At 40.1% G+C, this 102,578-nt stretch overlaps 3 protein-coding genes and 1 long non-coding RNA gene across 4 annotated transcripts; 3 read left to right on the forward strand and 1 right to left on the reverse strand.

Annotated features, from left to right (window-relative positions):
• Positions 1-21,187: 21,187 nt before the first annotated feature.
• dpagt1 (dolichyl-phosphate (UDP-N-acetylglucosamine) N-acetylglucosaminephosphotransferase 1 (GlcNAc-1-P transferase)) lies at positions 21,188-34,302 on the reverse strand. The gene is made up of 9 exons (XM_083908515.1): positions 33,991-34,302; positions 33,247-33,367; positions 27,388-27,601; positions 26,957-27,103; positions 25,031-25,115; positions 24,721-24,909; positions 24,544-24,631; positions 21,899-22,054; positions 21,188-21,811 (listed from the first exon to the last, which is right to left on the reverse strand). The coding sequence occupies exons 1-9, from the start codon at positions 34,143-34,145 to the stop codon at positions 21,746-21,748; spliced, it is 1,221 nt and encodes a 406-aa protein (XP_083764641.1). The 5' UTR covers positions 34,146-34,302; the 3' UTR covers positions 21,188-21,745.
• LOC310943278 lies at positions 29,900-30,576 on the forward strand. The gene is made up of 2 exons (XR_014593112.1): positions 29,900-30,240; positions 30,382-30,576. It is a non-coding gene; the product is annotated as an uncharacterized lncRNA (long non-coding RNA).
• Positions 34,303-41,149: 6,847 nt separating the features above from the next.
• On the forward strand, positions 41,150-41,916 carry h2ax (H2A.X variant histone). Its single transcript, XM_083908898.1, has one exon. The coding sequence runs from the start codon at positions 41,192-41,194 to the stop codon at positions 41,618-41,620; it is 429 nt and encodes a 142-aa protein (XP_083765024.1). The 5' UTR covers positions 41,150-41,191; the 3' UTR covers positions 41,621-41,916.
• A 9,773-nt stretch (positions 41,917-51,689) lies between these two features.
• On the forward strand, positions 51,690-100,419 carry LOC310942923 (pleckstrin homology-like domain family B member 1; the record flags this gene model as incomplete). Its single annotated transcript, XM_083908392.1, has 24 exons — positions 51,690-51,749; positions 52,157-52,280; positions 56,039-56,209; positions 61,985-62,110; positions 63,336-64,252; positions 66,590-66,826; positions 66,931-67,062; positions 67,195-67,332; positions 67,893-68,021; positions 69,343-69,498; positions 74,150-74,260; positions 74,348-74,440; positions 74,540-74,665; positions 74,897-75,019; positions 75,148-75,303; positions 76,510-76,650; positions 79,692-79,811; positions 79,901-79,979; positions 80,212-80,356; positions 80,625-80,715; positions 85,418-85,564; positions 91,945-92,164; positions 97,053-97,138; positions 99,801-100,419. The coding sequence occupies 24 exons, from the start codon at positions 51,690-51,692 to the stop codon at positions 99,939-99,941; spliced, it is 3,969 nt and encodes a 1,322-aa protein (XP_083764518.1). The 3' UTR covers positions 99,942-100,419.
• Positions 100,420-102,578: the final 2,159 nt, after the last annotated feature.

Genomic DNA, 102,578 nt, shown 5'->3' on the forward strand with positions numbered 1-102,578 from the left:
TAATTGGTGGAGACCTTTTTTACGATGTGAAATTGAGTAAATGGCTAGAAACCTATAACAAGAATTAAGGCTGTGTCATTACCTGTAACAGTGTGATGTGTCATCTTTCTGCTCTTTGTAAATGTTTGCTGTATCCACAACATAATATTTCCTGCTTTTCCCTCTGTCTCTTTTTTTCATATGTTTGTTATGTTTGTTATGTATGAAGACTTTCGGATTGCACCAGTTTACCGTTGGATCTTTTGGTTGGCTTGAGCTTCTGGCGAGAGACTGCATCAGAGACATCGATCATCTTCATCACCTTCATCACCTCACAGTGTTTGTTGAGCTTTTCTATTCTTACATTTTTACTATCAGTTAAGCAGTTAGATTAGTCCGTTTGTATTAGATTAGATTAGATTTGTTAAGTTTAGTCTAGTCTTTTGTTTCCTTGGCTGCTTTTTTTTCTTTTTTTTCCAGGATGCCGCGGAAGGGGAAGCGCTCCCAGGCCCAGAAGCTGCGCTGGACCAAACTGGACCCGGACGGACTCCAGGAAGGGACGCCACCAGCCAGGCCCGCGGCTCTTTTGGATGATGCACCTTCCCGTACCTGTAAGTAACCTATTTCTGTGGAGGGTTTATGTGTTTGTTTGTGTGTTTTGCATTATTGTCTTTATATAAATAATGTTTACTAGTTGAACATCCCTTTTTTTTCCTCTTCCCTGTTTCTAAATAGGTCACGGGACTGGTCATCGTAGGCGAGTGCAACCATGGGCAGTCTCAGAGTTCACTGGGCTGCAACACAAAATGGTTGTACCAGCTGAGTCACCAAACAAAAAGGTATGGTTTTCTGTATCATTGATGAGCAGAGCTTTTTATTCTGTGAATTATTTGTGACACTTGTTCTAAAAACATTTCTTCTCATGTTGCAGTTTGTGTTGGTCATTGGTGACTCCCATCTACGAGGCTTCGTAGATGGAGTGTGTCAGAAGGTCGAAGGAAATTACTCCTTTGGCTTCATGAGCACACCAGGGGCCTCTGCAGCGCAGTTGAGAACTGAGGTCAGGAAGTCTAAGCTCGATCGGATCCCTGACTTGGTCTGTCTTTTGGCTCCTGGCAACAACTTGTCAGCCAACCGCACCATCGTCCAGTCAGGGAAAGACTTCAACCTGCTTCTGACTACTATCCGTAGTCGCTGGCCTCAGGTGAATTTCTTGTGTTTTAAAAAGTAAATTTTTTTAAAAGCGATATTTCTTTCATTTCAATAGCTATGATGTCTTGTACTGACTGACTTCTTATTTTCACAGCTGTCTGTCTTGGAGTTTGTTCCGAGACGGAACGTTGAGGTTGGCATGCAAGAACTCCTGACTCAGGAGTTTCATCGTGTGGCAGCAAAAATGGGTATGTACAAATGGATTGAATTTACCTGTCGAATGTACTAAATGTTGTTAAACATGATAAAATGAATCAGTCATTCCTCAAATGCTGAAAGTTGCAGTAATTAATTGTTTGATCGATGAATGTTTGTTTGTTTGAAGGTGTCCCGTACCTGTCCAGCTTTGAGCATTTCAAGTTTTCTGAGACTTGGCTGTGGTGCAGAGACGATGTAAGTAGAATTTTGAGGCAAAGGGCACATGTAATGTTTAATATCAAGTTTGACCAGTTCTTGGACATAAATGAACTTTAAACGCACATTCTTGCAGGTGCACCTCAGTGACACGGACGGGATGGGCGTCCTGGCGCAGCTGTTGTGGGGTGTTGCAGACAAGCATTTTGAACCACCAAATGCAGCTCCAGTGGTTTCGCCTCCACCATCATCCTCTCCGAGACGCTTTTCTCCGAAGCTGGTGGTGACCGGAGAAGCAACTGTCCCTCGCAAAAAAAACCCCTTTGCGTGGACAGTTGTTGGACCACACAGGACGGTAAAGGTTTCACACACTGTAACTTGATGACCCTGAAGCTGTGTAGAGTTTTGCCATTTTGACAAAGAAAGCAACCCCAAATTTACATTTTACATATGTCTTTTACAGGGAGGGCCAGCGGTGTCACAGGCTCGTCCCATTCCACTGAATCCTGTGGTCTTCTCCAGCGATGTCTTGGATGTGTTGGATCAGTTTGTTCCATCACAGCTCGACATCGCTGTCAGTCCGCCTACTCCAAAGGTACTGTACAGTTAAGACTTTGTGTGTCTTAACAGTTATTTAGGAAGTCATAGTTGTATTCATTGTTGTACAGACTTTCTAAAATTTCCAATATTGTGAGAGTCCAAATGCATCACTGTTGTAAGTTGAAGGTAAACTTAAAGGTTTTGTCTCTGTCTCTGTTGTTGTGTCTGCAGAAAACCCCAAGCAAGAGGACGCGAAGCAAGGTATTTACATTAGATTACATTTCTTTACTTTTTTTTTCTTGCCCGTTTAAATTAGCTTACAGTTATCTGTTTGTTTAATATCAACTGAGTATATTGTGTCACTAAATGCCATTTGATTTGTTGCGTTTGTAGGTGACTCGGACAGCTGCACCGACCAGAGTGACCAGAGCAACGGCAGCGTCGTGCTCACACTCACTTGTTGAGCAAGTATGTTCCTTTTGACAGTTTAGTCATTTAAAACACTTGCAGCATACTCGACACATTTTCCTTTGAACAAAACATAACGTATTAAAACAAAACACTAGGTGGTGAACTTAATTTTACTGACATCTAACATCATGTGTTAACAGCAGCCTGGAAAACCGTCACCCACCAGGAGCACCAGGACTTTTGGACCCAGCCCCACACAGTCTCCACCTGCAAAGGTATGTTTTCCCACCTCCTGCTTATCAAGATCACTGTGTCACTTCAAGATTATTTAAACTTGCTGCTGTGTACTATCAGATGGTGAAAATTCAGACGAGGTCGGCGAAATCCACCATGACGCAGGACGATGCACCGATGGTACGTTTCCAGCACGCTCGCACACACACACACACACACACACGTGTGCATTCACAAATCCCCTATTCTTTTACGGAGGAATGAAAGTGCCAAAATTACAACAAGAAAAGCACTATTAAATAATTGCTTGAATGTGTCAATCATTCATCATTCAAATTGGAATGTAAAACATAAAATTGTGTATATATGTGTACATACATTGTACTGTGTATATCACATACTGGGTAATCTGTTGTTTGTTGCCTTGTTTTGTTGTCTGTGCTTTTATCAGAAAATGTAATAAAAATATATATATATGGTGTTGTCTGTGCTTTTATCAGAAAATGTAATAAAAAAATATATATATGTGTGAAAAACACCATGAAACATGCATTGCACCATGAAATGACGATTAGAATTAGAATGTGATGATCTGTGAAGCAGTGTAGCCCACAAAATGGTATCTGTGCTCTAGTTCCTGCAAGCACATACAGTGTGGTTTCTGTTTTTGGCCACAAGGTGAAGTATCTGCTATGGTCATGTATATTATAGTAATTAATGAAATGCAAACATGTGTTGTTCATTATTTAAAACACACCATTAAGTGATTTCTTCTGTGTCACTTATTCATAAAAGTTACAATTAAATGCATAAATGTGTCATTATCACAGCACAGTTGTAACACTGTAGCAGAAATGGATACATATCCTCTTGCGGATGTTTTACAAGTCTGTGGTGGCCAGTGCTATTGTGTTTGCTGTTGTGTGCTGGGGCAGCAGACTGAGAGTAGCAGGTGCCAACTCGACTGCTCAGAAAGGCCAGTGACGTTGTGGGGGTGAACCTGGACAGCAGTGTCAGACAGGAGGATGCTGTCGATGGTGCGGGCGATACTGCAGTATGGCTCTGGCTCTCACTCTCTCCACAATGATCTGGTCAAACAGAGGAGCACCTTCAGCCAGAGTATTGCTCGTAAATGTGCCACTGAGCGCCACAGGAAGTCATTCCTGCCTGTGTCCATTAACCTGTACAACTCCTCCCTCTGATCAGTCTGATCAGACTCTTTATACAAAATAAACGATAACTCATTCTCATTTCACTTCTTTTTAACACCGACGTTAACTGTATATTGTATATGTTTCCTGATTGTCCACGTTATTGTATTATTTAATTGTATATTTTATTGTATTGCCCATTTGACTGTTTTATTTCTATCTCTATATTTAGCTCTCGTTTCCTCATGCTGTATTTCTTACCTACTTTGTGTGGAGTGTCTGGAACAAATAATCATATCATATATTAAAGTATTCAGATCAATTTGAATGCAATGCATAAATGTGGCATCAAGTAAATACACCACTAAGGTATTACTTAAGTATGTTTTCCAGTTTTTTATTTTTTTTTGTATATGTAATCCAGTTTGTTGCAGTGTTATTTTTTTGGGGGAATTTTGTGTGTGCCTGCGTGGGTGTGAACAATGTGCAGCGTTTGTTGCTATGACCTCAAACTTTGTATTCCATATTCAACATGTACGTTTTAAAGGTGTCGAAGGGAATTAAGTGTGGAAAAACATACGGCTTATACAGCTTCTTGATTTGTTTATTTTTTGTTATTCCAAGGTGGACCTGGAGGAGGAGTGGCCATTACCAACCAGGGCTGTGGTGGTAAGGGAATTATGTTTTAAAACGTAATTTCGTAGTGTTTTTTTTTTTTTTTGAAATATCAGGTTAGAACGTGATATTTTTTGCGATAAATATATTTATTATATCAGTCATTTCTGTCCATTATTAAGTTCGCTTATATTTCTCTATTTATTAGAGAAAATTAGAAATTAGAGAATAACTGAGAACGAAGACTGCTGAAAAAATTTAACTTTGTTTTTCTGTCATTAGAAGGTGGTGGAGCGACGCAGGAGAGCGACTGCCTCCCGCAGGCAGAAGGTTTGTCATTTTATTGTCGTTGTCCAACATTTGAGTAAACTAAAAATTACTTGTCTTGAGTAGAAGAGCATTTTAGTAGTAATAAAGTAAAGACATGGGTCTTTTATATAGATCTATATCTATATAGATATATTAAAAACACTGCTTTTCAATTGTTTTTTCCCTAGGTGGAGGCAGCACCGCGTGTGGACGAGGTGTCTGTGGAGCCATTTCCTGCCATGGATGTGGTGGAGGAGGAGAGTCATCACACACCTAGATCCAGCAAAGGTGATGTTACTCTTTCTTACCCTTCCGTAGCGGTCGAGGATGTAGACGCACTTGAGGCCAGTACGTCTCTCGAGGTTCAGGTTGCGGCTCAGGTTGACCATGATGGTGCAACTGAGCCAGAGGATCTCGGTCCTCCCAGGGTGGATGGTCGCACGGTGCGAGGATCATTTCATCAGGGGGACGGTTCGCTATTTAATTATGCTGGAGTCCAGTGTATGGCTGTGGCTTTAATAAGCCTCACCAAACACACAGACAACAGTGTATTTTCCTGGCGAACCCAAGATGTGGACACTGTTATCCTTTTAGGTGACGAGTTGTACACATCATTGCGAGAAGGCAATGTGATCGATGAGAGGTACGAAATTTTGTGCGTTTCAGAGCTGCCCATACAGTCAGTGATTGATGGGCAGCTCTGTTATTTTGGATATCCTGAAGCGGTCAGTGGAGCTTTAGGTGAGGTGGATGTGTCCCTGATCGAGGGTGGTCATTGTCACACTCTCGAAAAGGGACTGGAAAAGGTGTTTGCTACGTACGACACTTGTCTTCTGACGGTGTGTGGCAGTACGTATGCAATTATTTGTCAGAACGGCCACTTTGCTTTTGTAGATTCCCATTCGCGTGATGCTGCTGGAATGCCTGATATTTCTGGTTATGGACAAGGCGTTGTGTCATATTTCAGCAGTGTCAAAGGTGTTCAGGATCACATCTGTGCTTTGGCTGCAGCCCTTGGGGGAGGCAGCAGTGCATTTGAGATCGCCAGTGTTACGGTCAGTCACACAGCCCCAGTCAGAAGCAGTGATAGGTGTGTCACTGTGGATGATTCAGATGTTGAATGTGTCGGTGATGTGAATCCAAGAAAGCTAGTCTATAACCCAATTAGCAAAGACCTTGCTCAGGCTGTATGTAGACAGCTGAATGTGGAGTTTGTGAAACTCTTTGCACCAGTGTCTACATCAGTTGGTTTATTGGGAAGTCCATGCAGGACTGAGAGCATTGTGGCTGATGGGAACTGTTTTTTCAGAGCAGTGTCCCAAGCTGTGAGTGGTTCACAGAAAAGCCACAAGAAGATCCGAAATGCTGCTGTGAAGCAGCTGCAATCGGCTTCGGAAGAATACAAGAAAATCTTAAGAGATGAGTATTCTTCAGTCTCTCAGTACGTTGAAGCCAGTAGGATGCAGTATGTTGGAAGCTGGGCTACTGAGGTTGAGATTCAAGCCACGGCAGATTGTTTAGGTGTGAATATCTTCACATATTGTGATGGCCGGTGGCTTGAATATACTTGCAGTGGTTGCAGTTCTACAGAGGGCATCTACTTGGACAATAAAGGCGGCAATCATTATGACCTTGTTGTTTGTGTTTGTGTGCCTCAGCAGGATGGTTGCTATGGACTCTGCAAAGACAATGTGTCTTTTTCTGAGGTGTACAACCTCAGACAGAGTACCAAAACATTTTCATGTCAGGTGGAGACAGAAAGTGTAGAAAATATTAGACTCCGCATTACAAAGCACATGATCAGGAAGTATATCACCGAAAAGAGAATTCAATATCGTAAAAAAAATTTAAATCGGGTGAAAGCGACTGACAAGATTAAAAGGAAGTATTGGGGAAATGAATGTTTTCGGCACACTGTAAAAGACATAAGCAAACATAAATACTGGGAAAACGTACCGCACAGGCAAAATAAAAAAACCGCGAGCAAACGAAAATACCGGGAAAACGTTACGCACAGGCAAAATGTAAAAGCTGCGAGCAAACAAAAATACCGTCAAAACATAAGGCACAGGCAAAATAAAAAAACCGCGAGTCAACAAAAATACAGGCAAAACGTAACGCACAGGCAAAATCTAAAAGCTGCGAGCAAACAAAAATATAGTTTAGATAAAAAGCACAGGGAGACTGTAAAAGCCATGAGTACACAGAAGTATCATGGAAATCCGGCCCATAGGAGACGTGTTGCAGCAGCTAACAAGCTGAAGATGCAACAAATTAAAGATAAGTGTCAGAATTTTGATGTTGTACAGGATAATTTTTTGGAAAAAGTCGACGACGGTCCAGAGTTTGCATGTTGTTCCTGCCGTAGATCGTTTTTTAAACATCAGGTTCGGGTGTGTTCCATAGATGATTACAGAGAGAGTAAAAAATCTGCTGCTATTGCTGAAAAATGCATAACAGAAGATTTCTTACATCGCTGTAATCATGAGTGTGTAATGCCGTGTCAGTGGTTGGATACAGCTAGAGGTAATATTTGGATTTGTTTCACATGTCATCGTAAGATTAAGAGAGGTGACATGCCACCTGAATGTGCAATAAATAGATTAGAGCTTCATCCTGTTCCACCCGAGTTGGCGTGTTTAAATAGTTTAGAGCAGCACTTGATTGCATTGCATATTCCGTTTATGAAAATGTTGGCATTGCCAAAGGGCGGGCAAAACGGAGTACACGGTCCTGTTACGTGTGTTCCAGCTAACATTGTTCAGACTAGCAATGTGCTGCCCCGTTCCACTATGGAAGGGTCTTTGCTACCTGTAAAGCTCAAACGTAAGCTAACTTACAAAGGGCATTACAGGTATCAATATGTTGACACGATGCGCATTAGAGAAGCCTTGCGCTACTTAAAACAGGCTAATGTGCATTATAAAGACATTGAGTTCAATGAGGAGTGGCTCAATGAGTTGGAGAGACAACCGGATGAAGAGGCTGTGGAAGTAGATGGTGATGCCGGAGTAGGTTCTGGTGAAGCATCTGCAGATGTTCAAGATCAGCTTTCGCATGATGAACAGCAGGACTGTATGTTACAGGACACTTGTTCCATGGTTGTTGATGCCAGAGTAGGGTCTGGTGAAGCATCTGCACATGTTCAAGATCAACCTTTGCGTGATGGACAGCAGGACTGTGTGCTACAGGACATCCCTGTTGATGTTGGAGAGGGTTCCTTGGATCGCTATTTCGATGATGTGCTGAGCCAGGAGGAAAGAGTAGGTGACACAGTGGATGGTGGTGAAGCAGATGCTGAGGATGAGCTCTTGCATGATCGCCAACGGCACTGTATGTTCCAGGACACCTGTCTCCTGCCTGTTGATGTGGGACAGGAAGCCTTAGATCAGTATTTCGACGCCATACTGAATCTGGCTCCAGGAGAAGGGAACAATCCAGTGAGAATGCTGTCGGATCTCGCAAATGAAGCCAAATGCTTCCCAGTTTTGTTTCCCCTCGGGCGTAACACCTATCACGAGACTAGGCCATATCGTTTGACAATGTCACGATATCTAAATAACAGGATTCTACATGCTGATGGCAGGTTTGCGCAGAATGTAGAATACATCTTTTTTGGCCAGTATATGTCAGAGATTCAGCAGGTTGTGTCCGGTGTGTCGATTGCCTTGCGAAAAGGCAGAGGAGGCGGTGCGACGCAAAGGGTGAGCAAAAGCTTGTTGAAAGATGAAGAATCTTTGAAGAAGCTTTTGCAGTTTGACGAAGGGTATCGTTTTCTGAAGCCGATCAGAGGTACCCCGTCTTTTTGGCAAGGAGTACAGCGTGACTTGATCGCTTGCGTCCGTCAGCTGGGTATTCCTACGTGGTTCTGCTCGTTTTCTTCTGCTGATCTACGGTGGACTAATCTTCTGAAAACTATTTTGAAGCAGGAAGGGAGAACTCAGACAGTGGAAAGTTTGGAGTGGGCAGACAGATGTGACCTGCTCCGACGTAATCCTGTCACTGCAGCCAGGATGTTTGATTTCCGCTGGCACGTTTTTCTTAACGAGGTTCTCAAGTCTCCATCGCATCCGATCGGTAAAATTATCGACTTCTTTTACCGAGTGGAATTTCAGCAGCGAGGTTCGCCTCACGTTCATTGCTTGTTTTGGATCGAAAATGCCCCCAAGATTGACGAAAACACAGACGAAGAGGTAGTTCAATTCATCGACAGGTACGTAACTTGTGAACTGCCTTCACGAGACGAAGGGTTACTGGACATCGTGACATCTGTGCAGCAGCATTCCAAGAGGCATTCCAAAACTTGCAGGAAGAAGAAAACGGTTTGTCGGTTCAACTTTCCCAGACCGGTCTCCTCACGGACATTTGTATGCCGCAACGCAGACGATGAGGCAAACAAAAACGCGTGCCATTGTAAGGATGTTGATGTCGACACAAATGAGGTAAGATGCACCTGTGGGAAACGGGGTGAGGACAAGCCTCAGAGGATGCCTAGGGAGATTGCCTGTGAAATTTTGACGGCTATCAAGACGGCGGTGTCAAATGAGGACCTTACCTTTGATAGCACAGAACATTTGTTTGAATCTTTGGGTATCAGTCAAGCCCTTTTTGAGGCTGCATACAAACGCTGTGCCAAGAAAACGCACATTGTGTTGAAAAGGCAGCCTCAATCAGTTTGGATTAATCAGTATAGTCAGCCACTGCTAAAATGCTGGAATGCAAATTTGGACATCCAGTATGTGGTCGACGCATATGCCTGCATTGTGTACATCATTTCTTACATTTCCAAGGCAGAGCGGGAGATGGGATTGTTGTTGGCGAACGCGCAGAAAGAGGCTGCGAAAGGTAACGTTAGTGCGAAAGAAGCGCTGAAAAAGTTGGGCAGTGTTTATCTTCACAACAGAGATGTGTGTGCTCAGGAAGCAGTTTATAGATTGACAAACATGCATCTCAGAGAAAATTCTAGGAATGTCGTGTTTGTTCCGACGGGGGAAAATGTTGTGAAAATGAGCCTGCCTATAAGTCGGTTGAAGGAAAAGGCAACTGCAAATGAACTTACCACTTCAAACATGTGGATGACTAGTTTGGTTGAGCGCTACAAGAATCGTCCAAACGACAGCACATTTAACGACATGTGCATAGCAACGTTTGCTTCAGAATATCGGATTCTGAGCAAAAATCAAAAATCGAAGAACCCAATTAGATTGACCAACAATTGCGGTTTTATCGCTAAAAGGACACGAACACAACCGGCAGTTGTTCGTTACATGCGCGTTTCTGAGACCAAAAATCCTGAATTATTTCACAGGACTATTTTGCAGTTGTTTTTGCCCTATCGTCTCGACGTACAGTTGAAGCCTTCAGCTTTCGATTCCTTTCAGCATTTTTATGAGGATGGTCACGTCGGGTTGAGTGATGGGTCGTTGCAGTCTGTCAAATCAGTGGTTGACCAAAACAGAGGCAGCTTTGAAAAGATTGACTCGGCAGTATTGACAAATATTCAGGAAAATGTAGACCTCGTCGATGAATTTGAAGATGCCTGGGCCCAATTGTGCCCAGAGCAAGAGGTCGAGCGAGCTGAGACCAATGAGGAACGGATGGAGAGCAGACAGGCTGAGGAAGAAAACGAAACGGAAAACATACCAGATTTGGCGGTCACTCGTGAACAGGTTACACATTTGGAAAAGAAATCCAACATCCTGTGCAGAAGTGACGGATTGGCTTTGATTAGGTCTTTGAATGAAACCCAGCTGTCTGTTTTCTATCAGATTCGTCAGTGGTGTTTGGCCAAGATCAACGGGCAAAACCCTGATCCGTTCCATTTGTTTGTCACAGGTGGTGCCGGGACAGGGAAGAGTCACTTGATCAAGGCCATTCAGTACGAGGCAACGAGGTTATTGTCACCAGTGTGTCGTCAACCAGACAACATTTGTGTCTTGTTAACTGCGCCCACTGGGATCGCTGCATTCAATTTGCATGCGTCTACTATTCACTCCACATTTAGCATTGGAAAGGATGTGAGCTTGCCATACACCCCTTTGGGTGAAGAGAAGCTCAATGCTTTGCGGGCTAAATATGTTGATTTGCAGATAGTGATAATTGACGAAATATCAATGGTGGACCATAACCTCTTGGCTTATATTCACGGCAGATTGAGACAAATTAAACAGACCGGTGACTATTCCCCGTTTGCGAATGTCAGCGTGATTGCCGTGGGAGATTTTTTCCAGCTGCCTCCGGTCAGAGGTAAACCCCTGTACGTTGACAGTGGTCCCGTAAACTTGTGGTCGAGCTTCATGGTTGTAGAACTCACTGAGATAGTGCGACAGAAGGACGGTGAGTTTGCACAGTTGTTGAACAGAGTTAGAACTCGTTCAAAGGGCGTCCCCATGCTGCAGAGTGACGTTGACGTGTTGAAAAACTGTGAAACCGGTGAAGTCAGCCCAGCTTTACACATTTACCCGACAAATTTGCAAGTAAATGGGCACAACATTCAGCAGCTAAAGGAGACCTGTCCCGATTATGTGGAGATAGCTGCTCAAGATTATGTCAACAGTAAGAAAACAGGAAAGCTTGAGCTGAAGGGGCGCCATCATATCAAAACGTCTCACACGTGTTTGGCTGAGACGTTGTTGCTCGGCAAGGATGCGCGGGTAATGTTGATTAAGAACATTGACGTGATGGATGGTCTTGTTAATGGAGTTTGTGGCACTGTAACAGAGATAGTTACATCGGAGACTAGTCGCTTTCCTCTTAAAATCTATGTGAAGTTTGATGAAGCGCATGTAGGTGTACAGAGGAGGAAGCAGTCACCAAATCTTCCCATAGATTTGATTGGTTCCACAGCCATCGAACCAGAAGAGGAAAGGGCTACGAAACAGGGCGGAATGAGGCGGCAGTTTCCCCTTAAGCTGGCATGGGCTGTTACAGTGCACAAAGTTCAGGGGCTTACTGTTGACGATGCTGTGGTTTGTCTTAAGAAGGTCTTTTCAGCTGGGCAAGCCTACGTCGCATTAAGTCGTGTTCGAACTTTGTCAGGATTGATAATTGAAGATTTTAAAGAGAAGGCGATATATTGCAGGGACAACATTAAGGGTGCAATTGACAATATGCCCAAGTTCGTCATAGAAAGTTTGACTGAACCTTTATTCGAAGACAACGTATTCGTCACACACAGATTCACTGTGTTCTTGATGAATGTCCAAAACTTAACCCTTCACCTTGCAGATTTGGCGAAATGTACACAGCATTTGCAGCTTAACTGTATTGCTGTTACAGAGACATGGCTACCAGCTGGTCCACCAGCCCAAAACTTAAACATAGATGGCTATACATTCCATAGTTGTCCTCGCAGTTTATCCTACTCGAGCAACAATCAGGCCTTAATTGCGTTGCAAGGACAACAACATGGCGGAGTTGGCATGTACATTTCAAACAATGTGGCATACGAAAGACTCCGAATGCCTGATGTAAATTTAGAATGTTTAATCTTTAAATTTACTAGTTATCAGATATTGGTAGCCGTGATTTACAGACCACCTTCATATCCCATGTCTTTGTTTAAAGAACATTTTGGCAAATTAATCGATTGGCTGGATACACAGTGCCAAACTGTCGCAATCATGGGGGATTTCAACGATGACATTTTGAAATCATCATCAATCTGCAAGTTTGTAACCGACCGAGGCTATGTTCAGGGCGTCTCAGGACCAACCACAGAGAGAGGCACTTTAATCGATCATGTGTATTTAAAGTCCTCACAGTATCTTGTTGGGTCTGTTGTTTGTCCCACTTACTTTAGTGACCATGAGGGGATTTTGTGTGCGTTGATGTCTGTTGATGGTTTTGATGAGGAAGAGGACTTGTAGATATGCGTTTGTCCTCATGGTTTGTTAGTGTTCTTGTTTGTGTGTAAATAAGGTCATTTGGATTCACATCACTGTGCATTGTTAGTCATTGCAGAGTCTAATAGACTTGTAATGCAGTGGGGCTTTTTTAGGTGTGCTGGCTGTGTTTGGTTGAGTTTTTTTTAGTGTTGTGGCCGTGTTTGGTAGATTTTTTTTCAGTCTTGTGGCTGTGTTAGGTTGTGTTTTTTTTAGTGTTGAGGATGTGTTTGGTTGTTTCGTAGTGTTGTGGCTGTTAGGTTGTGTATTTTCAGTGTTGAGGATGTGTTTGGTTGTGTTTTTGTAGTGTTGTGGCTGTGTTTGGTTGTTTTGTAGTGTTGTGGCTGTGTTTTGTAGTGTTGTGGCTGTGTTTGGTTGTGTTTTTTTTAGTGTTGTGGCTGTGTTAGGTTGTGTTTTTTTTAGTGTTGAGGATGTGTTTGGATGTGTTTGGTTGTGTTTTTCTTTTGCTGTTTGTCCCTGTTCCTGTCCTGTTTCTCACAGGTCTTACAGGTACATCTGACCAGTCATGAGGTGGAACAGGTCCAGGGAAGCTCCATGAGGAGAGTCAAACAGTGTAAGTATTTGTAAGTAGTTGTTGTTGTTGTTGTTGTTGTGTGGATAGGTTTCTTTTTCCTGCCTTAACAGCAGAACATTTTTTCTATGACATAATAGCATTTTATGCAATTATGTCATAATATGCTGTTGTTAAGGCAGGTTTTGCTTTTCCTTCTGTGTAGTGTCAAAAAGCAAAAGGCACTGGTGTTGGACTCCTGGTTTACCAGGACGGGGTTCAATTCCCTGCGGTGCCCTGCTGATTGATTTTACATGAAAGCCATAGCAATTTGGTCATAGTTTTGTGTGAGTACTTGTTTTGTGGATAGGCTTCTATTAATTCACCTCAGTGTTTATTCTTAATATCTGCTGAGACTAATACACTTGTAATGTAATATTTTTTTAGGTGTTATGGCTGTGTTTGTTTTTGGTCTCTGTTGGTGTTTGTTCCTGTTCCTGTCTGCTTTCTCACAGGTCTTGTACATCTGATCATTCAATGCATACCAGGGGCTTCGTATAAAAGAGTGTGCAGCTTACATACTAAAAGAGGGCGTGCTCACAAAATGGTAAAAGAACATACGCAAAGACATTCTCAGATTTATAAAACCTTTCGTACGCCGATTCCTGCGCACCTTCTCTTTATACAGCCCATCAAACGTGAAACTGAGTGGAGGTGAATGAGTAACACACCACGCCCTCGTTCCACCCACACATTAATATACAAATGACTCTAAAACGCCCTCTCTGACGCCTTCTTCCTGAAGAAAGGCTGCTCTCATATTAATGTTGATGTTTAAAAAAACTGGCTGTGCATTGATAGTTGATCGTGTGGGTGTTGTTTTTCTGATGTAACATGTTTGTTGAGACATGACTTATCCATGTGAGCTGAATTTACAGATCATTTCAACATTCTATAAATGTGTCAGTGTCACACGTCATCATCCTGTTACACACATGACACACAGAAAAAGAAGACAGAGCTCACTGAGTTACTCCATGTAATTTTTATTACTGTCACTGATTGTGTTGTGGAAGCTGGGAAAGGGAGGAAGAGGGAGGAAGGAGATGCCAGTGTGCTGATGTCTCAGGTGTGCCGGTGTCTCCAGCAGCTGAAGAGCGCACACCTGCATCACCTGTCTCTTCTGATGAAAGGTGCAGAGCGGTGGCGGAAGAACTTTTTTGCAGTTATTTCGTTATCGTATGGATTAAGATGGGTGTTGTGGCAAAAATTGTCGCAAGGTGTCTGATGAAAAAATAAAGTTCCAACAAAAGTTGATTGCCTGAAGCATTGGATTATTTATTTGCAAAGAGAGAGTCAACAGGAGACAACAACTCGGAAGCAAGTCCAAGATGGTTTGAGGAGCATGAGAAAGTTTGTATAGTTTAAAGTTGGTGTGTTTGGTGCTCTAAGTGTTGTCTGTGCAGCTGGTGACCTTGGTTAACAGGATGTGAATCAGGTTTGTGTGGGTGTAATTCAGCCTGCTATATGGTTGGGTTAAGGGTGTAAATGTGTAAAGGTGGGAAGTTCCAGTGTGTTAAAGTTTAAATGTGTAATGTTATGATGAGCAAACATGGAAAATAACATTTCATGTTATCCCATGACAATGGGATAACATGAAATGTTTCCAGTCAATTGGTCAATGTATGGGCGATTAATAGGTTACTTCCGGTTTCTGGTGACCTACTTCCTTTGTGCAGGTCATAGTTTGTAGACATGTTCAGTGCACGGCCTTGGTATCCCATGTCAAGTGTCAGGTCTCTATGTTAAAGTGTGACAACACTGTGAGATTCTAAACTGCTCTGGGTTCTGATCATGTTTTCAATGTATGTGTATGTGGAAATGATAGCGCCATTTTGGGGATTTTTGTTGCCATGGTTACTCGAAACGCTTAGAAAAGTCATAACCGGCTATTCCCAATCAAATCGCACGTTTTGATATAGGATGTGTGGGGGTTTTCTCAAAACTGTGGGAGGAGTTGAGCGTCAAAGTTTTTGGTGGAGAAGTACATTTACATAGAGAGAGTGATTGACAAGCTCCCCCTCCCTCTCCCCCTCCCCCTCCCTCCCCTCCTTCTCTTACACACGCACACACACACCTGTCGTTAACTGTCGAAAACCCAGAAGAAACAGGGAAACTAGCACCTTTTAAACTTGTCATAATTCATGAACGGTAGATGATAGAGCAAAAATTTTCGGTACGTGAGCGTCACAAGACGTTCAGCTGCGTCCACGTCGAATTTCGTGAGAAACGGGTGAGAATTGAGCGATTAATGACAGTTTTAAAATCTTTGTCGTCGTGAAATTTCCAAACTCCAAATCACAGTTTTTAACATGGGCGTGGATGAGAGCGCTGACCAGAACTCTCTGCGCAATTAGGTGATTTGAAGAAAAACCGCAAGTCGTATGAAAATAAAAACAACACACAGGGTTAGCCAACAATCATAGCAACGTTTTGATGTAAAAAATGTTTGTTTAAGTTGGAAATTGTGGGCAGGAGAGAAGTTTGTTTGGATATTTTACTTAAATACTTTTCTTAGAGTGAGAGAAGACCACGCCCACACAATTTCAGAGCTCAGAAAATGGGCAAAATGTAAACTGCGATTGTGGAAAGATCGTGATATGTATGGAAACGTCGACTTAGGTGATAAAAGTCCCAAGTCTTGTGACCCGTTTAAAGTTTCAATGACGTTTCTACGTCAAAGTATGACGACACTGCGAGGCTCCAAAGAGGGCTTGGTTTGTCTCATTTTCCCATTCGTGTGTATGTGAAAATGAAAAGACAAAATTTTAGTCGTTTTTTGCGATTTGTGTCGCCATGGTAACTCGAAACTCTTAGAAAAGTCATAGCCGGCATTTCACGAAGAAACCGCACGTTCTGATATAAGATATGTCAGGGTTTTCTCAAAACTGTAGGAGGAGATACATTTCAAAGTTTTGCGCGGGAGAAGAACGCATCCAAGATGGCCGACATCGCTTTTGAGAGAAATTCGCGTTCGTGGACATGTTCAGGGACGTAGTCCCGTGTCACCTGTGAAGTTTCATGCCGATCGGTCAATGTATGGCAAAGTTATAGCGCGTTTCGTGTTTGGCGGCGAGCCCTCGAAATTTGCCAAAGTTCCGATGGCTGCCGTTTGCGCGCCCTTTCAAATGTGGGAAATATTCTCCAAAGGTTTGATCGTGGAAGGGTCTAGTACAGTTTGACGCGTTTTTCATCTTCCTAGGATAAACGGCCTCAGAGCGGCAAGCCCAGATACGAAACTTGCGAAAAGCCCAGGAAAACGCCAAATCCAAGATGGCGGACTTCCTGTTGAGTTGAGGTCATGGTGTCAAGAGGAATTTTTGTTCGTCTCGGGCCGGGCAATAAACCCACCGATTTTCAAGTACTTCGGTGCAACTAAACTTTTTCCAGCTCCATAGGGACCTGACCTGTGGGGGCGCTACTGAGCCATTTTAAATTGGTTTGTCACGAGTCCATTATCATATATAAGTTTTCGCCAGTTCTGATGTGCGTACAAATTTTCGTTCGTTTTCACGCACGTTTAGGGGGTCAAATTTTCGTTCGAAGACGGAGAAAAAGAATAAGAATAATAATAATCTGTAGAATTTCAATTTAAATCTATGCTCTTCATCACTGGGCTCTTCATCACTGTTGTGTACGAGGTCCCTACCCTCATCACTGTTGTGTACGCGTTCTTGTGTACGCGTTTGTACAATTACAATAGGTTCCTCGTCACGAGTGTAACGAGGACCCTAATTAAAGCTGCGAGCAGCGATGGGCGGGTCCTCGTTTCCGCCGGCGCCACCGCCAGGCCAAAAGCCACCAGCAGGCCGGGTAAGTCCTGGACTCTGCACTCTGTGTTTTTCGAGTCAATCGGTCAATATATGGGCGAGTTACAGGGCACTTCCTGTTTCGGGTGACCTACTTCCTGTGTGCTCCCCCTCCCCCCTCCCTCTCCTCCTTCTCTTACACACGCACACACACACCTGTCGTTAACTGTCGAAAACCCAGAAGAAACAGGGAAACTAGCACCTTTTAAACTTGTCATAATTCATGAACGGTAGATGATAGAGCAAAAATTTTCAGTTCGTGAGCGTCACAAGACGTTCAGCTGCGCCCACGTTGAATTTCGTGAGAAACGGGTGTGAATTGAGCGATTAATGACAGTTTTAAAATCTTTGTTGTCGTGAATTTTCCAAACTCCAAATCACAGTTTTTAACATGGGCGTGGATGAGAGCGCTGACCGGAACTCTCTGCGCAATTAGGTGATTAGAAGAAAAACCGCAAGTCGTATGCAAATAAAAACAACACACAGGGTTAGCCAACAACCATAGCAACGTTTTGATGTAAAAAATGTTTGTTTAAGTTGGAAATTGTGGGCAGGAGAGAAGTTTGTTTGGATATTTTACTTAATACTTTTCTTAGAGTGAGAGAAGACCACGCCCACACAATTTCAGAGCTCAGAAAATGGGCAAAACGTAAACTGCGATTGTGGAAAAATTGTGATATGTATGGAAACGTGGACTTAGGTGAGAAAAGTCCCAAGTCTTGTGACCCGTTTAAAGTTTCAATGACGTTTCTACGTCAAAGTATGACGACACTGCGAGGCTCCAAAGAGGGCTTGGTTTGTCTCATTTTCCCATTCGTGTGTATGTGAAACTGAAAAGACCAAATTTTTGTCGTTTTTTGCGATTTGTGTCGCCATGGTAACTCGAAACTCTTAGAAAAGTCATAGCCGGCATTTCACGAAGAAACCGCACGTTCTGATATAAGATATGTCAGGGTTTTCTCAAAACTGTAGGAGGAGATACATTTCAAAGTTTTGCGCGGGAGAAGAATGCATCCAAAATGGCCGACATGGCTTTTAAGAGAAATTCGCGTTCGTGGACATGTTCGGGGACGCAGTCCCGTGTCACCTGTGAAGTTTCATGCCGATCGGTCAATGTATGGCAAAGTTATAGTGCGTTTCGTGTTTGGCGGCGAGCCCTCGAAATTCGCCAAAGTTCAGATGGCTGCCGTTTGCACGCCGTTTTGAATCTGGGAAATATTCTCCAAAGGTTTGATCGTGTAAGGGTCTAGTACAGTTTGACGCGTTTTTCGTCTTCCTAGGATAAACGGCCTCAGAGCGGCAAGCTCAGATACGAAACTAGCGAAAAGCCCAGGAAAACGCCAAATCCAAGATGGCGGACTTCTTGTTGAGTTGAGGTCATGGTGTCAAGAGGAATTTTTGTTGGTCTCGGGCCGGGCAATATACTCACCAATTTTCAAGTACTTCGACGAAACTAAACTTTTTCCAGCTCCATAGGGACTTCACCTGTGGGGGCGCTACTGAGCTATTTTGCAGTGGTTTGGCACAAGTCCATTATTTTATCGAATTTTTCGCCAGTTCTGATGTGCGTGCAAATTTTCGTTTGTTTTGAAGCACGTTTAGGGGGTCAAATTTGAGTTCGAAGACGGAAAATAATAATAATAATTAAAGCTGCGAGCAGCGATGGGCGGGTCCTCGTTTCCGCCGGCGCCACCGCCAGGCCAAAAGCCACCAGCAGGCCGGGTAAGTCCTGGACTCTGCACTCTGTGTTTTTCGAGTCAATCGGTCAATATATGGGCGAGTTACAGGGCACTTCCGGTTTCGGGTGACCTACTTCCTGTGTGCTCCCCCTCCCCCCTCCCTCTCCTCCTTCTCTTACACACGCACACACACACCTGTCGTTAACTGTCGAAAACCCAGAAGAAACAGGGAAACTAGCACCTTTTAAACTTGTCATAATTAATGAACGGTAGATGATAGAGCAAAAATTCTCGGTTCGTGAGCGTCACAAGACGTTCAGCTGCGCCCACGTTGAATTTCGTGAGAAACGGGAGTGAATTGAGAGATTAATGACAGTTTTAAAAAGTTTGTCGTCGTGAAATTTCCAAACTCCAAATCACAGTTTTTAACATGGGTGTGGATGAGAGCGCTGACCAGAACTCTCTGGGCAATTAGGTGATTTGAAGAAAAACCGCAAGTCGTATGAAAATAAAAACAACACACAGGGTTAGCCAACAATCATAGCAACGTTTTGATGTAAAAAATGTTTGTTTAAGTTGGAAATTGTGGGCAGGAGAGAAGTTTGTTTGTATATTTTTGTTAATACTTTTCTTAGAGTGAGAGAAGACCACGCCCACACAATTTCAGAGCTCAGAAAATGGGCAAAACGTAAATTGCGATTGTGGAAAATCTGTGATATGTATGGAAACGTCGACTTAGGTGAGAAAAGTCCCAAGTCTTGTGACCCGTTTAAAGTTTCAATGACGTTTCTACGTGAAAGTATGACGACACTGCGAGGCTCCAAAGAGGGCTTGGTTTGTCTCATTTTCCCATTCGTGTGTATGTGAAACTGAAAAGGCACATTTTTTGTTGTTTTTTGCGATTTGTGTCGCCATGGTAACTCGAAACTCTTAGAAAAGTCATAGCCAGCATTTCACGAAGAAACCGCACGTTCTGATATAAGATATGTGAGGGTTTTCTCAAAACTGTAGGAGGAGATACATTTCAAAGTTTTGCGCCGGAGAAGAACGCATCCAAGATGGCCGACATAGCTTTTGCGAGAAATTCGCGTTCGTGGACATGTTGGGGGACGTTGTCCTGTGTCACCTGTGAAGTTTCATGCCGATCGGGCAATGTATGGCAAAGTTATAACGTGTTTCGTGTTTGGCGGCGAGCCCTCGAAATGCGCCAAAGTTCTGATGGCTGCCGTTTGCGCGCCCTTTCAAATCTGGGAAATATTCTCCAAAGGTTTGATCGTGGAAGGGTCTAGTACAGTTTGACGCATTTTTCATCTTCCTAGGATAAACGGCCTCAGAGCGGCAAGCCCAGATACGAAACTTGCGAAAAGCCCAGGAAAACGCCAAATCCAAGATGGCGGACTTCCTGTTGAGTTGAGGTCATGGTGTCAAGAGGAATTTTTGTTCGTCTCGGGCCGGGCAATAAACCCACCGATTTTCAAGTACTTCGGTGCAACTAAACTTTTTCCAGCTCCATAGGGACCTGACCTGTGGGGGCGCTACTGAGCCATTTTAAATTGGTTTGTCACGAGTCCATTATCATATATAAGTTTTCGCCAGTTCTGATGTGCGTGCAAATTTTCGTTCGTTTTCACGCACGTTTAGGGGGTCAAATTTGCGTTCGAAGACGGAGAAAAAGAATAAGAATAATAATAATCTGTAGAATTTCAATTTAAATCTATGCTCTTCATCATCACTATGCTCCTCTTCATCACTATGCTCCTCTTCATCACTGGGCTCCTCATCACTGTTGTGTACGCGGTCTTGTGTACGCGTTTGTACAATTACAATAGGTTCCTCGTCACGAGTGTAACGAGGACCCTAATAATAATCTGTAGAATTTCAATTTAAATCTATGCTCTTCATCATCACTATGCTCCTCTTCATCACTGGGCTCCTCATCACTGTTGTGTACGCGTTCTTGTGTACGCGTTTGTACAATTACAATAGGTTCCTCGTCACGAGTGTAACGAGGACCCTAATAATAATCTTTACAATTTCAATTTAAATCTATGCTCTTCATCATCACTATGCTCCTCATCATCACTATGCTCCTCTTCATCACTGGGCTCCTCATCACTGTTGTGTACGCGGTCTTGTGTACGCGTTTTTACAATTACAATAGGTTCCTCGTCACGAGTGTAACGAGGACCCTAATAATAATAATCTTTACAATTTCAATTTAAACTTATGCTCTTCATCATCACTGGGCTCTTCATCACTGTTGTGTACGAGGTCCCTACCCTCATCACTGTTGTGTACGCGGTCTTGTGTACGCGTTTTTACAATTACAATAGGTTCCTCGTCACGAGTGTAACGAGGACCCTAATAATAACCATTTCCTTGACTTAATTTATTAACCTCAACCATCTCAGTAAACAGCTGTAGCTACATTCCTAAAAAAAATAGTCCAGTGCCAGTTGACATTGTGTGTTTACTCAACCTTTGGGAGAAATGTCAGTCAGTCAATTCTGGTTATTCTAGTCAGGTCATTCTTTAACATCCACAACTTCAGTAACTTTTATGTCTTTTTTGTTTACCTCCCTCCTTCTAAATTGACTTTGAGACTTGTCAGACTCTTTCATTGCCTTTTAACTACTTTTCTTCAATCACCATCCTGTATGCATTTAATCTTTAGTAAAACCAATGAACCAAACAAACAACAAGAATATTTTCCACCCACCCCACATTATGAAGGTTGATATTCATGCAAAATCAAAATAAAGTACATAAATTTAGTAAAAATATACTTTCAGAGTAGACATTCATGATAATGGTGATCCAATCACATGATCAGCTTGTAATTACAAAAACCCAAAGGAGGATCAAACAGTCATATTTTATGCCCTTTATGCTTATGTGTAAAAATGGGAAAGTGCAATACAGCTTTTAACTTTGCAAAAGGCAGATTTACAAGCCTGTAAAGTAGTTCCACAACAGTATCATTGTCTCTGAGAGCTGTCTACACATCGTAGAAGAGACGCACCAGGTGATAACGGATGCCAAAAGCCACCACACTGCCCATCACCTGAGGAGGATACAAAAACATCAACAAACCAAGTCAAACATTCATTTATTTAGAGTGTACTCGGAATCAGCCTGTGCTCTGTTGTACCTGTATGATGAGCATGATGACTGTGAGATTTCGCTCATGGATGGGACCAAGTAATTTTAAAACTAGATTTATTAAGGTCATGTTGTTGCATTCAATAAATTCATCATCTCCCTCCTGGCCTCTTCGCACATCCAGCAGCTTCAATAACTCTGCCACCTGTTGAGGATGAACTTATTATTGTGACTGATCAGTATCACATGCATGTTTACCAACCTAGAACAATCATCACTTCCTACATTTAAAGGTGCCATATGTAAGAATGTGGCCAAAACAGTCTTTTTCTGTGTCATTTGGAAAATGGTTTAATCGCAAACAAGGGGGACACTTTGGTTTTTTCCCACTCTGGAACCCGGTTTCAATAAATGGCATTTCAGTGCTCACAAAATGAAATTTCTGTGTGGATAAAATGCTAATGCGATTAAAAATGTAGGCAGATTCACCAAGACAAATGTTTGCATAGATGGCATCAATCTCATTTGAGAATGCACATGGGTCTGGAAAGTATGGTAGCCCTGAAGGTCAAAACGCAAACGCAAATCAAAAAACATAAACGCAAATCACAAAGCACAAACGCTACTCACAAAACACAAACGTAAATCAAAAACCACAAGCGCAAATCACACTACACAAACACAAACCTAAAAACACAAACAAAAAATACAAACAAAAATCAAAAACCACAAACGCAAATCTCAAAACACAAACACAAATCAAAAAACACAAACACAAAAAATAAAAAATAAAAACACAAACGCAAATGCAAATCACAAAACACAAAACACAAAACACAAACATAAATCACAAAACACAAACGCAAATCAAAAAAACACAAACCCAAATCAAAAAACACACACAAAAATACAAAGCACAAAACCCAAAAACATTCACTCCAAACGGAAAAGGTGGATATCTGTGATCGACGCTCATTGGACGGACACACATTCCGTGTTTTTAACACAAAGGAAAGGCACCAGACACCAATCCACCCTGCTATCCACCAAAAGGGGCTAATACATCTTATACATCCATACGTGTCACTTGATTTGTTCTTTATACTTGATCTAAACTAGTTAATGTTAGCATTAGCAAGCTAATGACGTAACCCGTATCCCCGGTCGGGACTACTAGTGTTAGCTAACGTTAGCAAATAAATACCCTTGTTGTTGCATATGTATGAGGAAGCGTAGAGCTTAAACCTCTTATCCAATATCCATTTTGGCTCCACCAAAATGGATATTGGATAGCCTGCATAGGTCCGATGCAGACCTAGCCCGGGTGGTGAGAACAGCACAGGGGATTGTGGGATGCCGTCTACCAGATCTGGACTCAGTTTCGCTGCCTGAGTCCAGAGGAGGGCTAGGCACATTGCAGCAGATCCCACACCCCCGGGCAACGCATTGGTTGACTCAGGAACAGCTTGTTCCCCAGAGCTGTGAAAGCAAATTTTTAATTTGTGTTTGTTTTTTTAATTTTAATTTGTGAGTTGCGTTTTTTGATTCGTGTAAAGTGTTTTTGATTTGCGTTTGTGTTTTTTGATTTGTGTTTTTACTGTACTGTGCTGAAAACTGAGATACGTACCAAGCCGTGACTTTTGTGTACCGTTACATTCCTAACCTACAGGTTAGGTACACAGGTTAGGTCCTAACCTACATTATGTGGACAGTTTTTTGAGGTGTTGTAGCAGTATGATGCAGTTGTAGTTGTGTTGTCAGCACTGACAAACTTGACTAGCTGTGAGAACAAAAGGCTCACCTTATAAAATCTACACTTGCTTAAGTATATGCTATCTTAAAAATATGCATCCTGCTCGTTTTTGCCATTAGACATCTGAACAGGAAACTGAATTTCGTGTCTCTATAAAACATTAAATTCTCACACCTGACAAAATCAGCAGACAGGAGTGGCAAGTTCAAATTTGTTTTTTGTGTTTGTTTGTTTGCCATACTTTATCTTGATTTAGCTAAGTGTCACGAACATACCAAATGTAAAGGGCAGCAGCCAATGTGTCCCCTTGTGCTAAAAATGCTGATTTTTTTAATATGGACTTAGGTGTTAGTTAGTTTCTGGTTGAAAAAGACAAAATCATAATCTTAAGATATTGTAGACTTGAATAGGAGTAGATTTTATTTGGTGAGACTTTTGTTAAGAGGGTTAAAATGTGTTATCCTTGCTTCACCCAGTGCACTGCCATTGCCATGTTAAAAGTTACCAAGTAAGAGCCACAGCCACACCTGACAGGGGACATGCACAGCTAAGCTAAACATAAACAATCACTATAATACCATATACCACTGAATTCTGATGTCAACCATGATTAGTACTAATTCATTCAGCCAAGGAAATAATGTTCACAAATATTCTGATTTGCAGCTTTGTAAAAGTAAGCATAACAAGGTATTCACGCAAGAAGCATCTGGCTACCTCTGCTGGTCATATTGGCAAGTGCAAGTGTGGAAGCACAAACAAACAAACCGACACACAGCGCCACTAAAAACACTACGTCACTCCCACTCTGTGGGTTGAAGTGACAACTGCTTTCCCTGTTTTAGACAATATCCCTTTAAGGCTGAAACAATTCATTGATTAGTTTCAGCAAAATGCTAAACATCCAATTATATTTGAAAACATAATATTGAGAGATTTACCTTCAGAATGAGGCCTCCTAACTTAGAAAGGTCCTTCCTTTTGAATTTAGCGTAGCTCATCCATAGTTTGCCTGTTTCTGGATTTAGTCTTTTATGGTCGAGTAGAGAAAAAATTGAAACATTTAGAAAACTGAACTGGTGTAAATGAAAAATACTAGAAATAGAGCAGTGAGTTACCTGGGGAGTCGATGTCTGGGACAGGGGATGATGTGAAAAAGCTGAGGCATGGAATAGACAAAGTTAACCACTTGAGGAATGAAAAACAGCAGCATTGTTTTACTGAAGTGTCCCAATATGCCGACTACAGCAAAAGTCATCCCAGCAAAGTAGCAGAAAGTGTCTCCCACAAAAACAGATGAGGGGTACCTGTGGCAAAAACAGGATGCAAGATGACAAAAATACACACTGATGGCACAGAATTTTGAAACATCCCACTTCCAAATACAGAACAGTTATGTTCTGCATAAGGTGATGAGGTTTGACTTACCAGTTGTGGTAAAAAAGTGCTAATGTGGTGAAGAAGAATGGTATCATGAAGTAGAGGGAAAAGACATGGTCATCACGGTTATCTCCTGAAGAAGAAAAAAAGAAGGAAAAAAGAAAAAAAACACATAATATACACATAGGCAATATTTCAATATTATAATAATGCATTTTATTTTAAGCGCCTTTTTAACAAAAGGAGTCAGAGTGTCGGCTAATTTTAACAACGCCAGACTCAGTGTTGCTTGTTTATTTATTTTAAATAGATTTTTTTATACACCACTGATTTTTCTAAACCAGGGAACAAGGGTGTAATCAGCGAGTGCCCCGATCACCAGATTTTCGGTGCATCCCTAAATATAACATCTTTATTGACAAGACCAATATAACTGTAATAACCTTTCTTTCACTCATCGTTAGTGGTTGGCTGAAGCTATTTATTGTAGAACAACTGTGTTTACTGATAAACACAGTTTAAATGATAACTACCAAAGATGAAACTCTTGGGTTTAGATGAAACTCCCCAAATGACCCTGGAGAGAGAGCGAGATCCTCCCGGAAAAGTTTACATGCCCTGGGGCCTCATGTATAAAAGATTGCAAGCAGCTCTGTGTCTATTTGCAAAAAGAAAAGATTAATCTGTGGAAAATCAATTTGAGTCATTTGCTCAAAGTAAGACTTTGATAAAAGTCTGTCACACACTCACTCTCTTTCTCTCTCGACACATTAATAATATTATTTTGAAACACTGTGATAAGTTTCAGAGCTTAATATTGCAGTGTCTCCCCCTGAAAAGAGTTTGCGGGGCGCTCCGCAAATTCTCAGGCAGCTCGAGAGTTTGCCCTGCGATCAAAGTTCCACAGCAAATCCATTTTTGGACATGCCGTCGTGTGCGTGAAAGCAAGCGTACACCGTCTTTTTGTGCATACGCTTGGTTTATACACGAGGCTCCTGGTGATTTAGCCTGATAACATGTCATTGGCAGTGAACTGTTGTATTTGAATTGACGTCTATAGAAGTCATTGGCAGCCAATGAGTTAAAGGTAACCATCTTCAGGAAAGGGATATAAGAAAATATCAAGGCCTATGATGAAAGGTACACCATTCCTACTGTAAAACACGGTGGTGGATCACTGATGTTCTTGGGGATGTGTGAGCTATAAAAACACAGGAAATTAGGTCAGAATTGATGGCAAGATGAATGCAGTAAGTTATCAAAAAATACTGGAGGAAAATTTGCACTCATCAGCCCGGAAGCTACGCATGGGACATACTTGGACATTCCAACATGACAATGATCCAAAACACAAGGCCAAGTCGACCTGTCATTGGCTACAGCAAAATAAAGTGAAGGTTCTGGAGTGACCATCTCAGTCTCCTGACCTCAATATCATTGAGCCACTCTGGAGAGACCTCAAATGTGCAGTTCATGCAAGACAGCCCAAGAATTTACAGGAACTGAAGGCTTTTTGGCAGGAAGAATGGGCAGCGTTACTATCTGAGAAGATAAAGAGCCTCATCCACAACTACCACAATAGACTTCAAGCTCTCATTGACGTTAAAGGGGGGCAATACATGGTATTAAGAACTGGGCTATGTACATTTTTAATGAGGGTGATTTGGGTAGTTTGTGTTGTGATTATGATTTAAAACGAGTAAACACCACTTCACCACTTGGCTTCAACCAACCACCAACCATGAGTGAAAGACAAGTTTTTGTGTTATCATTCTTATTCTCTGAAAAATGATCAAGAAATCATGAATTCTGCCAGGGTATGTAAACAAGCACATCTATATATGAGATATATCGGGATATAGCCTAAAAATACTGAGATATTATTAATAAGACATATCGCCCAGCCTTATATGATGTGCAGCGTGGAGGGAGTGATCTGTAATTAAGTTGAATAGAAAGGAAAAAGCAACACACCATTGAGCTCCAACAGGTTGAAGATGATGATGGAGGCAGAGATAAACAGAGCTTGACCTGACTCGATGCCATTGATGCCTGCCAGGATATTGATGGCATTCGTGCAGAATACAGCAAGCATTCCCATATAGACGTAATAGAGAATACCTGTAGAGGATCATAATTAACAGTGTCAAAACAAAGTGGGTGCAACAGGGGCTGCATTTTCTCCATCAGATAAGTTTTTGCAATGTTTTCCTGAGGTAATTAAGTGTTTTTAAAGCAGTTATGAATGTTTAACAGCTTTCTCTGTTCTCCCAATATTAATAGTAAAAGAGAAGCCTAAAAGAGAACATGCTGAAGGGATTATATAATATCATCTGGCCAGGATCACCCAATACAATGGTCTGTCTGATACCAACAACATTCCGTTTACAACCATGTAAACTCACCAAGATCCAAGTGCAGCCCGAGCAGGACTCTGAAGGGCTTTGGCACCACAATGACTGTGTTACCAAAGTTGGTAAAATAGACCATAAGCAAAGGCAGGGAAGCCATTGTTGGAAGCAGGAGCTTGTGTCTCCAGCGCAGGTTCAGCACATCATCAGCAAAGCCTAGGAAGATCATGCAGCAGATGGCCAGAAGTGCTCCAATCAACTGCACAAACTGGCCAGAAAAACAACACATATCTCAGTGGAAAGTGCAGGTTTACAGCAGACGTATTTTCCAGCAGATTTTATTTTATCGTAAATTATAGTACCACATGACAATTTAAATGTCAGGCATTGATAGCAAGGTTCAAGTATTCTCTCTCTATAGACACAGTTTACTAAACAGTCACAACTTTTGGTAATTGTTCTTTGTTTTACAACAACTCATAAAGGGAAACTGAACCTCACGAAATAAATTATGTTTTAATAAATGTTAAATTGCTGTTACAATATCTGTCAAATAAACCTTCACTACATTTAGAATAAATGTAGAATCTATTTTACAAGTGAGAACTTGCCAGGAGTTTGCAGCAGCAACATAAAAGCTGCATTAATATCAACACATTATTTAGAAAATTATGGGAACAAATATTCAATTTTTTTATATGTATTTGAAACAATTTTATTTGCCATATAGTTTGATTTTTAAGTAAATCTTCAATTCAGTATTCACTGTGTAAAACATTTTAATTATGTTGCATTAGAACACAAAACAACTGCTCTACATTTTAATACAAGAATGACAGAAAACATATATTACAAGTTACATTTACATACAAAGTAGAACAATCAAAAATATGTAGTCTGTACGATTTGCAAATTGCATTGCTTCAAACTGCAATTTGTGTTTAAAACTGATTAGTTACTCACTGACAGCATAGCATAAGGCAGCAATATAAAAGCATACATTTATCGATTAATTCAAGTAACTGCTGTGAAAATGTCGTTATAGGGTGTTAAAAGTAATTTGAAGGGACAAAGTTTGAGCTGAAACTGAGGATTGACATTTAACATATTTAAGATATCTCGATCTAATAATATATTTCTAAGTGTTTATTTTAAGTTATTTGGTTGTATTTGGGAGTGGAAGATTGCACATTTAGTGCACAATTGGCTATCTGTTCCAAGCTTTAAAATGTAACTCAACCCCCCTTTTCTCCAGCTACTGTATTTTCCGGTCTATAAGTCACGCTTTTTTACTAGTTTGGCTGGCCATGCGACCTATATTTAGAAGCAACTTAAAATAAATATACGCCATGTCATCTATGACCACAAGAGAGCACCGTCCACACTTGTGACAATTGAGCGCTCCTACTGCACCACCAAAAGAATTACACGACTAAACCATAAACATGGAGAGAACACAGATAAAATGCCACCAAAAATAAAAAAGCTATACTGCAGAACTTAAACTGCAAACTGGAGAAAAAAAATCAAAGACTAAGACTAACAAAGAGTAATCGTGGGCTGAAAGTGCGATGGCCAGAGAAAATGGGTTCTTGAAGAGCGTGCTGCTGGAATGTGACTTATAGACCAATGTGACTTATATGTGTTTTTTCCTGTTCATGACATATTTTTTGACAAATGCGACTAACACTCCAGTGCGACATATAGTCCGGAAAATACGGTAACTCTGCCCAATGCCTTATTTTGAAAAAAGCCAAGAAGTTTTCTGAGACCTGAGTGAGGGAGAGGAGCAAATAAGAGTGCGGTGCAGTGAGGGGCAGTGAAATCTAACACAGAGTTTCAGCTAATGAGTTGCTGCTCACACTGTACTTCATAAGGAAACAGAGCAATAGCTCCAGCATTCAAAAAAAGTCTCAAATGAGTCTGGGTCAAAGAGTGATTAGTGTATCATCAGTGAAGGAAGCATGGACTAAAATAGCCAATGGCAAAGTGTGAATGCACCAATTGTTATCACAATATGTTTTGCTCCTGGATCAGCAAATGACATTACTAGATACCCATATACACTGGATTTCACCATCTAAAGTCATTAAACTGGTTTACTTGTTTACAGCAAATGCAATGTCTGCTTTTCATTTCAAGTTCAACATCTCTGTGCTTCACTTTGTATATTCAAGTGCAAATTGATAATAGGCCACTGTTTGATTCATGTCAATGAGGAAGATACAATTGGGAGTTGTGTTCAATTTAACTCAACTCTTAAAGGGATACTTCACTGATTAGCATGTGGCTTTGTATTGCTAGAAAAGCATTATCATTTTTTAGAAGTTTTGCTGTCCTCCCTCATTTTTCCCCTCATTTTACAATAAAAGCGTTTGTGTAATCCTCCTCTGACGCGTTATGACGCGTAACGCGTCATATCGCGTCAGAGGAGGATTGCGCAACGTCGAGATTAGAACTACAATATTAGGTTCTGCACTTTTTTGACTCACCCACAGGGGGACGAGACTTCCCAGAATAGACGAGACTTCATTCCCAGAATGAAAACACAGTGTCCGCCATCTTTGCTAAAAGCTACCACCGGCTCTCGCTCTCTTTAATTTGGCCTTGTAAACTCAGAAGACAATGACAGAATGTAGTTTTCAAACTGATATGGCTGCGAGGGAAAGGACCTGCTTTTTGGCATTGCCCGCGGCCGGAACCGGGTACCTGGAGAACTTTTTGTGGGCACTTGAATGTGCCGCCGCGGGCTCTGGCTGCCGCAGCGGAGCGAAGCTGCACACACTTCGGCCTGGCACTGGCCGGACCTGGAGCAGCTCGCTCCAACTCGGCCGGGCGGGCAACGGGGGTAGCGGGCGCTGGTCCGGTGGATGAAGGAAACGGGATAAACGGCCGCCTCAATATAAAGTGAGTATTTTTTTTTTTTATCACCGCATTTATCCATGTTTATATGTGACGCCAGCTCAACTAACGTTAGCATATTTACAGTTCATTTACATGTAAGAACAGATACTTCGATTCGCTAACGCTATAATCGTTGTTTTACAGACAGTCATATCACCTAACACCTTACCATCACTGGAGTGGATCCACAGACTGGGGAAAGACGATCGTCTTGTTTTACCTGCCTGTGTTGTTGAGAAGAACATACGCAGCTCCTGAAAACAGTACTGTCTATGAAGACTGTTGATAATAAGTCTGATTTTTCTTTTTATGACTATTAATATTAAAAATCTAAATTCATATATGTTGTGGTTTATTTTCTAGCCCTTAGTGTTCCTCTATTACAGTATTATTAGATAAAGTGATTTAATTTGGAGAAAAGGGTTGATAAACATTTCAGAATTAATAAAATCAGTAACTATTCAGCCTCCTTCCTCAAGTCTTTACTTTACAAAAATGTACAAATGCATGCAGGGTGTGAAGGTGAAAAAAAATAACTTTATTATTCACAAAGGAAAATGTTTTACCATCATATTCAAGAGTACACATTAAAAATAATCAAGGAGCCATATCTAAAATCATGTCTAACACAATATGCAAACAAAAAATAAATAATGAAACATGTAGAGCGGTGTCAGAATCTGATGTGGGACAGCTGGAGGAGTCACAGTGGTGAAGAGGAGCAGAGCTGGATGCTGTGAAGAATTTCTCCAAGACTTGATTAAACCAGGCTTCAGCTGTAAAGGACAAGGAATATAATTACACATAAAATATGAACGAAGATTTTACTTATTTTCAGGAAAACAAACATTTCAGCTAAATATACCAACTGGGTGAGCTGTGAGCATTATACTGTTGTCTATATAGGCGTCTTGAACAAACATGAACAACAATAAAACATTTGAATAACACTGACATTATTCTCCAGCGAAAGCAAGGTGACTTTACTTTGCTAACAGAATACGTGTATATAACGTGTGTGTAATTGTCTATCAAACGTTACGTTTACAAAGTTGTTGCTTCACTGCCGACAACTATATCACATCGAATACTATGATCAGAAATAGAATGGCATATTATCGCCAGTCTTACCTCTCAGTTACGTCTTCCTGCTGGAACTGTAGACTGTGAACCCCGCTAGCTTCCAGGTTTTTTTCTTTCGATTTCTTCACTCCAAACAAGCTTAGCATAGCTTAGCTTTCAAGCTTCAGCACCGCTCTGAATCTCTGACCGGCAAATAATGGGAACTTACTGCTTGTCCTTTCCTTGTTTTTACTGCACGTCCCGGTATAATTTAGCACAGTAGAGAACAATCCTGTGTAACCTGCAGGTCCGTTATGTATCCGGAATGTATATGTAGCTTTTCCCCTCGGGGATTTGTGTCCGTGTATCACGCTGTCTGCTAATGGACGCGTCTGTGTCTCTCGGGAGCAACAATGGCGGCGTGTGAACTCTCGCTGGAAAAGAGCCCTGTGCATTCTGGGAGTTGGTGTCTTTCGTGTACATGAGCGATAAATACATTTTTCTGCTTTTCTCAGCCAAGAAGGCACTTGCTTCAAATATTATTTCACATTTATACTACATAGATGACCTAGTTTTAATAGACATCCATCTTCTCAACGGTGAAATATCCCTTTAATGTCTCTCTGAATGTCTGTCCACCTGTGTCCATGGTAAAAATAGGGACACTTTGTGTCACTGTGCCATATTGAAGCCAATACAAAAATATCAGACGATGGGGCAAATAAAGCCAGTCAAGATATGGACCTGAATCAATCAACAACACTATTAAATACCTGGACATATTGCTTTTCAGCTGAAAACAGTGGTTTTGTGGTTTCGTTTCTTTTTAAGGTATAAGGTACAGTTAACTGTGGAGGATTTAGTTGCATATCATTGTGTGTTGGCCCGGCTTGTTCTCCTGGCTCAGTTATCTGGTACAACGCCACCTTCGATAACTTCAGAAATTACTTAAACTTTTAACTTATTATGTGTTTGTAGTTTTGTATTTTTGTAAGTTGACCTCGAGTGCCCAGAAAGGTGCTAAAACATAACATTTATTATTATTTATCATTATCTACTTTTTTCTACACTATCTAGGAAATATAATTGCGTGCTGCCATGGCAAGACTTGATGCAGGAATAGTGTTACTATGAAAAGAGATTCATATTAATCCTTAGTAGCAGTTTTTTTAGGGTACAGTTTCCATGGGCCACATGTTTGCACTTCAGAACTAAGTGTTAAAGTTAAAATGGATTTAGTCTTTCTATTACTTTGAGTGTATTATTCATGTTTTATACCTTAATGTTATATTCCTAAAGCAGACAAATCTTCATGTAATTCTCTATATTTTGCTATCTGACATAATGACTTTTGATGCAGCTTATAGTCCATATGAACTTCACTTTACTTAAGCACCATTTATAGTTATTCATAACTGTTCATATAGTGCATCATAAATCATTATGTGTTTATGAGTGTAGTCATAATGCATTATGATTGATTATGATGAACATTATAATTCACTATGAATAAGATCAAAATGCACTATAGATGTGGTATTCATAGAAAGTATTACTGTTGGGTAGAGCCAATAGAGAGAGGACACACAAGGCAATGTGCCATGATGCTGTCACTTGTAGCCCAGGATGCAGGTACTGCACTATTGTTAGCATAACAGGTACATAAAAAGTGTTTATTTGTCTGTAAATATCACTTTAGAACAATGTGATGACATAGTGTCTGTATTTCCCCAATAATAATAAATGTAAATAATAAAATTTACTCTGTGGTTACAGAGAGTGAAGCTATGGACAATCTAAGAAGCGTCAAGATCAATCGTTTTTTGTTAGAGGTTCGTCATAGCACAGCTGCATGAAACTACCGTGCCATTGTTTTATATGTGACAAAGTAGGAAACTTGCCTGCCACTTTACCCTACATCGTTCAGTTCTTCATCAGTAAACTTACCTCATCATGTGGGAAGCCCATGCACTGATCTCCCATAAAGCAACTCAGGAAAGGCACTGGGATGAAGCAGAAGAGGATGATGAGGAAGACTGTACCACTGATCACTCCTTGAGACTCTGGTCTGCAAAGAAGAGGAGGTGGAGGAGATGATCAAATGAGACACAGAATGATAACAAGAGCACTCAGAGAACACAGACCTCTGCCGACATTTAAACACATAGCACCTACGTTTTACGAATATTTTAATCCACTGGATCCAGAAGACTTTATACAACTGTATAAAACTTTACCTGCTATTATCATATTCCATAAGCATGACACAAGTCATCCTGATCTGTTAACAAATTGTACAATGGGACTTACAATGTTAAATTTAAATTGCCGCCAAATCTGTGATCTGGGGCAAATTATCCAGTAGAGTCAGTCAAATCTTCTTCTTCTTTTTTTGTTTTACAGCCCATCATATAATGATTTGTAATTGTCATTTAAAACTTATAATGTCTTTATTGTTTAACTGTCTCTTTTAAATTACCTATAATGGCTGACCAGCGGTATCTTTGTTGCTATATTTATTTATTTTTCTCCAAGCCAAGGTATGGGATTTAGCGACAGTTTGATAATAAACATACAGATAAAAGCCGTTGAAAACAACCTTCTGAGCTGAGATAATTAGTGCAGACTCATGTAACAGGAAGACGGAGTGAGGAATAAGCACACACACATGACTGCCTGTTAGTGACTCACACTTGTGTTTTGGTTGTCTTATTCAGGTCCATTCCGAACAGTCTGGCAGAGAGGAAATGTTGTCTGAAAGCCGGGATAAGTTTCAATGTGGCCATGCAGCCCAACATTGACATCAGACAGTTGATGACCAGCGGCAGCGCTGGAGCTGGTGACATGCTAAAGCTAAAGCTAAACCTGACGCTGCTCCAACTGACGGTCGATGGCCGGACTTTTGTTTCCTTCACTTCAATTGTGACATGATACAAATAAGCAGGAAGGAGGTCACAGCAGTAAACCAAAGTCCATTACAATGTGTTGGTGATATTCATATAAGTCCACGTCTCGGATCAACATGACGAAGGCAAGCGTTACTTCCGTTTTAAATTTTTCAAAATACAAGTCCATCACGAGTATTTCATTGTCAGTAAGGTGAAGGAAACTGTAGTCTTTTTTTAGAAATCAGAGAAAAGATGAGAAATGTCTCTTGATTATAAATCTGTTAAACTTTTTTTTTTTTTTTTTTTTAGTATGCGGGCAAATTTGGCAGTACAACCTGCATTTGCTATTTGTATTAAAGAAGCTGAATATCTAAAACAAAAAGCAATTAAAAACAACTGATATCTTTACTTATTGAGCATTTCATTTATTTGTTTTATTTTTTTTCTATCATACTGTTGTATATGATGTTCATTTCTAACTTCTCAATTTAAAATAAAATGTCTTCAACAAGCTATTGGCTGGAGAGACAATGGATTCATAAAATGGGTCTATACAGCTGCTGTCCTATGTAGTTTTTTTTCTATGAAATAAAATTCAGTTTCCTCAGATTTATGACAATATAATTATCCGTGAATGATATCTTCTCCTATATTTAGCTGATTTCAACAATTCATATATCAAAACAATTTGGCTGGTTCAGCAGATTCTCACTGCTATTTAAATTTTGTTGTGATACTAATACATTTTTAGAATATAATTTTTTTCCCTACTATTTTTCCTATAAATATATATCCTATATTTCCTATGAATATATATTGGTTTTATATTCCAGTTTTTATCGTTTTTTATTGCTTTTAGTTTGCATTATTTCATATTCTGTCTGTTTTATGTATTTATGTGATGTACTGCACTTTGGTCAACTCGGTTGTATGTTTGTTTGTTTGTTATACACATACATTTGGATTGGATTGGATTAACAGGGCAGGCAGAGATTGAAGGTTGCATGAGTACTGACCAAATGAGTTGATTTTTTAAAATTGAAAACATTGCCGTTGTGTGAATGTCTTTCGGCTGCTCCCTCGACGGGATCACCCGCACATTCCTTTGGCAGAGATTTTTAAAACGGATACACTTCCTGATGCACTCGGCCCATATATCCAGGCACGGAAAGGCAAGTAGCACTAAGGGCCTTGCCACGGGTCCAACCTGGTATTAGCTGATCATGCACTGACCAGAATTTGAACCCTGGATTTGAGCTACTCCAAAATTGAAAACATTGCTGGTAATGTTTAGATAATACAATATATTAAGTTCTCATCATACAAAAGATGTACACAATTATCACAATACATTTAAAGCAAAAAATGTCAATAAATCATTTAAAAAAAGGAAAGAAATTCAAGTAACACAATAAGATCAAATTTGGAGCACAATGTTATGGATTTTCTGTAATGGGGGTAAATGGAATTTTAAAATACAGCGTTAATGAAAGCACAAAATTGTGGTTACTTAACCATCAATATAATTATGTTACATATAATTGTAAACATTCTCAAATTATTGTTTTATGTCATTTCTGAAGCTACTTTCCTCAAGCACAACACAAAACCCACATAGATATGATCCAAAAGGAACATACAGACACTATACACTATACTATATTACATGATTAATAACTTTAGTACTTTTTATTGTAAATTGTAAAATTGTAAACCAATTGTCAAATAATATTAGCTTTACAGCAGAATTACAAGGCCAGTCGTAATACGTGAGTCTTTACTTCCTGTCAATACCTACAGCGGTGTTGACACGGAAGTGAAATGTCACACGGCAAATAAAAGTCAAATAAAAAAATATTTAAGATGGTACTGTCCACTGCAGACACCTGCTTCACTGACCAGCAGACTAATGAAAACAGCAGGATATTTGGCTTTCTTTCTCCATATTCCTCTCGTGTGCATATGCTGTTTGGGTTGATATTCTTATTTTAGGTTGTATGCTTTTATTTTGAATGCTGCACATTTTCTTCCTTTGTGTTTGTGTTTTTTGGTGCGTTGGTCCCCTGCAGCGCCATCTGCAGGCCACGGCTGCTCTGTGTGTTTTGGATAGAGACGGTACGGAGACGGATGGAATGAGTGTCCGATAATCGCGTGAATTTGAAAAGCAGCTGCAGGAAGGTCCACATGTGGCTTAGGATCTGAAGATGTAACATGTTGTTATGACAGAAGCAATAAAGCAGCAGCTTCATGATAATCACACAACGCTTTCGATTCCACGCTGTCTGCAGCTCACACCTCCGAACTTAAACACTAGGTTTGCACCAGTTCGGTGAAGTTGGAAAGATATTCACAGATTCGAACTTCCGGAATTTTTTATTGGTATTAATCAGTAATATCTTCCTATATTAATAAGTCCACTATTATATATTACAGAGACTGATTAATACCAAAAAAACATCAAAATTCAATAAAGGCACATTTTCACAAAACATCTGTTGTAGTATGACATAAATTCATGTACTTACTTTGGCCTCTTTACTGTTGTTCGCTCTGAAAACTGCTGTCTCATGTTCGACACATGACTTGATTTCCTCTTAAAGTATTTATCATATGCACCAAACAAGAAATGCTATACATGTGAAAACCTAATGGAAATAAATGTAATTATTATAGTTTTGCATTTTCTTTTCTTAAATTATTTAACTGTATCTATGTGTATGTCTATGAGTACATAATTATTATAGCCTCTTTTGCCTTTTTTGAAGACATTTTTGTCATGGTGGCCACTCGTGGTACTGCATCAAAAAATATTCATGGGGCCTAGACAGCAATTTTCCCATTGAGCACAATAGTAAAAGAGAAGCGTGTAAAAGTGTCCACAGGACACCTCGAGACATGGACACAGGCTTTTATAGATATTTATATTCTAGATTTTTAAGATTTAACCAAATGTCTTTGGTGGTAGTTTGTCTTTTTGCTCGTTTTGCCGAGTGTTTGATGAATGTAAACTTTTCTTTTCTTTCTTTAGTCCCACATGTCTTGGGGCTGAGTGTATCTGCATGTATGTATTTACCTTCAAACGCTGCCTTGTTTATGGAAAACGTCTTCAGAACAAAAAGATTGTATAGGTAAAGTTGTGTTTCCTTGTCTGTGTGTATAAATGTGTTGCATTCAAACCATTGTCAAATGTGTCGCTTGGTCTCACAGTCATAACAACCTAAGTTGATGATGTCGGGAAACATCGTCAACTACAACATGATGGTTGTTTAGTTCTATTCTGTGTTATATCTTTACTCCATAATCTTTATCCAAAGTGAGCTAAATTAAAGACAAGTCAAAGAACACTTGTTATTAAGTTATTCGAGTTATTATTCATGAACTCAGCATGCTTTCTTTGTATTTCTGACCCTATTTCCTCCAGTGTTAACACAGTTGTAACTTCTATTTGACAGAAGCTCATGACTGATGTAATTGTTAGAACGAACACTCATATTTGGGTAATAATGATGTCAATAGATCCATAAATGAATCAAAGTCCTTGGTTTGTTCTCTTTGAACACAATACTGCAAAAGCTGGTCCATGTTCTGAAATCTTTATTCATCACTCGACATTTAAGAAAGAAAGAAAAGGTGCTCACTGCCCGGCAGTCACAAGGAGTTAAATCACTACATTACATTTGATTTGACTTATATAATAAAATACACAAAGATGTGTTTCCCCCACCAACAATAATCATCACATTTTTACACCAAAAGATAAAAGAAATGAAGAAAATCATTCGAAAATGTTGTTTTTGTTCCCCCAAAAAGAGAGAAATAAAACAAACAAACACACACTTCTATAATATGATCATTGGTCAAAGAGAAAAAAGAATAAATCAACTAAGTCATATTGGTCAATCGCTACAAAAGATGACTGTGTGGCTGATTATTGGCCAGGCAGAGCATGTGACCTCTAACATAACTGTTTGGGTCGGATCTTCATTGCGATTGACTTATAATATCCTTTCCAAGTCTCCCAGGTGATTCCGCGCCCGTACCCTGAGTTGCCGTGAACACCGTTAGGATTAGCATGGTAACAATTGTTGTACCACCATCCTCCGTAGAAGGTCTCAGCACAGTCTCTGTCATCCTCGTTGTCCTGGTCATTGTCAAATGTAGAAAAGCTCATACCATCATGGTAAGTCAATGAATCTCCTGAATAAAAAAGAAAGTGTAAAAGAATGACTTCATATTGCAGAACCTGTCCCATTTATACTGCCCCCTGGTGCTTTTCATGAGTATGAAAAGAGCCAGAGCAGACATTATTCCAGTCCTGAGATATCTCAGGCTGCATCATTCTGGAACAAATGTCAATCACATTTTTGTTGTTGCTTAGAATTGAGATCACCATTCTCCGGCAGTTTATTGCACTTAAGAACAAAAGATTAGAAACATTGAGGTGAGAAAATGGGATGGTAAAATAGGATCGTTAATTTGAGATGCAGCTCATGAAATCGAATGCAGAAGAATCTTTTTATTTAGCTCAGTAGTCTCAGACTATTTTGTTGCCCCACTGGATATCAAAGTTTAATGTAAGTGCGGCCCACAGTGGCAATAAGGAAGAGCGGAGCAAGAGGGAGAGAAAAAAAAGCTGCAGAACATAGCAGCTGTTGATTCAAAACAGCAGTTATATACACACACAGCTATATCACAACATCTCAGCTGTTGTCAAGTTACTATAGCAGCCTATATGTGATTCTGTGTTCGCATCCTCAGCATCTGCGCTGGCCCGCCACGCCCGTAGAGCTGCAGTCTCTCCACCCGCTGGTGCCAAGGAGAAGATATCAGTCAACACTCACTGCAACCAGGATATAACTGTGGTGTTCAACAGAGTCAATGGCCTGTTAGTGGGAGGTTCGAGGATAAGACTGTGACTGTGGGATTACAGTAATGTGACGAAGACAGGGGCCAAGCGCAGGCTTTTAGCCAGCAGGTCTTAGCTCAATTCAATTTTATGCAAATATACTGACTGTAACAAACTTATTCAAATAAAACTTTATAAAAAAAAGGTTTGTACACAGAGCACATGCTCTAAATGTTTTAATAAATAGTTTGAAAAGCTATTTATTTTACAGCTGAAATATAAAATCTAAAACATGTTTCATGTTTTAGATTTTGTATTTCTGTTGGTTTCATGTCATTTAAAATAGCTTTTAAAACATTACAAAAGGAAAGATGGTTTACAAAATGTCAGGTGGTGTATCCACAACAAAAGGAGAACTATCACCTATCTATTTTTAACTAGAGAGTATGCAAGTGTATTTATAAAAACAGTTACTTAATTGTAATATATTACTTTAAAATAGATTTTATTAGGATTATTTTAAAGTAAATTGAGTATTTGCAATATAGACCAGGACAAATACTGAAAACCCTTGGCGTTTTCTAAATAACACTCAACAAATTATGTATAAACTGTTACACAATATGGTAGTACATTGCAATAGAGGATTACATCTTATTCCCCATGAATGTTCCTGTAAAGTATAATATTTTGATGAAAAATATTTGATAATGATAATTGACAAAACCAGTTACACCCCCTGACCATGTTGCTTTTACAGAAGAAACTGGCATGACAGTCAACAAGGTCAATTGAACTTGTGCTTTTTATTATTTTCAATGAAGAAAAAACAACAAGAATTGGGCGTTTTGGCAACAAAAACCATGAATTAATTTAAGAAACAAACATCCAAAAATCAATCATGTGAACTCTGAACATCCGACTGCAACAAATTTGTGTTAAACATGTCAAAAGTTGTAAAATTGGGTGTTTATGGCTGTGTGCGTGTGGTTTGAAATGTTTTGTTATGTTCTATTCCTATCCAGTCTGTGTCAGTGTGACAGAACACTTGCATGTTCATGAGTTTTGATGGATGTGAGTTTAAACTTTAAAGGTTCTTTCCCTCTCCTTTTCTCCTTTGATGACTACATAGTAAAATAGAACAATAAAACAGCGGGTGACATAAGCCACTCATCTTCAAAGGCTGATATAGTTAGTGCTACAGCAAGACCATGAGCTTTCCTTTCGTTTTTCTTGAAGTCAAAAGCAATTAGTCTAAATAAATACATTACTCTGACATATTACTTTGACTTTCAGTCAGTATTTCACTGGAAAAGTGTGTGTGTCTGTCTCTCTGTGTCAGTATGTGCATGTGTGTGTACAACCACCATTCTCTTCAAAAAGAGAATGTATTCAAGTAATTAGTAAGTTTATTTTCAAATTTAAACCTTTTTAAATGTAACTAAACCATAGGAACACAAAAGAAATTGTGTCCATATATTTTTTTTTTCTTCATGTATATATATATATATATACCATGGATGTAGACACAGACACAAATGTATATACATACATATATATACATATAGTGGACGCCCTCCTCTCTCTGGGACTGCTGCCGGAGGCGACTGTGAGACTGACTGCCTGTGAGTGCTTTGGGAGGGGGGGCGATCCCAGCAGCACCCGCTGCTTGTTGAGCACAGTAACTGCTCCAAACACCACAAAAGTCGCCAATAACACCAGAAAAGGTCGCTAGATTAGATTTGTCACTGGTCGCTTTTTTTTTTACAAAAAAGTCACTAGGAGGCGCTGCGACAAAGTAGCAACACTAATCCTGACACACAAAAAATAAAACACTGCTCAGGCGCCAAAATATTTGAAGCTGGAGGGAGGACGTGAGATTGGTCGTTTATGTCCGCCTCCCCCACATCAACCTCTCACAACACGCAAGAAGAAGAGGTCGTTGATTTATTTGTAACGCAGTTTGTGATTGGTTCGTGACACTAACACCCCCTTTCCTTCTGACCGCTCTCAGCCAATCACACACGGCCATTCGAAGTGCAAAAGCCAAACGCTCTTTAGGGCGGGATGAACCGTGGGGTTATATCCAGGTTGCGTTATGCGTTGGCGTTAACTGTCCCTTTTTAGAAGAAGAAGAAGACGTCCAAACTACTGAAAAATGTCTGGAAGAGGAAAAACCGGAGCGAAGGCCCGCGCTAAGGCTAAGACTCGCAGCTCCCGCGCTGGATTGCAGTTCCCCGTGGGCCGTGTCCACCGTCTCCTCCGCAAGGGTAACTACGCTCAGAGAGTGGGCGCCGGAGCTCCGGTGTATCTGGCTGCTGTACTGGAGTACCTCACCGCTGAAATCCTGGAGCTGGCAGGTAACGCCGCCAGAGACAACAAGAAGTCTCGCATTATTCCTCGTCATCTGCAGCTGGCTGTCCGCAACGACGAGGAGCTCAACAAACTCCTCGGCGGCGTCACCATTGCTCAGGGCGGAGTCCTGCCCAACATTCAGGCCGTTCTGCTGCCCAAGAAAACGAGCCAGGCCGCACAAAACACCGGCAAGGCGGGAAAGAAGGCCTCATCTCAGTCTCAGGAGTATTAATTTCCAGGCCAACGACTGTCGATAACCCAAAGGCCCTTCTAAGGGCCACCCACTCCTTCTTGAAAGCTAAACTCATCCTGCTACTAAGCTACTTTCTTCTCTCTTTCCATGATGCATTAAAACCATGTTTGTTAAAACAGATGCTGCCATTCGTTGTAATGTTAAGAGAAAGTGTTTTTATGAACATGTGTAGGTTATAGTATTTATACTCATGAAGTTATGAAATTCTGGAGTAGTTCAGAGACGACCTACATGGGCCAGATCCTGCAACACAGTCTGTCACGTGGTTCCCCTCAAAATATGCCCAGTATCTGAATTGATGGGAAATATTATGGTTGTGCACAAATAAAACCGAGAAATGCGAAGAATTTACATTCTTAACATATGTGGAATGGTTACTAGTTTGTGAAGGTGTGCATCATAAATGTGGCTTTAGTTTTTGAAAGAACTGTTTGACTTCAAGAAGTATGTCGCTGCATGTACGAAAATAAGTGGTTAAAGCTAACTAATATTACATGTAATTTAAAAAGAAACACTTTAAAACTAATCCCATCTGCTTTACACTAGTTTCTGTTAAAAGCATATGTGTATTTCACACTGACATGATGGTTCTTTGTCTATGTGGCTGTTGTCAATGAGGTCAATTCTTATGCGTTTGCACATGTGGGCTCAAAGCCTGAATAACAAAGAACAGTTGAGCTTGATTCTCCAGATGTTTCCTCGTTGCACGTGAAGAAAACCGCAGCCAGGAAACAAGCATGAGCACAATGTGAACACAATTACAAGACAGTTGGATCATGAGGCAGACAACTGCTATGTTACTAAGTTACACAATCATCATCTGTATGTTTAGGTTTTATAATTAAACAAACATTTGGCAAGAGTCATGACATTTTTAACTTTATCAAGCTATTTTCTTTATGTAAATTAAATGTGAACTTTGCTCTTTTAATGTAGAATGATGTATCTTATAAAGATGAACATGTGGTCCTGGGTCAGGACAAACTACGAATTCCAGGCTGGGCAAATTAAATTTGCTGAAAATATAAAAGTAACTCATGTTTGTGGTGCCTTCACAGACCACTGAATAAAAATAATCAGAAAACAAAATAAAACGAAGCAATCAGAGATGGTAGACTTCACCTCATTCATGCAACAAGCCTCTGGCAGCCTCTGTTGGTCATATTGACAAGTGCAGAAACACACACACACACACACACACACACACACACACACACACACACACAGCCTCTAAAAACAATACTTCACTCCTGCTCCATGGGGTGAAGTGATTTCAGCAGAAGCAACTTAAATACTGGTCAGAATGCTTCAGGATAATTATAGGTCTTTATGAACAGGTGGGTTTGTGGAGTGTTTTGAGAATGTTGCTCACTAAATAAATTGGCATGTACAGGTCTGGGGAAACATGCGAAACAAATACAGCCCCTGTTTTATTATATACATATATATGTATATATTATATGCAACAAAAAAAACACACTTAATCTAACTAAAAATATTGGAATTTGAAGATTTGGTAGATTTACAATACAGTGAAATTCATTTACACAGCTAAAATGGACAACTACTACCACGTTTCCTGAAGTTTTTTTTAAGAAAGAAGTTTACTACTAGAAAAATAAAGAGATTTTAAAAATAAATAAATGTAGGTAGGCAGGTCTGGAGGTAGGTATTTTACACATATATTGCATTTGGCAAGAATTATTATCTGTCCCTGTGTTATCTATTTTTATCACTTGTATTATATATTGTCTGTTGAACATAAACCACAATAAATTCCATTCATTCAGATGTCCAGAGATGGATCATTTAGGTCAGAGCTGTCAGAGGTCAAAAAAGGACTGTGGGGCCACAGCGCGGAGGATTACTTTGTTTGTGGTGTTCAGACGTCCAAAAGTGATAGAATAGCAATACTAATGTGGTTTAAGAGCCACGTCTTTCAAAGACAATTGTTCAGTTGTTTCTGCAAAATATACATTGTGTGAAATAGCAAAAAAAAATGTAGCACAGAAACGTTCTATGTCAAAGCCCCTTCGATAGTTCAGTTGGTAAAGTGGAGGACTGTAGGCACATATGTAAGGTGTCATTTGGTCACTGGTCTGATTGGTCACTGAAGGAACAATTTTGGACAACCCATGGCCAAGAGAAAAAGGAATTAGCCTTGTTATTGCAGTGTTGTTGGTTTAAGTCCCATTGGGATGCCCCTGAACAAGGCTGTGATTAGGGGGAAACTGCTGCCCCAGTTTGTGTGTTTTCACTACTACTGTGTAAAATGGGTACTGGGTAAATGCAGTGGTCAAATTAACTATCACTAATTGATTGATGCAAAAGAACTATATCTAATTCATGATGGTGAGGGTGTACGACACTAAATATGCCACCAGGTGTCACCCGTTTCATGTCTTAAAATTGGTAGGTTGTGAGTATTCAAGCGACTTATTATCTTGTTATCTCGATAACAAAAGATTGTTTTCCCGCGATAACAAATTAATTATTTCGTTAACTCAATATAACAAAGCTTGTTTTCTCGTGATAACGAATTAATTAATAACCTGTTTGTCTTGATTTCAACCTACAAGAGCTGTGTTACAGGCTAAGCCTGCGTGTGGAGCTGTGTATGTGTGTGCGTGTGTGTTACATCAGTGAGTGAAACAAGAAGTGTGTGTGCCGTGTTGTTGTTATGTTGGAAAGCCGCGGCGAGAGTGTGTTACGCTTCATGTTGTTGCTTGGTTACGTTTCCCCCTCCTTCACGAAAGAGTCTCATTGTAACCAGAGAGGCTGTGCATCACCCTGTAGTACTGGAAATGAAGTGCTGTGTTCAACGCAGACGGAGTCCCGTAGTTGTTGTGCTGTTGCCGAACGAGCTAATCAACCCGAAGGAGTTATTTTTTGTCTCCTTTGACTATTGTAGTAGTGGCAAAATCAGCATGACTCACTGAGTTAGAACAAAACCCAGGATGAACTAATTATATGGGGCTTGACAATGTATCCAACCGGCTAAAAACTCCAGCTCCAGAAAGACAAAGAAAAAAAGTGTCCTTTGGTTTTGATAACTATCTGTTATAGATCAGCTGTTTGTGACAAAGTAAAGCTAGTCATATCATATATCTCAGATTGCAGTTTGTTCATTAATATTTGGCAGAAAAGTTGTGTTGACTGTTCCATTGTCTTCAACCAGTCTGAAGAGATGTCGCAATGATGACTCCTTTTACCATGTTTTGTCTACACGATGAGAATCATAGAGCAACATAGTGAGTGGTTAGACTGAAATGAATGGAAAAAATGAATGATTTGTGGAGAAAGACAGAGGGCTGGAAAGAGGGGTGGCTCCTGCAGAGAGATGAGTGTAGGAAGTCAACAGTACCACAGCAGATGAGAGCTTCTTTCCATCTCGAGACTTTTCTCATGAAGAGCTAGTAGGACGCTTCATCTCTGATGATTCTATATCCACGTCAGGTAATAAACAAACATGTTTTTATTAGTGATCAGTGAGTGTGTTTCAGTTGAAGAGAAGGTAGTGATGGCGTTATTGTGGTCATACCAGCCCATTATGACCCCATTTTCTCACTCATATGCTCTGTTTGGGAAAACATTTACATATTTAATTGTCACACACTGATAATAGTCACATTCACAGAGAGAGATAGAGAGATTAAGGGCTGTGAATGTGTGAATGGACCTGTTTGTGTGAGTGGGATCACGCTGCCTCAGGGGCCCAGATGTTTGGTGTAGTTACAGGTTGATTAAGTTTTTACTTGAACAGGAATTTGATGTGCACATGAGCCTGAGTGAGAAAAAAAAAAATTAAATGCCAAACGCTGCCTCATGTAATGGGTTTATGTTGTGGTTGTGATTTGCATGTTAATAATATGTTTTGTCTTTAACATGAGTATTACTTAGTGAAGAGATAGTAACTTTATGATTGTGGAGAGACTGTAACTTTTAATATCTTATTTGAGATCGTAAAAGGCAACTGAACTAGTTTGAATTATACTGAAGATGTTTCCTCTTATGGATGAGAGGTTAAATAACTTAACTCATGTCCAGTTGCCGACAACTAACTCCCGAATCTGACTATGACTTTGTTGACTGAGAATCTTCCCAGACTTATTGGTGAGGCATTTCAAAGGAAGTGGTGCATCTCTTTGGTGGGAAAAGAAAATGTGAATATCAGCTGCTTCCTGTTGATCTTTTTCTCTCTCTCTGAATTGTCTGAGGCCACATCTGGTCAGAGTTGTACTCCCTTTAACTCTGTCTACACCATGTGATCATTGTTGCCTCGTACATTAAAAAAAATCTAAACGTAAACATTTCTTACATAAGAAAATTCCTTTGATTTATAAGCGCAACTTTCTTAACATTTTGGCCACTTTTGTCTAGTTTAATTACAGTTTGAAAGTACCTGCAGATTTACAAGCTTGTTTTAATTCCAGTAAGCTTGTTTTAATTTGCTTATCCCATTGGCAGATTATTTTTCCTATCCATTTTCTACTGGTTTATTCTCCAGTATAAACATGGCATGAACATTCAATTTACTGGTTTACATCAGACAGCATTTGAGGCTACGTTCGTTAGCTTGTTTGCTAACATTGTTGATGTTCGCATAGCTCAGGGTTTAACTGCTGGTTAAACTTCACGCAAATCAGACAATCAGACTGTTTTGTGTAATAAAGTATTGTAAGAAGCATTTAGCAACACATCTAAAGATCCAATTCTGCACTTTCCTTTACCCTTAATTAATAATTAGACTGCACTATCTTGTCATATGTTTGTTGTAAAGGTCTTTATGTGGTTGCTGGACACATCTTGTGTCCCGTTTAACTATTTTACATCGTGCAACATCAGATTCATATAAATATTTTTTTTAAATGAAGTTGCTATCTAGTGGACATAAGAAGGACTCTGTTAATCACCTAACAATAAATTGATACTGTCTTGCTTTTGTTCTATTGAATGGGTCACCTTAATTATTATCAGAAAAAAATGCCCTGAAATTTTCTTCAAGAGCCGCCACAGCGCCAGAGTCTGATGTTGATGATGGAGACGATAAAGAAAAAAACAAATAAAAGCTTGTATAAGTTATAAGCTAAATGAGAAGTGTCTCGATGATAAACCCACACGATAGTTTTCCCCTAAACTTTTATGACCTTCCTAAACATATCATAAAGTTCTCTGAACTTTTCAGAACTCGTGGGAGAAATTAGAAAAGACGAAGTCATGCAGGCGATTCACCAACTTAACGTGGGTAAAAGTCCTGGCCCTGACGGTGACACTGAGTTCTACCAGTTATACATGGATGAGGTTATAGATCTTCTCACTTCCATGTATAATGAGGGTCTGAATGAGTATAAAAAAGGAGATTATGATATCCATAATTACAGACACTTAACTTTAGTGAATACTGACTACAAGATTTTAGCCAAATTAATAATGAACAAAATAAAGGATATACTTGATGATATTATAAAAAAAGGAACAAACGTGCCGTTAAAGGTCGCCTAATGTGGGCCAATCTCTGCACTTTGAGAGAAATAATATAGAAACATTGAAAAAAAGACTTTTATACGGTCTTACGGCTTTTAAATCTAATGTATGTGTTAATGTTACATGTAACAGATTATTTTCAGGGCTGCCCTGAGTGCTTCATTATATATTTTAGCCATCAGGCTTTAATTAAGACACTTAAAGGGGAAATAAGTAGTTTATAGTGCCATCTAGAGGAGAGGCTGAAATTTACAACAAAGACCTGTTGCTCTGCTCACCCCCTCCCTTCCCTGAGCGCTACGGTATCCGCAGCTGGTCAAATGTCGTCCTCGTCGTCTTTCTCCGTGTCAGCAGATGAGGTTCGTGAGGTGAGGGAGAGGGCGAGCTACCACGGCCGTAGCAGACGAAGCGGAGAGAGAGGAGGCGGGACTTCCGCTACAAGTAAAGAGACGCTTGATTTGTTCTCTCGCGTTTGTCCTTACAGGCTCCGGTAGAAACATGGCGTCTCGCTGCTAACAGTGGCTATGCAACCGCGGTCCGCGGTCATGTTATTTAACATGACTTTTTGAAACACTACGAAAATGAAACAAAAACTATTATACAGCGACTAGACAATGCAGGAGCACATAATATGTATAAAAAAGTGGATTTTGGGTTATATAAACCCATAAATACTACATATTGTACCTTTAACTATGACAGCCTTATATCTGGCACATGTGTTGGTCGCTCTCCCAAGTCACTGCCATGACCTACGCTGATGACGTCACAATTATCATAATCAATTAGAGATGGACGTTTTAACCAAACAGGGAGTTTGGATCGGTGAAGAAAATAAGAAGAGTCATATTAAAGTCAAAGATGAAATCAAAATCTTTGGCTTGTCCATCTGCAACAGAGTGCAGCGAAAGAAACTGGGAGAAAAAATTGGGTGAAGTTAAAGAAGAGGTGGAATGGGAAAACAAATATACCAATTATAAATCAAGAATTAACATCATCAAAACCTTCATCCCCATCCAAACTGCTCTTCTTGGCCAACATATTCCCTCCATCGAACAAAATGATTATACAATTGAATAAACAATGTGTAAACTTAGTTTGGGTAACAACCAGGGAGCGCACCGAAAGAGAATTTCTGTTTAAAGAGTACGGAGGATTAGTGGCTATTGAGATGGGCTAATGTATATGTTGCCATTCGTTGGAATGTTCTCTGGGTTGGTTATCTCCCTCACTTGAGGAAAAAGAGAGGAAGATCCAGACAAGGTCCGGATTATAAACTTGTAGATGGTGACTTCCTTTTCAGCATCAGCACCTCAACATCGACTCTAACGGCCTTCCGACTAAAGCTATTTTCAAAAAAATCAATTATTCCTTATGTGGAGGTTTCATCAACTATAAACATTTACATAATAAGGAAAGCTTTTTTAAAAAAAAGATATTTAAAAATAAACACTTATCAGAGAGCAATCCAGATCAGAGATGACTTCTCTCTCTGAACAGACTTCCTGTCAGGGCTGTTGTGTCTTGGAGCTGTTGTGTTATAACAAAACAATGTCCTATGATTTACTGCCGCGATGATGAGACACAACAGCACATGTTAATAGACTGATAGAGCACAGGAAGTCTGGACAAAACTATAGGACAATGGACATTAATTATAAAACAATAATATATTCGGTCATCATTAAAAAATAAACCCAGGAATCAAGGATCTCATGCAGTTGGTGATCTGCATTGTGGGATCGAAATTATGGACGACCAGATGCGCAATGGTCATACCAGACAGTAACTGACAGTAACACTGTTTACAAACAAATCATCACAGAACTCCAGAGGAGAAGAACCCTCGTTGGGAACAGCTCCTCCCCTGGGACAATTTGACTCTTTAAATATGGACCATCTGTATGTATTTTCCACTGTTTTGCACTTTTACATTGTTTTTGCACTTTATACACTGTTTTGTTTTTGTTTACTGTTTTGCATCATGTGGTCCATCTGATCTTTCACTCAATGGAAATCATGCGGCAGTGAATATAAGGAGGATTGGAACTTTGCCAGTGAACAACTCTTCGTGAACAGTTTGAAACTAAAGTTTAGTGACAGAATAAATAAGAAACAGCAATAAAAAGAGAACACTCACTTCAAAGTGGAAGAGCTTCTTCTGGAGGGCAGTGCTGATGCCCGGGTCTCCCTCTGCTGCATGTTGGGATTGTAACTCTGAATGGAGGAGAAGGGGTTGGCGAGGAGGGAAATAGCAGTGGAACGTAGCGGGTGAATGAAAAAGCCAGCAGTATGACAAACAATAATGTGCAAACGATTCTGTGGATTAATAATCTTCACACAAAGTAATAGATCAAACTGGTGTCTGGACTCTGTATGAATAGAAGAATTGTAAGAATTTTATGTCTGTCAGTCAGTGAAGCAGAGAACGTGCTGACTGTTTGGCAGAGTTTTTTGCTTCTCTATATCAAATTGATTTCACCCTTTGCAGACACATTTTTGTTTTACTTATTAATCAATTTGAAGGTTTCTGTTCACAGTGGGTCCATGTCAGTGTGTGTTTTGTCAGTGTTGTCAGCAGAAGTTATTTCTCTTTAAAAGTAGTGACCCAGACTGTGTGGCTGGTGGTGTCTATTTTCAGAAGCACATAGCAACTCTGGAGACCAGAACTGCCCCATAATGACTGGTTACTTTACAAGTCCTCACATTTGCACGCATTAAAACTATTCTCCAGTCTGGGTGCGTATGTTCACTCAGTTAGGCTTGTGGGCACAGCACATGTGTGTTTTTACACGAGTCACACAGACAGAGGCACATTACCCATCCTGTGTCTGAGCGGCCGAAAGAGGGATGCCACAGAGGCACAGTGCTCTCTGTGTCACTGGGTCCACACACACTGGGTGTGATTGTCATATATGTACTATTTCACCAGGCAGTCTGGTGTGACATCAGACGCAGTTTGAATGCCTGTTGTCTTTTACAGCCTGGGCTAAACTTGCAAGACAGGAGCGGAACACACCATGCTCAAGCATAATTGTGTCCATATGTGCACTTGGCACCAGGATACCCTCGGCCACAGGTCAATGGTCGACTTTGTAGTCGTATCATCGGACTAGGGACATTGTGGGTTGGTGTCGAGAATACTTCGAAGACCTCCTAAATCGCACCAACTCTCCTTCCAATGAGGAAGCACACACTAAGAAATCGAAGTACGAGACTGTACCTTTTGCTGTCACTCCAGTTGTACCCTATCAGGGTACACGCACTGTATCTTTCTCAGTGTGCACAGGTATATTTTTGTCACTATGGGTGCAGAAATGTTTCTTGAGAGGTACAAACAAGCAGTTACAAATTTGAAAGGTACAGTGCTTGTACCCTGATAGGGTACAACTGGAGCGACAAAGCATTCGTACCTTTTTAGGTACAGTCTCCCTTAGTGTGCAGAGTCTAGGGGCTCAGAGGGGCTGAGGTTGCTGAGGTGGTTAAAAGCTCCTCAATGGCAAGGTCCCAGGGGTGGATGAGATCCACCCAGAGTTCCTTAAGCCTCTGAATGTAGGACTGTCTTGGTTGACACGTCTCTGCAGCATCACATGGCCATCAAGGACAGTTCCTCTGAATTGGCAGACCGGGGTGGTGGTCCCCCTCTTCAGGAAGAAGTGTTCCAACTACAGGGGGATCATACTCCTCTGCCTAACGGGTAAGGTCTTTTCGGGGGTCCTGGAGAGGAGGGTGCGTCAAATAGTCGAAGTTCAGACTAAGGAGGAGCAGTGTAGTTTTTGTCATGGTCGTGGAACTGTGGACCAGCTCTACACTCTCAGCAGGGTCCTGGTGAGTGCATGGGAGTTCGACCAACCAGTCTACATTCATGGTCGACAAATAGACAGATTGTAGTGTTACCACGAAAAGCAACCCATATGATAGTGAACGACTTTGATGCGAACTGAAACTATGGTAAGTCATCTGGACCACTTATTATATGTACTGTATATGTCTGGTTTTCAGGGGCTTGTCATTTTTCTTTTGATGTGACCACGATGAGCAGACTGCTGGATCTAATCTGCAGCATCTGTCTGCAAACAGCTGTTGTGTTTGTGAAATATTGTTTGTAAGACCTGTGAGTGCATGAGTCAGAGTGAATCATCGTGGTCAGAGGAAGCAGTGATCCAGCTCATGACATGCCACACACCTGCAGAATAAGCTTGGTTGCTCTCATTTTCACAAAATATCAGGCTTTTAGTTCCAGTTAGACTGGTATAAATTAACGTCAAATTTCTTGATGGTTCCGTTTCTTTGGCTTGCTCTGGAGAAACAATCATCCAGTATAATGGTTTGGTCACATGGGCATTTGACTGGGGCACAAGGGTTTCTGAGGAAAGCACAGCTCCCATTGTACCACAACTGTAGCAATTTTCTCAGTGCACCCATTCATTCTCTCTCTCTCTCTCTCTCTCTCTCTCTCTCTCTCTCTCTCTCTCTCTCTCTCTCTCTCTCTCTCTCTCTCTATGCACATGTGTGTTTTCTTCAGGACCTTCATGTGTTAGATAGTTCTGACAAAACAGCCAACATGGACCACATAAACAGAAGTAAACTGGAACATATACGACAGACACACCAGTTTCTACAGGTCAGTCCAACTAACTTTTCAATCTCTGGTTACTCGCTGTACTTTGTTCACCTTGCTTTTTAATAGAACTAAAGAGCGGCATAATTCTTAAAGAATGTAAGACTGTTTATTCAATTTAAGAAGAAGCAGTAAACATCCTGCTGATGAATCAGCTGTTTTACTTTTTATTCACAGCATATGTCATGTCTGAATCTGTTAAATATTAGCATGATAACGTACACAAGGCTATTTCAAGGTCTCTTAGTCAATTATGAATTAAGAATTGAGGATGAGGGTCGAAGTGAATCCACTGATTTAATTTGAATGCATCTTTCCTTTATACAATTTCACTGGATTTTGCACAGAACCTATGTGAGAAACTGAATCTATATGTCCTCCTCCTGAATGATAAGACTTTGTTTTGACAGAGCACTCCTTTTGACCTAATTGAGACTGGCAAGTCCTTGAAAGTCCAGGCAGAGCGTCCCCACCTGGTCAGTCTGGGAAGTGGCCGACTGAGCACAGCGATCACTTTGTTACCACTGTTGGAAGGTAAATTAATTTGTCTGTTTTGATTCTCATTCATCTAGGTCAAAGTTGTAGATTTCTTGAAGACATTTCACCTCTCATCCAAGAGGGTTTTAGGCATCCTGGATAAGAGGTTTCTTTAAGAAATGTCGACGTCCAGTTGGTACTGATTCAATGACATTTTGATAAACACAATAAAGTATGCCAGTAGACATAACAGCACTACGGGCTGAGATCTCTGTCCAGAATAGTGCATAACTCTTGTTGAACAAAGCCTAAGGAGACTGAACTTTATTAAGTAGGAATTGACTGGTTATGGTTAAGGTTAAGGTTAGAATCATTTCTTGTGTGGTTTTAAAGAGACATTGTGGTTCAACATTTTGAACCACAATATCTCCCCCACTTTAAAGGGCAGTTTGAGAATTAATTTGCTCATTTTTGATCGCATGGCAGCCAGTGATTGAAATTGAGTTATTTACAGATGGAAAGTGTAATTTCTAAGCTTTCCAACAATGTCTAAACACATGTAAATCAGATAATATTTGAAGACGATGTGGTCATTTGAATGTAGGCACTCCTCAAACTGCTTTAGAGAGAACTTTAGCCTCACAGCTTTACACCTTCTGGGATCCAAGAGACAGAATCATCACATTTACGTAGCACAACCCCCTCCTGGTCAAGCTGTAAGTGAAACTACACCTCTCTGTATGAGCTACTTCTCATCACAGAAACTGGAGCACATATACTATTTTGTGAGCTACACTGCTACACAGAACAATACATATACAAAAAATTGAGACGTATACATACATGCATGCATATACATACAATACAATACAATACGGGACACAATAACCTCTTAACATTTGAACTTAAATAACTTGAAAAATATATAGGAAGGGGGGGGCTTATTCTGTTATCATTTTTGTCCTTACACTCGTGTAGTCATATGTCCATCATCTGTTATTGTTGTTTCATAAAAATGAAAAACAAAATGTTCTATATACACTTAACAGTTAGAACGATCAAAGATAGATACATGTTTCTAATATCAAATAAATTGAACTACATGTAAGTGGCTCTGTGGTGTCGTGTGGATGGATCAGTCTGTTGAGCTGAATGAGCTGATGATGTGCTAACTCTCAGCTAGTTGCTAAATCATTAGCATCACAGTCAATACTTCATACACAAAGCTGCGTCATTCACACATTATTCAAGCACATCAGCATTTTAAAACAACAATACTGAGCTAGCCAGAGCCGACCCAAGGCATAAGCAAACTAAGTAGCCACTTGGGCCCCCCCGGTGATTGAGTGTGGGAGGACAAATATGAATATATAATATATCATAATTATATAATAATATAATATCTTTAATATATATATTGTACCATCATAAATATATATATATAAATATTGTTGATCATATACTTTTTTTTCAATTCAAGTCCAGTATCACCACACACAGTCTATGAAGGTGCAAATTAAGAGTAGGCCATGTGATTTTACTCCCCCGTAATGCAAACAAAAACAAGAGTGACACTGGTTTGGAGTAAATAACACTGCTATATTATAGTTAATTCACTTTATTGAGGTACAAATCAAATGCATCGTCGGGCCCCATAAATGTTTGGGCCGGCCCTGGAGCAAGTTAATAACAAAGCAGCCACATAACAATCTGAAACGCACTGTGACATGTAGTATGGTTGACTGCATGCCCTGTGGTGTTAAGCAGATTTGCTGTGCACAGGGCAAGTCTCTGATACTTGGCCTGCAGTATTTTTATTCTTCTTTATTTGTTCTATCATCGTGGCAACCGGACTGGACAGGGGGATGGGGGGTGGACAGACGAGGGAAGGGAGAAGGTGGGGAGATTGGGGGCGCCCGGGGCACCCAGCGGCCACACAGGGCCGGAGGAGCCCGCGGCCACCGCCCCCCAGGATAGCCACGCATCCACCCTGTAGAAGACCAGCCGAAGGGGTGCGGGGCGTATGCCCCCCTACACAGGGTCAGCCCACGGGGGCAGACGTCGGCAAAGCTACAGACAGAGGCCGAGCCACCCCACACCCAGTCAGGTCGAAGAGGCCCAGGCCTCCCGCACCCAGAGCCCGCTAGCGCCCCAGGGCAGAGCCTCTCCACCACATACCAGAGACCGACTACACGCCCCCCCATCCCCAGGAGGGGCAGGCCCACGTAGGACGCCAAGCCAGGGAGCCCCCGAAGATAGAAGACAGGAAGACCCCAAGCCAGTCCAGGGCAGAGCTCCCAAGCATAGGCGGGGACAGAGGTCCAGGGGCAGCCCAGTCCAGGCCCACGCTCCACCCCATCTCCACCCACGAGGACCCGCAGAGCGAGGCGGTCACTCGCACGCCCCTCCCAGAGATTGAGAACGCACAAGCCCACCCCCGGGTGCAGCGGGGGTACCGCAGCACACACCGCCCCACCCCCCGACACGCAGACCACCCCACCAGGGGCCAGCCCCGTCCCACAGGACCCCACAGGCCACATCGCGCAGCGACCCAGAGCCCCCCAACCCCACTGCACTGTGGATTATTAAAAGACAAAACATGTTTTAATCTCTGTATGTGACTTCGAATGAACACCAACGTAACGTAGATTAATGATTTTAATGAAAACTCACCCCATAAGAAGATAGAAGGGTAATTAGAGGTTGCTGGCATCATGTCATCATCTACAGTAACTACTGTGTCTGTTCCTCAAGGTGTCCAATTATTCTCATGTCCTGCTCTCTTTCGGCAGCTAAATAATCCAGCTGTTGTTTTTGTGACAATGAAGTTTGCTAATGTTTATGCTAACACGTTAGCATAGTCTGTTAGCTAATGAGTCCACTCACATAGCATAAGTGAGAACTCTGTCGGCCTCTGTCTTTGTTACTAAGTACAGCCACAATTCAGTTCTTCTGCATTTTTCCTTGTCCATCTTCATTCAATCGTGAACACACACAGCTCCACAGCAGCAGTGAGGAGTGCAGATTACACAAGGTAGTCATGGACTGTACAACGTGTAGCACATTTATTTAAATTTTCCATGTTTTTTATAAATTATTTTAAATGATTCCTATCTTCTTCATGTGGGGCATCGCACTAGCACCCTCTATGGACTAGTTAAAACGGTGATGAGAAGAAGGCAGTATATACACCCATTTTTAACACAAAATATGTAATTCAAATACTTTACACCAGTGGTTCTCAAACTTTTCACAGTCCCATACCCTTTCAGATATTTGATCTCCAGCCATGTACCCCCTACTTCTGTGCACTTGAAAAAGTGTGTCTGTCTGTACACACAGCACTCACCACAGTAAATCTCTCAAAGTCAATTATTTCTCACCAAAAAGATCTATTTAAATATATCCAGCATGTTCAATGAGCAACAGCACACCACCATCACAATTTTTTTATACCCAAGTTTGAGAATCACTAAGTTGAACTAAGAGTTGGACCTGGATTCACTCATGTTTCTTACCATCAAGTTCTTACTCATACTACTACTTCTACTACTACTACTACTACTAATAATAATAATAATAATAAAAAAATAAAATAAAATAATAATAATAATAATAATAATAAATATGAATAATACAATACAAGTATACGAGTCTGCACTGTTGTAAGAGGTCAGTTTTGTGCCAAGCAAAGGACGTCTCTTGAGTCTTAATTTGTGACTTTGGCTCTATGGCTTTGAACCTTAACCTAAGATTCACAGGTTGAAATAGTAATCCAGTAAGTGAAACAAATAAAATGTTTCTCTTGTTTGCAGGAAGAACCACACTGGGCAGTGAGGGGTCAGACATCCCTCTGCAGGGCCCTGGCATTGCAGCGCAGCATTGCTACATTGAAAAGGAGGCAAGCATTATCACCTTGTACCCATGTGGAAACCAGTGTTCTGTGGATGGCCTCACCATGACCAAACCCTATCGCCTGACACAAGGTAGTATCTAGTCTCAGAGACGCAGAGACCTTTGAGCTGCAGTAATATTATTATTTCCCTTTAAGTATTTTTTTTTTTTTTTTTTTTTTAATCATCATCATTACATTACATTTTTTGGTGGTCTTGAAACCTTTTTGTTACATTCTCATGTATATTTTCATTTTACTACTTCACTACTTAGTGTGGATAAAGTTTCTTATTGTTCTTCTTCTTGTTCTTCTTCTTCTTATTATAATAATCAATTGTCCTGGGTATACCCCGCCTGTCGCCCTATGTCAGCTGAGATTGGCACAGCACCCCAAAGGCTCAACATGGATTACTGCCATCGTGTATACAACGAGAACATGTGTTAACATCACAACAACAAAAAATCCACCTGAGAAACTCAGACATTCACATTTTGTCATGATGAATTGAGTGTTAGAGGCACACAGGGTAGGTGTTCAAATGGAAGTTGTCGGGCAGCTGCCAGCATATTATCGACACTATCGGTGCCTAAAGTGGTTAATTTGCCACTTACTTTCCACTCGTTGACGATGTCAAGGAATTCCTTTGCACAGGTCTCAGCAATTAGCATCTGTTTTTTTGACAGCCAAGGCAAACAATTGCAATTTCCAGTCATTGTCAATAAATTGTGCTGTGACACAGGTAGTTTAATATAAAACTTTTGTTTTATCAATGGTTCCTTCACTCAGCTTCTTAAAATAAAACATTACAGTCAACAATCCTTCACCTCTCTCCATCTTCAGCTATTATCACTTGTGGCCCTTTTCCACTATAGTCCCAGCTTGCCTCAGCACAGCACGACACGGCACGGAAAAAGTACCTACTCAATGTGGGTGGAGTCATCACTGCACAGCTGCTTGAAACTGCGGTGACTTCATTTTGCACACACACACACACACACACACACACACACACACACACACACACACACACACACACACACACACACAGAGCACAGACACTGTCTGACACTGAAATACAGCAGCAGGGTTTGTGATGCCAGTCGTGAACCATGACTCCTCTGTTAAATATTGAGATTTTAGACAATTCCCTAGTAGTTGTTTGGAGTTTAACCCATGCTGTTTGGGGCATCATTCTGCAGGATGAAAGGGAGCGAAAAATTAGGAGTGTTTAAAAGTGGCTTCGCACAGAGGGCTCGCTTTACCCTCTCAAACGCCAGCTGACACGGCTCCGTACACTGGACTGGATCTGAGGCACCCTTTCGGGTCAGGTTGATTAGGGGGCTGGTCAGCTCTGAGAAAGCTGGAATGAACCTCCTATAGTCACCGGCCAGCTCCAGAAACCTCCTGACCTCTTTTTTTTTGTCTTTGGTATTGGGCAGGCTGCGAGCGCTGCAGTCTTTTGTTTCTGTGGCCGCACCTGCCTGCCCCCCAAGTGGTAGCCTAAATACCGTACTTCCCTCTGTCCAACCGCACACACTATGTGTTATAAAAAAATGTGCGCGTGTGTGTGTGGGGGGGGGGGGGATATTTTAATGAAAAAAACAGCTGACACGGATCGTTGTTAGGAGACACATGGGAGAGGGGGAGACACACACACACACACTCAGAGAGAGACACACACACAGAGCCTATGCTGTGGCAACTATGATGTTGTTTCAAACCAGTGTGATGTTCACAAAAATATATAAAGACATGCATGGGCGGATGGTGTATGGGTGATTTGGGCGACGCATATAGGAGCAGAAAGATATTTTTCCTAACCAATTCCAAAGATCCTTTGCATTAATATTCCTTTCAGCTGTCTCTGCCAGCAAAAGTGGTTATTATCAGTGTTCTAGACATATTATCTGTCATTGCCCAATCAGAATCGTCAAATTCAAGTCACGTTTTAAATGGTTCCGCCTCTTTGGGGCGATTGGATTGATGTGGAGAATCGCCCAGCATTCTCCCATTGACTCTCATGTTAAAAATTTTGTGGGAAAATTATTCTCCAATGTATTTTCAATGCGTCATACTTAAACTGAGCAAAGAGAGGAGGGAATATCTTCGAGTCACGTCTCACGAAGCTCACTGTTTTAAAAATACATGGAGGATTGTGCTCGTTTAATCGGTCCCAGCACTAACTGATAAGTACACATAGTTTGACCAGTGCCACAGATCTCACGCTGTCATACGTGTTCGCTGTTTATGGTTCGTAGCAGCGGACAGCAGTCATTTGAGGCGACGTTCGTTAGCTTGTTTGCTAACATTTTTTATGTTTGTATCGCTCTCGATCGTCTTGATCCTTGGTCAGTTAATAAATACTTTACTTAAAGATCCCATATTACACCCTATTTCTCCATGTTAAAGTTACCTGGTGTCCCAATGAACATGTCTGTGACATACTTTGGTCAAAATACCATAATGCTGCGTTTAGTAGTATCTCTACTAAAAAAAAGGGAAACAAAACAGGAAATGACATCAAGGCTACTGAGAGCTAACAGCAGTTAGCATTTGGAAAAGTAATCATTTGCAGGCTAGCAGGCACATTGCTGTCATGTGCTGCACTGTGGAGCCAAGAATAGAACTTTTTGAGGACTTACGGTTTTCCTCGCCAGCACTCTCGCTTGTTTCACGGACAAAGCGGAGCTCCGTAAGACAACAATTCTAGGAATTTTGCGCATTGTGACATCCCCGTGAGCACGGAAGTCAACATCGCGTGTTTTATCTCCTGTTCTTACCACAAATACATGAGTGAGTCATCTTTTTTCACACTTTTCCGACTGGTAGGGTCTCCAGAGTCTAGTATTAAAATGATTAAAAAAGTTGATTTTGCATAAAATGGGACCTTTAGTATGCTGCCCCTGTCTTTATGTGGTTGCTGGACACATCTTGTGTCCTGTTTAGTTATTTTACGTCATACAAAATTTGATTCATGTAAACATAATTTTTTTTTAATGAAGGTGCAATCTAACTGTCATCTAATTTGCAATCATCTAACAACAAATTGATACTCTCTTGCTTTATGAACCTATTGAACCTATCTTAATCATTATCAGAAAAACTGCTCATGCACCATTCATTACCATTTTAACGAGAGTCTATGGCCCTGAGGAACAGGAAATATGTGTCTTGACCGCAGATTACACACAGCACTCATGGACTGTATACTGTATAGCTCATTTATTGAAATGTTCATGTTTTTGTAAAATTATTTTATGTGATTCCTATCTTCTTCAGCACCCTAGCGCCCTCTATTGACAGGCCACCACTGCTGTTGAGTCACTCAAATGCAAGCAAAGTGGAAAAAAAACACATAATCCAGCTACACAATGTTCACCCAGTAACATGCTTGTTGTAAAAAAAGCACAACAGTTCCACCCCCTCAACTCCCTTGCCATGGGATCCAAGCCAGCAGTAACACCAGTGTCATTTGAAGCTGGGTGATCAGCCTATGTTTAAGGAGGTTGCAGCTGCTCGACAGGAATACTTTAGCCTTTGCTTCATTCAAAGGACAATCATGAAATGCTTTGGAGGAAACAGATTTATGAGGAACACATTTTGCTTGATTTTAAAGGAATATATACTATAGTCCCTGTGGAATATCTACAACTTGGAAAAGGAAACCGAGGTGTGTGACGCTCAGGAAATATTTCAAACCAAAGTTGATTTCTCTTCCTGTTTAATTGCAAGTGAGTATAGTCCGTTTTGTAAAGGTCAGTTCAACAGTCAATACACTGCCTGCTATTCAAGAAGATGAAAAACAAACTAATAACTGAAGGAGAAGAGGACTTTTTAAGAAGGATAGTGGGTTACAAATGTCTTCAAACTGAGCACAGGACTTTGCATGATCACATATGAAACTGATGTGTAACATTTTTAAAGCAGCAGTAGGCAAAATTGTTGGAAAACAAAATGTATTATAAGAATGAAATCTCCTGAAAACTATTGATTTCACATTGAAGGAAAGTATTCCTCAAAATCAAGTCACTCATTGGATGCACAAATATATGAACCCAAAAGTGAAGCTTATATTTAAATTTTGACTTTAATGATAACATTTAGTTGTTTTAAAAGCTTTTAATTATGCTTTAATCAATTCCAATATTCCATACTATTCAACAATATGATAGCAAGAAAAGCAAAATAATATTTATTAATATACAGTCAAATTTGATTAATTTTTTTATTCAAAATTGAAAATTGTGTATCTCTTACCTTTATATGTCTATATATTGTAAGTCCATGCACCTAATCATTCTCCAAGGATATCTGTGTAACTCTGTTGACACGTTCTTTCCTGAGGTCTAAATCCTCTCAGCTCCGGCGTTGGCTTTCCTTTAGTTTATTTATTACCTCTTGTTTTGATTGAAAGTCCAGATTTGCACATTTTTTGATAAGGCGGATTGTAAATTCAATATAAAAAAGAACGAAGAAGACCATTGTAGTGGTTCTGACTCATTGAAAGGGCGGCGGCCCAAGAATCTGAGAGCTCACAAGCTCCCTCTGCCATGAATCAGGCATACTGTTTGCCTTTAGCTTGCAACTTGGCTACTTAGCTTAGCTACAATGGGTTATCACACTGGTGGTGTCACACTCTTTATAGAACTTCCCTTGTCCCGTATCCCATATACTGAGGTCAAAATGCAGGGCTGCCAACTTCTGAGAAAACCTTGGAGTGAGACATCGTGGCATGCGGGGCAAATGTGTGGCTGTCCCAGTCAAGGTTACCACCACACACCCAATATATTTATTTATAGAAATATTTTATGCAGTCCAAGCTTATTGATGCTTTATACAATATGCTTTATGTGTTATTAATGCTTAATACTCATAATGCTTTATACAATAATAATAATAATAATAACATGGTAAATAATGTTGACACCCTGGGAGCTGGTGGATTCAATCCTACGACCACTCTGACACAAGTCCACCCACTTGACCACTGGGCTACCACTGTTGTTCTTTTGTAATAGGTGTGAAGATTTAACGATTAGATTAGAAAGAGAATAAAAGACGCAAAAAACGCAGTTGATTGTTGGATCATGGGTGTGGTGTGTGTCATTACCTGACCTGTACCGGAGACTCGACCCGTTCTGCGCATGTGCTTGGCTGAATTCCTAGAACCATTGACGCTCGGACACCACTCTTGCAGCACAGTCCAGAATGATGCAACTGATCGTATCTGAACATGAAAATGATCAACATGAATAACATGAATTCAGCAGGAACGTGTACAGATATTTACAGATATGTAAAGATCCATCCATCCATTATCTACCGCTTTATTGTGGTCATAGGGCGATAGGCGGAATCACAGGGCCACATATAGGGACACATGTTTACTGAGATACTGAGACATGTTTTTTTTTAATGCAACTCTCGTTCAGACTCATTCCTTTTCAATCAATCAATCAATCAATCTTTATTTATATAGCCCACAGTTTACAAAACATAGTTTGTCTCACAGGACTTCATAGGGTTGGTAACATCCTCTGTCCTTAGACCTTCGACCAGGGTAAGGAAAAACTACCAGGGAAAAAACCCTTGTAACAGGGAAAAGGGTAGAAACCTTAGGGAGAACCACAGGTGAGGGATCCACTCCCTGGACTTTACTGTTGCTATTTATTTAGAGTACATACAGAGTAAAACAAAATGACCAACTACAGTCATATGCACAAATGGCTGATTCTTCGTAAAAATGTAGTGGAAATAGTTGACTATTTGAAGTTAGAGCTTTTCAGTTATGGTGGTGTGAACATTTTTCTCTGAAAATAATAACCAGGTAAAGCGTCACTGAGCTCATGGTCTACTCTTCCAACAGGGTGCATTTTGTGTTTTGGCAAGTCAGCCTTTTTCCGCTTTAACCATCCAGAAGAGGCCATAAGGATGAAGAGCATGCTGCCTGGAGGAAGCCAGGAACTACTTTCTACAAAAACTATGCCTACTGGTAAAGAACCTGCTTTTATTTATGTTTTTATTTACAATTAAACAACAACTAAACCCGAGACTAACCTGTGATACAGAAATATGCTGGCCATTGACAACTGTGAAGGCTGCACAGCTTCCTCAGCTGCTATTCAAAGCAGAGTTCAGGCTGATTGTTTCACAAACTCTTAAAAGCACTTTACATTTCCTTCTACCTTTGTGTAAAAACTGAAAAGTTGCTTGAGCACCCTCTAATCCTAGTTTCCTTTGGCTTGCTCGCAGAGAATGTGCTGCTGTTTTTCTTTTACTCAACAACATATCTTGATCAGATTTTGTTTCAAAAATATGTTTTAAATAATGCGTATGCTCACGAATACTGAGAGGACATGATGAAAGATAGCTGTAGACACTTGATTGGTTAAATGTTTTCATTCACCAACTGAATGACTTTTTCTGCTCCTCAAATGTGTCAACAGCTCTTGCTTTCATATCTCCAGCTCATCTGAGCCTTAAGCTTACTAGTTATTATTATCCTTAACGTGAAGCAGAAATAGCTTGTTGAAAACTAATTATCTGTGGCCTACATTATGATCTAGTTAAATCTGTCATTTTGGCTGTGACCCTTTTGTGACAAAGGGTTGTTTCCTCTTTGCAACCAGATTTTGGATGATTACAGTTCTGATGTTATGTAATTGTGGTAAGTGTTTCTTTTTGCTGGGAATGATATTTAGAAACCATTCTCCTCTGACCTTATTGGTTTGGCTGTCAGAGTCTGAAAAGTACAGCAAGAGGCACCACACCCTGCCCAGTGTGTGGGCCACTCTTTCCGGACCGGCCCTGATTTCATCTACTCTGAATGAGGTACAGGGCTGCTGCTTTTATATTTAGCAGCTCCAGATCCCTGTAGGATTAAAACACAAGAGAGGAGCAAAACATCACAGTTGCCATATTTGGTTCCTATAGACATCATTGGTATCAGCAAAATTTTTATTACCATCAGTTAGAGCAACAGTATGTATAATTCTCCTTTTATGGGTGATTATTTTTGTCCCTCACCTGACGTTTGGTGTACGGTGTTCCACTGTGTTTGTTTATGTGTGTCTTTAAAAATGCCTTCTTGACTGTGTGTGTGTGTGTGTGTGTGTGTGTGTGTGTGTGTGTGTGTGTGAGAGAACAAGAGAGAGAGACCTTCTTGTTTGTCGAAACAGGAATGCTCATGCACAAGTGTTTCTGTCAATCTTTCACAGACTCGCATGGTGTCAACGGAAACTATCAATCTTTTTCAAGCAACACTAATCCTAAAATCAACAACACTGCAAAGAGCCTCCAGGACTCCTTGATGCTAAAAGCGTCATCATCATTAGGATCTGGGATACAGCCTGTTCCTCAGCCCTCTCCTCCAAACATGCTTAATGGAAGAAACAGCTCCATGAAAGAGGACTCAGTTTTTGAAAACAGCAGCTACAGCAGCTCTTGGGACCAGAACTTTACCAACAAAACCCCTCCTGTACCTTTCCGGTCTACTCAGACTCCTGTCCCCTCACTGTCTCTTGTCTCAAGCAGTCGTAGCAGTGGACAAAAAGCCCCGGAGAGCCCAAACCTGCTTAGAAACTTATGGTCAAGCCCCACACCACCTAGTACAGTGTCAGGACAGGGCACAGAACATTTGAGCCAAATTCATAAATCATCATCAGTGAGAGAGCAGGGTCAGTATGTATCAGAAACAGACGTCCCTCAATGGCTCAAAACCAGGGCACTGCTTGGGACCACCAGCCTGAGAGAACTTCCTCCTCTCTGCAGAGGGACTTCAGGATCACAGCGCTCGACTTCCTCACAAGGCCTCACTGCCAAGACTGTCCCTGAGAGCCCACAGAGCCACCTTAAACTCACAGCAAAAGCAGAAGCTCTGTTGGCGACGTATGACCACACTCCACCACTCTCTGGACTGTCTCTTACGTCTCCACTTGCAAGCCACTGTAGCCAAAGAAAAAAGTCCTGTATGACAGTGACAGAATTCTCCACCAAACAACACAATCAGACTAAGCAATATACACGTGAACGTAAGAACAGCATCTCTGAGATTAGTGACAATGAGGACGAGCTGCTGGAATATCATCGCTGGCAGAGAGAGGAGAGGCTACGAGAGCAGGAAATGGAAAAACTGGTGAGTGATCAGCCAAGCCTCTGGTGGCCTCTTTTGGTCATGTTAGCAAGTGCAAGTGTGGAAGCACAGACAGACAGAGCCACTAAAAACAATACTTCACTCCCACTCTGTGGGGTGAAGTAATAATTTCAGCATAATTCATTCACAACAGATTCTTATAAAAGACTCACCTCGTGAAATGTGTTTGCTTGAGAATGTGTGACATGATGAGAGGAGACAACAAAGCAACAACAATGGACCATGTTAAATATCCTTCAGCAAATTCTATGAGTGCGATGGAGAGAGTGTTAGCTAACCTTGACCTTGTCCAGGAGAAATGTATCTACAATATTGCAGTCTGGTGTCAGCTTTCTCTTTACTTTATTTTAACATTCCACTGCAAGCCCTCATGCTTTTTTAGATCCAGTATCATTTTACTGCTGGGATGACAGACACTGTATCTGCATCTTGTCCAATTATCCTAACACACGCTTCATTCTCATCTCCTGTGGTGCATTTCTGACATCATCAGCATATTTTGCCCATGTAACACAGACTGGACATCCTTCCATAAGTCTTAAAGTCCAGAGCAGAAGGTGTGGCTGCTTATTGCTCAACACTATATTAACCAAAAGGACAAAGAGCATTTACTTTCAAAGCTGCTGCCGCCTGCCTGAAGGCTCTATAAACCAGATCATAGACCATACATTTGATATTCATCCACAGACACCCTACCATTATTTAGCCTTCTCCTCAACCTGCTGGTGACAGCTGACCTGGTGACTGACAGCTGACCACAGAGAGAGAGAGAAGAGAGGGTCATTCCCGAACGGCCGCCATGTGTCTACATACATACACCGACTATTTCAGGAACCAAGAGGTTTCTGGTAACAAATGAGAGTTGCAACACTGTGCCTCTTGTTGATTGGACTTCCAATCTACAATGCTGAGTCATCTGCTGATTATAAAGGTATTATGCTGCATGTGGTGTGAAATCCACCGACACATTCTGAGACATTAGAACTACATTCATTTCCTGGAGACTTAATCTCAATTTAACCATAACTGCTACTTATTTCAAACCCTAACCCCACCCTAACCATACAGCATATCTTCACCTTAAAACATAATGATTTATGTTGTGGGGACTTGAGTTAAGAGATGTATGTCCCCACAACATGAGTAATACATGTACCTGGAACACACACAGTGTGCTATGTTGTGTTAAGCTATTAGAACTTTAATAGATAAAATAATACATTACAATAATGCGATTATTGTTTGTGTATGTAGCATACCTGCAATCATTTGAAAAAATTAATTATAAAACTTTGTCAATAATAATTTCACCAAAACATTGATATCAGTTAACTGAGAAACTGAATCTGAGATACCAACCTATGTCCCTCTGACATTGATCACTCTTATTTTAAACTTTTTTTTTATTAAATTGAACAAACTCTACATAAATATATACAAACATTTTACGTACAAACAACAACAAAAACACATTTACTCACCATACTTGCTTATTCACATTTAGAATAAACTATTGTTACAGAATGTATGTAATAATTATATAATAGAATAAAGAATAATAATACATTTTAGGTCAAGAGGTCAAATTATACAAAATTCATCAGTACAATTATCTTTACTTCCAAAGATTGTTATTACTCTACTGTACACACACACAGACATATTTAATCAAGATAAATAACACATTTTAGAGATCTGTGCGTGGGCAAGAGACTTTGCAGCTGATAGCTGTCCTGGCAGCATATGAATGAATGGGTGTGAATGGCAAAATGGCATGTAGTAAAGCACTATATACTGACCATTTATCCATGGGTAAGATGATATATTTCATGAAAATAAAACAAGAATCTCCTTGCCTTTTAAGGGCTTTCATTAATTATTTGTAACACACAAACTTTGAAAGTTCACAATAACCCATTCCTTCCTGGAATGGGTTATTTTAACGAAGCAGGCCAAGCATGACCTGCTGTAAGTTGAAGCAGGCACTGATGATTGTAAATGATTAGTGCAGGAATTGCTACTTATTCTTTTTGCGTTTGTTTTTCTTGCCTTGTGTCCTGTGTGTACATTGAATTTCACACTCTCCGCAGTCTGTCTAAGTACGTGTTCATAAACAAGTCAAGCTCTCATGTGTTTTGACTATGAAAATCCTGAACGATATCAGCCTCAGCCCTCCTGCTCTCAGGTTACAGTTGTCCAGTGCCAATGCCAGAGGGACAGCTGCCTAAATGGGCCAATGTCACACAAGAACATTTGAGGCTGATCTGCAATATGAGCTATAATGTAGGACAGCATGCTTACATCTCACATGTCTTATAGGAGCAACAGAGGCTGGACAACATCCTGACTTTGTGTGCAGAGTATAATCAAGAAGGCAGTTCTGTGGAGCTGACTGAGGTGGTGAGGAGGGGGCTGCTGGGGCGTGCTGCAGGATCCTGCTCACACACAGCAGAGGGGATGTCCCTTCAGAGTGTAGACAGTCTGCAGTGGGTGAGACAGAATGATGAGGACACCCAGAGAGAGGAGTCCAGCAGCACAGAGAGCACACATCAGGAGGTAATGAACGTATCCATCATTCAGGGGTGAGAATTACTGCATGTTAATTGTGTATCTCTTTGAAAAGGAATCAGACAAAGTATTGTTTCTTAATCTGCTGTCAGTGCGATGAGCTGTTGTCTGGACATGAGCAGGTCTACCTGCAGGAGGAGAGGAACAGGATCTTAGCCAGGGTTGATGACTTAAAGCACAGAGTCAGTGATTTGGAGCAGCGGGTACAAGAGACCAAACACGAGGTCAGAAGACACACAACACACACAAAGTGCTACATGCTTAGATCAACTCACCCTCATAGTTAGATGAGAGAAAGGTGTTCAGCATGTTAGCTCAGAGTGGTATGCAGACTCTGACTCCATGTCTGTCTGTAGGCGGAAATGGAACAAGCCCTGCTGCAGACAGAGAGGCAGGCAGAGCAGGAACAGGTGGAGGCTGAAAATGAAACCATCTCTCAGCTGCAGTTACAACTCAACCAGCTGGACAAGGCCATCCAGAAAGAGAAGGATGGGGTAAGCAAGAATGATACTGTAAATCCTGCAACATTCTTCCTGCCTGTTCACTTTCTGGAACTGGACAGTTTGCACACGAATGTTGACGATGTCCTTCTGTATCTGTGCATGAATATAGTCAAACCCATGTCTTCTTGAATGTGTGGTCTAGGTATTCAGTGCCTGTTATTTTCCACTGACTTGCAATGGTTGTCTAGTATTGAGCACCAATTGTTCTTACTCTGCAGTGTCCTACAGTTCTTGTGTTAAAAAGGACAAACACAACAACTGGAATCTTGCTCATATGTGTTTAGTTGGCTGTATCAAGCACTAAAATTGAATTAATTTGTACATACACATCCTTTTTTTCCTCTTGTCTAGGTGTCATTAAATTGTGTCATGACAGTAACTCTTAACACCCCTGCCAATCTTAACTCTGCCTCGTGCTCTAACACTTTAACCACCTTGGCTACATGGATTTAGGATGTCTGTGACACAGTTGTTGTTTTTTCCTCTGGGTTTTGTGTGTCTGGATGGGGACCCAATTGTGTATGTGAGAGTGTGTTTTCTATGTGTTTTAGGGAAGGGCTAATGTGTCAGCTGAGCGGAAGGTCCTGGAAAAGCAGAGGAATGAATACAATGAGCTGAAGAGGGAGTTTGATAAGTGCCCCTTGTCTCTAAGAGAACAGTTACAGGAGCAGCTCAGCAGGGTCAGTGTTCTCGTGCAGCCCATTGGCTGTCAACAGTACAGTGATATACCAAATACCACAGTCCTATATCACATAAACACACTTTAACTGTTTTGACTCATAAACCTGCAGATTGCATCTCTTCTTTCTGCTGTGGCCTGTAAAGAGATAGTATAGCTTTTTTGAAATGTGGTTGTATGAGGTCCTGACTGGATTGGATGAAGACATATCCTGAAAATGCTGTTTACAGAATTTATCTAAATTCCGAAGAAAAATATTGTTATAGTTTTGTTCAGTTTCTGTGTGGATAAGGCCTAAGACACAGATCCTCTTTCTCTCTCACTGAAAACATGGCTGCCAGTGGGAACACAAAGAAAAACAGGTTAAGTAATTTAACATGAGTCTCTCCTAGGAGAGTCTTAATGTTTCACATTAAATGTACACCTACTCAAAGTTCTGGTGTATACATTTTGTTGCCCCTTACAAGAATTCATAGCCATTTAGAAAACACTGCCTTACCATGACATACTCCCTAGTTGCAATAAGAATTCATCATTTTTAAAATCCTGAATTATCCCTTTAAACCTGTGATGTTCATTATGTCAATGCCATTAGCTTATGTCAATGCTTTTGCTTCCCTGGATGGTTGTTAGGAAGGTGAAGCAATGCTTGGATCCAAAATGCAAGAGACAGGAATCAGGATGAATGAATGACAGTGAGGCTTTAATGCTCCTCTGACAAAATGAAATAACAATCCATGAAAACAATGCACTGGTTCGTAACAAAAATAACAAAACCTATACTCAATTTAGCTTTAACAAATACTTGCGATCAGACTTGGAACAATGATTTCTCCGTGAAGCAACGCACTGACACTGACTGAGGGAGTTAAGGGAAGGTGTGTGAGGGTGGATGCAGTGCCAGTGCGACAGGAAGCGTGAGTGTTTACCAAAATAAAAGGGGAAAGTAAACCTAAACAAACATCAAAACATGACATGAACTAAAAACGTGACATAAAACACTAACTAAACAACTAAGCACGAACAGATATGCCTCCTGTGACAATGGTTGACCTGTTTTTTGTAATCGGTGTTATTGAATAATATTATTAACAGCTTTGCTCTAAAAATGTGCATGCTGCTTGCATTGGAAATTCAAGACACCCGTACTCTTTCATTGCTTGCAGACAGTATTGCCTAAATGAATCAAAATGTATACTTTGACTTCCTTATCTCTTTTTTGTCCTTGTATTAAGACTTTGCTAACACAGACAGTGGCAGGCATTGTCTTTTCAGGAGCTTTGTTAATTTCAAACAGACAATGTATATTTCTATACAAACAGAAAGCTGAAACACTGGAGTGGGGGACCAAGCAATTTGAAGAGCTGGAGTTCTGTCAGCTGGAGGTGGAGAGCAGTTTGGAGGAGAAGAAGGAGAAGCAGCGCTTGCAGTTTCTCCAACAGCGAGCCGAGTATCACTGCAGCATGGCCAAGAGGAAGGTGAGAATGCATGATAATAAACATATGGTAATATCATCTCTACACTGCCTTCGGTAGAAAAGATGGTCTCTCGAAAGATGGCCTCTCGAACTGATGGTTAAAAACGAGTCGAATGTGCTCACAGGCCCACAGGCGGCTGCAAACCTTGATTTGTATAGACCAAAGCTATCACCTCCACCACCCAGTGGGACAGGCGCTGCTTTGTGACAGGGATCCCGATATGAGGAGTAGCCCAGGAGACAAACAGTTGATCACTCCTCCTGAAAGCCTTTGTCCTTTCCATGTAAGTGCGCACAGCACGAACTGGACACAACACATGTGACCGCCCACATGGTGAGGTAGGAAAACCAAGATCAAGAACAAGATCAATAGGTGATCTGATGGTTAAAAACCTTTATTTAACCTTGCATGTGAACACACCGTAAGAGCTACAATGTAAACACAAAATACAAAACAATTAGCAACTTTTAACAGCATGTTTTTAGTTACCTTTAACCTTTTACGATATTTATAACCTTAAATGAATTGCCTTAAACTATTAACCTTTTGCAATCTCTAACTTGAGTGCTATAAACATATAATTCTTATGTATTTACAAACCCTTTCAACGTTGTCCCTTTTAACCATATATCTGTACAATAAATAAATTGCCTTTCACTTCACATAACAATTAACTTAAACCTTGAAATCAATGTGCTAAACATGACTTTACTGAAACGCAATAGCTCACTCTAGTGGGTGAAAACGTTATCATTACACAAAGCAGATAAAGTCTGTGAAAAGTAGATAAACACACATTTAACTTAACAAACTCGATACCAACCATGTTCCCTTATCAACCGGGTGCTGATGAACCTTAAGCAACCAAAAAACTAAACGTTTAATTTAATTTAATTTAATTTAATTTAATTTAATTTAATTTAATTTAATTTAATTTAATTTAATTTAATTTAATTTAATTTAATTTAATTCAATTTAACCTTGTACAGAGCATGTGTTTCTTGCCATCAACTTTTGCGGTATTTCCCTGAGTTAGGACAGTTACTTCCGCTTTACGACACTTTGCAAGTTGCATTATTGTTTCAAAATAAAATAAACACTTATAACCATGACAAAAATGAACTTCAATCAAGGTCATTTACACTGTGCATTTTAGAAATAATTATAAGGTTTTAATGATCACTTTCATCAAGCTCATATGAAAATTGATCAGCAGGCAGCATTAGGTCCTCAGGTGGGGCCTTTCTTGTCTGTTGATAGGTCTGAATGGGCTGTTTATCCACACAGAACTGGCATTTTGGGAGCAGTGAAATACTATTTTTTGGGGGTCTCATAGTGGGAAGATCTCAAAATGCAATCCTTGTGTTAATGTGTATACAACATATGCATTACTTTGGGCAAATGGTGATGCCATAGTTCCACCTATCTTGCGCTTTGCATTCACTGTCACTATCATTGTTGTCATCTTTCTGTTCTTGTGTGTGGAGAATATTTGATTTATTTACTTTAGTATAACTTCTATTTTCTTTCCTTGGTCATCCCAGCACTTCATTCTGTTTCTGTGATTTTATACATTGAAATGTATATGTATTCACATAAAGCTTGCGTGCTGTTTGTACCCAGCATGCAAGCTTTTTACTCATGCTCAACATCTCCTCCTTTTTTGGTGTATTTCTGAACAACCAGCCCAAGGGGAAAAAAAAGGACTTCATTTTATGTTGTCCCTTTAACTTTTTACATTGTGTTTTATTGCACTTATTACTTCTGATTAGTTTTTTCATTTATTTTGCTCTAATTTGTTTCTGCATGTTTTCTTTGTGCTTTTAAATTTAGCATCCAAGCACACACAGTCCATCCATCCAATAATCGACCACTTTATGCTCCACTGGAGGGTCACAGGGGGTGCTGTGCCGATCTCTGACATAGGGCGATACACCCTGGACAACTCGCCAGTCCATCGCAGGGCCACACATAGAGACAAACAACCATTCACTCACACTCTCATTCCTACGGTCAATTTAGACCAATTTACCTAATTCCCATATTGCATGTTTTTGGACTGTGGGAGGAAACCGGAGAACCCAGAGAAAACCCACACACACACGGGGAGAACATGGAAACTCTTTGCAGAAAGGCCCTTGTTCCAAGCGGAGCTCAAACTTGGGCTCACCTGGGCTTGGGCTCGAACCCAGGAACTTTGGGTCTTCTTGCTGCAAAGGCGAGATCGCTAACTTTAGGTGATTAACATAACCCCGGTTCTCTGAGTAATATGAGTGAGATGTCTCACTATGGGATGAAAGCCCCTGCTCCAGCATTAATCTCATTACTCCAATCCTTATTGGCTGGTGAACGTGTCCGTCTGCAACAGGTAGTCTCACCTACCAAAAATACTGTGTGCGGACGGGACCACGTCATTCAAGATAAGCACCTCTTCTCACTCGCCCAAGATGTCTGGTGAGACATCTCACTCATACTACTCAGAGAACTGGGGTTATGTTAATAACATAACGTTCTCTTTCATAATATCTCGTGAGATGTCTCACTATGGGATGTCATAGCTCCCGTATTGCCAGAAAAGCTTATCAAGCGTCCACCAACCCACAGGGAAATTACTCTGCTCTGCTCTACGAGGACAGTAAAACCGCTCGTGCCAACAGAGCGGAAACATCCAGTATATAGAAACGGACAAAAGTGAGAGGTGAATACCAACTCACCTCAGCACAAATGCCCTGAAAAGAAGCCCCCCTGAACAAGGCCCAGGATGCAGCCAAGCCCCGAGTCGAATGTGCTCACAGGCCCACAGGCGGCTGCAAACCTTGATTTGTATAGACCAAAGCTATCACCTCCACCACCCAGTGGGACAGGCGCTGCTTTGTGACAGGGATCCCGATATGAGGAGTAGCCCAGGAGACAAACAGTTGATCACTCCTCCTGAAAGCCTTTGTCCTTTCCATGTAAGTGCGCACAGCACGAACTGGACACAACACATGTGACCGCCCACATGGTGAGGTAGGAAAACCAAGATCAAGAACAAGATCAATAGGTGAACATGAACCAACCACCTTAGGCACAAAAGCCGGGTTGGGCTTCAAAATCATCCTCACATCGCCTGGGAAAAGTTGAGCACATGACGGATGCACTGAAAGTGCATGAATGTCACTAACTCGTTTAGCAGAAGCCAGAGCCAGCAGTAACACAGTCTTGAGAGACACGTGCTTCAAGTCTGCCTCCTCCAGTGGTTCAAACGGGGGCCCTTTAAGCTCCTTCAAAACCACATCCAGGTCCCATGGCGGTACCAGTGGTCTTGACATGGGAAGGAGCCTGCGTGCCCCCTTCATAAAACGGCAATCCAGCGGGTGCTGGCTCACAGTTTGCCCCCAAAACCACGTGACAGGCGGCGAGAGCCAGCAAGTACACTTTGATTGTGGAGAAGACTCCACTTACAGTCATATAGAGACCTAGTGGAGGAGGCTGAAGCACTTTGTATAGTGGAAATCACACGCTGTGAGTGTCCCACAGCTGATAGATTGAGCCACTCAGGGGCCAAGCCCACAGTGCCATGCGTTCTGGTGTGAGGGGTTTTAGCCTCTATTCCTAGCTGGTGCACAGGTACGGAGTCGAGGCAGTTAGCTGGTGTGCTAACCGTGAAAAACCGAGAAATTAATTGGCGTGTAAATACTCAGTGCTCAGAGCGCCATGGTGGGATGCCGAGCTGTACGGTTTGCTGGTGTGCTTAAGCTGGGTACTCGAATGCTGTGGTGGGGCGACGAGCTAGGCAGTTATCTGGTGTGATAACAGCAAGGACAGAGGATTAGCTGGTGTGCTAATGCTCGACAAAATCGATCTGGTGTGACCGACGAAGCAAATAAATCCAAGGCTACTAGCGCCCTGCGACAGAAGCTATAATAAGATCCGTCTGTGGACAGTTTAGCCAGTTAGCTATGGAAGTGAGATATACTCCGAGTGAGCAAAATGTTTGAATGACGTTGTACGGACTAAGTCCTAAACAAAGTCCAGTACTGGTTGCTGATACGGAGGATTTAGTTTCGTGCACCCATTGCGCTGGAACATAACGGAGGAGAGAGTTCAGTTGTGTTTACAATTGTCACGCAGGTTTATTTTCCTCCATATACCATTCAACGGCAAAAACATTAACATGTTACTAAAATAACAAACCAAATATCGCACCACATTAAATCATGAGCACATCACGTACACCAGGCACAGTCGAAAACTGTTTGCTTCCCAAAACAGCAACCCCCGTGTCTGGGTTTCACTAGGTTAAAAGCATAACTGGGCTGACCCGAGGTCAATTGAGCCACACAGTAATACAGCCCCCGAGTGGCATAGAGTAGAATTACATGAAATAATACAAAATGAATATGGCTCATATAGACGTGGTCCCGTCCGGAACACAGTATTTATGGTAGGTGGGACTACCTGTGTCAGACGGACACGTACACCAGCCGATCAGGTTTGGTGTAATGAGATTAATGCTTCTGAGGGCTGCAGCAGGGGCGTGCATCCCATAGTGAGACATCTCACAAGAAAGAGAACCACTACACCAAACGTGGGCCCAGCACACACAGTATTCTAATTTAATATTACTGTTGCTGTCGTTATTTTGTTGACATCTTGTTTTGACCTGCAGGAGAAGATGGCTGCTCTGGAAGCTCAAGCGCAGCAGTTGGGGTTACAGGCAACACAAGACTATGAAAGAATGGTTAAAGACAAGACACTGTGTCTGCAGCTTTTACAGAAGGTTAACTTCTCATAATTTACCCAGTCTCAGCCAGTAAGCCAGTATAACTTTGAGTGGAGTGACGAGTGAAACCTGTGTATGTTGCAGGAACAAAACAGGTTGTGTGCTCTGGAGAAGAGGTACCACACTTGGACAGGAGAGAGCGATTTCCCAAAGCCCTGCAACAGCAGCATGAAAGAGGTAAGCAGGAACATGTGAGACACATGACATAAACTGGAGAGAAATTAACTGCAAAAGTGGATTCAAACAAAACAGACCATGAATTAACTTTTTGAACAGGAATTGCTTCACATCAGCGAACCTGACCTTGTTTATGTGGATGAAGCTGATAGATCCAGTCCTTCCTCTGCCTCCTCCTTCTCTCATTTCCCTTCCCCTGCACTCTGTCCTGTTAGACTGCAAGAGGTACATTTCCACAAAATCCTATTTGAAACAATCCCTGACAGAGTTTTAATGATGATTGCTGTTTATGTAAATAAACTAGGCATGGTGGTGTTTCTTGCAGCCTTTCTGTATGAGAAATACATTAGCTGTGATGGTTTCATGTTTGATTCTTGAATCTTTGTATGACTTGCTTAAGCAGAGACTGTTCTTAACTTCTGCATTCTGATCCCTGTGTAATGGCTGTTGATGCAGGAGTACCTCAGGCTGTCTGATGTCTATAAGATGTATGGGAATGTTTGTATGCAGCCTCATTCTTCTTCCCCTGCTGCACTCCACTGCCTCCCCCTCGCTGTAGCTCCAGATCTTCCAAGCGAGGTACAGAGGCCTGCTTTCTGCCATACTGTCAATAATTCCTCTGACTTGTCCATGGACTATAGGACTGAAATCATATCAAAACAGTTCTACTTGTGACTTATTTCCCAATTGTGTGTGTGTGTGCGTAGGACTACATCACAGTCAGTCAGTTAAGTCAGCTTTTTGGGAGGAAGAGACTGAATCCCTCTTCTTCTGCCTCTATTCCATCATTCCCACATGCCTCTGAATCGGTCTTCTCCTGGCGCTCCACTGCATGTGATCCTTCCTCCTTTCTCTCTGCAAAGGTTTGTTTTTTACGGTTATATATATATATATATATATATATATATATATGTATGAGCAACATTACTATGAGGGGGCCTATAAGACATTATTAATTCTGGCACTCTCATATGCATATATTCTCCTTTCACAGATATACATTTTTTACTCTCATATACATACATTCTCCTTTCAAATACACATTATTTTCGCTCTCACAGAAGACATTCTCCTTTTACAGACATATATTTTTACTCTCACATACATACATTCTCCTTTCACATACAAACCTGTTTTACTCTCATATACATACATTCTCATTTCAAATACATATTTTCACACTCATATACATGCATCCTCCTTTCACATACATTTTTACTCTCATAATTGTTACACACACATTCATGTTTTACTTTCATATTCATACATTTTAACTCACACATTTTACTCTCACATTTCTATATTTCTAACTCACACACATTGTCACGCTGTGATTGGGTGACAAAGTTGAGATGAAAAGCAGGTTTTGCAGCAAGTCATTGCATCCCAATCACATCCCCTGATGCTATTTCTTCTGTTGAGTGGCAGAGGACATGCTCATTTGCACAAATAGCATCAGGGGATGTTAAAATATTTCTTAAAACTCCAATGGCTTGCTGCAAAGCCTGCGTCTCATCTTGACTTTGTCAGCCAATCACAGCGTGATACATTATCTGCCCCCGTTTTGACTATATATAGTATATTTACTATACTCCATCCTTTTCCACAATACCTCTCTCACAGACATATATTTTCTTCACACATGCATACATTTCCTTCTTATATACATATATTATTTAAAATTACTAATATTATGACTTCATGTGCATTAGATCAAGCAAGTATTAATGAGTGTGAGTTAGAAATATAGAAATATGAAAGTAAAATGTATGAATGTGTGAGTTAAAAATATATGAATATGAAAGTAAAACGTATGAATGTGTGGGCTAAAGATATACAATTATGAGAGTAAAAATGTATGTATGTGAAAAGAGAATGTTTATCTGTGAAAAGAGAATATATGTATGTGAGAGTGCCAGAATGAATAATGTCTTATACGGCCCCTCATACATTACTACCGAATTTCAAAAATTAAACTCTGATTCTCTCTTTCTCTCTGCCTGCTCGTCTCTGGTGCTGCTGCTGCTTTACTCCTTTACTGCTTTACTGGATGCTTTTCATCACCTCAGAGTCAGCCTGAGCTGAGCAGCAATGCAATGCCTCCTATTATTCTGGAGCGCTGGTACAAGGATATCATGGCTGCTGGAGAGCCTCACTTACGTCCTCCACCATTGCCTGCCAAGTCTTTTTCGACACGCAGACATGGGCAGGTAAAACACTCTATCACTCTTCCTGCTTCTGTGTTCTCTTTGTAGTTCTCTCCTCGGAATTAAAGGTGTGAAAGACTAGTTCAGATGAGTGTTATTCACTGTATAGTGGAGACAGAAGGCAAGGCAGTATGATTAAAACAAGGTTTTATGTGAAAGACAGGAAACGCTAAATTACAGGTTGATACATCTAAAAGACGTGTAATAATCTCCCTTTTGTTGGTAATTTGGTTGGGCCAGATAGTTTGGGGGTGTTTTGAGGCAGGGGTTTGGAGGTCTTTATAAAAGAGATAGCTCTTTTCTGGATGTTGATTAGGAGGGGGAACTGGCCTAGTTCAGCTCTGCATGCATTATTAGGTGTTTTTCTCTGGACTCTAGTAATGTATTTACAAAATTCAGTGTGGAAAGTTTCAATTTGATGCTTGTCCCATTTAGGAAAAATCCTTGTTTATTCATGAACCCCATATTTCACTATCATATAATTTGTGAGATTGGGATTAGAATATTGATTTTAGTGGATTTTCGTATTGCCCTAAATGTCCGTCTTGCTTTTTCTCTAAACTCATTTATTGCTGCATGTAGGTTCCCTGTAGAGGTAATTTTTAATCCTAGGTATGTGTATGTGTTTGTATGCGCTATGGTGGTTGGGCCCAGCGTGAACTGGGGTCTGTTTCCTTCACGCTGGGGCCTTTTCTCAAACACCGTGATCTTAGTTTTCTTCATGTTGACTGTCAGGGCCCAGTTAAAGTGAAAGTTCGGAATTTTGGACATAAGACCTATTTTCCAACTCAGCCGGTGTGATGGAGACGTCTGGAGACATTTTCAAGAAATTTCATTCAGTTCTTCTAGTTGCCGAGTTCGCTGATGCTATGGCTAGCGCAAGTCAATGATACAAGTTAGCATGGCATTAAAAACACTCATACCGACTCCACAGTGCACCCGAGGCAAATCGATTGTAACGGCAGACTATCGATGTACATATCTGTGTTGATAGAATGTTTGAAATAAAACCAACCTTGCAATTTGAAGGATTTATGTCTCAGCAGCAGCAGCAGCGCGTCATACTTCCGGCAGCGGCAGACTGATTCCGATGCTGGAAGTATAGTGCTGAGAAAGTAGTCCCTCAAAAATTCATGCGATGCGACTTTAGTTTTGTTTCAAATATTATTCTATCAACACAGATATGTACATTGATAGTCTGCCGTTACAATTGATTTGCCTCAGGTGTACTGTGGAGACGGTATGAGTGTTTTTAATGCCATGCTAACTTGTATCGTTGACTTGCGCTACTTGTGGGGCCACTTGTTGTAACTTCATTGCTGTTCAAAACAATCCTGAATCACTGCAAAGTCATTCCGCGCTGATGGCTGAGTGGAATTCTACCTGGTGATTTCAATGCGGGTCACGTGCCCCATCCTGTCACATTCACATGAGAGCTTTCAATAAAAATAAATTAATTCCACTTTAAAAAGATTTATTATTATTATGAAAGCCATCTATGGTACCAGACCATTATTTAAGTCCCTGACTTAATTTCTGTGAGTCCCTGACTCTTGATAAGATCTTATGATATACTGTATTTACCTTAATTGTGAGTCCGTCTCTATTCCGGCGTCTGTGGTCACTGACTCCTGACCTGACCTCTCAAAACCCAAAATACTCCCTTACAGTCATATGGTGGAGGACTGTTTTCACGAGTCCCAGACTCTTGCCTTGTACAAGGTCTTCAGGTCAGCTTCTCTGTAGGAGACAGGTATTTGGGCCCCACGTTAGGCGCCAAGATGTTGATGAAAAATGTTGTCAAAGACTAGGACACAGGATCTCAAGTTCAGACAAAGTTTTAATCTTGTAAGATGGATCACTTACAGCGCAACACAGTTTGAATGTTACAAAGTTCTCAAAGTGTTACAGTTTGAAGGCTCCTTTTATCTCCCTCTCTGCTATGTTTGCGTAATTCTGTACAATCCCTTAGCAAGCATAGCTAATAACAATGTAGGCAAACGGCGTTTTGAAACGCACAGTGGATTATTAAAAGACAGCGTCCCTATGTGCGTCTGTATGTGACTTTGAATGAACACTTACATAACATAGATTAACAATGTTAAAGAAAACTCACCCCATAAGAAACTGAAAGGTATTCCGGCAGACTTCAGTGCCTCCGATCAGATAAGTAAGCACTGTACGTCTGTTCGCCTCCAAATGTCCAATTAGATAGGAGATAGAGCGGTGCTGGCGTCACGTCATCATCTCAGACAACTACTGTGTGTGTCCTGCTCTCTTTCAGCCGCTGAATAATCATCTGTTTGTTGTTTTTGTGATGATGAAGTCTGCTAACACGTTAGCATAAAGAACGCTAGCTTAAAATGCTAACAGTCCACACACACCAGCAGTGATTATGCTTTCTCTGTCCTTGTGAAGAAGCTCAGCCACAGACTTATTCTCCGGTTTTCTTTGTCTTCCTCTGTCAAACAAAGCTTTTGATGATAATCACGCTTTAATTTCGCACTGCACACACACTGCGCAAACACACATAAGCACTGGAACGTTGACACACTATCTCTCTCCCTCCCCTCCCTCTCTCTCTCTCTGTACGTGCATATTAATTAGCCATGTGTATTCTCCATGATCGTCAGCTGATTGACTGAATAAACAACAAAAGCTCTGGAAAGTGATTCACAGCGATAAAACAACCTTAATTCAAACACAAAGGTTATGGTTTTAAGACCCACAATACTGTGATTTGAAGCATGTAGTGGCTTCTTCAAAACTTCAACTTGTGTAATTTTGAAAAAAACGGAAATCCCAAATTTTGGAATAAAAAACCTTTTTCCTGTTTTTTCTCGTTTTGAGCTTTGCCGACTTGTTCCCGCTTGGTCCGTGGCGGGTCACATATGTGCAATAGGACCCCTCTATGGGAGCTTTAAACCAATTTCTTGATCCCTGAAAAAGGCCTTTTGTATGATTATTTTTCCGTTTTGGGTATCCTTACTTTTATTTTTTTTTACCTCTGGCAACTAGCAACTGATGTGTTCTTCTCCCCTCAGCTACTTAAGTCTAAATCAGACTGTGAGGTTGAGCAGATGGTGTCATGCTGTACTGTCAGCAGTGTTGGATCCCTGTCACACTCCAGCAGTGTTGCTCTTGAGAAAAATGTGGTGCCTAAGGTGAGCACAGGATCCTCACGACCTAGTTGTAACTGAACACTTTGATTTATTTCACTGTGTTTCACTATGCTTTCCATTGTACTTTTTAGGGATTACAGTTAGTGCTGGGAGAGATGGCAAACCCATTAGACATGGACCCCAGGAGGCAGGTGGATATGCAGAGCAAAGGTACATATCATCTATTCAACACACTGTAAATGTTCAGCTGTCAACAAGCCTCCTCTACCGAGAAGAACTGTGGTGATTTATTCAAACATGGAGGATAAGTGTAGACTCTTGCTCACAGTGTATTTAATAAATTACTGATTTTAGCATGTCTGTGTCTGGCTATGACTTGGCTTAATCAGTAGAGGGCACTGTTAGATGGTGACAGCTGTCTCTGCACCCTGTCTGTGCACAGATGTGTTTCCCTCTGCTTATCACTCCATCCTGCATCGTCAGTCACCATTGGGTAGAAACCAGGCATATGACACCCTAAGCCTGGAGAGTTCAGACAGCATGGAGACCAGCATCTCCACTGACAACACTGCATGTACCCCAGAAAGGTGAGAGAGTGGGAAATTAGAGATTGGCTCTGTTTCCATGGGAACAATTGAGTCTGCCCTATAGGAGAAGGGTCACTGTGCTTTTTGACCAGTGACATCCACTCCCATGTCGACTAGTAAACTGGTTGTTGTAATGCCAACCTCTTCAATTTTTTTTAGATGTTCAACATCTGTTTTCAGTATTTAGTCTCAGACATGTCTCTTTACTTTTTTCATGCCTTGTCACATAAGCTGTTTGATCAGAAACTCCTCCCTGTGTGTGTTGTAGCACCTGTGGGTTAGAGGCCCAGAGGATAGAAGAGATGGAGAGGATGTTGAAGGAAGCACAGCTCGAGAAAGCCAGACTGATTGAGAAACGAGTGAGTTTCCAACTTTAGTACCGCAGATGTGAATGTAATGTATTAACATAACTGAACATCAGTCATTTTAATCTTCCCAACCATCATCTCCATTGTGGACATTTAGCGTTTCCCAGAACTGCAGGGATTATCTGAATTTTAAGTCTGCAATTTGTTTTGAAAACACTTTTTCTTATTTGTTGAAATCCTCTTCATGAATATCAACAAAATATCTGAAATTATACTGGGCCCTTTAAAGAGGTCAAAACAAAAGAACTGAACTTAACAGAACAGAAATTAACTTAACAGCATTCAGTCCAGTTAGAAGTTGGGGCCTTTTAGTACTTCCACACACAGTTGGAACTCCTTTTCTAACCTAATTAACATAATAGTCAAAAACTGTTGATAATTTGATTTGAAGTTAAATTAAAAAAAAGGTGCACTACAATTTAGAAAACTATCAATTCATAATACAATTGTGATCTTTTTATAAATTATAAATTATTAAAGTCAGTTATTTGTGTACTTTGTGTACAGGGATTTTACTCAGACCAAATGGATTGATTGGCTGTGTACTCACTAAGTGACCTCCATACCTGCTCAGTTACTTGATAATATTCAGTGCAATTATGATAATTTGTAAAATGGAGGGACCAAATGCAGGTTGAAAAAAATAACATGCGTTTAATGAAACAAAAACGCAAAGAAGCAAACTACTGCAGGAGGAAAGGGCACTCAAAAAAAAGACAAAATTAACCAATGTACTTTATTAACACTGGGCAGCAAAGACTTATTGGTTTTCCATTGCTGTCACTAAATACACCAGTTTCCTCTCAAATGATGAGATTTTAGACATTTCCTTGTAAAATGTTGGAGATTAACTCACATTTTCAGGATTGTCAAGTCTTTTTAACTGATTTACCATTCGGCATTGTTCGGTTAGATTTTTGTACCCCTTCTTGTGATGGTTCCTGTCTGACCAATCAGTGCATGGCAGTCTGATGACGTCACGCATAGTATCGACTCAGCTAGCTTGGAACCTCTTCTGAACAGGTACTAAGGAAGTACCAGGTACTATCACTAATGGAAAAGCAAAATAACCGTGCCATGGCGAGGCAAGTTGTGCTAGTGGAAACACGCCATAAATACACTAGGGAAGCAGGGATAATCAGCCACAGATTGTAACACATTAGGACAGTGCATACAATCCAAGGGGAGGTGAAAGTTGACATGGAGAAGTAAAAAAAAAATGTTTAAAAGAAAACAGAACAACAGAGACTCAGAAGACAATTGTCATTCACAATCGACATTCTTTTTTGGATGATTTCAATGTATATTCCTTTAACACTGAGCAGTGACCACCTTTTTCACAACTTTTTTGTGAATAAAATAACATTAATCAGAGAACAAATTTGATCATCTCCTCCCTCATAGTACTGACTCAAGAGCTTTAGATGTACCAGGTGTACAGTTAGACAGTTTCTCCCCTATAGATCATCCTGAGTTAACATCATTAGTTTCTTCATCCAAACCATCAACCTGTCAGTTAGATCCCATCCCCAGTAAACTGTTTAAATATGTTTTCCCCTTGATTAACAGCTCTATATTAAATCAAAATCTTCAAAAATCTTAGAAAAGGCAGTTGCCAATCAATTATGTGAATATTTGTGGATTAATGGCCTGTTTGAAGATTTCCAGTCAGGTTTTACATTATATCATAGCACAGAAACAGCACTAGTTAAAGTTAGTAACAACCTTCGCTTGGCCTCAGATAATGGTCTCGTTGCTTTGCTTGTCCTGTTAGATCTTAGTGCTGCATTTGACACCATTGATCATGATTATTCTACTGCAGAGACTTGAGCAGACCCTTGGGATCACAGGTACTGCCCTGTGCATACTTATCTGATAGATTCCAGTTTGTTCATGTAAATGATGATGCCTCATTACAAACAAAAGTTAATTGTGGATTTCCACATGGCTCCATGCTCGGGCCTATACTTTTAACTTTATATATGCTTCCTTTAGGGAACGTTATTAGAAAACACAACATACACTTTGATTGTTATGCAAATGACACACAGCTATATTTAGCCATGAGGCTAAAATAAATCAGGTTGTTCAACTCTAGGAATGTCTCAGAGACATTAAGTCCTGGATGACCTGTATCTTTTTACTCGTTATACTTGGCCCTAAATACCTTAGAGAAAAACTCTCTGACCACATTGTCACTTAAGATGGGAGGAACCTTCCGGACTATAAGCTGCTACTTTTTTCACACGCTTTGAACCCTGCGGCCTATATAACAATGCGGCTAATCTATAGATTTTTCGGGCTTCCAGAGGGAGCTCTAGCAGGTAGCGCAAGAGTGAGACAGACAAAGAATACGTTACTTTGATTTTGCGCATCATGCACAAACCCTCATCATGGAAAACACACAAAGAAATGCATATGATGCAGCTTTTAAGTTAAAAGCAATCAAGCTGCATGTAAGCTTGGCCTCATTTAATCGATGGTGAGACGTTGGAGACTGCAGTGTGAAGAACCCGCTTTTTTTAACCCGCTTTTTATTATGTTTCTGCTGTATTACAGGCACTTTTTGTAAAAATGCATTTAAAAAATCTTTCTGTGTAAATATCTCATGTTACAACATGGACACCTGCAGCTTATAGACATTTTTTTTCTTTCTAAATTTAGTTGGTGCGGCTTATATTCAGGTGCACTCTGGAAATTACGGAACTGGAACTCCTTATTATCAGGATGTTCCAACAAGTCTGTTAGAATCCTTCAGTTAATTCAGCATGAGTTCTGACAGGAACTAGAAAGAGATAACATAACTCCAGTGCTAGCTTCTCTACACTGGCTCACCGTACAGCAGGGGTTCTCAAAGTTGTGATACCTGAGGGCCAATTTAGGAACCCAACATTGGACTGAGGGCCGCCAAAGGGAAAAAACTGAGGGCGTCCAAAATTTGACAAACCCGACATACTATACTACGTTGTCCAAAATGTGACAATTTTTTTGAAAAACAAATTTTGGTCCAAAATTTGACAAAAACGTCATACTATACTATGTCGTTAAAAATTGTAAAATTTTGGGGGAAAAAAGTTTTTGGTCCAAAATGTGACAAAAATGACATATATGCTGTCCCAAATTTGACAATTTTTTTCCCAAAAAATTTGGTCCAAAATTTGACAAAAACGTCATACTATACTATGTCGTTCAAAATTGTTACAGTTTTTGGGGAAAAAATTTAAATGCCAAAATTTGACAAAAAAGTAATACTATACTGTGTCACTATGCCATCCAAAATTTGATGACATAGTAAATACAGTTGTACAGTTTACACTTATTGGTCTGTATCCAGTAATGTCCAATAAACATTTAATAAGCTTAGTAGCTCCTGGATTAAAACTATCAACTGTAATTCATTGCGGGCCGCCAGAAATGTTTCTGCGGGCCGCCATTGGCCCCCGGGCCGCACTTTGAGAACCAATGCTGTACAGTTTAGAATTCAATTTAAAATCCTCCTCCTCACGTACAAAGCACTTAATGGTCAGGCCTCTTCATACATGAAAGACCCAGTTTTACATTATCACCATAACAGATCACTTAGATCCCAAAATTCAGGCTTACATGTGGTTCCCAGAGTCTGTAAGAGCAGAATGGGAGGCAGAGCCTTCAGTTACCAGGCTCCTCTCCTGTGCAACCATCTCCCAATGACAGTTAGGGAGGCGGACACTCTCTCTGTATTTAAAGTTAGATTTAAAACTTTCCTTTTTGATAAAGCTTATAGTTAGAGCTGGCTCAGTGAAACCTGGACCATCTCTTAGTTATGCCGCTATAAACCTAGACTGCTGGGGGAATTCCTGTGGTTCACGCACACTCGCTCTCTCACACTCAGTGTATGAATATGACTTATATGTCATTAACCTTGTTCTTTCTCTCCCTAGTTTGTGCCTAGTGCTTGCTCATTGTGTGAATTATGTGTTGGGTTCTCTGCTCTGCATGATGCAGTGCCTTGAGATAATGTATGTAATGATTTGGCGCTATACAAATAAAATTGAATGATAATTGACAGGACGAAATCAATTGAAATCAACACATTTCCAACCGCAGCTTTCCTGTGACACAGTTTATGATAGAAAATTAAATGTGAAACTCTTTTGTGTGTGTGTGTGTGTGTGTGTGTGTGTGTGTGTGTGTGTGTGTGTGTGTGTGTGTGTGTGTGTGTGTGTGTGTGTGTGTGTGTGTGCGCGTGTGTGTGTGCAGACAAGTTGGCCTGTCAATATACTGCATATGGTTGCAGGTAGTGGGTGGAAAAGGCCTGTGTCAGTATTATATTTAAAAAAAACAATAAGTGAAATGTATTCAAATTACATAAAATAATCACATTGATGTTTAGTTTAATAAACTCTTAAGTTTTCAACATTCACTTTTTAAAAGAAAAATGTGTTGTGTGTAGTATTTATTGTGTAAGTTGAAACAAAGCACAACTGTATGTAAGTGTTTGAAAGTTGTGAGTCATTTTACATCAGTAAAGCTTCAGCGCACAGACGTATGGGATATATTTTACAAAACCCTGGATTGGGACTTCAATTTCTCCTCTGATAGTCATCCACTTTGTATTGCAATATTTGCCAACCATTAACATATTCTCCCTGTTGCCCCTGTTATTTTTCTTCTCTTTTTCTGTTTCTCCTCCTCTCCCCCCCATCACTCCCAGGAGAGGGAGGTGCAGGCTCGACGGCAGATGTTGGAGGAGGAGCGGAGGAGGAGAGAGGAAGCCGAGAGGAGGCTTCTGGACGAGGCGGCACACAGGCAGAGGCTGGTAGAGGAGGAGGTGAAGATGAGAGAGAAACACTTCTCCCAGGTCAGTGCAGCAGCAGGAGGAATCAGAAACCAAAGGGAGGTAGAGAGGGAGTGAGAGAGGATGAGAGGCGTGACATAAAAAGGAGGGATATGTGATGAGGGATTTATGGGAAGATCAGAGATTATCAAGGAAGGGAGAAGAAGTGAGTAAATGGAGGGAGTGAGAGGAGAGAGAAAAGAGAGAGAGCAGAAAGAAAATTAGTTGACCTGGAGGAATATAAAAGATACATTAATTTAGGCTTTTATTTAATAAATTTGATTTATTTTTTTCTGTCATATGAGAATATAATATAACTCATAATGAAATGTGACCAGCCATGGCAAAACCGGGAATAAGTAGGCAGACGGACATTTTGAGTTATTTACAGATTCTGAAAGTGTGATTTCTAAATGTTCCAATAATCTCTAACACACAATCAGATAATATTTGAAAACATGTGGTCATTTGAATGTAGGCACTCCTCAAACTGCTTTGGGGAGAATTTTAGCCTCAAACATTTACACCTTCTGGGAGCCAAGAGACAGAATCATCACATTTACATAGAACAACCCCCTCCTAGTCTAAGCTGTCAGTGAAACCACACCTCTCTGTATGAGCACAGATACTATTGTTGTGAGCTACACTGCTACACAGAACAATACATATACAATGCATTAAAAAACTGGACATAACCTCTTAACATTTGAAATGAAATAACATATACACAAATAAAATATATAGGAGTGGGGGGGGGGGGGGTGGCTTATTCTGTTATCATTTTCTTGTCCATACACTCATATAGTCATATTTCCATCTGTTTTTGTTGTTTCATAAAAATGAAAAACAAAATATACTATATATACTTAAGAGTTAGAAGGATCAAAGATAGATACATATTAGATACATATCAAATCAAATTAAATACATTTAAGTGGCTCTGTGGTGTAGTGTGGATGGATCAGTTTGTTACTGAATTAGCTGATGATGTTGCAGCTGTTTTGGGGGCACCCTAGTGATTGGATGTGGGTGGACAAATATTGTATCATTATTTTTATATTGTATCAGCACAGATACATTCATATATATATGACTATTGTTAATCATATTTTTTTTCTCAATTCAAGTCACAAATTTGCGTTGATCCTGATCTACTAACAGGGTGCAACGAGGATTTGCGTCTGTCAGACGGGCAAAATAGCTCTCGCAATCCATTAAGCGGTCTTGCCTTAATGCATATGCAATTTGGGGCGTTAACACAATTTTGCGTGTGCTGGGAGGAGAACATGTAAATATGTTATTTTAGCACTCACAAAGTGATTTATGAAACCTGAAACTGATTGTGGTGCTTATTTTTGCATCTATAATTAGCACGTTTGAAAGGCAGGTCTTAACTTAACTTCGAAGGTCGAAGGTCTAAGGACAGAGGATGTTACCAACCCTGTGAAGTCCCGTGAGACAAACTATGTTTTGTAAACTGTGGGCTATACAAATAAAGATTGATTGATTGATTAATTAACTGGCACAGCCGTGCGCACAAATGCCTGTGGTTACGCACATACTTCTGCACCCCTGCTGAAGCATAATCCACTGAGGAATCCATAAACAAAAATTATTTTTGTAAATCAGGAAATTACACTTTCCAGAGCATGTTCAACTACGCGTTCACAGATGACGCACATTCATTTCTAATTTGGTATATCTGAATACATTAAATATGGATATCCATAGGGGAAATGCGTGTTTGTACTGGTATGGGCTTAACTTGGACCCTCTATATATAAAAAAAAAGTCATTTAAAAAAAAAAGGGTCATATGTTCCCCGTATTTCCTTAACGGCTCCAGCTCCAACCTGGTCCATTTTCCGTGCAAGGCGAAGCGCAGTGTAGTTTGGCTGACCGTTGTGCAACGGTCAGCGCAAAGTCCTCATATAAATAGGGCGGTCTGAACCACTTCTGCGTCAATTGCGGCTGTAATCTAAGTAGGTCACCCGCAAAACGCAAACCAGCAGCAGGTGCAATTTAGCGCTCTCTATATGGGATCTCAGTAAATCAGGCCCTTAGTGTTTCACTTTGATATGAAAGTACAAATTTTGCTTTTGTATTTTGATTTTGCTCCCCCGAAATGCAAAAAAACACAAGTTATACTGGTTCGGAGTAAATAACACAGCTATAATGTAGTTAATGCAATTTATTGAGGTACAAATAAAATTCAGCTTCAGGCCCCATACATGTTTGTGCCGGCTCTGGAGCTGGTAAATAACAATGCAGCCACACGACGTTCTGTAACGCAAAGTGGATTATTAAAAAACAAAACATGTTTTAATCCGGTGAGGTCTCATTTGTCACATTTTGGCACCATCTGTGTCATTTGTATTTCCTCATATATTAATTAGTGTTCAATAAAACAGTTTACGGCTTTGTTTTAAAGTTCCCATAGAGTGGTCCTATCGCACATATATGTGAGTTATGGAGGTTACTACTTACATACTAGGGATGCAACGGTATTCTGTATTTTTACGGAACCGTTCGGTACACCCTGTTCGGTTCAATACGTAACAGCAAACAGCAGTATTTCGGTACGTTTCAGTCCGTAAAAATTTATTGAAATACACAATGCTGCATGATTAGATCCACTCAGGAAAAGAGACATGAGCAGAGCAGTGCTGCGCACTCTAGGGCTGAGCGATTTTATCGGTTCTGCGATATATATCAATGTTTTATTTTCCCAGAAAGTATCAATTTTTCAGTCGCGAGTATCGATACATTAAGTCCTATTCAAATCCCCCGTGTTACGCCTGGCACATCCTTGCAGGAAGAGCGATTCGGTCAGCCAGCCGCTAGTGTCGCTGTAGAGCATTTATAGCAAGTCACCCGTCTTCACTCGCCGACGATGTTATCCTCTTCCTGTTTACTCAGTGAGAGCGAGGAGATTCAAGAAAATAGCGACGGACATCCAACACTTTCGTGCTTAAAAGCAGATGTGTGGGAGTACTTCAGGTTTAAAAAGAAGAAAGTAACACAGTTTTTCGTGCCGTGTCACCGGAGTCCAACCAACAGTTAGCTCCATTAGCCGTTAGCCTACAGTCGAACTGGAGTGGTCTGTTTATCAAACGAAAAGAGCAGCGCTACAAATAACCAGAGTACCTGTGTGCTGCGTATGTGTGCCTCTGTTTTTAAAGTGTAACGCTACTTTAGAGACTCATTTTAACAATCGGGAGTCAAGTAAACATGACGTAACGCGTGTATTTTTCCGGTCAGTCGTCATGGAAACGAGTCATGCGTTAATGCCGTTCATGGCCCAGCATTCATTTTAAGTTAAATGTTCAAAAGTTGTTCTTAATGACTGTTTGGAGAAAACTGTGGTACTATGTTTACTTACCTGTGTTCAGTGTCAAGCTAAAAAAGCAACTGTTCAGAACAGGCCACTTGATGCACTTTTTAACTCTCTATTGTTAATTGCAATACTGCACTTTGTTTACTATTCAGGCTTGTAAAATTACAGTTTGCACTGTTTCAATAAAGGGAACTAGTTTTCTCATCACATTAAACACATCTTTAATTCATTTTGTCCAGCATTTGCAAGAGACATATATTGTGTAATTGATGTTTTTAGTTTTCAGTTCAATTACTTCAATCCAAGTAAATGGAACACTCACAAGATGTCCCCAAAATCACTTTGTCCCCTTTAAATCTTTCAGAAAATGATGTAAGAGTATCAAATTATATCAAATCGTATCGTTGGCTGAATATTGTGATATATATCCTATCATGAGCTGAATATCGTGTATCCTATCGTGAGATTAGTGTATCGATACAGCCCTAGCGTGCTCTGCTCTGCTCATGCCGCCTTCAGCGTCAATCAGCGTGAGTGAACGAGACTCTGAAAAAAGAAGGTTTGATGCGGCATCGCTTCGTTTAAGTCCGCTGTGTGAGATCATTGTGGATTCAGCATAGACGACAATGAGAATGAGAAAATGAATGTCAACAAACAAACCACGGTGTGCAAGCATCTGTTATGCAGTGCAGTGAAGTTGGTTTGAAGTTGGATATTCGACAGCCACTCGCACTACAGCGCCACCCAGAGCAAGCGTCACAATGCAATAATGCCTTTGCTAGTCTGAGTAGTTTTTTATTAAGATATCGAAACCGTACCGATACCGTGGCCCAAAAACCACAATGCATACCGAACTGTGGGAAAGCTGTACCGTTACATACATGAACTTGTTTATTGATCTTCTCTCATGTGACATAGGGTGACTGATTTTGGTAACTGTAGACCACTTATTCTATGGCATTTGCTCGTTGAATTAAAAACTAGTTGTTCGTGGTTTTGTGTGTTCGGAATCTCGATCAGCTGCTGTACAGCCGGGTCATTGTGCGTCTTTCAGCACCACAGGTGTGGAAAGAAGTGAGCGAGGGGGTGAGGGAGAGGCAGCCGGGAGGCAAGAAAAATCTTATTTTAGCCACTTTACAAAAGACCAAATAAAACCATACCTGTTTAAGTCTACAAAATCCTAAGAATACACACAATTTTAAAACAGACTAAATATTAAACTCATAATCCACTCATGGTTCACAAGTGTTTATTTTTGAGCTGAATAGATCGTAACATGGCTCCATTAAAACTTTTGACACCTTGAACACACTCAGTATTACCAACTCAGTAATGTAATGTAGTGTTCAGTAATATCAAAAGAGTGTGTTAAAACCTTTAACCAACAAATGAATCCTTTTTTAGCTTAATGACAACCTCAGAATAGAGTGCAATAAATAAACATATTTAACTTAGAATTTGATATTTTAACTGTCAATCTACAGCTTTAACATTAGGAATTGTTATTAATGTACACAAAATTAAAACTGCTTTTATTTATAATTAGCAAACAAGCAACTGAAATATCTGTCTCTTTCAGACCTACAGACGTGCCCTGCATCTCACCAAAACTGAGTGATTGCTAGCTTAAAATACACTAGTATAAAACGATCCAAAGCTATATAAGGAGATCAAATTATTATCAAGCATTAATCACCACATTTAGAGGAAATTATGACAAACCTTGTATCCTTTTCAGACAGGTGCTAAACAAACTTATTAGTAAACATTTTCTTAACGTTTTTGAACTTTTAATAGACCTGTTTATGCCGCACGGACGCTTAACTATACACAGCTACGTCTTTTTTCCATTTCCGGTTACGTGCTATCAAAATAAAAGCACAACCTAAAAATAGGAAATAACGGTGAAGATAAATACGCTAATTCTAAGAGATCACTTATGAAACTAATAACTATAGCAGGGGTCTCAAACTCAAATGACCTGGGGGCCAATACGCATCTATCGTGGTCAAGAGGGGGCCGGCCGAGAGAACAAAAAGTGAAAAAAAAAAAAAAAACACTGTTCACAATATCACACGTATACTTAATAATACTATTTATGATGCCTAAATTAATGTATTAATATCAAAAACAGACATGTATTTTAAATGACATAAATAATAGTGTGGACAACTGTAATTAAAATTCGTACCAGGAGCCATTTCGGCTACTGCCATTCGTGGCTCGGGCCCTAACAAGTGTATTTATATATGTAATTGAATGTTGTATATGATACATTAAATAATGGGATAATTATGACCAAATGTCTTTTTATTACTGTTATAAAAAACATTGCTAGCAAACATATATTATATTCTAACACCTCACTGACCGCTGTGCCTCAGCTACACGCTGTGTTTACAAGTCGTGGGCCGTTTTCATGAAAAAATGATATTAAGTGGGGGGCTGCATGTAATCGACTGGGGGGCGCATTTGGCCCCCGGGCCGCCAGTTTGAGACCCCTGAACTATAGGAACAACACATTTTGAGAATACGCTGTGGCATAATAAAGGTCCTTTACAGTTACACCAGGTCACACAAAAAGGTCAGTTTGACTGAATTGTATCACTGTAACAATTCTATATCTCAGTGGAAACTCAAATAGTAAATACATTTAACAAGTTATTAAAACTCAACTTTTTTGGATACAGTTTTAAATGGAAAATTATTATTTAAAAAAAATACATTTCTGAGATTAAAACATATAAAAGCTGATTAATAATAATAATAATAATAATAATATGCCAATGTTGAAGATTGAAAAAACGAATAATAATTGAATCAGTCAATTAATGGTCTCCCTGTATGACAGATGTTTTTTAACTGAAACTTGGAAGAAGAAAAAAACGAATTTGATAACTTGAAGAACAAATAAGAAAAATGATCACACTGTTTTATTTGCTTTGTTTCCTGCTGTACATGACTGGCATTCAGAATGCAGATGTATATTTAAGTACATGTACGTTGATTTTCCCCATAATTTCAAACCATTTATTGATCAGAATTAATATGAAATATTTTCTTCACAGGCTCGGCCAATGACACGTTATTTGCCCAACCGAAAGGAGGAGTTTGACCTGCGTGCCCATGTGGAGTCATCTGGCCACAGCATAGATACCTGCCCCTTTGTCATCCTCACAGAAAAGATGTGTAAAGGCCACCTGGTAAAGATGGGCGGTAAAATCAAATCATGGAAGAAACGTTGGTTTGTCTTCGACCGTCTCAAGAGAAACTTCTGCTACTACATAGGTAAGGATTTCATTTTTGTGACTGATTTGTTTTTTGATTTGTTACTCAGCAATTTGTAATTAGCTTATCCTATTATGTTTGTTGTTTTTTTTTTTTGGGGGGGGGGGTAACAGTGTGTCCCCCAAAAGAAGAATCATTTATTTTGAAATATGATTCCACCCACAAATATCACAATGGCAATCTATGTCATCATGCACGAGGTACATAGCCAAATTTGTGTCATACAAGTGGTTGCTGTCCTTTTGCATTATGTGAAAGACTTGTTGTACATTTATATTACAATCACTATGTTAACCTTCATTTGTGCCTGCTGCTGCAAGGCATACTAGTAAGAACTCCCTAGTGTTCTTAAAATCACCTAAAAGCGCAGAGAGGTCAAAGCTCCCATTGACTCCCATGTTAAAATTCTGATTTGGAGTTTTGGAGAAATCAAGATGAGGGTGATTTTAAAACTCTAAAAATTTTCTCACAAATTTAATTATAGGAGCTGCTGAAACCCTTGTGACGCTCACAAACCAAAACATGTATCTCTATCACAAACCGTTCTTGAAATGACAACTTTAACATATGTTGTTTTCTCTGTTGCTGAGTGGTTTTGGACAGTTAACCAGAGGTGTGCCTGAAAAGAAGGAGGAGGATGGGGGGGGCTGTAGCGGGGGAAATAGGGAGGGGCTTGTGAGTCTCTCTCAGTATCGTATCTCTGTTCTTCTTACACCCAAAATGTTTGCGCGTAATGCCTCCCACAGTTTTAAGAAAACCCACACACATCCTATATCACAACGCACGGTTTGATTGGGAATCATGTGCTTTTGCAAGTGTTTCAAGTAACCATGGCAACAAAAATCGCACAAAACTGAATAATTTCCACTTGGGAAACGGTCGAAAACACTGTCAGAACCCAGCCCACGTTTCAGTCACATCCTGGAATGAGCCGCATGAAAGGCATGATGAGAGGTTACATGTGGTGGCCTCACATGGACACTGACATTGAGGCCAAGGTAAAGTCATGCACCATGTCAAGAACACAGTAAGACACCTGCCTGTGCACTACTCTATCCATGGGAGGGGCCTGAGAAACCATGGCGACGACTACATATTGATTACGCAGGTCCTTTTATGGGTATAATGTGTTAAGTGATGGTGGATGCACATTTAAAGTGGCTCGAGTTGTGTCCTGTGCCGTCAGCGACATCAGAAAGCACAGTAAATAAAAATGAGAAATTGTTTTAGTATACATGGTATTCCTGAGATGATTATGTCTGATGCAACATGTTTTATGAGTGAACAAACAAAAGATTGTATGACAAAAAATGGTATCACATCAGCACTGTATCACACGCCTCATCCAACGGTTTAGGGTCATTCTACGAAAACGTGACATTTTGCATTCTGAAAATCTTTTCAAATTAAAAGAGCTGCGCTGCGACTGGAGTTCAACAGAGTCTGACTCTGACGGCTCTGACAGCGTTTTTCATTATGTGCATCTGCGCAATAACATAGCCGGTGATATCCAAAAATAATGTTCTATGTCAACTTGTAATATCAGCACAATAACTGCTGAGGAATATTTAGATTATTTGGCTCTGTGCATGTCCTCACACAGAGCGAGACTGAACATAGAAGCTCAACTTCGTAGGACGCTGTTGCTGTTGCGGGCAGGTGCGCCTGCAGTTATAAAACGAGTCAACGATTATTAGACTAAAACGTTGAAATATATTGAACATTGTGCAGGATATGTACAGATACAACATTCACAAAATAACTTTGGACCAATGCTCACATCATTGAGCTGCGAAAAGCAAACTGTTGCTTGCAAACTTTTAACAGTCATCTACGTTTGAAAACTGCTGCCACACTGCCACACTGCTGATGTCTTCGACATGGATGCGACAGGAGGACTGACTGTAGCCTAAAATTAAAAGCTCAAAATTCACATCTAATTAATGCAACACTAATCTGTTTGTCTATCATTAGCCACGGTGCATAACAACCCACTGGGTTGGACTAGACCAAAATAGTGGAAAACAAGTTATGTTCTCTGAAGACACGCTGTTACCTGTGAAACACGGGTGCTCTAAAACACCCCCATTATCACTTGGTACTTTCCTCCTAATCAACATTTTAAATAATATTCAGGTCTGGAGACAGAGATTTCCATTCCAAATCGATGTACTTGTTCCTCTGCATGAATGCCTTAGTAGATTTTGAGCAGTGTTTAGGGTCGTTGTCTTGTTGAAAGATCCGGCACAACTTCACTTTTGTCACTGATTCCTGGACATTGTTCTCCATAATCTGCTGATATTGAGTGAAATCTATGCGAGCCTCAACTTTAACAAGATTCCCAGTTCCTGCACTGGCCGCACAGCCTCACAGCATGATGGAACCACTTCCAAATTTTACTGTAGGTAGCAAGTGTTTTTCTTGGAATGCTGTGTTCTTTTTCCACCATGCATAACGCCCCTTGTTTTGTTTCATCAGTCCACAGAACCTTATTCCAAAATGAAGCTGGCTTGTCTAAAAGTGCTTTAGCATACCTCAAGCTACTCTGTTTGTGGCGGATGCAGAGAAAAGGCTTTTTCTGCATTACTCTTTCATACAGCATCTCCTTGTGTAAAGTGCGCTGAATAGTTGAGCAATGCACAGTGACACCATCTGCAGCAAGATGATGTTGTAGGTCTTTGGAGCTGGTCTGTGGGTTGACTGTGACTGTTCTCACCATCCTCTGCTTATCTGAGATTTTTCTTGGTCTGCCACTTCAGGCCTTAACTAGAACTGTGCCTGTGGTCTTCCAATTCCTCACAATGTTCCTCACAGTTGAAACTGAGAGCTTAAATCTCTGAGATAGCTTTCTGTATCCTTCCCCTAAACCATGATGTTGAACAATCATTGTTTTCATCTCATTTGAGAGTTGTTTTGAGGCTCCCATGTTGCCACTCTTCAGAGAAGATGCAAAGAGGAGAAACATTTACAATTGGCCTCCTTAAATTTTCATGATGGGATTCACCTGTGTATGGAGGTCAAGTGTCACTGAGGTTACCAAACCAATTCTGAGTTCCAATAATTAGTGCTAAAGGTATTGAAATCAATAAAATTACAAGGGTGCCTAAATTTATGCACATGCCTAATTTTGTTTAAATAATTCTTGCACTTTCTGTAAATCATATAAACTTTATTTCACTTCTCAAATATCACTGTGTTTGTCTCCTATATGATATATTTAACTGAAATGTATTATCCAAACAACCAATGATTTATGAAGGAAAATCATGAAAATGTACAGGGGTGCCCAAACTTTTGCATACCACTGTATAAGTTGTCATCAGTTGAACCTGAAGGTCAAGACTGGTAATAGATAAGACAATATCAGTTTGCAATGCTTTGACTTTAGTGAGGTAAGTACACACAGTCCCAGCCATAACAAAATTAGATTTAAAATACACTGGCACATAATTGGAATTATTTCTTTTGCAGTTCTGGTTTTCAGCCAAGTGTTTCCGGATTTTAGGTTTTCCGTTTCAGCCAACAGTTTTCATTTTGGTGCATCCCTAGAATAAACCCCCGACTTACTTTGTTTTATGTCACAAAATTACTACAACTGTGTGAGATAAGTAATATTTCTGGAAAACATGAACAATTACTGTACCTTGTCAGATGACATTGTTGTTTTCTGCAAAGTTGTGCTGATCTGAGGAGCAGTGGAGGATGTGGCGTTTTTAAGACAGTGCAGTTACACTCGGCAACTGTGGGGTTGCTTGTGAGTCAAAAATCTAAAATAATGCCATGTATTACTTTAAGTTAAAAAAAACAAAAAAAACACAAATTAGGTTTTTTCTCTTTTGTGACACCTCTTTGCTCCTCTCCCTCCTCTCACTTGCCCAGACTTCTCACCCGCTCATGTCTGATGATGGTGATGAAATACTATGCAATACTTTCTTTAGATGTGTTTTTCTTGGGGAGGAGTCTAGCTCCTGGCTTGTACGTAAAAAAACAAAACTTACATTTCAAAAACATTTATCTCATTACTAAGCAGATTTGACTTAAGGAAAGCAGAGAGCAGGAGAGAGTGTTGAGTGCATTTCAACACATTGCACTTAATTTCAGTGGATGTTTGTTTCTGAGCCGTGCAGTTGTAAAAAAATACGAAAATAGACAGTAAGACGACTTTTTTAAATCAAAAATAAAATCGAGAAACTCTTTAAACTGATTTAATTCAAAGAAAACCTCCTTCATGCTTGAATGGCCTATAGTTTTGCCCCAAACCAACCCAAAGTCCAATGAATTTGTGATAAGCTCCATCCACTGAATTTGTTGAAGCATATTTCACAAACTTCTCAGTGTGTTATAACTCTGAAGTGCTTAAAGGTATGTTATGAACAAAAAACAAAACTCCTGATCACTGGACAGAAGCTCAGAGCTGCTTAAGGGAAATTTTGAAATGTAAGATATTGTCTTGTACTCAAAAGAAGCATTTCTTTTTAAGATTTACAAAAATATCTAGCAGCATACATCACCAGCAGAGTAAAAAAAAAAAAAACAATAGAGGGACAATTCAGACAATAAGACTTGAAGCAAATAGGTTACATTAAAGGGATAGCAAAGACTTCAGGCATAACTTCAAATAGACTTGAAATAAGAATAGACTTGATACATTGCTGCACATACTTTATTTATGGGTAACATTTTGCTGTGAATTCACGTTTTTGTCCTTTAAAACATTTTGTTGTTCTTTTATTTTACTTTAAACTGCAACAACCTATTATTATTAAGAATATTTGACCAGAAAAGACTAAATATAATTATTCCCACATTACTGGCTTTGCAATGGCAGTGGTCAGGCATCAGTTCAAGACATAAAGTAATAAAATATTTGTTTTCTTTTTCTTCTTAGACAAGCATGAAACCAAGCTGAAAGGACAGATTTACTTTCAGGCCATCGAGGAGGTTTATTATGATCATCTACGCAGTGCCACCAAGGTAAACTTTTTCTTATTCCTTAATTATTGTGATTTCCCAAAAAATTGCAACTGTTCACGCCTCCTAAAATGCACTTACATACTCACACACACAAACAATTCAAATAATGTAAAAACATGAAATTAACTTTAAACATGCATTGTCAGTTATTTCACATCTCTATAAGGCCACATCTACACTGGAAAAAAGAAAATATTTTTCTTTGCCGTTTTCAAAAATATCCCCATAAAAAGCATCGTTTATGTCAGGCCTGGACTCAGAGATGATTCAGTTAGTAAGGATTTTATTAATAAACCAAAGTTCCCCTGATCAGAGTAACAATGCAAAAAGTGCTGTGAAAATTACCTAGAAACCAAAAATCACTCCAAATGGAGAAAAATAACTTGAAATCAGAGGCTATGAAAAATTTAAACAAGAATCACTCCCAGGGCAGGCAAACAAATGGCTATGAAAAGATTAACAAAAAACGTTCCAACTTGAGGAAAACCTGGCAAAAAAAAACTATACAAAATAAAATCCACCCCTAAAAAACAGGGACCTAATATTAGCTATAAACAACAAAATCACAATAGTACAAAGAGGGAAAACAAAATGAACCTGTGAACCTTATCTAGAGATACGGCATGAAACTAAGGCATCAAACTTATAAACAAAAAAAAAAATCACTCGACTCGAGGAACAAAGGCTTACAAAGGTTTGAACACTGGCTTTGGACAAGGCTTGGAAACAGGCTCAGGTTATCAGGCCAACAGACAAAGACACTCCGGCCAAACGCAGAAAACACAGACTATTTAAGCAAATGGAGGTAATGCGGAACAGGTGGAGGCAATTGGTAAACAGGGCAGACACATGCAGGAAGGCCAAGTGCTCTGAAACGAGAGGAGAGTAAGTCTTTCAAAATAAAACAGGAAATGACAGGACCAAAGTCCCAAAACGAGACAACCCTCACCACAGTGTGACAGTTTCAGGAAATATCTCCGGCCGCACAGAACCCCCTGAAATGATTCAAAACTCTGTAGTACATATGCCAGCACTGCAGAACAGAAACGGAGACAGAATGAACCGAGTCAGGGGGAAGAAAGGCAAATAATGTATCATTCCGTTTCCGTGTGCATAATCAACTTTACAGACCCCTGGCACCATTTTTTTAAATAAAAATATTTGTGATATCTAGCGTCTTTTCAGACTGACTGTAATTACTTTTCATTAGTAGTTTGTAACAATGTCAAACAATCTCCAAATACAAGATAATGAATGAGATCTTCCCACTCTGGGAGGCATTTTCAAAAAATACTGTTTCAGGTCCCCTAAAACGCTGTCTCTGTGTGGGCGGAACGCCTCTACCCTCTATAGCAGGGCTATTCAACTAAAATTTCCGGAGGGCCAGCTTTTCAGAATGTCAACCCCTGTACTACTATTTTGTGTTGCATGTACAGTAAACGCATACACAATGTTATACATTATTTAGCACTTATTTATTGAAATAGCTACTAGTTTTGTGCAAAAAAGGTAAGTAACATAACCACCAACATTCAGGTACAATACAATTTGTGTATAGTGCAAAACATTTGGGTATAACAGTCACAATTGGCTCTTACAAAATTAGAGGTAACAATATAAACAACATTAAGGTGCAATGGCCACAATAGGCTATTTTTGCTGAAATATAAGTAACAGTACCAAAAATATTCAGGTACAATTGCTACAGTTGGCTCATAGTGCAAAAAATAAAAGTTACAGTACCAACAAGACACAGGTACCACTACAGTTGGCTCATAGTGCAAAATATTCTGGTACATACATAGACTGCCTACAATTATAGCTGTACTAGTATTTGCCAAAAAGTGACGGAAAGTGCCAGAAATAGGCGAGGCTACGTTTTTTTGGCTTTTTAATAATACATTCATTATTTATGGGTTAATGGGCCACGGGCTGGTATAAATTGCTTGAAGGGCCAGTTCTGGCCCCCGGGCCTTAAGTTGATTGGGTGGGTGTTGTCTCTTACAATCCTACAGACAAATGCCTTTTCAGTTATTTTAACCATTTTGATAATACTAATACTCATAATATCAATACTTATAATATAAAAATATAATATAATATAATGTATAACAAGAATAGTGATAATAATAATGTTTTTATAACACCCATACACAGGTTTACAAAGTACATTGTCCAATAAAGCAAAAACTGGACACAGTCAAAGAAACAAGAGAAAAACAAAATCAGACAAACCAAATGTCAGTATAATGGAAAATGACGTGACTGATACCCAAACTGAGTAGAGTCGAGTATATGGAAAAGCAGTGTAAGGATGTGAGCTGGTTCACATGGACTGGCTTAAACTTTAACATTTACCCATAATAATGTTTTTCAGAATAGTACATAGTTTTGTTTTTTAAATAAAACTACATTTCAGCAATCATACCCACCATTTATTTTATTTCCAATTCAAGTAATTATTTTTTGTTATCCTAACTGAATTTAAATGTTAATAACCTTAACTTACAAAAGAGTTAAAGGCTGCTCATACATGTAACAGAAGATAGGGCCCAATCCCTGGCTTCCCTTTTTGTTCTGAAACATGTCATCTATAGGAGAAGAGAACAGTAGGTGCTCTCATGTCCTAAAATGCTCCTTCTCTCTCTCTGTGATCCTCCAGAGTCCCAATCCCTCTTTGACCTTCTGTGTGAAAACCCACGACCGACTTTACTACATGGTGGCTCCATCCCCGGAGGCCATGAGGATCTGGATGGATGTCATAGTAACAGGTGCTGAAGGCTACACACAGTTCTTGAGCTGAGGGACCAGCGGGTAACAGATGATGGTAGATGATGGGATGGAGCTGCTCCCTTCTGATTGTGCCTCGGCTGGAGCTGAGATGGATGATACACAGCAGATGTGTTATCATTGGACATCTGTATGTTTGTAAGAAGGATAAATAGACTGAACAAACTGCCCAAGAGACAAGACCACATTTAACACATTATGTTAAGGAAGATATAATTTTTGAGGTTTTGAGAGGAACACTTTCTTCATATAAGCTCAAACTGTTTACACTTTCTGCATGCAGTTACCATTCTCATGACTTTTTCCCTTTTGAAATTTTGTAAGTTGCTAAACCTTTCTCAGATAATTTTTTTTATATAATATTCAAGAACACATTTTAATAACCAATATTCAAAAATACTTTATATATATAATAAGAGTCATATACTATTTTAGTATTTTAGCCAGATTAATACAGTACAGTGCAGTACAAATGTCAATTCATTAATGTATTTTACATCATAACAAAACTTCACATTTGCATTTAGATTTTGGTTCTATAATATATACAAATATTGTATATCTCATGAATAAAGATGTGCATCTAATGGCTTGTTGTTTTTCTGATGAACTCATTTGTTGCTGACATGAACAAACACACAAAAATCAGTTGTTTCTTAAATTAGTAAAACAAAATAATAATAATTTTGTTTTACTAATTTAGGAAACAAACAAACAAGTAATGAATGACCTGCCTTCTTTAAATACCACGTTATGCTTCGAGAACACACAAGACACTCCACTATTTACATATAAATAGTCAGGTGTTTTGATTGGATCATTATATCATATAAGGTGTGTATTTACTATGTTCATTATTTAAATATACAGCTTTCCCTGAACACATTATATCATATAACTATAAACTAACAGGAAGTGAAATTACATGACACCTCTGAATGATTCAACATGAAGAAATTTATGGAGGAAAACAAACATGGAGATGTTTGTGATTTGATTTCTTTTTTTTTTTCCTCACATGAAATCCTCAATGTAAATACTGTGTATTCAGTTCTCGTGCTTGGTGTGAGTGCTTTTGTATTTCTTACCGATTGAGGACCTTTTCTGCTATGAACACCGACCTTATCAGGGACCTCGTGGGTTCGATTCTCGGCTCCAGTAGTCTACATGCTCATGTGTTCTCGGAAAAGGCACTTAACCCCACATTGCTCCTGACGGCTGTGTCGAGTGATGAGTGATGTGCTGTATGAAAGTGTGAGTGGACGGCAAAACTGTAGTGTGAAGCAGCTTTGTGAGGTCATCGAGACTAGAAAAGCTATATAAATACAAACCATATTGGGACCAGTGTTAATGGTGCTGACAAGGTTTATACCAGAAAAGGTTCTAAAGATGTAACATATAAGTATACACACACACACACAAACATAATTTCCTCTGAGAAGCTACTATTTACATATTGTTACCATATGCCATGTTTTCTTCATATGTTCAAAGAGGGGCAAAAGCCGAGGACAATGAATTGTGAGGGAGGGGATGATGAAATTATGGTGTAACCCTTACAAATCTACCATCCATGCACTTGGCATGCAGCACTGACGTTTTCTGACTTCTGGGCTCATACACAATAATAATGAGACAAGCGTTTTCATTTGATGGACTGGCCTGTCTCACTGTAGAATGATAATAAAACATGTCAAATAACATTTGAAGTTTAATTTCGAACTGACATTGATGTCCTCTATTTAATTCAGCAGCAACATTTGGTTGTGTTGTTTGAATAACTAGACTTAGAAACACATTAGACAATTAAAATTGAAAGAATTAGCTGTCTGTTCTTCTAATGGAAGAAAATGATGTTGTATACACTACAGTGGGATGATAGGGACAAAGAGCAGGGTTGTCGTGAGCAGAGCCTTGGACTTTTTTCATGATGTGCAAACAGGGAGCTCTCAGTGGACCAATTAATACACAGATAGAGCAGTCAGCCATTTCCTGGGAGAACCTTAACTTCTCCAGCTACTACTGTTTCACTATCGCATCCATTATGACTACATTTATTTAGATTGCATCAGGCTGTGTTTCTACAAATCTCTTTAACTCTTAGCTATCACTTAGTGGTCAGTTTGATTTGAAAAAAAATAAAAAATAAATTTGATTTACACAGAACATTTCCATTTCATTCAGAATGTGTGAAATCAGATGTTGTTTTTGCACTGTACAGTTAGGTTCTGAATAATAATTACAGTACAATTACAATATCTGATTTAAGTATACCATTTCACTCAGATTCTGTGTATTCAAATATTGTATTTGTACATTATTAGAAAATACAGTGAGTTTCTGCAGAATAACAATAGTAAATCAAACGTCTTTTCTGTGTTTTTTTTTTGACTTGATTATGTGAAAATCACATCAAGTTACAGTAGGTGTTTCCTGAGTTTCTGTCACAAACACAAGTGAACATGCAGCTGAGTGGACAATCTTATTAGAGTCTTGTGTCCTGTCAATATGCAGATTCAGCAGAAGTGGAAATAAGCCCATTGGTATGGGCAAAATAAAAATGACACACGTGCAGCTCAGCAAATGAGATGGAGGGATGGTTGGGGAGGGAGGGAGTGCACAGAAGTGGAAGAAAGAGAGAGAGAAAGAG

This window comes from Microchirus variegatus, assembly GCF_963457635.1.
Source record: "Microchirus variegatus genome assembly, chromosome: 22".
NCBI lineage: Eukaryota > Metazoa > Chordata > Actinopteri > Pleuronectiformes > Soleidae > Microchirus > Microchirus variegatus.

What these genes read in the sequence shown, in the direction of transcription:
- dpagt1 (XM_083908515.1), bottom strand. Translation starts at nt 34,145, where the DNA reads ATGTCACCAGCTCCAGCGCTGCCGCTGGTCATCAACTGTCTGATGTCA. An exon ending in CCCAGACATCGACTCCCCAG is followed by an intron (nt 24,632 to 24,720) that starts GTAACTCACTGC and finishes CGACCATAAAAG; the next exon opens with ACTAAATCCAGAAACAGGCA. An exon ending in TAGGAGGCCTCATTCTGAAG is followed by an intron (nt 22,055 to 24,543) that starts GTAAATCTCTCA and finishes CATCCTCAACAG; the next exon opens with GTGGCAGAGTTATTGAAGCT.
- h2ax (XM_083908898.1), top strand. Translation starts at nt 41,192, where the DNA reads ATGTCTGGAAGAGGAAAAACCGGAGCGAAGGCCCGCGCTAAGGCTAAG.